The sequence below is a fragment of the Homo sapiens genome, chromosome 17 (assembly GCF_000001405.40).
Source record: "Homo sapiens chromosome 17, GRCh38.p14 Primary Assembly".
Taxonomy (NCBI): domain Eukaryota; kingdom Metazoa; phylum Chordata; class Mammalia; order Primates; family Hominidae; genus Homo; species Homo sapiens.
Window position 1 is genome coordinate 6963731 of NC_000017.11, and position 127378 is coordinate 7091108.

Below are 127378 nucleotides of genomic sequence, written 5' to 3' on the forward strand. Positions count from 1 at the left end.
ATTAAAAGAATAATACACCATGATCAAGTTAGATTTATTCCTGGGATGCGAAAATGGTTCAAAATACACAAATCAATAAATGTGATCCATATTACAGTAACAGAATGAAGGATAAAAATGATCATCTCAATAGATACAGAAAAGCATCTGACAAAACTTAGCATCTTTTCATGATAAAATCTTTTTACAAATTAAGTACTGAACAATGTAACTCAACATAAGAAGGCCATACATGACAAGCCCACAGCTAGCATCATACTCAACAGTGAAAGTCAAGTTTTCCTCTAAGACCAGGAACAAGACAAGGATATCCATTCTCACCACTTCTATTCAACATAGTACTAGAAGGCCTAGCCAGAGCAATTAGGCAAGAAAAAGAATGAAATGGCATCCAAATAGAAAAGGAAGAAGTTAAATTGTCTCATTTGCTAACATGATCTTATATGTAGAAAACCCTAAAGATTCCACCAAAAAAACTGCTAAAACTAATAAATGAATTCAGTAAAGTTGCAGGATACAAAAACCAACCTACAGTATCAGTAGCATTTCTATACCCTGACAACGAACTATCCAAAAAAGAAATTAAGATAACAATTCCATCTACAATAACATCAGGAAGAATAAAATACTTAGGAATACACTTAAATAAGGAGGTGAAAGACCTATACACTGAAAACTATAAAACATTAATGAAATATATTGGAAAGTCACAAATAAATGGAAAGATATCTGCAGGACAGTTATTTAGGGAGGAGGTAGACTTGCACTGACTTAGTTCTTCCCCTTTCTTGCTTGTAGTTCCCAAGAATAACTATAAAATGTGCTGGGAATTCGCCATCCTGAGATAAGGAGTTGGCCAGAATAGCCCAGGCTCTATTCCAGTCTCCCCTAGAAATAAGATGTCCTTCAGTGATTTAGCCCAGTATGTCACATACCCCAGGGTATTAAAAAAAAGCCAGCCAGGTGCAGTGGCTCATACCTGTAATCCCAGCACTTTGGGAGGCCAGGAGTTTGAGACCAGCCTGGGCAACAGGGCGAAACCCCATCTTTACTAAAAATACAAAAATTAACCAGGCCTGATGGCACACTCATGTAGTCCCAGCTATACAGGAGGCTGAGGCAGGAGAATCCCTTGAACCCAGGAGGCGGAGGTTGCACTGAGCCAAGATCATGCCACTGCACTCCAGTCTGGGCAACAGAGTGAGACTCTGTCTCCAAAAAAAAAAAAAAAAAAAAGCCAGGGCAGGCTGCTTTTTTTGAGGAGGTCCCTCAGCTGCAATGCAGGTGGAGCATGCACATATGACACTCCATCCACCACAAGCAGTTTTCCAGAGACTCCGGGAATGCTTGCAATGAACACTGGGTTTCTGTTGTCCCTTGCTGCCTATCTGTAGGTAATAAATCCACTATATTTAATTTGCTGCGTATAAGTGTGTTCAGTCTTACTGGACTCAGGGAAGTTGGTAATCAGTGCACAGTAAACCTATTCCACAAAATCCCATGTCCATGAATAGGAAAAATCAATATTATCAAAATGTCTCTACTACCCAAAGTGATCTAAAGATTCGCTGCAACCCCTTTCAAAATTCCAATGGCATTTTTCACTGAAATAGAAAAAAGAAATCCTAAAACTTGTATTGAGCTACAAAAGACTTCTAATATCTAAAGAAATTGTGAGCAAAAACAAAAGAGCTGAACATAAACATTAAAAAAATGAAATTAGACCTTATTTATAACATACACAAAAGTCAACTCAAAATGGATTAAAGACTTAAATGTAAGACCTGAAATCATAAAAATGTTAGAAGAAAACATACAGGAAAGCTCTATGACATTGGTTTTGACAATAATTTGGGGGGTCCATCAAAATCCATATCCATTTTTGGATATGGTACCAAAAGCACAAGCAACAACAGCAAAAATAAATAGAATTATATCAAACTAAAAAGTTTCTACACAGCAAAGAAAACAATCAACAAAATGAAAAGGCAACCACAGAATGGGAGAAAACATTTGCATACCATGTATCTGATAAGGGGTTAATATTCCAAATGTATAAGGAACTCATACAACTCAACAGCAAAAAAAAAAAAAAAAACCTGATGTTTAAAGTGGGCAAAATACCTGAATAAACATTTTTCCAAAGGAGACATACAAATGCCCAACAGGTATATAAAAAGGTGTTGAACATCAGTCATCATCAAGGAAATGCAAATCAAAATCACAGTGAGACATAATCTCATACCTGTTAGCATGAGTATTATCAAAAATTCAAAAATAACAAATGTCGGTCAGGCGCGGTGGCTCACGCCTGTAATCCCAGCACTTTGGGAAGACGAGGTGGGCAGATTACCTGAGGTCAGGAGTTCGAGACCAGCCTGGCCAACATGGTGAAACCCCGTCTCTAGTAAAAACACAAAAATTAGCTGGGCATGGTGGCGGGTGCCTGTAGTCCCAGCTACTCAGGAAGCCGAGGCAGGAGAATCGCTTGAACCCAGGAGGCAGAGGTTGCAGTGAGCTGAGATCATGCCATTGTACTCCAGCCTGGGCAACAGAGTGAGACTCTGTCTCAAAAAAAAAAAAAAAAAAAAAAAAAAAAAAACAAGGGATGCAGGGAGGGGAAAATGAGGAAGTGGTAATTACAGAGTACGAAGCTTCAATTATGCAAGATAAATAAGTTCTGGAAATCTATTATATGGCATACCGCCTGTAGCTAACGATGCTGTATTTTGTACTTAAAATTGCTAAAAGAGTAGATTTTATGGTAAGTGTTCTTGCCAAAAAAAAAAAAGAGCCACACATCATCATCATCATCATCATCATTATCACAGAAGGGGACAGGAGGAAACTTTGGGAGATGACGATGGGTTTGATGGTAGTGTTGGTTTCACAGGCATATATTTAACTGCAAATTCATTGATATGTGATAATTAAATAGGAATAGCTTTTCATATCAATCATACCTGAATAAAAGTAGTCTAAAGACTTCAGTATTAACTTCTCATTGAAAACTCCCCTGACTCTTCCAATCTCTGTGCTCCTAGGCTTCAGTCAGGATTCTTTTTTTTTTTTTTTTTTTTTTTTTTTTTGAGATAGAGTTTTGCTCTTGTTGCCCAGGCTGGAGTGCAATGGAGCAATCTCAGCTCACCACAACCTCCGCCTCCCAGGTTCAAGTGATTCTCCTGCCTCAGCCTCCCGAGTAGCTGGGATTACAGGCGCCCACTACCACGCCCGGCTAATTTTGTATTTTTAGTACAGACGGGGTTTCTCCATGTTGGTCAGGCTGGTCTCAAACTCCCGACCTCAGGTGATCCACCCGCCTCGGCCTCCCAAAGTGCTGGGATTACAGGCATGAGCCACCGCACCTGGCCATGCCAGTCAGGATTCTTACACATTTTATTTGTGTTTTCACTGCAAGGCTTCTTTTCCCAGTAGACAGTGGGTCATAATAATAGTAGTTATTATCATACACTAAACCAGTGCTTACTAGTTACTATTCCGATCATTTCACTTGTATTGACCTTTAATTTTCGCAAAAATCATTCAGGGTAGGTACTTTTCTTCACAATTTACAAATGAAGCAACTGAGGCACAAAGATGAAATAACTTTCCCAAGATGACACATCTAGTAATAACGGAGACAGAATTGCAAACACGGGTGGTCTGGATCCATGGTCTGCGCTCTCAACAACTACTCTACGCACAACAGCTTCTCCACACAAAGTGCTGCGTGCTTGGCTGCAACCGCTGCCTAACGTCATTTTAAGGTTTGCCAAATGTATTTGTCTAAAGAATGCATTTTAAGTTGTAATACATCGATGAAAAGTCAACAAGGATTCAAGATATGTACTATATGGCTGAGTTTTAAAAGGAAAAAAAGAATAAAAAACTATAGAAAGGAGGGAAAGAGGAAGAGAAGGAAGAAGGCAAAAGAAGGATAGAGGGATAGAGAGAGGAAGATAGAAAGAAAATAAAACTGGTTTCAAAGTCACAAGAAATGACCAAAATTGAAAATTGAAATTCTACAGAATACTGAGAGACGTTGACACATAAATAAATAATAAAGAAGTACACCATGCCCATGGAGCAGAAGACTCAGTATAGTTGAGATACCAATTTTCAGCCAGGCGTGGTGGCTCATGCCTGTAATCCCAGCACTTTGGGAGGCCGAGGCGGGCGGATCACCTGAGATCAGGAGTTCAAGACCAGCCTAGCCAACATGGTGAAACCCTGTCTCTACAAAAATACAAAAATTAGCCAGGCATGTTGGCGGGTGCCTGTAATCCACTTCTTGACAGGCTGAGGCGGGAGAGTTGCTTGAACCCAGGAGGTGGAGGTTGCAGTGAGCTGAGATCACACCATTGCACTCTAGCCTGGGCAACAGAGCGAGACTCCATCTCAAAAAAAAAAAAAAAAAAAGACATCAATTCTTCCTAGACTGATTTAGGCATCAATAAAAATCAGAACCTCAGACAGCTATTTTATAGAAGGAGACAAGCAGAATTTCAAGTTTAAATAGAAAAGCAAAATATCTAGAAGATCCAAAACAATCTAGAAAAATAAGAACAAAGTTGGAAGACTGATACTATCTGACTTTCAAGACTTAGCTAACTATAAAGCTAGCTCAGTAATAGATATTAATATATGAAACGGTAATATATATTATTAGCAAGAGTGTTGGCATCAGGATAGACATATAGATCAATGGGACAGAGTCCAGAAATAGACCTACATGTATATAATTAATTGATTTTCAACAAAGGTATCAAGATAATAGAGGATAATCTTCGCAAAAGGTGCTGGAATAATCAGATATCCATAGGCAAAACAATAGAGCTCAACTTTATCTCACGCCATATAAAAATAATTCAAAATAAATAATAAACCTCAGTATATGAATTGAAGCTATAAAACTTTTTTGTTTTTTTCTGAGACAGAGTCTCACCCTCTCGCCCAGGCTGGAGTGCAGTGGTGTGATCTCGGCTCACTGCAACCTCTGCCTCCTGGGTTCAAGTGATTCTCCTGCCTCAGCCTCCCGAGTAGCTAGGATTACAGGCACCCGCCATCATGCCCAGCTAATTTTTGTATTTTTAGTAGAGACGGGGGTTTCACCATGTTGGCCAGGCTGGTCTCAAACTCCCAACCTCGTGATCTGCCCACCTCGGCTTCCCAAAGCTATAAAACTTTTAGACAAAAAACATAGGAGAGTAATGTTGTGACTTTGGCTGAAGCAAAGTTTTCTTAAATAAGACACAAAAATACAAGCAACAAAAGAAAAAAAGAACAAACTTCATCAAAATTTAAAACTTGTTGTCTTCAAAAGACACAGTTAAAACAATGAAAATTTCAAGTCCAACAAATCTTTCTTTTTAAAAAGACTACAAAAACACAAGGCACAGACTGAGAGAAAAAGATTTGTAAAACACGTATCTAATGAAAGATTGTATTCAGAATATATAAAGAACTTCTACAACTTCATAACAAGAAGGCGACCCAATAAAAAGAGGCCAAATTTGTTAACAGACACTTCACTGAATAAGCTATATGAATAGCAAATACGTACATGAAAAGATGTTCAACATCATCAGTCACCAGAGAAACGCAAATTAAAACTAGAATGACTAAAACTTAAAAGACTATTAAAACCAAACATTGGTGAGGTTGTAGAGCAACTGGAACATTGCTGGTAGGAAAGTAAAATGGTACAACTCCTGTGAAAAACAGTTTGACAATTTCTCATAAAGTTACACACACAATTACCACATGACTCAGCAATTCCACTCCTAGGTGTTTACCCAAGAGAAGTGAAAACAGTCCACACAAAGACCCGACAACATATATTCATAACAGCATTAAATTACGTTCAAAGCAGCACTGTTTCCTAAAGCCAAAAGCTGGAAACAATCCAAATGTTTGTCAACAGGTTGATGAAACGGATGATCAAATTGTGACATTTCTATACAATGAAATATTGCTCAGCTATAAAAAGGAATGAATTTAAGATTAAATGGAGGCACTTCTTCCTATACTTCCCACTAAGTATAGCTAAAACCATGGATATTATAGATAAAACAAACACTAAAAGGCTCTTGAAGGTGGAGAGAAGACAGAACAATTGGAAGCCTTGGGACCTTGGGAATGGCATGGCAGTGAGTTCTCTGGGTTTTCTTTTCTTCCTCATATATCTGGAACTGGATGCTGGAGAAACCACTGGAAAGACCAATGGGCGCAAACGAAAAAAATAAAATAAAATCCCCAAGAAAGCCTGGTCTCTCTGGCCAAAAGACCAGGAAAGGACTAATTTGGCAAGACAGAAAACTTTTAGACAAAAATCACACTATCCTTGCCAAACATCATGGAAAGAACCACAACCCTGTTGCCATCCCATTAGCAAATGCTGAGTGGCAGCCTGGATTTCTACCCTTACCTGGCTGGGACAAGGCACACTTAAAATTCCCCTGCTGGGCCAGGCGTGGTGGCTTACACCTGTAATCCCAGCATTTTGGGAGGCTGAAGGGGGCAGATCACTTGAGGTCAGGAGTTCAAGACCAGCCTGGCCAACATGGTGAAGCCCCATCTCTACTAAAAGTACAAAAAAATTAGCCGACCATGATGGTGCACGCTTGTAATCCCAGCTACACAGGAGGCTGAGGCAGCAGAATCGCTTGAACTAGGGAGGCGAAGGTTTCAGTGAGCTGAGATTACACTATTGCACTCCAGTCTGGGTGACAGGCCGAAACTTTGTCTCAAAAAAAAAAAAAAAAAAAAAAAAAAGGTTTCAATGAGCAATTATAAACACACTTGAAACAAATAGAAAATGAAAAATATCAGCTGAGAAATAAAAAATTTAAAAAGAACCAAATGGAAATTTTAGAACTGAAAAATAGAATAACCAAGATAAAAAGCTCAATATATGGGCTTACTAGCGAATGGGGGAAACAGAGGAAAAATTAACGAAATGCAAGACAGAATAGAAATTGCCCAATCTGAACAACAGAAAGAAAATGGGCAGAAAAACAAAATAAAATAAAATAAAAAGAATCTCAGGGACCTGAGGGGCTACAACAGAGGATCCAGCAATCACATCACTTTAGTCACAAAAGGAAAGGAGACAGGGGGTGGAGCTGAAAAAATATTCAAAAAAATGATAGATGAAATGTCCCCAAATTTGGCAAAAGATCTAAACCTACCTTAGCAAACCCCAAACAGAGTAAACTCAAAGAAATCTATGCCAAAGACACATCATAATCAAATTTCTGAAAACTAAAGACAAAGAAAACATTTCTGAAAACAATGGGAGAGACAGACAACATTATACCTTCAGGAAGAAATAATTTGAGTGACAGCAGATTTCTCATCAGCAATCACAGAGGCCACAAGGAAGTAGAACAGCCTTTTTTAAATACAGTCACACATCACTTAACCACAGGGATACATTCTGAGATGTACATCACTCTGAGAAATGCATCACTAGCCAATTTCAGTGTTGTGCATACATCATGGAGTGCACTTAAACCTAGACGGTATAACCCACTACACACCTAGACTATATAGTATAGTCCATTGCTCAAACAACCTGCACAACACGTTACTATACTGAATATTGTAGGCAACTGCAACACAATTGTAAGTATTTGTGTATCTCAACACAGAAAATGTACAGTAAAAGTATGGTATTAAAGATTCAGGCCGGGCGCGGTGGCTCACGCCTGTAATCCCAGCACTTTGGGAGGCCGAGGCGGGCGGATCACGAGGTCAGGAGATCGAGACCATCCTCGCTAACACGGTGAAACCCCGTCTCTACTAAAAATACAAAAAATTAGCCGGGCGAGGTGGCGGGCGCCTGTAGTCCCAGCTACTCGGGAGGCTGAGGCAGGAGAATGGCGTGAACCCAGGAGGCGGAGCCTGCAGTGAGCCGGGATTGCGCCACTGCACTCCAGCCTGGGCGACAGCGAGACTCCGTCTCAAAAAAAAAAAAAAAAAGGTTCAAAATGGCATACCTGTACAGGGCACTGACCATGAATGGAACTTGCAGAACTGGAAGTTGCTGCAGATGGGTCAGTGAGTGAGTGGTGAGGGAACGTGAAGACCCAGGGCATTGCTGGACACTCCTGTAGACTTTATAAACATTGTACATCTCCCCTACACTAAATTTATCTTTAAAAACTTCTTTTGGCCAGGCACGGTGGCTCACACCGTAATCCCAGCACTTTGGGAGCCCAAGGCGGGCAGATCATGAGGTCAGGAGCTCGAGACCAACCTGACTAACATGCTGAAACCCCGTCTCTACTAAAAATACAAAATGTAGCCAGGCGTGGTGGTGCCCGCCTGTAATCCCAGCTACTCAGAGGCTGAGGCAGGAGAATCACTTGAACCCGGGAGGCGGAGATTGCAGTGAGTCAAGATCGCGCATTGCGCCACTGCACTCCAGCCTGGGTGACAGAGTGAGACTCTGTCTCAAAAGAAAACAAAAAAACTTCTTTCTTCAATAATAAATTAACTTTAGCTTACTATAATTTTTTTACTTTATAAACTCTTTAATTCTTTTTAACTTTTTGACTCATTTGTAGTAATGCTTAGCTTAAAACACAAACATATTTTACACTTGTACGAATTTTTTCTTTATATCCTAATTTCACAAGCTTTTTTCTATTTAAAATTTTTTTTACATTTATTTATTTATTTATTCATTCATTTATTTATTTTTCAGACGGAATCTCACTCTGTCGCCCAGGCTGGAGTACAGTGGCACAATCTCGGCTCACCACAACCTCTGCCTCCCAGGGTCAAGTGATTCTCCTGCCTCAGCCTCCCAAATAGCTGGGATTACAGGCGCCCTCCACCACACCCAGCTCATTTTTGTATTTTTAGTAGAGACAGAGTTTCACCATGTTGGCCAGGCTGGTCTTGAACTCCTGACCTCAGGTGATGCACAAGCCTTGGCCTCCAAAAGTACTGGGATTACAGGAGTGAACTACTGCACCCACTGCACCCAGCCCTTTTTTTTTTTCAATTTTTATTTTAGATTTGGGGATACATATGCAGGTTTCTTTCTTTTTTTTTTTTTTTGAGACAGAGTCTGGCTCTGTCGCCAGGCTGGAGTGCAGTTGCCCGATCTCAGCCTCAGCTCAATGCAACCTCTGCCTCCCGGGTTCAATCGATTCTGCTGCCTCAGCCTCCCGAGTACCTGAGATTATAGGCGCCTGTCACCACGCCCGGCTAATTTTTGTATTTTTAGTAGAGACGGGGTTTCACCATGTTGGCCAGGCTAGTCTCGAACTCCTGACCTCAGGTGATCCACCTGCCTTGGCCACCCAAAGTGTTGGGATTATAGGCACGAGCCACCGCACCCAGCCTACATGTGCAGCCACCTGAGTAGGTGGGATTACAGGTGTGCACCACCATGCCCAGCTAATTTTTGTATTTTTAGTAGAGATGGGGTTTCACCATGTTGGTCAGGCTGGTCTCGAACTCCTGACCGTGTGATCCACCCGCCTTGGCCTCCCAAAATGCTGGGATTACAGGCGTGAGCCACCATGCCCAGCCAAGAAATTGTTTTAGGTAATGAATTACTGATAGCCACAAAAAAGTGAATAAATTACAAAGACATGATGCTGAGTGGATAAAGCCAGATACAGAAGAGTATATTATATATAATTCTACTTATATACAACTTTAGAAAAGACAAATCTGTAGTGACAGAAAGCAGACCAGCTGTTTCCTGGAGCCAGGGAGACTGACTGGTATGAGCACAAAAGAACATTTAAGGTGATGAAAATGTTCCCTAGTGATGGATACATGGGTGTGTACATTTGCTGAAACTTGGAAACGCACATTTGAAATGAATACATTGTATTGTACATGAGCTCTACCTCAAATACACTTGATTTAAAATCCCTTTACAAAACATTAGAAAGATAATCAAATTATATCATTTTATGAAAAAGAAAAGAACAAAATAATTTAAGATACAGTAAAATATTTAACTGTATATTTTTTGTTACAAAATACGGCATATTTGGCCATTTGGGTTTAAGATGATTGAGAAGGTCCAATCCAATTGTAAGACATATCCTACACATATGCAAAAGCCTTACTAACATTGATACTTTGTATAAAACAAAGTCATATATTGTGCATCCTCATATTATCCTCAAAATCTGATAGGTGGAACCTTAACGGCCTATTTTCACTGATCAATCACTTCACTGGCTGTGCAGAAGTGTATCCCACTATAAACCAGAAAGCAACCACAGTTGTATAGATATAATAAGAGGGAAATGCTGCTTCAATAGAGGAGTTTCTTGATATAGTGTACTCAGATTACAGGAGACTGAGATCCAGCTACTGCTTGAAATATTTTACTTAGCCGTTATACAAGAGTACAGGGTCACCACAAATAACCCCAAAGAGAACCCCAAACCTAAACATTTTTAAACAAATTTCAAAACGTTGGTGATAAATTCTCTGTACTATCTTTGCAATTTTCCTGTAAATCTAAAACCATTCTAAAATTTAAAGTTTATTTTTTAAAGCTATTGTTTTATAAAATAAATCACAGAATATTTTTTAATGTTGATAACACCATGGCATGAGCGGGTGGTGTGACATTTCTGAATCACACATCAGTGGAATCTTGATGTCACCGATTTTACATGTTACTTTTTGAGGTTAGGTGGAGACTGCAAGTCCTCACAGATTAATGCTGTAAAGTAGATTTATGAAAGGGAGACTTTAAAAACCCCACCCAAGACGCACTCCCAAAAAAAGTATTGCTGCTGCTTGCAAAAACACCTCCAGATACCAGAAACCACTGAAAAGATAATAAATATTACTATAAAATTAACACAAACTAGAGCCAAGCGTGGTGGCTCACGCCTGTAATCCCAGCACTTTGGGAGGTCGAGGTGGGTGGATCACCTCAGGTCAGGAGTTCGAGGCCAGCCTGGCCAACATGGTGAAACCCTGTCTCTGCTAAAAATACAAAAATTAGCCAGGTGTGGTGGTGGGCGCCTGTAATCCCGGCTACTCAGGAGGCTGAGGCAGGAGAATCACTTGAACCTGGAAGGCGGAGGTTGCAGTGAGCCGAGATCACGCCATTGTACTCCAGCCTGAGCGACAGAGCGAGACTCCATTTCAAAAAAAAACATTAACACAAACTAGCTGGCCAGTGGTAGGGTGATCTCTACATAATGATAGAGAAATTTGGAAGATTATCCGTGTGAAAATACAAGTTGAATAGGAGATGCCAAATCAAGGTGGCTGACTTTAAAGGACCTCCTCTGGGAGCTGGTGGACAGAACTGTCGATATGATTTGAATATCCGGCCCCTCCAAATCTCATGCTGAAATGTGACCCCCAGTGTTGGAGGTGGGCCTACTGGGAGGTGTTTGGGTCATAGGCGCAGATCCCTAGTGAATGGCTTGGTGCCATCCTTGAAGTAATGAGTGGTAATGAGTTCATACAAGATCTGGTTGTTTCAAAGCTTGTGATACCTTCTTGCTCACTCTCTCTTGCTTGCTCTCTTGCCATATGACATGCCTGCTCTCCCTTTGCCTTCCAACATGATTGGAAGCTTCCTGAGGCCCTCACCAAAAGCAGAAGCTGGCACTATGCTTCTTACACAGCCTGCAGAACTGTGAGCCAAATAAACCTCTTTTGTTTATAAATTACCCAGCCTCAGGTATTCCCTAATAGCAACACAAAGCAGACTAATGCTAACACAACTGTCTTCTATCCCTCCTAAGATTAATAGGCAGGAACCAAGATAATAATAATAAAATAATAATAATAATAATAATAATAATAATAATAATAAATTATCCAGAAAAAAAGGGGATGACTACTTCCAACTACATGAAAAATTTTAAAAGAAATATTAAATAGTGAGTCAACATGAAACTATAAGGCCATCACTAGGCAGTCTTCTCATACTCAAATGCATTGACCTTTATCCTGGCTGACTCACCCATAGAAATATGAAAAAAAAACCTAGGAGATGCCAACTTCCCACCCCTGAGGGTTGAAGGTCCCAGCAATTTCGAGAAAATATCCCCACAAAAAGGACCCAGTGGCTGGGCGCGGTGGCTCACGCCTGTAATCCCAGCACTTTGGGAGGCCGAGGTGGGCGGATCACCTGAGGTCGGGAGTTCAAACCAGCCTGACCAACATGGAGAAACCCCATCTCTACTAAAAATACAAAAAAAAAAAATTAGCCAGGCATGGTGGTGCATGCCTGTAATCCCAGCTACTCGGGAGGCTGAGGCAGGAGAATCATTTGAACCTGGGAGGTGGAAGTTGCAGTGAGCTGAGATGCCACCATTGCACTCTAGCCTGGGCAACAAGAGCATAACTCTGTCTCAAAAAAAAAAAAAAAAAAAAAACCCAGGTATGAGGATAGCAAGAAATTCACTCCACATGCAAACTCACTTGCACAAATCCTGGACTGCCAGGAAGAACGCCACTCACAGGCTGGTACATTGTTTGAAGTCAGTAGTTTTTTAGCCACAGTCTACAGCTGCCCAGGTGCTCCAGCCTAGAGACCGTACCTCTGCCTCACCTCTGGCCTTACTCAGGACTCTTTTGTCTACGTGTAACAGAAAGTGAATTCAAAGTGGCTTTTAAAAATAGGCATTTTTAGGCTGGTGCAGTGGCTTACACCTGTAATCCCAGCTGTCTGGGAGGCCAAGGTGGGTGGATCACCTGAGGTCAGGTGTTCGAGACCAACCTGGCCAACATGGCGAAACCCTGTCTTTACTAAAAATACAAAATTAGCCGGGCAGGGTAGCACATGCCTATAATCCCAGCTACTCAGGAGGCTGAGGCAGGGGAATCACCTGAACCAGGGAGGCGGAGGTTGCAGTGAGCCAAGGTTGCACCACTGCACTCCAGCCTGGGCAACAAGAGTGAAACTCCATCTCAAAAAAATAAAAAATACCAAAATAAAATAAAATAGGCATTCTTGTCTCACCTAAGTTGGAGGGAAACAGAAAAAAAGAACAATAAAAATAAAAGGAAATTATTGGTTCCTATAACATAAAAGGTCAGGGTTAGTCTGACCTCAGGCATGGCTGCATCAGGGGGTTCAAAGAATATCATCAGGACGAAGGCTCACTCTCTTGCTCCCTCTCCGTGACCTCAATTTGCTTTCCTGTCTGTTGGCTTTATTCTCTGACAGGCTTTCTCCAAGAGGGTCACTGGAGTCAACAGGCCTGTAGTCTACCAGCTTGGCAGCCACCATGGAAACACAAAGATTTCATTCTATTTCCATCAAAGCCCCAGAAAAAGCCTCGTTAGCTCTGATTAGCCCATCTTGGACCATATGTCCATCTTTGAACCAATCACTGTCCAAGAAGATGTGATACTCTCATTGACCAGTGTTCAATGGGGACCTACTCTCCTAGCAGTAGACTAGCAGAAAAATAGTAGGACACCCTGAGATTCACCGGAAATATCATATGTGAGTAAAAGCAACAACAGCCAAAGAGAACAGGAATCTCTGGCTGACTGAGCAGGTTTTCAGGCTTTGTTCTTCCAAAGATAATAAGAAGTGCTAACCCATAAAACTTAACAAGCCTCTCTAAGGAATCCGGAGTTGTTATGAGTTATTATATGTAAAAAGCACTTAGAAAAATGTCTGGCCCAAAGTAAGTACTGTAGAGCTGTTAGCGAACATCACGGAAGAAGGATCCTGGAGAATGGAAAAGAACATATTCTAGTAGTCAGGGTGGAGGCACAGAATTGTTTAAATATTAAAAGGAGTGTAACCTAATTTTGTAACAAACTGGTGAAGCAGGATATATGAGTTAAACTACTTTTTGCTTCTTTGATTCATAATTTGAGAATGACAAAACTGTTTTAAAATAAATCTTTTCCGTCACCAACGCAAGGGGATTTGATGTAAAATAAAATATCTGGCCAGGTGCGGTGGCTCATGCCTGTAATCCCAGCACTTTGGGAGGCTGAGGCGGAAGGATCCCTTGAGTCCAGGAGTTGGAGACCAGCCTGGGTAACCATAGGTTGACCCCATCTCTACAAAAATAAGAAAATTAGCTGAGCGTGGTGATGCCTGCCTATGGTTTCAGCTACTTGGGAGGCTAAGCCAGGAAGATCACTTGAGGCCAGGAGATTGAGGCTGCAGTGAGCTATGATCACATCACCACACTCCAGCCTAGGTGACAGAGTGAGACCCTGTCTCAAAAAAAAAAAAAAAAGGAGAAGAAGAACAAAATATCCAATACTGGTTATAAGATGATGAACTAATAGATACTGCAGTCTACCCTTCTACACCAAATTCTAACCACACAAACAACAGAAGCATATTATTAATAAATTAATAATTATGCTCAAAAACCAGAAATGCTTGCTGGACTGGGGAGAGAGAACATGCTGAAAGACAGAAATCATACTGAGGTAGGAGGCAGGTGGGACTCGTCTCCAGACCAGATTGAAACTGACTGAAGGCCGGGCATGGTGGCTCACGCCTGTAATCCCAGCACTTTGGGAGGCCGAGGTGGGCAGATCACCTGAGGTCAGGAGTTCGAGACCAGCCTGGCCAATATGGTGAAACCCTGTGTCTACTAAAAATACAAAAATGAGACAGGCGTGGTGGTTCATGCCTGTAATCCGAGCTACTCAGGAGGCTGAGCGAGGAGAATCACTTGAATCCAAGAGGCGGAGGTTGCAGTGGGCCAAGACCGCACCACTACACTCCAGTCGGAGCGACGGAGAGAGTCCATCTCAAAAAAAAAAAAAAAAAGACAAAACAAAACTGACCGAAACCAGTAGAGGGGCTGAAAGAACCTCTCACTGCCCATCACCGTAAGACACTCCTATCAGCACCATGACAATGTACCATTGCCACAGCAACACCCAGAAGTTACTGCCCATTTCCTAGCTATTCCTGAATAACGTGCCCCTTTAATTAGCATGTCACTAAAAGTGGGCATAAATATGGCTGCACACCACCCTGCACTGTCCTCTCGGATTGCCTCCGCTGTAGTCCTGCTCCCCGGGAGCGGTCACAGAGCTGTGACACAGCCGCCTCCTCAGTAAAGTTGTTTTCTTCCAGCACTGGCTTGCTCTTGAATTCTTTCCCGAGCAAAGCCAAGATCCTGCCCTTCATCAATACTAGGTTAGATGGAAAGGGGAACTGTAGCCTACAGTACCTGCAGGAATACATAGAAGACTTCTCCCTCAGGAGGAAGCAAGAGCATGCCCTGAGGCGTGGTAACCACAGGAAGCACTCCACAGGGAGTATGGAGCCGTCACACCCAGCACACACGCCTCCCATACACCTCACAAGCAGCCCAACCCACCCACTCCCAACTTTCAGGGAAAACAAATACCTATCGGCCGGGCGCGGTGGCTCACGCCTGTAATCCCAGCACTTTGTGGGGCCAAGGAGGGCAGATCACGAGGTCAGGGATCGAGACCATCCTGGCTAACATGGTGAAACCTCGTCTCTACTAAAAAATACAAAAAATTAGCCAGGCGTGGTGGCAGGCACCTGTAGTCCCAGCTACTCAGGAGGCTGAGGCAGGAGAATGGCGTGAACCTAGGAGGCGGAGCTTGCAGTGAGCTGAATGGCGTCACTGCACTCCATCATGGGCGACAGAGCGAGACTCCATCTCAAAAAAAAAAGAAAGAAAATAAATACCTATCAACCCATTGCCTAGGTATTATGCCCAGCAATGCATTTGCTCTTTTTCCTAATGCTCTCCCCGCAACCTCCGCCCTCTCCTGACAGGCCCCAATGTGTGTTGTTCCCGTCCCTGTGTCCACATGTTCTCACTATTGAGCTTCCACTTACAAGTGACAACATGCGATGTTTGGTTTTCTCTTCCTGAGTTAGTTTGCTGAGGATAATGGTTTCCAGCTTCATCTGTGTCCCTGCAAAGGACATGATCTTGTTCCTTTTTATGGCTGCATAGTATTCCGTGGTGTATATACCACAGTTTCTTTATCCAGTCTATCATTGATGGGCATTTGGGTTGACTCCATGTCTTTGCTATTGTGAACAGTGCTGCAATGAACATATGTGTGTATGTATCTTTATAGCAGAATGATTTATATTCCTTTGGGAATATACTCAGTAATGGGATTGGTGGGTCAAATGGTATTTCTGGTTCTAAACCTTTGAGGAATCACCACACTGTCTTCCACAATAGTTTAACTAATTTACATTCCCACCAACAGTGTAAAAGCATTCCTATTTCTCCGCAACCTCACCAGCATTTGTTCTTAACTTTTAAATAATCACCATTATGACATGGCACACATTTGCCCATGTAACAAACCTGCACATCCTGCACATGTACCCCAGAAACTCAAATAACTTAATTTAATTTTTTTAAAAAAGAAAATAAATACAAGGTGTAACCCTGACAGCAGTGGCAGCACCCTCTCCCCAACTGAGCTGTGAAAGCCAAGACAGCAGACAGTCTAGTAAATAACATCAACTGTAAACAGCTGTGCCCCAAAAAAAGGCTCACCAAACAGTTGAGAAGTTCCTAACACCATAAGAGAGAAACAAAGTCAAAAAATTGGAGGAACTTACACCCAATAAATTAATAAGGTATCAGGATATGACTTTAAAAATAAGTATAATGAATATCTTCCAAGAGGTAAGTGTGGGTAGTATAATCATGAAACAAGAACTGGAAGTTACTAAATGAAGCAATTAGTGATCTTCAAAGTAAAAAATGATAACTGTTGAAATTTGGCCAGGCACGGTGGCTCACGCCTGTAATCCCAGCACTTTGGGAAGCCGAGGCGGGCGGATCACGAGGTCAGGAGATCGCGACCATCCTGGTTAACACGGTGAAACCCTGTCTTTGCTAAAAATACAAAAAATTAGCCAGACGTGGTGGCGGGCGCCTGTAGTCCCAGCTACTCGTGAGGCTGAGGCAGGAGAATGGCGTGAACTGGAAGGCAGAGCTTGCAGTGAGCCGAGATCACACCACTGCACTCCAGCCTGGGCAACAGAACAAGACTCCGTCTCAAAAAAAAAAAAAAAAGATAACTGTTGAAATTAAAACTCAATGGCAGGATGGACAGAGCTGAAGAGCCAACTTGTGAATTGGAGGACTCAGCTAAGGAGTTCTCTGAAAGTGCACCACATAGAATAAGGCTTTGTAATGTGAGGAAGAAACATTGAAAAACATGGAGAACAGGTCCAGAAGTTCTAATCAGCTTCCAACAGTTCAAAAAGGAGGGACTAGAAAAATGGGGGGAAGGCACTATTTAAAGAAATAATGTTTTGCAGTTAATCATGAAGGAATGAACAAATGCTCCCTTCTTCACTCTCCTCCCTCCCCACTAAAATGCCAGTTGATGGGTTAAAAAGGAAGACATAAGCCCACCAATACAAAGAGAGTTGCAAAGATACACAAGTATATGAGAAATGGCATCTGGCTGGGCGCGGTGGCTCATGCCTGTAATCCCAGCACTTTGGGAGGCCGAGGCGGGTGGATCACCTGAGTTCAGGAGTTCGAGACCAGCCTGGCCAACAATGGAGAAACCGTGTCTCTACTGAAAATACAAAATTAGCCAGGCGTGGTGGCACATGCCTGTAATCCCACCTACTTGGGAGGCTGAGGCAGGAGAATGGCTTGAACCCAGGAGGCGGAGGTTACAATGAGCCGAGATCACACCATTGCATCCCAGCCTGGGCAACAAGAGCGAAACTCCGTCTCAAGAAAAAAAAAAAAAAAGAAAGAAAGAAAGAAATGGCATCTATATTTTGGAAGCTGAAAGCAGATAAACAAGGGGTAATCAATTCAGCAGACCAGGGAAAGTTAAAAGTCAAATGCTTGCAGTATGTAGGAAAAGCAATAAGCACAAACCCTTAGAAAGACTCAGGAAGGGGAGTACAGCCGTTTCCCCTCATCTGTGGTTTTGCTTTCCCTGGTTTCTGTTTCCTGCAGTCAGCCACAGCCCAAAAATAGGTGAGCACAGCACAATCAGATATTTTGAGAAAGGCCACATTCACCCAACTTTTATTATAGTTAGATTGTCACAATTGTTCTATTATATTCTATTTTATTCTATTTTATATTAGTTGTTGTTGCTCCCCTCTTTTTTCAGTTTTCTTTTTTGCTTCTTTTTTTTTTTTTTTTTTTTTTTTTTGAGATGGAGTCTCGCTCTGTCACCCAGGCTGGAGTGCAATGGCATGATCTCGCTCACTGCAACCTCCACCTCCAGGGTTCAAGCGATTCTCCAGCCTCAGCCTCCCAGGTAGCTGGGACTACAGGTGCCCGCCACCATGCCCAGCTAATTATTTTTATAGTTTTTTCTTTATTTTTAATTTGCATTTATATTTGTTTATTCCTAATGTTCTTAATCTCTTACTAGGCCTAATTGATATATTAAACCTTGTCATAGAGATGTATGTACGATATAGGAAAAAATCTAGTACTGTATCCCTCAGTATCCAGGCGGAGACTGTTTCAGGACCTCCTACAGTCTAAGACAAGTCCCCCCTCTCTTGTACCAAAATCCTCAGATGCTGAATCCTCAAATGCTGTATAAAATGGTGCAGTATTTGCATTTAACTTATACACATCATCCCATACACTTTAAACCATCTCTAGATTACTTATAATACCGAATATGATGTAAATGCTATATGGAAAGTTGTAATACTATATTATTTGGGAAATAATGACAGGAAAAATTCAAAAATTTTGAATTCTGGTCAGTGCAGATGCAAATTTTTTCTAATATTTTCGATACACGGTGGGTTGGGATCTATGGGTTCTGCCCCCATGGATAAGGAGGGCTGACTGTATCTATAGATTTGGTATGTCTATGGCTTCAGGCATCCACTGGGGATCTTGGAAGTTAGAAGGTCTCCCCACTAGAAAAAGGGGGCTACTGTACCAATAACTACTGAAGGTAGGGGTACACATGAGGCTGAACACAGTAGAATTGATTGAAAGTCTACATAAAGGCCAGGCGCGGTGGCTCACGCCTGTAATCCCAGCACTTTGGGAGGTCAAGGCGGGTGGATTGCCTGAGGTCAGGAGTTTGAGACCAGCCTGGCCAACATGGTGAAACTCTGTCTGTACTTAAAATACCAAAAATTAGCTGGGCGTGGTGGCGAGCACCTGTAATCCCGGCTACTCGGGAGGCTGCGGAAGGAAAATTGCTTGAACCCAGGAGGCAGAGGTTGCAGTTAGCAGAGATCGCACCACTGCACTACAGCCTGGGGGACAAGAGCAAGACTTCGTCTCAAAAAAACAAACAAACAAAAGAAAGTCCATATAAAAAGCAAATGGCCCCCATATTCCTTTATCATCCACTAAGTCAGGCAATTCTCCCTCCTCTCCAGCAGAAGACTAGAAGTTTATCGTCTGCTAGAGCAGAGGGGGACGCTGGACTTCGGACATCAGGTAAATGTGCCCTGTGGAACAAAAGAAAATGTAACAAAAGCAACACACTGAATGGTGACTCCCCAGTCCTCTTCAAATACTGCCAATAATGCTGATGGTTGGGCATCTACACCCCAAAAGGGAAATTAGAAGGTTGGTCTCCGAAGAAACCAAGCATCCCAATAGAAAAGACCTACAAATACTGACTGTGGGAGGAACCGTGTCAATTATCAATTGACCAGATCTCTGCTCATTACATTGAAAAACCCCACCAACAGTCCGGATTATCTTTTTTTATTGCCTCACTCTTAAATAAAGTCAAGGATCAGGGGCCGGGAGCGGTGGCTCACGCCGGTAATCCCAGCACTTTGGGAGGCTGAGGCGGGTGGATCATTTGAGGTCAGGAGTTCGAGACCAGCCTGGCCACCATGGTGAAACCCCGTCTCTACTAAAAATACAAAATTAGCTGGGCGTGGTAGCACATGCCTGTAATCCCAGCTGAGGCAGGAGAACTGCTTGAACTCAGGAGATGGAGGTTGCAGTGAGCCGAGATCGCGCCCCTGCACTCTAGCCTGGCAACAGAGCCAGTCTCAAAAAAAAAAAAAAATCAAGGATCAACAGATATTTAAAAAGAGGGACTCAGAGAAAATAGGAATAATGAAGAAACAGATTTTTTAAACTATATTTACTATGTTCAGAAATACTAGAGAAGATTAGCATCTTTGAAACAAAAGCAGGATGTTTTCTGAAAGCAACAATCACAGAACAAGACAGAAAATGTTCAATAGCAAAAAAAAGTTTTAATTCAATAGAAGAGGTGGAAATTTCCAAGAAAGTGGTAAAAAAAAAAAAGAGAGAGAGAGAGAGAGGTGGAGATTATTAGAGACAATGACAATATAGGAAGTCTTTTTTTTTTTAATGGAGTCTCTTTCTGTAGCCCAGGCAGGAGTGCAGTGGCACCATCTCAGCTCACTGCAACCTCCACCTCCCGGGTTCAAGCGATTCTCCTGCCTCAGCCTCCCAAGTAGCTGGGATTACGGGGGCCCACCACCGCGCCTGGCTAATTTTTGTAGTTTTTAGTAGAGACGGGGTTTCACCATCTTGGCCAGGCTGATCTTGAACTCCTGACCTCGTGATCCACCCGCCTTGGCCTCCCAAAGTGCTGGGATTACAGGTGTGAGCCACCAGGCCCGGCCAGTATAGAAACTATTAATCAGATGTTTAAGTCACTGTATTTGGGGGAGGTTTGTTACAGAGCTTAGCCTATACCTTTACTAACAAACATACCTTCAAAACTTTGAGAGAAGTTTATTTCCCATCCAGGATTCTAGTCTTAGGCAAATTACCATCAAGTTTAAGTTGAATAGAGACAGTTTCAAATATGCAAGATGTCAAAAAATGTACCTCTTAAACACTCCTTCTCAGAAAATGACTGGAACAAAGACTAATGCCACGTGCATGTGTGTGTACGCTAGGTGCACAATAAACATATATGCCCAGGCACATCGGCTCACACCTATAATCCCAACACTGTGGGAGGCCAAGATAGGGGGATCACTTGAGGCCAGGAGTTCAAGACCAGCCTGAGCAACATAGGGTGACTTTGTCTCTACAAAAAATAAAAATAAAAAAATAATTAGCCTGGCATGGTGGTGAGGGCCTGTAGTGCCAGCAACTCGTGAGGCTCAGGTGGGAGGATCAGGTGAGCCTAGGATTTCAAGGCCATTAATGAAGAAACTAAAGAAGGAATAAATGAAGTGTATCCCTTCATTTGTTAAAGAGATAAATAATATCTACTACTTAGGGTTTTGTGGGATTAAATTGAACACATTACTTTTCTTGCTTCCATCAAAATCATACACACACACACACACACACACACACACAGCCCTGACTGTAGCCAATTGTTCTTGAGGGTAGGAAGGCAATGTATGAATCTTAAGAGAGTCAATCTGCATTTTTCAGTTTACAGACACTGGTGGAGAAGTCAGTGAAACCAGAGAACTTGACCTTGGAAAATCATTCATTTATGTTAAGAAGTAGATGGCCCATTATTATTTACAAAATAACTTGAAGAGCCATTTTGGTTTTGGAAAGAGAGCTGGCAGAGCAGAGCTCAGAAAGGAGATGAAACAATGAGAGATAAGTTGTTTTACATAATGAAAGAATACAGACTTTCCCCGATTATACCAAACAGAACCAAGATAAAGTAAGATTTTCCACAACAAGGCACTCAGGGATGGCGATGGAGGCGCTGTGGATCAAGTCAGCCAGAGAGAAATTTCTGGGGGTTGGAATGGTTACAAAATAATGTTAAGAATATAGCCAGCTGTGATGCCACAACCCTGTGATCCCAGCTACTTGGGAGGCTGAGGCAGGAAGATGGCTTGAGGCCAGGCTTTCAAGGCCAGCCTGGGCAACATACGAGATGCTGTCTCTGAAAAAAAAAGAAAGAAAGAAAGAAAAGTATGTTAGGAAGATGATAGATGGCTAATATCAAGCTTTACAGTTGATCCTGTTCTTATTTAAAATTCTAATAGTTTGTTCATTATGGATTTCTTCCATTCATTTTGGTGTTTTAAATATTGCATTAAATCGTTATTTATTTTGAGCACTGAGTTTTTGGTGCCCCCTTAAATGTGGCACTCAAGGAAAGTGCCTCGCTAGTTTCACCCTGGTCCCTGCCCTTCTAAACCTTCAGGAAAAGTCTGTGACATGGACCAGCTCTGTGTTAATGATAGCTGCCAAATAGGGATCAGCTCAGGGTGGAACAAAGACACCATCAGCAGCAGGCAAGACATGAAAATTCTCTATCAATCAGTGACAGCGATTTGAACAATGAAGGATTACAAGGTAAACCTTAGAGCAAAGAGAAAAATAAACAGAGCATGGAATAGTGACGGGGTGTTGCCGGGGATCCCAGAGAAGGGGTGAAGTTTTGCTGCCCCTCATGCCCACTGTTGGACCCTACAGCTCAACTGTTCTTTTAGCTGAGCTTCTTCCAGATAGAATGAAAAATACAAAATACTCTGGCTGGTCTTCCAGCTGGGTCCTGAAAGGAGAGTCCGAGGGTTGGGTGTTGTGTCCCTGAAGACTAGTCTAGCAGTGGGGGCTTGAAGGGGGGTGCCAGGATGGGCCTCCCAATCTCTTTACGGAAATGTTAGAGGCCGGGTGTGGTGGCTCACGCCTGTAATCCCAGCACTTTGGGAGGCTGAGGCAGGTGGATCACTTGAGGTGAGGAGTTCAAGACCAGCCTGGCCAACATGGTGAAATCCCGTCTCTACTAAAAATACAAAAATTAGCTGGGCATGGTTTTGCATGCCTGTACTCCCAGCTACTCAGAAGGCTGAGGCAGAAGAACCGCTTGAGCCTGGGAGGCGGAGGTTGCGGTGAGCCGAGATCGCACCACTGCACTCCAGTGTGGGTGACACAGTGAGACCCTGTCTCAAAAAAAAAAAAATTAAAAAAAGGAAATGTCGAGTAGAGCCAGCTCCAGAATAAGTGAATGGAAGACGTTCAGGTGCATGCGTTCAGGCGGTAAATTCATGATCACCAATTTTCACCTAGTGTCTCAGCCATGCCAAGCATTCCTATCCCAGCCCCTCATTCAGCTCTCTCTCTTATGCCCTCAGAGTCTATTCAAACTTTCTCCACTCTCCTTCTATCTCTGAAATGCCCCTACAACTTCCTTGACCCTCAGAAGCCAGATCCTTGCCAAGCACTTCACAAAGAAAATGCAATTCATCAAATGGGATATTTCCCCACACGTCATTTTCAAGTTGATTTGCTGCCAATTCCATTTGTTTTGCTTTGTTTCCTATTACGAAGGAAGAATTGTCTCTCTTACTTCAGGCCATGTTCCTCTACTTTTTTCCATCATTGCCCCCTTATGGAGCCTTTATGACTTTTTTTTTTTTTTTTTTTTTTGCGAAAGAGTTTCACTCTTGTTACCTGGGCTGGAGTGCAATGGCACAATCTCAGCTCACTGCAACCTCCGCCTCCCAGGTTCAAGTGATTCTCCTGCCTCAGCCTCCCAAGTAGCTGGGATTACAGGCATGCACCACCACGCCCGACTAATTTTGTATTTTTAGTAGAGACGGGGGTTTCTCCATGTTGGCCAGGCTGGTCTCAAACACCCAACCTCAGGTGATCCGCCCGCCTCAGCCTCCCAAAGTGCTGAGAATTACAGGTGTGAGCCACCATGCCTGGCCCTAAGGCATTTTTTCCTAATTGCTCCCCGCTCCTGCTACCTTGTGAAATTTTAACCCCTTAATATATGTTTGTGTACTCTGACCCTTTCGAGGGCCACGAATCATTGCAATATCTAAGATGTGGTTGCCCACTCTGAGAATGCACGATCTGTCTACGGCTATAGCACCCTGAACACATCCAATCTCATCGGATCTCAGAAGCTAAGCAGGGCCAGGCCTGGTTAGTACTTGGATGGGAAAATGCAGATGTAAGGCCAGTTCCTCCACGCATTCTCCAGATTTTATCTCCTCCCTCGGGATCTTCCCCTCATCACTTACACCCAAGGCCTCCAGCATCTTAACCTGTCCCTCTCACTAGCTCTACTGACTACCCATCTCCAGCTCTGGCCTTCTGTTTGTTACCTTCACAGCCCTATTTCTCAAAAGGCATGCTACACTCCAAAATGCACTCTGCCTCCATCTCTCCACTGACTCTATTCTCTGTAATATCACAAACACACTCTGTGTGCCCACACACACATACTCTTTCACCCAGCATTCCCTCATAAGAGCACATTAGCAGCCCTTGCCTAGGACGTAGCAATACTGAATGATGTGTTTCACCAGAACTGTTTATAATCAGCCAAAGCCTTTTTCCCAACTTTACTGAGGTATGACTGACAAATAAAAGTTGGCTATTTTAGGGTGTATGACGTGATGTTTACTATATGCCTACAATTTGAAATGATTGCCACAATCAAGCTAATTCATATATTCATCACCTCACATAGTTACCTTTTTTCCATTGTGCTGAGAACACTTCAGCACATTTCCAGTATACCATACATTATTATTAACTATAGTCAATGCTATGGTTTGGATATGGTTTTTTTTTGTTTGTCCCCATCAAATGTCATGTTGAAATTTAATCCCCAACTGGTAGCGGTGGCTCATGCCTGTAATCCCAGTACTTTGGGAGGCCAAGGTGGGCAGGTTGCTTGAGTCAAGGCATTAGAGACCAGCCTCGGCAACATGGTGAGACCCTGTCTCTACAAAAAAAAAAAATTAGCCAGGCATGGTGGCACACACCTGTAGTCCCAGCTACTAGAGAGGCTGAGGTGGGAGGATCGCTTGAGCCCAGGGAAGTCTAGGCTGCAGCGACCTGAGACTGCACCACTGCACTCCAGCCTGGGCAACAGAGTGAGACCCTATCTCAAAAAAAAAAAAAAAAAAAAAAGAGGAAATGTAATCCCCAGTGTAGCAGTATTGGGAGGTAGGGCCTAGTGAGAGGTGTTTGGGTCATGGGGCTGGACCCCTCATGAGTGGCTTGGTGTGCTTCTCACAGTAGTGAGTTCTCACTCTCATGAGCCTGGATTGATTCTCGGGGAAATGAATTCATTCCCATGAGTGTGTGTTGTTATAAAGCCAGGGTGCCCCTTGGGTTTGGATCCTCTTCGCAGGTGCTCATTTCCCCTTTGACCTTTTCCACCATGTTTTAACTCATCACAAAAGCCTTCACTGGCCAGGCGCAGTGGCTCATGCCTGTAATCCCAGCACTTTGGGAGGCCAAGGTGGGCGGATCACGAGGTGAAGAGATCGAGACCACCCTGGCCAATATGGTGAAACATGGTATCTACTAAAAATACAAAAATTAGCTGGGCGTAGTGGCGCTCGCCTGTAGTCCACCTACTTGGGAGGCTGAGGCAGGAGAATCGCTTGAACCCAGGAGGTGAAGGTTGCCGAGAGCCAAGATGGCACCACTGCACTCCAGCCTGGTGACAGAGCAAGACTCCATCTCAAAAAAAAAAAAAGAAAGTGAGATAGCCTTATTACTGATATGGAGAAAGTTTTAGTGGTCCGGATAGAAGATTAAACCATCCACAACATTCCCTTAAACCAAGCCTAATCCAGAACAAGGCTCGAACTTTCTTCAAATCTGTTAAGGGTGAGAGAGATAAGGAAGCTGCAGGAAGCTAGCAGAGTTGGCTCATGAGGTTTAAGGAAAGTAGCCATCTCCATAACATAAGAGTGCAAGGTGAAGCAGCAAGTGCTGATGGAGAAGCTGCAGCAAGTTATCCAGAAGATCCAGCTAAGATCACTGAAGAAGGTGGCAACACTAAACAACGGATTTTCATTGTAGTTTAAAGTCTTATATTGGAGGAAGATACCATCTAGGACTTTCATAGCTGGAGAGGAGAAGTCAATACCTGCCTTCAAAACTTCAAAGGAAGGCTGGACGCAGTGGCTCACACCTGTAATCCCAGCACTTTGGGAGGCTGAGGCAGGTGGATCACAAGGTCAAGAGTTCGAGATCAGCCTGGCCAACATGGTGAAACCCCATCTCTACTAAAAATACAAAAATTAGCCAGGCATGGTGGCACATGCCTGTAGTCCCAGCTGCTCGGGGGGCTGAGGCAGGAGAATCACTTGAACCTGGGAGGCGGAGGTTGCAGTCAGCCAAAATCGTGCCACTGCACTCCAGCCTGGGTGACAAAGCGAGACTCTGTCTCAAAAACAACACAAAAAAAAACTTCAGAGGGCAAGCTGACTCTCATGAGAAGCTAATGCAGCTGGTGACTTTAAGCTGAAGCCAGTGCCCATTTATCATTCTGAAAAGCCTAGGGCCCTTGAGAACTTGGCTAAATCTACTCTGCCTGTGTCTTTACATGGAACAACAAAGCCTGGATGACACATCTGCTTACATCATGATTTACTAAATATTTTAAACCCACTGTTCATACCTACTGCTCACAAAAACATTCCTTTCAAAAATGACTGTTCATGGAGAATGCACCTGGTCACCCAAGAGCTCTGATGGAGATGTACAGGGAGATTAATGCTGTTTTCGTGACTGCTAACACATCATTCATTCTGCAGCCCAAGGATCAGGAGTAATTTTGACCTGTCACTGTAATTATTTTAAAAAACAGGGCCGAGGCAGGTGTATCACCTGAGGTCAGGAGTTAGAGACCAGCCTGGCCATCATGGTGAAACCCCGTCTCTACTAAAAATACAAAACTTAGCTGGGCGTGATGGCAGGTGCCTGTAATCCCAGCTACTGGGGAGGCTGAGGCAGGAGAATCACTTGACCCCAGGAGGAGGAGGTTGCAGTGAGCCGAGATCACACCATTGCACTCCAGCCTGAGCAACAGAGCAAGACTCTGTCTAAATAAATAAATAAATAAATAAAAATAAACAGGGGCCCAGACATGGTGGCTCATTCCTGTAATCCCAGTGCTTTAGGAGGTCAAGGCAGGAGGATCACTTGAGCCCAGGTATTCAAAACAAGCTGAATAACATAATAACATAGTGCAACCTCATCTCTCTACAAAAAATTTAAAAATTAGCCAATGCAGTGGTGTGCACCTGCAGTCCTAGCTACTCACAAGGCTGAGCCAGGAGGCCCACTCGAACCAAGGAGCTCAGGGTTGCAGTGAGCTATGATCACACCACTGTACTCTAGCCTGGGCAACAGAGACTCTGGCTCTAAAATTTAAAATAATAATAATAATAAAGTAACAAAGAAACAAATACATTTCATAAGGCTATATAGCTGCCATAGATAGATCTGGGCAAAATGAACTGAAAACCTTCTAGAAAGGAGTCACCATTTAGATGCCATTAAGAAAATTCATGATTGAGGCCAGGCACTGTGGCTCATGCCTGTAATCCTAGCACTTTGGGAGGCTGAGGCAGGCGGATCACCTGAGGTCAGGAGTTCGAGACCAGCTTGGCCAACATGGTGAAACCCCGTCTTTTTTTTTCCTGAGACAGAGTCTCACTGAGTGGCCCAGTCTGGAGTGTAGTGGCATGATCTCGGCTCACTGCAACTTCCACTCCCAGGTTAAAGCAATTCTCCTGCCTCAGCCTCCCAAGTAGCTGGGATTACAGGCACCCACCACCACACCCAGCTAATTTTTGTATTTTTTAGTAGAGACAGGGTTTCACCACGTTGGCCTGGCTGGTCTTGAACTCCTGATCTCACATGATCCACCTGCGTCAGCCTCCCAAAGTGCTGGGATTACAGGTGTGAGCCACCGCACCTGGCCTGAAACCCATCTCTACTAAAAATACAAAAATTAGCCAGGCGTGGTGGCGGGCACCTGTAATCCCAACTACTCGGGAGGCTGAGGCAGGAGAATCGCTTGAACCCAGGAGGTGGAGGTTGCGGTGAGCAGAGATTGTGCCACTGTACTCCAGCCTGGGCAACAAGAGCAAGACTCAGTCTCAGAAAAAAGAAAAAGAAAAAAGAAAATTCATGATTCAATGGAGGAAGCCAAAATATCAACATAACAGGAGTTTGGAAGAAGTTGATTCCAACCCTTATGGATGACTACAAGGGGTTCAAGACTTCTTGGAGGAACTAACTGCAGATGTAGTAGAAATTGAAAGAGAACTAGAATTAGAAGTGGAGCCTGGGACGGGCACGGTGGCTCACGCCTGTAATCCCAGTACTTTGGGAGGCCGAGGAGGGCAGATTACCTGAGGTCAGGAGTTCGAGACCAGCCTGCCCAACAAGACAAAACCCCATCTCTACTAAAAGTATAAAAATTAGCCAGGCATGGTGGCGGGTGCCTGTAATCCCAGCTACTCAGGAGGCTGAGGCAGGAGAATCACTTGAACCTGGGAGGTAGAGATTGCAGTGAGCCAAGATCATGATTCTATCTCAAAAAAAAAAAACACACACAGAAGGTAAATTGTTCTGCAAAGAGAGGTAATGGGAATGTGGGAGTTGGCTTGGCTACTGGCACAGACAGCAGGGAATCGGGAGTTTGAAAGAAGATTTACATTTGGCATACACGTGTGCCCACGTGGCCTTTCCTACTGCAAAGGGTGCTGACAAAATCAAGCCCCTGATCCTTCCTGTGGCATACATAAGAACAAAATGGTAGTTGTTAGGGACAAATCAAAATTTAAAAATAAAATGGCCAGGTGCAGTGGCTCACCCCTGTAATCCCAGCACTTTGGGAGGGAGGCCAAGGCCAGCGGATCACTTGAGCCCAAGAGTTTGAGACCAGCTTGGGCAACATGGCAAAACCCCATCTCTACAAAAAATACAAAAATTAGTCGGGCATGTTGGCACGGGCCTGTAGTCCCAGCTACTGGGGAGGCTGAGGCAGTATAATCAATCACCTGAACCTGGGAGATCAAGGCTGCAGTGAGCCGTGATGGCGCCTTTGCACTCCAGTCTGGGTGACAGAGTGAGACCCTGTCTAAAAACAAAACAAAACAAAAGGCTGCTAGTCAGTTTGGGCTACTATAACAAAACACTGGCCAGGCGCGGTGGCTCACGCCTGTAATCTCAGAACTTTGGGAGGCCAAGGGGGGCGGGAATCACCTGAGGTCAGGAGTTCGAGACCAGCCTGGCCAACATGGTAAAACCCCATCTCTACCAAAAATACAAAAATTAGCCAGGCATGGTGGTGCGTGCCTGTAATCCCAGCTACTCAGGAGACTGAGACAGGAGAATCGCTTGAACCTAGGATGTGGAGATTGCAGTGAGCCAAGGTAGCGCCATTGCACTCCCGTCTAGGCAACAGAGCAAGACTCTATCTCAAAAAAAAAAAAAATTAAAGGCTTAGTTCTCCATGTTGAAAGTAAGGGAAGAGACTTCTCCACCCTCTCTTTTCTTAGAAAATTTGCTTTAGAAAACTTGTAAAATTTTTTTTTTTTTTTTGAGACAAAGTCTCACTCTTGTTGCCCAGGCTGGAGTACAGTGGCACAATCTCAGCTCACCGCAACCTCCGCCTCCCGGGTTCAAGCAATTCTCCTGCCTCAGCCTCCCAAGTAGGTGGGATTACAGGCATCCTCTACCACGCCTGGCTAATTTTTTGTATTTTTAGTAGAGATGGGGTTTCCCCATGTTGGCCAGACTGGTCTCAAACTCCTGACCTCAGGTGATCCACCCACCTCAGCCTCCCAAAGTGCGGGGATTACAGGCGTGAGCCACCGCACCCAGCCAGAAAACTTGTAAGTTATTTTCTGTGTCTTCAAAACGTGTATAAATATTTTTAGAAGCCACACAGCCTCTTGCCAGCTTTACTACCCAGGGATGTCTTTCACAAAGACCCAGGAGCCATCTCCTTGAAATGTAAACACCAAGAAAGATGGAGCCTTCATTTCCCAGTTTCTGTGGGAGGGTAGGACTAACTTAAATGGACACTTTGCTTGAGCTGCAAAACTATCTGCTGTCATAAAAATCTGAAAAGCTGGCTGGGCATGGTGGCTCACGCCTGTAATCCCAGCACTTTGGGAAGCCGAGGTGGGTGGATCATCTGAGGTCAGGAGTTTAAGACCAGCCTGGCCAACATGGCAAAACCTCGTCTCTACTAAAAATACAAAAACTAGCCAGGCTTGGTGGTGCACACCTGTAATCCCAGCTACTCAGGAAGCTGAGGCAAGAGAATCGCTTGAACCTGGGAGGTGGAGGTTGCAGTGAGCCGAGATCACGCCACTGCACTCTAGCCTGGGCAACAGAGCAAGACTCTATCTCAAAAAAAAAAGAGAAGTTTTTCTTCTGATTAAGCCAGTTAGCTAACATAGATGGTCATCACAATTGCCAGGTGTCTCTAGACTGCACTATATGTGACAAATGGTGCTATCGAGTCCTCCTAAAGATTATTTATAGTTTATCTTGAGAACACATATGTAATGGGCTGTATCTGCTTGGCTAGATAAAAGTGAGACTTCCTTCTGTCTTTGCAGTCTCTTAGCAAACTGCCTGTGATGTGCTCACATTCTGGTTTAATGCTTATTCAATAATAAAACTGTTTTCTTTCTTCACTACTTTCGTGGAGAGGTTTTTTCTGGGTTGGGAGAAAATTTTGCTTCTAATTATATTCTCCCAACATAGCGCATGTGCTTAAAAGGGAAACAAAAGCAGGAGGGGGAAGGGTCTAGAGTGATAAGAGCTCTAGTGAGAGGCTAGGCCTAGAGAGGGACATGGAGAAATAGCATGCGGAGAGGAACGGTAGAGGAGCAACGCTAACATTCAGTTGTAAATAATACAATCATAGCAGCTAATACATAGAGGGACTACACGCCAAGCACTGTTCTCACTGTTTAGCCATATTCACTCATTTAGCATGCGCAGTAGCTTGAATCCGGTTTTTCAATTATTCATTCCCTCTCTCTGCACGTGGCCGTAGAGTACACTAGAGTGGGCAGAAAATAAGTCACAAAACAGCAAAGAAACAGTGCTTTTGGAAGTAGGTATGAGACAAACTCTTTTCTAGGCAAAAGTAACCCACGAAAATGTGTGTGGAAAGGCCAGATCCTACTATTAGGCAGGATGGGAATTTGAGCCATTTTATTTGGATATTACAGAATGGGGTGACCCCAGAAAACTGGAAGAACTGGGGACCAGCAAATGGCCGACCTGCAGTCCTGAGCAGAGGATGTAGGCCAGAGTGGACCTAGAAGATAAGAAAGGGAATTGAATCCAGTAAGGGACAGACACTTTATTTTTTTATTTTTATTTATTTATTTATTTATTTTTGAGATAGAGTCTGATCTGGAGGCTGGAAGGCGGGGCTAAAACTCCCACTCACTTACCTCTACCAACAACTAGGCCACCAAGTCATTTCTGAGGACTGGCTCAAGAAAGCAGATTTAACTTACACTGGCCTAGCCCAGGCCACCAGATGCATCCACGGAGATCCAAATGCATATAATCACTTGAATCAAGATCTAGACAGGGACGCGTGCAGCAGGCTTCATCTGACTGATTCCTGACACGGGAGAGAAAGCCTAAGCTCCGAATCATCCTTCAATGTTTACAAAGGCCCTAAATAGCAGTGGGCTAATTGCTGTTCCTGGATTTCCAGGAGACCTGAGACCCATGAAGGAGCAGGAAAGAGCTTGGGGATAAAAAATTAATCTGGAACCTACTGGAGCGGAAGGGGCTGCACTCACCTGGAAAAGACAAAGTTCTTGGGAACTGGCCACGTAGGCCAGGTCCCTAAGCAATTCCATCCCGCACCCTAACACCCCGACTGGTGTTCCTGGGTCCCTAACATTGTCTGTACCCGCTTCGGAGGTTGGACAAAATGAGTTTTTCACTGCCCTGCCTCAGGCCTCTCTCAAAGGTCTGGCCCATGATATTTGGTGTACATTGGGACCCCAGCGCCCAGATATTTGAAACGGGGTGGGGAGCGGGTGTTGAGCTGCTACATTTCCAGGTTCTAGGTACCCTGGGGAACCCCTGGTCGTTGACGGAAGCACAGCGTTCAAGGGCGGCAGAGCTCAGGTACTGGAGGACACATGGGCCGCGCCGGGTCTAGCCGCGGGACATCCCCAGACCCCAGCACGGCCTCCCAGGCCGACCTTCCAGAAGCCGGCCCACTGCCTTCCCCGGGTCCCAGCCCAGAAAAGCGGAGACCTTCCCCTCCGTTTGGAAGATGGACTCATCCCCTACTTCCTCCTGGCTCCCCAGAAGACCTGGAGACCTCGGGAAGTGTTCTCATCTATGTTCGCTCCAACCCGGGGGCTCAGGCCCACCTCGATCCCGCCTTCCCGGGAGGTCCAGGAAGGTCCCGCCGCACCCACCCCGTTGGCCTCACCCTGGCTCGGGCCCCTTTATCATCCTGCAGCTACGCTCCGACCAGGAGGCACAGCCAGTCCCCACAGCCGGCTCTACCGCTCTGCTCGCAGGTTTGGGCTAGTCTGGGGCGGGGACTTGGGAGCGCCTAAAACTTGCGAGGAGGGCGGGGCCGCAGACCGGTCCTTTAAAGGTTGGAAGTGGCCCCGAGGCGCCGGCAGCCCTGGGCGGTCCCGGGAATCGCACAGGACCCGGCTCCCCTCGCCTAAGCTGCTGGGGGGCGCCATGGGCCGCTACCGCATCCGCGTGGCCACCGGGGCCTGGCTCTTCTCCGGGTCGTACAACCGCGTGCAGCTTTGGCTGGTCGGGACGCGCGGGGAGGCGGAGCTGGAGCTGCAGCTGCGGCCCGCGCGGGGCGAGGTCAGCGCGGGGAGCGAGGGGAGCTAGGGCAGCGGGGACCCCGGGCCCAGGCCCGGGCCGAGCTGGGCTCGCGGCGGGAGGGCGGGAGGCTGGGGGCGAGGTGACAGCGCGACCTCGCGGACTGGGACTTCCACGAAGCTGGGACGAGGTGGGCAAGATTAGGGACAGGGTCCGCAGCTGGGATCCCGGGCTGGGCTCAACCCCATCTCCCTTTCCCGCCCCTGGTCCCGGCAGCCCCCAGCTCCTTCTCCCAGTGACCCAGAGCCAATGTAAGTATGAGGCCAGAGGTCAGACGTGAAGCTCCTCCAAGAACCGGCGCGGGGAGAGCTCAGTTAATGGGACCCACGTGGGCGATGCTGCTCCAGCATCAGCTCCAGGCGCTGCGGGCCCTCGTCCTCCACCCGACTCCGGGCGTCTGAGACCCAAAGAGCAGGTTGTGCGGGGGCGGGAACGAGGCGATGCTGTCTTTGGAGGCCCTGAGAAACTGAGGTTGCACAGGAGCGCGGCTCTGTCCTCGAAACGGCCTCAGTCGGGTCCCTCCTACTAAGTCTGGCCTGGGTCCGGCCTGCACAGGAGGAGGAGTTTGATCATGACGTTGCAGAGGACTTGGGGCTCCTGCAGTTCGTGAGGCTGCGCAAGCACCACTGGCTGGTGGACGACGCGTGGTTCTGCGACCGCATCACGGTGCAGGGCCCTGGAGCCTGCGCGGAGGTGGCCTTCCCGTGCTACCGCTGGGTGCAGGGCGAGGACATCCTGAGCCTGCCCGAGGGCACCGGTGAGCAGGCGGCGTCGGGGAAGGAGGCACAAGGTCTCGGGAACTGCTGCGGGGCTAGGAGGGCAGAGTTAAGGACGGTCGGAGCAGACTTAGAGGATGTATGGGCCCAGGGCAGGTGAAATGTAGGGATCCCAGGGTGCTGGACAGAAAACGGGAAGGAGTTATGAATTCCCAAAGTTTTACACAGGCTAAGAGAGGCTGCGTGTGAGGCTGGAGGCAGGGAGTAAGTGATCTGGAGATCCCATCTTCCAAGAAGGCAAAGACAGAAAGTGGGAGTTGCAGCGATCCAGGAAAACAGAGAAGCAAAGTGAAAGTAGGAAGGAGATGTAAAGGTGACTCAGAAGTCAGGTGAGGGGACCACATGGAACAGGAGGGGGTGGGTGACCCGTGAGAGCAGACAGCTAAGGGAAGAAAACATAGGATGCTGGAGAGCTGGTTTGGTTGGAATAACACGGAAGACACCCGTGAAAGACAAGAAGCACACTGGCCCGCAGGAGACGAGGAGGAATGAGGATGGCAAATAGTGAATTTTTTTTTTTTTTTTTTTTGAGATGGAGTCTTGCTTTGTTGCCCAGGCTGGAGTGCAGTGGTGCGATCTTGGCTCACTGCAACCTCCACCTCCTGGGTTCACGCCATTCTCCTGCCTCAGCCTCCCGAGTAGCTGGGACTACAGGCACCCCCCACCACACCCGGCTAATTTTTTATATTTTTTTTAGTAGAGATGGAGTTTCACCGTATTAGCCAGGATGGTCTCGATCTCCTGACCTCGTGATCCGCCCTCCTTGGCCTCTCAAAGTGCTGGGATTACAGGCTTGAGCCACCACGCCCGGCCCAAATAGTGAATTTTTAACCATGGGTAATGAGTAAAAGAGAGATGAATCCAGAGATGAGTGAGGGCAGTAGGGATGGAACATCAAATCTATGACTTTGAGACAGGTGAGTGTAAATGCAGAAAAGACCCAGAATAAGTCCATAGATACAGATTATGATAGTAAATCCAGAAAGATGAGGTTTAAAAAAAAAAAAGCAAATGTAGAATCTTTTGAGGACAGGTGAAGGCGTGGCAGGTGAGGTTTAAGATGTGAAATTAATCAAAGCAATCTGTAGTAGACAGTAGGTGTAGGTGTATAGGTGACTAAGATTTCATCACCTTAATTAAGGTGATTTTTTTCCAACCATAGATATTGATGAAGTAAGGCCAGGTAGGGGAAGATGAGTGAAGGAGCAAGAAATGGTGGCAAACAGGAGGTTTTTATCTACAGGCAAAGGATGAGGGCTGAAATAAGAGAAAGCAGGAGTGCAAAGTTGGCAAAGATGGGATAAACGTGTCTGGTGGATAATCAAATGAGGCAAAGCCAGAGATAAAAGCAACAGTGCATGGCTGAAAACATGGAATACGGCTAACCACAGGGAGATGAGGACAAGAGGCGGGCATAGGACCAGACAGAGCCGTGAGGCCAATTGTCTTGATGTCTCCCCAGCCCGCCTGCCAGGAGACAATGCTTTGGACATGTTCCAGAAGCATCGAGAGAAGGAACTGAAAGACAGACAGCAGATCTACTGGTGACCACCCACCCCTTAAACTAACCCCGCCACCACTGTCCCACCCCTTCCCTGCCCCTGCCCCTGCCCCTGGCCCCATCACTGACCATGACATCCTTCCTGAAGCTTTGTCCCCAACTCCTAGCTGGGCCACCTGGAAGGAAGGGTTACCCCTGACCATCGCTGCAGACCGTAAGGATGATCTACCTCCAAATATGAGATTCCATGAGGAGAAGAGGCTGGACTTTGAATGGACACTGAAGGCAGGGTGAGAAAAAGGCTAGACCTCGGAGTGAAATAAGGGCTGGGAGGGCCAAGAATGATGATAGACGGTGAGGGACTGAGGGATCAGCTGATGAGTTAAGCCTCAATACCTGTCCTAGGGCTCTGGAGATGGCCCTCAAACGTGTTTACACCCTCCTGAGCTCCTGGAACTGCCTAGAAGACTTTGATCAGATCTTCTGGGGCCAGAAGAGTGCCCTGGCTGGTCAGTGGTTCCCCGAGGTCTCCATAATCCCTTAATGGCCCCTCTGGATGACTCATCACACTCCACAGTCCCCCGTAACTCTTTGCAAGAAGAGACCTTATCATATCTGGTCAACTCAGAGAGGCCTTGAGAATGAAAACGCAGAAGCTGGGTTCAGGGAGGGTTATATACCTGAACCCCTGGGGTAGATTTTGGAGAAGGGATATGCAGGCTGTGGTACATATATCCTCCTTTCACCGCCCACCAAAGAGAAGGTTCGCCAGTGCTGGCAGGATGATGAGTTGTTCAGCTACCAGTTCCTCAATGGTGCCAACCCCATGCTGTTGAGACGCTCGACCTCTCTGCCCTCCAGGCTAGTGCTGCCCTCGGGGATGGAAGAGCTTCAGGCTCAACTGGAGAAAGAACTTCAGGTACCTCTCCTTCCCCTGCCTGGCACTGTTCTCTCCTTAGTAGTGTGGTGAGAACGGACAGAGAGAATCCAAACTGAGTCAGAGGAAGGCTGCAGTACTGCATTGCCCCTTGGTGCAGTCCTGTGCTGGAAAAATACAGAAATAAAATATGTAGGGGAAGAAACTATGAGGAGCTCCCAGCAGGAAGGGGAAAATAGAATGGATCCCCAGCACACAGAGAGGGGCTGGAGATGTTAGCAGGAACAGTGACATTGCCTGGCCGCAGTGTTCTGGACTCCAGTGTTCATGGGCAGGGAGAAAAGTGAGGAAGTGCCATCAGGTGGGGAGAATCGGGGAGGCTTTCTAGAAAAAGAGAGCGGGGTTTGGAAGCAATGGACTGTACTGAGGACAAGCCTAGGCAAAATGTGTGCGTATGCATGTGTGTGCTGTATGCGGTGGCAGGGGTAGTAGGGGAAGCTCTCTGGAATATTTGGCAGAGGATGTGAGATTTGAATAGGGAATGAAAGAGCATTTGCTGAGCTGATAGGAGCCAAAACCAGAGCGCAGACCATTCGGGAATGATCAGAAAGGGGCCTGGCCATTTGACAGGTGGTCAGTTTACAATGCCTGTGATGCCAACTGGATTGAGCAGGCCTGGTTCCAAACCCAGATCTGCCACCACATCCACACACAAGACATCTACCCTCACCAGACTGTTTCTTCACTTTAAGATGAGAGGAACTGGACCAGGGGCTCTAGTTCTCCCAACAGGGCTCCGGTACTGATGCAGGAGAATGGCAAGAAGCTAGACTAAATCTCTTGCCCTTTGCCCCGGCCCCCTGGGGGTAGACTTTGAACTCTAAAAATGGATACATCCCTCCTGTCCCCAGAATGGTTCCCTGTTTGAAGCTGACTTCATCCTTCTGGATGGAATTCCAGCCAACGTGATCCGAGGAGAGAAGCAATACCTGGCTGCCCCCCTCGTTATGCTGAAGATGGAGCCCAATGGGAAGCTGCAGCCCATGGTCATCCAGGTAAGGGCCCCAGACCTCTCCCACAACGTTGCACTCTGTTCACCTCAACCTCTGCTCCCAGGGACCCAACCCCCAGCTCTTGGCTCCCAAACCCCATCCTCACTCAGTGAGACTTGTCTTCATGTCACTATTTGCCTGTACCCTCGTCTCCCCTGCCTCATCCAACTAGAATTACTTTTTCAAGAGTCAAAATGGCCTCCTGGAGTTCTCATCCTGTATCCAATGGTCCTCACACTTCAGTGTGCATCAGAATCACCTGAATGCCTGTTGAAATGCAGATTTCTGGATCCCATGACCAGACTTTCTGATTCAGTATGTCTGGGGTGGGAACTAAGAGTTTGCGTTTTTATAAGTTCCAAAGTGATGCTGACACTACCAGTTCAGGACTACACTTTCAGAATCACTATCTCATCTCTCAGTGGCCTCTGGCTCTGAACCCTCGCCATCTCTTGAATATCTTTTCTCGCAATTTCTTTTTTTTTTTTGAGACAGAATCTCACTGTGTCACTCAGGCTGGAATACAGTTGTGTGATCTTGGCTCACTGCAACCTGCGCCTCCTGGGTTCAAGCAATTCTCCCACCTCAGTCCCTCCAGTAGCTGGGACCACAGGCATGTGCCACCATGTGGGCCTGGCTAATTTTTGTATTTTTTGTAGAGATGGGGTTTCGCCATATTGCCCAGGCTGGTCTTGAACTTCTGGGCTCAAGTAATCTGCCTGCCTCGGCCTCCCAAAGTGCTGGGATTACAGGTGTGAGCCACTGCACCTGGCCTTCTCTCACTATTCTTAACAGTCAGGTGACAAGAACTGTCAATAATCTTACACCTCCTACTTCTCCTTCACATTCCACCACCATCTGAGCGCCGACCCCAAAGCAGCAGGTTTCTCCCACACCACTGTTAGGGCCTCCTTCTGGACCCCCTTCTTCCAGTCCCTCCTGCCTTCCACCTGACATCAGGGCACTCCAGCTAGCGAGCGGCAGGCTGGGAGGGTTCACAGTCCTCCTGCTAGACTATAACCTCCTAGAAGGCAATAATCTTACTTAGTCATCTCTGTTTCCCCAAGAATGCTGACTATAATGTCATATACGGAATGGGAGTTCAATAATTTCTCTTTCTCCCAGATTCAGCCTCCCAACCCCAGCTCTCCAACCCCAACACTGTTCCTGCCCTCAGACCCCCCACTTGCCTGGCTCCTGGCAAAGTCCTGGGTCCGAAATTCAGATTTCCAACTGCACGAGATCCAGTATCACTTGCTGAACACTCACCTGGTGGCTGAGGTCATCGCTGTCGCCACCATGCGGTGCCTCCCAGGACTGCACCCCATCTTCAAGGTACTTATTAATCTATTAAATCACATATCCCTCAGACCCCAGAGAGAGGAACAGCCCCATATCAAAAGATATTGCAGCAGCAAAAACTCTTTGTAGCAATTTGTGAGTGAAGAGGAGACTGTCTCAATATCTTGAGATGTTGATTTTAATTAAGTTTATTAAGTTTAGTCACTTAACATTATATAGGAATCCTCTGAAATTCTCAGAGATCTGACAGTCTAGCAGTGCGCTCACAGTAGGGCTTGAACACTGCTAGTAAAACAAAAGCCATATTCCTACCTTAGATCTAGTATTTAGCCAGAAAAACAAGTGATGCCCATAAGAACCAACCAGAGAACAGTATCTGGTACTAGAGTTTGAAATCACAAGGGACAGCCTATAACAGTATAGTATTGATGAAGAATGTTTCTACCCAATTGAGGAGTCAGCTAAGTAGAAACAGACCAAAAGGCAAGGAAGAACAGCCAGCAAGCCGCTCATACCTGCCCAACAGTAAGGTGGATAGAGATGTATGTTAGCATGGTAATGACAGGAATGAAAAGGAAAGAATCTAAAACGTAGTGAAGGGAGGAAATGGTAGCTGCAGCGTGCCTGGGTGCAAGAGAGAGAAAAGCCAGAAGTCCAAGCTTCTGCCACACCTGTAAGTCCCTGGGGCAGGTGTGTTATACTGACCTAGAAATACTGTGGTTTTAAGAGCTGGGTGTGGTGGTTCACGCCTGTAATCCCAGTGCTTTGGGTGGCCAAAGCAGTATGATTGCTTAAGACCAGGAGTTCAAGACCAGCCTGGGCAACACAGCAAGTCCCGGTCTCTAAATAAAAAGAAAGAAAGAAAGAAATACTGTAATTTTATAAAACAGTGAGTTCCATATATATTGCTGGGAGAAGGCAAAATAAGACCTGTGCTTGCTTAAGAAAATGTTCTTAAAATCTTGATGATACTTTATATACAGGGAACTTGGCAGAGGGAGCACAAAAATGATACAAGCTTACAAACCAGAGTAATTGTCAGAAACAGTAAAGTTAGAAGAAACCAGAGTCAGCAAAAATGAGGTGTTTGGTTTTAGGTACATGGAGTTTGATGTATTGGCAAGATATGCAAGTATGTCCTGGGTAAAAACAACCAAATTGTGTTTCAGCTGGGGGCCTCCACCAAGACCCCCCAAGCCTGGCCAGTATAGCTGTGCCGCCTCTGGAATTTTCCCCTTCGGTAACATAGACAAGATGGAGACCAGTCTGATGAATGGAATCTTGGATTTCATTCATCTCATGCTGTCTCCTGCTTCCCCATCCTCTGCTCCACACGAACAAGTGAAGCCTCTATTCACACTTACAATTCCGTTTCCTAGTTCAGTCCTCTCCGTGTCTCCACTCACCACAGTAATGCCATGCCCCAGCGGACAGCTGAGTTGCTGGCAGATGCACACAAGGGTCAAGCCTGCACATGTCTTAACAGTGGCCTATGCAGGCTCTGACTTTGGATTGCTGGGGTCTTAGTCCTGAACCCCGGCCTCAATAATTTCCAGATGTCCTCACATGTTCCATCGTGAGGTTATTAAAGGTTAAAATGACTTAATGGTGTGACACAAGCTAAATGCTACAAAAAACATTAGTTCTTGCAAATTTTTTTTTTTCAGAGACAAGTTCTCACTCTGTCACCCAGGCTGGAGTCCAGTGGCGTAATCATAACTCACTGCAGCTTCAAACTCCTGGGCTGAAGCGATCCTCTAACCTCAGCCTTCAGAGTAGCTGGGACTACAGGTGTGCACCACCATGCCTGGCTAATTTTTTTTATTTTTTGTAGAGACAGGGTTTCACTATGTGGCCCAAGCTAGTCTCAAATTCCTGGGCTCAAGCGATCCTCCTGCCTCAGTCTCCCAAGTAACCTGGATTGCAGGCACATGCCGCCACACCCAGCTAGTTCTTGCAATTATTATTATTAAGGACTGTTTATCCTTAGGCATCCTTTCTCCTCATGTGGACTTTGGCCTTTCCGTGACATTTGGCATCTTTCATGAATCTTCTGAAAAGCTTCAGGTTAATGTGAGCTGCTTTGGTATCTTAACACCAAAGGTGTCATTGGGGTCATTGCCAGTGTCCAGCATCAACAATTCAGACAAGCACCAAAACTGCTTGAAACCTGCATGTTAACTATGTGGAAAGGAAGACAAACAGTCTAAGATAAAAAGAAACGCATGTAAGGACCATGCCTTTTTTAATAGCTAAGGAAAATATTTTAATATTTTTAATTTAATAAATTTTAATTTATTAAAATTAAAATTTTAATTTAATATTAAATTAAAATTTTAATTTTAATTTTAAATAAATAATTAAAATTTAAATAAATTTAAATTTAAAATTTAAATTTAATTTTAAATAAACATTTAAATTTTTAATTTTAATATTAAATTAATTTAATTTAATATTAATTTAACTTAATTTAATTTAATATTAATTTAACTTAATTTAATTAATTTAATATTAAATTAAATTTTAATATTTTTAATTTTAATATTAATTTAATATTAAATTAAATTTTAATATTTTTAATTTTAATATTAATTTAATTTAATTTAATTTAATATTAATTAATTTAATTTTAATTTTAATTGCTTCAATATTAAATTAAATTTTAATATTTTTATTTTAATATTAAATTAAAATTTTAATTTAAAATTAAATATTTAATATTAAATTAATTTAAATTTAATATTAAATTTTAATAGCTAAGGAAAATATTTTAATATTAAAAAAAGACCATGGCCTTTTTTCAATAGCTAAGGAAAAGCAGGAGAAGAGGGGCCCAACAGTGCTTAAGTAGGGGTGGAGAAAGATTTGCTTAAACAGGTAGCTGAATATAGCTCTTCTAGTTCTGACAGAAAGTATTCTCCCCATCCATCCCCTAAAGAAACCCCCAACTGTGAAACAACTAAAAGATGGAGATGCAGCTTTGATCATAAGCAGAGAGGCTAGTTTAAGAGGATGTGAATGACAGAGGAGGTAGCAAAGAAAATCAGAAAGGGCTGATTCATAAGGCACCTATACTCAAGGTAGAAACAATGAAGCAGACAGCTACTATTCCAGGACTCTTATGTGTAATAGACACTCTCCAACATCACTTAGGTGAGCATCACCACAGCCCCTGAGATAAGAGAGTCTATTGCTGCCCCCTGTTGACAAATGAAGAGATTGCAGATTAAAAGGTTATTAACTTGGCCAAGTCTCAAATGAGGAGTAAAGTGTAGGTTAAAATCCTGGTCAGTCTGGCTCCAGGGCCCAACTCACAGGGAAGTTGGAGAGCACAAGAGTGAGTGATCAGAACAGCAGGAGATCAGCCTGTAAAGGAAAGCATCAAGAGGAGAAGGCGCCATGCTGGGTGCCAGGCCCTACCAGGAAGGACCCAAGCATGGCCTCCACCAGTCACGCCCTCCAATCTCCTCCTCTCCAGTTCCTGATCCCCCATATCCGCTACACCATGGAAATCAACACCCGGGCCCGGACCCAACTCATCTCAGATGGAGGAATTTTTGATAAGGTGAGGAGGGTACGGGGCATGGGACTGCCTCATCCATCTCTCCATGATCTGCCACTTTCAGGATCCAAGATCAACTATGTGTGAATGTCCTCACTCTTAACCTATGAACCTGTCCCTTTTATACCCATGTCTTTTTTTTTTTTTTTTTTTTTTTTGAGACAGAGTCTAGCTCTGTCGCCCAGGTTGGAGTGCAGTGGCGCCATCTCGGCTCACTGCCATCTCCGCCTCCTGGGTTCAAGCGATTCTCCTGCCTCAGCCTCCCGAGTAGCTGGGATTACAGGCGCCCGCCACCATGCCCAGCTAATTTTTATATTTTTAGTAGAGATGGGGTTTCACTGTGTTGGCCAGACTGGTCTCGAACTCCTGACCTCATGATCCACCCACCTCAGCCTCCCAAAGTGCTGTATACCCATGTCTTAATATCTGAAAATCCCACATTTGCCCCACTTTATGGAAGATGTGTTGGTTCTCCAGCCCTGTTTCCCCCTCTAAGACCTGTGATCTCCTGTCCCAGGCAGTGAGCACAGGTGGAGGGGGCCATGTACAGTTGCTCCGTCGGGCGGCAGCTCAGCTGACCTACTGCTCCCTCTGTCCTCCTGACGACCTGGCTGACCGGGGCCTGCTGGGACTCCCAGGTGCTCTCTATGCCCATGATGCTTTACGGCTCTGGGAGATCATTGCCAGGTGAGTAAGGAGGAGCTGAGAAATGGTGGGGCCGGGGGGGGGGGGGGCTCTGGCCTGAGGCCAGCATGGGGCAAAAGCAAGAAGGTCCAGAAAGGAGAAGCAGAGAACTCAATCCTGGGGAGAGATGAGGAAAAGTGAGGACACAGTGGGTGGCTCTGAAAATGAGGAGACTGGGATGAGGCAGAGAGAGGAGGTGAGGGGAGCTGTGGGGGGAGACTGGGGGAGGTGTCTGGAAAAATCAGGATTTTCTGACGATGTATGACAGCAACCATGCGAATTCCTAGAACTAAGGACCCACATCTTCCATGAGATGCTAGTGTGTTTAGAGGGCTGAGGATGTCCCAAAGGCGAGGTGTCTTCCCAGATACTGTGGAAGCATTGGGCAGATGCCACAGAAAGAGGAATAGAGGTCAGAGGCGGGGGCTTTCTGCCCTCAAGTGCCTTTTCCCCCTGGGCAGGTATGTGGAGGGGATCGTCCACCTCTTCTACCAAAGGGATGACATAGTGAAGGGGGACCCTGAGCTGCAGGCCTGGTGTCGGGAGATCACGGAGGTGGGGCTGTGCCAGGCCCAGGACCGAGGTAAGATCCATTCTAGAGACAGAAGAAGCTCCTGGGAGACTCTGCCAGGGCGCCTTCCCAGCCCTGCCCTTCTGGGGACAGGACCCCAGCCTCTCATCACGCCTCCCTTCCTCCCTCCACACGGGAAAGCATGTGTATCCCATTCCCACCTCCTCCGACTCAGGACAATTCTAGAGACCCAAGGACTGTCCTCCTCAGAGACCCTGGCCATCAACCCCTAGTCCCACTACACCCCAGTCACAGATGCCCCTGAACTGCCATATCCTGGGGCCCCCCAGGCCATATCCACAGCTGGGAGGGGTCTGCACAGTCCCTGCTGGGCTCATATTCTCTCCTGATGGTTCCGTTTTCCTAACTGAGGATGTAAATGGGAAGATTTTCCCTCCGAAGCCCACAAGGACCCACCCTGGCTTTCCCTCCCTCTCTTCCTGCCTGCCACTGTGCAGCACGCACAGAGGGTCCAGGAATACCGCACGCTTGCTACAGTGCAAGGTCAGCTCTTGATGCAAGCTCAATCCTATACATGCTTTGCCTCAAACCCAAACTCAGCACCCTGATCCTTGGGGCTCAGGTTTCTTTGGCTAATCCAACTCTTCCACCCTAACCACCCCTTGGCCAAAATCTAGCCACTACCTTTAGTCAACTCTCACTCCCCACATTTGAACCTCTGAGGAAGAAAAAGCCTTTGCTGAGCTCTTAGGTTTAATCACACAGGCACCAGCCTGGACTGCTGTCACTCATCCTTCGGCCCCTCCCCCTCACACTTCAGATCTAGGCTGTGAATACCATCCTCTGCCTCTGTGAGACAACTACAGACATTTACTGGGGAGCCCTTATGGCGAATCCTGGGAATGTGGCAAACCTCCTTACCCTGGAGGGAGCCTCTCCCTGGGGAATCTGCACCACCCTACCCTTCCAGGACCAAACTCTCTCTAGTTCTTCTCAGTACAGTCCCTTAGGCTCCTAGCAGTTTGGGCTACTACAACAAAACACTAGCTGGGCACAGTGGCTCACGCTTGTAATCCCAGCACTTTGGGAGGCTGAGGTGGGTGGATCACGAGGTCAGGAGTTCGAGACCAGCCTGGCCAACATAGTGAAACCCGTCTCTACTAAAAATACAAAAATTAGCCAGGCGTCGTGGCACGCACCTGTAATCCCAGCTACTCGGGAGGCTGAGGCAGGAGAATCGCTTGAACTTGGGAGGCGGAGGTTGCAGTGAGCTGAGATCACGCCATTGCACTCCAGCCTGGGCAACAGAGCGAAACTCCGTCTCAAAAAAATAAAATAAAAAAAACCACACACCATAGACTGGGTGGCTTATAAACAACAGAAATGTATTCCTCACAGTTCTGGAGGCTGAAAGTTCAAGATCAGGTTCTGGTGAGACCCCTCTTCCAGGCTGCCCACAGCCGATTTCTCCCTGTATCCTCACACAGCAGAAAGATAGCAAGCTAGCACTCTGTCCTCTGCTCATAAAGGTATCAAACCCATTCAGGAGGGCTGCACCCTCACACCCTAATTATCATGTGGGGCTCCACCTCCAAATACCATCACAATAGGATTAGATTTCAATATAAAAATTTTTCGGAGCCAAAGACATTCAGTTCATGACACATGTTAACTTTAACCTCCACTAACCACCCTCCCCCCTGTTCTCTTTCAGTTCTCATAGCTCACTTTTGTCTAGTTTTCCCAGCAGACATTTTAGAGGCTAAAATTAAAAATGCCATGGGATTAGCAGTCAGGAACCTGAGTTCAAGATCAGCCTCTGCCTTTTCCCAACTATGCAGTCCTGACAGTTTATTCTCTATGGGCTTTGATTTTCTTACCTATAAAATGAGAGTAATTATATTTATTCCACTTAACTGATAAGATTATTGGGTCTCCCAGCACTTTAGGAGGCCAAGGTGGGCAGATCACCTGAGGCCAGGAGTTCCAGACCAGCCTAGCCAACACGGTGAAACTCCATCTCTACTAAAAATACAAAAATTAGCTGGGCATGGTGGTGGGAGCCTGTAATCCCAGCTACTTGGGAGGCTGAGGCAGGAGAATCACTTGAACCTGAGAGGCGGAGGTTACAGTGAGCCGAGATTGTGCCACTGCACTCCAGCCTGGGCAACAGAGCAAGACTCCGTCTCAAAAAAAAAAAAAAGATTATCGGGTCTCTGAGCCCCCATATCCACTGCAAAATGAGTGGACTGAGATAACCTTTGTGGGAGCCCCTCTCAGCTGTGACACTGGAAATCCATGACTTATTCCCCACATTATAACGCAGACACTTGTAATTCTGTCTGGGAATAGGATTACGCATTCCTAAATTATTTATTTATTTTTTAATTTTTAAATAGAGACAGGCTCTTGCTCTGTCACCTGACTACCAGCAATCCTCCTGCCTTGGCCTCCCAAAGTGCTGGGATTACAGGCATGAGTCACCGACCACGCATCCCTCAATTGGTTTTTTTTTTTTTTTGAGACAGACTCTCGTTGTGTCGCCCAGGCTGGAGTGCAGTGGCGGGATCTCAGCTCGCTGCAAGCTCTGCCTCCCGGGTTCACGCCATTCTCCTGCCTCAGCCTCCCGAGTACCTGGGACTACAGGTGCCCGCCACCACACCTGGCTAACTTTTCGTATTTTTAGTAGAGACGGGGTTTCACCGTGTTAGCCAGGATGGTCTCGATCTCCTGACCTCGTGATCCGCCCATCTTGGCCTCCCCAAGTGCTGGGACTACAGGCGTGAGCCACCGCGCCCGGCCGCATCCCTCAATTCTTAACCACTTTTTGAGGCAAGGGATATTTGGTCACTCAGAACTTTTCAGCCCCCAATCCTTCCATAACAATAATTATTACTTACTTATTGAGCATTTATTACAGACCAGGTGATTTTGATACATCATCTCATTTATAATGTAGGTATCGTCCATATTTTACAGGTGAAAAAAACTGAGGTTCAAATAGGTTAAGCTGGCCTATGGTAACTAAGTGTAAGTGACTGAGCCAGGACTTAAACGCATGTCTGATGCAAATACGTCTAAATAAAATAAACAAATTCATCAATTCTAAAATATGGGCATCCCAAAACAACAGCCTTTGTTCCTCTCCTCTTATGCTGTAGCTTCTAACTGCTATTCCTTTCCTGCCCAGGTTTCCCTGTCTCCTTCCAGTCCCAGAGTCAACTCTGCCATTTCCTCACCATGTGCGTCTTCACGTGCACTGCCCAGCATGCCGCCATCAACCAGGGCCAGGTATGGACAGCTGAAAGCCCAGGTCCCTGAAGGCAAGGTGACCTGAGGGAGAGATGGGAGTTCAAACCCTAAGTACCAGGGTTCTAGGGTTACAGTTTCTTCCTCCAGCTGGACTGGTATGCCTGGGTCCCTAATGCTCCATGCACAATGCGGATGCCCCCACCCACCACCAAGGAAGATGTGACGATGGCCACAGTGATGGGGTCACTACCTGATGTCCGGCAGGCCTGTCTTCAAATGGCCATCTCATGGCATCTGAGTCGCCGCCAGCCAGACATGGTGAGAGGGGACTCTCGGGAGAGGGAAATGACAGTTGGAAAGGAAACATCAGAGTGAGGGGCTGGGCTCTAGGTGCGTTTGTCTTTAGAAACTGACTGATCCTTTGTTCTGTCTCAGGTGCCTCTGGGGCACCACAAAGAAAAATATTTCTCAGGCCCCAAGCCCAAAGCTGTGCTAAACCAATTCCGAACAGATTTGGAAAAGCTGGAAAAGGAGATTACAGCCCGGAATGAGCAACTTGACTGGCCCTATGAATATCTGAAGCCCAGCTGCATAGAGAACAGTGTCACCATCTGAGCCCTAGAGTGACTCTACCTGCAAGATTTCACATCAGCTTTAGGACTGACATTTCTATCTTGAATTTCATGCTTTCCTAAAGTCTCTGCTGCTAAGGCTCTATTTCCTCCCCCAGTTAAACCCCCTACATTAGTATCCCACTAGCCCAGGGGAGCAGTAAACTTTCTCTGCAAAGACTAGATCCTTTTTTACGCTTTGCAGACCGCATAGTCACTGTCTCAACTACTCAGCTCTCCTGCTGCAGCATGAAGGCAGCCACAGACAACATGGAAATGAGTGTGACTATGTTCCAATAAAACTTTATGGACACTGAGATATGAATGTTACATCACAAAGTAGTCTTCTTTTGGTTTATTCAACCATTTAAAATGCAAAAAAAATCCACAAACAAATGTGCTTTGTTTGAGACATGCACAGCCAGGCTACAGACTGGATTTGGCCCTTGAACCCTGCACTAGCCTGAGGCCCTGACCCTACTTCCAAAACATCCAAGATCATGGAGCAGGGGGATTTCTTAGAAAAATCAGCTTACCTCAGCTAACTCTCCATTCCCAGGAACTAACCTTCATGCCTGGTGGCCAATGTACAAATTCCTGACTCAGTTCTTTGGCAAATTCCTTCCACCCATATTTCTCCTATTCACCCATGTACCCCAAAAGTCCCTGAATAAGAATCATGTTTTTGGGGCAGAATACAAACCACTGCCCCAAAATGGCTTCTTTCTCCAAACAGTCCCAGATGAAAGGCACATAATTCATGTCTTAAGGCTACTTTTCCAGCCCCTTTAATACTCTGGGATCTATGTGTTTCCCACATTCCAAGTTATCTTTCACAAGCCTTTTAAGAACAACATGCACAAAATAAATGGACAAGAACTACAAAGTTATTCTAGCCAATGATAGTGTTTATTTGTTAGGTCCTGGGGTCTCAAGGTCAAATGATCCCTCTCAATTATTCTGAGGTCACTGTCCTCACTAGAGTGGGTACAACTTGCTCACTGCAAAACTGTGTTCTTCAAACATCCCTACTTCTTTTCTTTTCTTTTTTTTTTTTTTTTTAGAAGTAGTCTCTATCGCCCAGGCGGGAATGCAGTGGCGCCATCTCAGCTCACTGCAACCTTCGCCTCCCGGGTTCAAGGGATTATCCCGCCTCACCATCCCGAGTGGCTGGGATCACAAGCTCATGCCACCACATCCAGCTAATTTTTGTAATTTTTAGTAGAGACAGGGTTTCGCCATGTTGACCTGGCTGGTCTCGAACTCCCGACCTCAGGTGATCCGCCCGCCTCGACATTCCTATTTCTAAATAATTATTACAGATCTGTCACTCACCAGTTAAACATACAAACGGCTTTTTTGGAGGGGATGACCTATTTATATTTTTAAATCTTATATCCTACCTTATTCAAAAGTCCTATCAGTTTTCCTAGTTTAGAGAAGCAAAGTGACATTTTTGTGTACATTTAACAGGACTGCTTACCTTCACAACCTGCTCAGTCGGCTTTCCCTGGACTTCTCCTAACCGCCCATTTTTCCTGGATTTGGCACCGAGAGTTACAGTATTTCACGTGCGATGATAAAATGTTACTTAGGAGAAACAGTTCCAATACCAAGAAACTTCAGCAATTTTAAAGCATTTTAAAGCCACAAAACCATGCCCGATCCCCAAAAGGGGGTCCTAACTCCTTTACACTGTCAGAATCTCAATTTTAAAAGGGAGGAGTAGAGAAGAGATAGAAACGCTCTCTGTTGGTGAAAATCTGTCTTACTTACCATTTCCCCAACACAGGAGAGACTAAGGAATTTCAGGTAAAAATCAGATGGCTCCAATCCTCCGATACTAAGAGCCCATCGCCCCAGTTCCCAGGAGTTCCGCCAGTTAGACTTTTTCCCCCATGGCCTCGCTAAGGCTAGTTCCTCGTCACGTGACGTGACAGGCTTGGTCACGTGACATACCAGCTCCTTCCATTCCCGTGTGCGGGGGGAGGGGGACCAACAAACCGGAGGCCCTCGCTCTTCCAATACTCACGCCCTAGCTACAGAGGTCAAGGAAGGTTTCCCCAGGAGCAGTTTTGGTTTCAGACGGCGCCGTCTCCCGCGAAAGTCCTGAGAGGAGCCCAGCCTTTTCCGCCTGCCGCCCCCGGATGGGATGGTTGAGGCCGGGGCCACGCCCCCTCTGCCCCCCTGCGAGGGCATCCTGGGCTTTCTCCCACCGCTTTCCGAGCCCGCTTGCACCTCGGCGATCCCCGACTCCCTTCTTTATGGCGTCGCTCCTGTGCTGTGGGCCGAAGCTGGCCGCCTGCGGCATCGTCCTCAGCGCCTGGGGAGTGATCATGTTGGTGAGGGGACTCCCCGGCAAGGATCGGAGAGGGCCTGAGGGGCTCCGGGCTGGGAGGGCTGGGAGGCGAGGAAACTCTGGGCCGCAGGCAGGCCGGAGGGGCCGGGGATCTACAGGCCCCGGAGAAGGAGACAGACTGAAATTGAAAAATGGGAACTGTTCGAGACCAGCCTGACCAACATGGTGAAACCCCGTCTCCAATAAAAATACAAAAATTAGCCGGGCGTGGTGGCGCCCGCCTGTAATCCCAGCTACTCAGGAGGCTGAGGCAGGAGAATCGCTTGAATCCGGGAGGCGGAGGGTGCAGTGAGCCGAGATCGCGCCACTGCACTCCAGCCTGGGTGACAGAGCGAGACTCCGTCCCCAAAGAAAAAGAAAAAAGGGAACTGGAGCGGAGGGCCCTGGAGTGGGAGGAGCCAGGGCTGGTAAAGGTGGAGACCCCTCAAGGTAGGAGAAACAAGAGCGGGGTGCCTGAGAGGTGCTTGAGTTGAATGGAGGACATGGGAGGAAAAGAGAGTGCTTGTTCCAGAAATGTGTAGCTGGGCCTTGTTTTCCCAGTAATCCACCCACCGCCACTTCAAGAAGAAATGATATGAAGAAGTGCCGGTTCTCCCTCCCCTCTTCCGCACTGTCCCGTGATGATGACGCCTCCAGAGAGGACGATAATCTGGGTTCCTGGGAGAGATGGCTTGGTCACTATTCCCACCCTTGCCTCGACCACTTGTCTCAATGTCACCACCTCACGCCCTGTTCCAGGTGGCTGAGTCCGAATCCAGTAACCACCACCTCGTTTTGGTTAATCTCAGGCTCGGGTGTTGTAGCAACATTGGAAATGGGAGGGGTTTACGAAGTGAACATGAGGTCAGGTGCCTGAATTCAACAGTCTACCCATTCCCCTTTTCCAGATAATGCTCGGAATATTTTTCAATGTCCATTCCGCTGTGTTGATTGAGGACGTTCCCTTCACGGAGAAAGATTTTGAGTAAGTATTCGGGTGGGGGAGGCGGGCTGGGAGCAGGTGGGAGGTGGCGAGGCCTAGGGTCAGAATTACGTCTGGGAGGCCCGGTGCTTAGGGCCCCTAGGTTAGAGGACTTGGAGAGGAGAGCGGCTTTCTTGAGAATGTGGTTAGGAGCCAGGGAGTCAGACCTCAGCGGCCATCCCAAACCCACCACCTTAGGTGTGACCTCTTTAGGTATTTTACTTTTCTGTGCTTCTCAGTCCACCTCTGCAAAATGGCTATGACAGATCTCACCCCATAGGATGGTCAAGAAGATTGAATAAAGTAATACACGTAACAGCGCCTAAACAGGTGTCGGGCACATAGTGCTCAGAAAATGTTGGCTCCTATTAAAGTTTGACCCCTTTGCTTCATTCCCACCCCCAGGAATGGCCCCCAGAACATATACAACCTTTACGAGCAAGTCAGCTACAACTGTTTCATCGCTGCAGGCCTTTACCTCCTCCTCGGAGGCTTCTCTTTCTGCCAAGTTCGGCTCAATAAGCGCAAGGAATACATGGTGCGCTAGGGCCCCGGCGCGTTTCCCCGCTCCAGCCCCTCCTCTATTTAAAGACTCCCTGCACCGTGTCACCCAGGTCGCGTCCCACCCTTGCCGGCGCCCTCTGCGGGACTGGGTTTCCCGGGCGAGAGACTGAATCCCTTCTCCCATCTCTGGCATCCGGCCCCCGTGGAGAGGGCTGAGGCTGGGGGGCTGTTCCGTTTCTCCACCCTTCGCTGTGTCCCGTATCTCAATAAAGAGAATCTGCTCTCTTCAGCCCTGTGTCTGTGCTTGAGTGGGGGCGAGCACGGGGCTGAGACTAGAGGTCGGCCTCTGCCTGGAAAGTCCCGATGTCTGAGCGGAAGTGGAGCGAAGTGTGGCGCGGAAGTGAGGCGAAGGCTTTCCCCATCGACTGGGCGCGCCGAGCGGTCTAAGCGACTGCGTCTGATGGGGCGGGGAGCCGCCGGGTTGAGCCTATCCGCTGCGGGGAGGGCGGGACTTCCTGCGCGGGGGCCCGAGCCGCTCAGTCTCCCTGCTCTCCGTGGTCCCGGCTCGCGTGTAGCGGCGGCGGCGGCGTCTCCGTGAGGAGGCGCGCGGGGCCATGACGTCAGCGTCCACAAAGGTTCGACCTCCCTCGCGGACAGCGCTCCCTGGCGGCCACGGGAGGGCGGGCCCCCCACTTGGCTCGCGGCTCTTCCGCCCCGGGCGGGGGGCGGGCGGGAGCCGAGCCTGGGGTGGGGCTAGGGGCTCCGGGCGGGACGGGGAGGGCGGGCGCCGGCCCCCCGTGACGCTGCCCCGCCCCCAGGTCGGAGAGATCTTCTCGGCGGCCGGCGCCGCCTTCACGAAGCTCGGGGAGCTGACGATGCAGCTGCATCCCGTGGCCGACTCTTCTCCTGCGGGGTACGTGAGCCCGGACTGGGACGTGGACGCTGAGAGCGGGCGCTTGGACTCGGTCACAGACACGGACCCTCTCTAGCACAGGGACAGACATTAGTTTCCCTTTGTGCGTGGCACAGCACAGAGTCGGTGTTAATAAATGATCGTTGGGTGAGGGAATGAATGACAGATAAAAATACAGACAGGCCCATAGCCCAGACTCCTGTTTCACAGTTCTCCCTGCTGCGAACGGGTCGACCACAAACCACCGCCACTCCCAACCACCCCAGTTCATGGAATTCCCCCAGACGGCTGCAGGCTGTGTTGGTGGGTCTGTTTTGAAAAGCCCTTCCTGGCGAGTTGGTTTCAGTGTGCTGTGTACAGCAGCCGTTTAACGTTGATGGTGGAAAGGGGTGTCTAAGGTGGAGGTGGTTGTGATTTCTTGTGATTGGGGTCCTCCCGGTTCCCGCAGGGCCTCAAGAGCTTTCCGCCTCCCCTTACGGAGGACCTCTTTATGCATCCGTGGAAGGGGTCCCAGAAATCGGAAGGAGGCGGCTGGTTGGCTGTGGGATGCATAGCCTGTGGGCGGGCTCCACACCCCCCCTCCCATTTTTGCTATCCCCCCTCTCCCCTTCTGACAGTGCGAAGTGGACGGAGACGGAAATAGAGATGCTGAGGGCTGCTGTGAAGCGATTTGGGGACGATCTTAATCACATCAGCTGTGTCATCAAGGAACGGACAGTGTGAGGGAGGGTGGCTGCCAGAAAAGGGCGGGTGGGCAGCCTTCTTCCTCCTTACCCAAGGTTCCATCGTCCTCAGAACTCCTTTCCAGCTCAGCTGCTTCCCTACTTTGTCACTAGTTTTTTAGAATCCCCTTGAGGACTGAAAGAATAGAATTGTCACAGTTGGTCAGAAGTTCCTAAAATGCTGTGGTAATCCTTCCAAGAATGTGAATTTAGGTTGCCTGAGATGCTGTTATTGTATTTGATGATGGAAGTCCCCTGGTTATTTATATAAATGTTTGAGGACCCCACTGCAGTGTTTCCAGGGATATGGTGACCCTGAACTAGTTGATCAGTAAATCTCAATCCACCTGTAAATCACCAAGCTCTACCTGATGTCTCTCCCAGAAGAGAATTAGGAGATGGGCCTTTCCCACTACTCAGTTCAGGGACTCCACTCTCCACACTCCATCCATCCTGAGTGAGTGTAAAACTTCGAGAAAGTGAGAACCCTACCAATGGGTTGGGGCCCCGACCTGGATTCTTATGAAGGGACTCCCAGAACCCCTTCCCCTCCCGTCCCCTCTTCTGTTAGTCTCTCTGATGACTCCTTTCCTAACCTCTTCTCTCTTTTCTTCAGGGCCCAGATAAAGGCCACTGTGAAACGCAAGGTATATGAAGATTCTGGCATCCCCCTTCCAGCTGAGTCACCCAAGAAAGGGCCCAAGAAGGTGGCATCTGGTGTCTTGTCACCTCCTCCAGCTGCCCCTCCTCCCAGCAGCTCCAGTGTCCCTGAGGCCGGGGGTCCCCCCATAAAGAAACAGAAGGCTGGTGAGGGCTGTGGAGTTGCTGCCTAGGGGTTAAAGGTCCCATCTGAGGTTTAGTGAGAGAATTGGGCCTGGGTCAAAGAAGGGTCAGTCTCTCTTCCTGTCCCTGTGGAGGTTCCCAGAGAGGGGCAGAGGGGAGGGGAGAGGAGGCACAAAGCTTTGGGAAGCTTGGGGCTGGGGGAGAGGCTGTCAGGGGAACCTAGAACCTAGCTTATGCCCCCTTCCCAGATGTGACACTCAGTGCTCTGAACGACTCCGATGCCAACAGTGACGTGGTGGATATTGAAGGGCTAGGAGAAACTCCTCCAGCTAAGAAACTCAACTTCGACCAGGGTAGGAGTCCTCCTCCTCCCACACAGCTGACGGGGTTGGGGAGAAAGGGCTCACCTGGATGGCAGGGCACGGTCTCCGCAGGGGCCCCTCCCTTGTATAGGGGTTTCAGAAGAGAAGGTGCTCTCATACACAGCGCAGGGCATTGGATCAGTACGTAGCAGGGTGTTTCAGGGAGGTGGGAGTGGCCTTGGAAGCACACTGGGGGCTCGCTCCATCTCGGCCCATTTTACTTCCTGTTCCAGACAGCCTGACCCTGGATTCTGGCCTTCTCATGACCTCTGCTGATCCTCCTCTCCTCTCCTGCTGAGCCTTCCACCTCTGACCTCTCACTGTTCATGCCGGACCTGTGGATCTCCTGGGACTCCGAGCAAGGCCTGCACGAGAGAGGGCTGAAAGGCTGCTGGGGCTGCCACCTCGCTATTCCCGCATAAGCATCTGCCCCCAACCCCTTTGACCTTCATCTGATGGACATTTTTATACAGAAAACAATAAAGATTTCCCTCTCAGCTTCGTGCTGTCTGCTTAACATTATTAGCAGGAGAGGCCTGTTCCCTCTTCTCTCCTCGGCCCATGGGGGCTCAGCCCCTCCTCGGTAGTTTTCACCACCCTGCCTGGAGCAGCACAGCCAATATTGGCAGACTCGCTTCCCTGTGCCAATATTTCTGTGCTGCTAGAGCCAGGGAAGCTGGGTGTGGGCAACAAAGACTCCACTTTGTTCTCTTGAGGCAGAACTTACTCCCAGGGTCTCTGGCCATCAGTATTCTTGAAACTGCCCTGGAGATTTTAGAGGGGTGCTTACATACCCCACCCTCTCCTTGCCCACCTGGCAAGAAGTTTGTCACAAGGCCCCAGATGTTTTTTGTGTCACTTCTCCAGGATGGCCTCCCAGGGCCAAGCCTCGGCGGTGCCTCCCCCACCCTCGCTCTAACACCACAGTGTGGTTTGGACGTGGCCACAGTGCCGTACAAACCACAGTGTGCTGCTGGGGCGGGAGCAGGACCGGGGTGGGTTGAAAGGAAGAGAGCACATAGCAGTGCTGGGAAGACCCCAGCACCACCTCCAGGAGCGGGGGGATAGAGAAGCCTTAAAAGGCAAACATGGCCCCCAAAAACGTTTGGGAGGAACCAGGGACGGGCTGAGCAGGCAACTGGAAGGCGACGGACCATGGGGATGAGCTCACAGTGTAGTAAGATTGGACCATCTTCCCTCTGTAGGAACTCAGCTCAGGGGATCCCTAGGGTGGGGTCAGAGGCAGAAGAAATAGGGAATGACTGGAGGGGCCAACACACTGCCTCCTGTCTCAGCAAGGGCAGGGACCCAAGGCTTCCTGTGTCCGTCCTTCCTCTCCCTGGGTCAGAACCCAAGAGAAAAGCAAGGAGAGACAGAGGGCCAAGGCCAGCAGGGTTGGGAGTTGGCAGTCCAGAGGTGGTGGGGCCGGAACATGGTTGGGAGAGGGGGGCCGGAAGTCGCCCTGGGCCCTGGGCCTGCCACAAGATGGAGGCCAAAGGCAGGAAATGGAGACCAGGGGGAAGGGGAGCAGCAGAGCCCAGGAAGAGGGCCATCTGGACCTGGGGGGCCAGGTATTCAACCCCCAGTGCTGTTCCCACTCCCCAGGGCCCCTGAGGACCCGAGCCGGCCCCCACAGCAACCTCCATCAGCCCATCCACCAGGCCAGGGCAGGCGGGCCCACCCCAGAGAGCCACGTTTAAGCTGAGACAAACATGCCTCTCCCCACCCCCAACTCCAGGCCTTCCCTCAGCCCTTTTCTCCTGTCCAGGACTTGATTTTTTAAAAACACCCCTCAGAAAGCAAAATCCAAGGGCCAAAACTCCTTTTGCAAATCAAAATATGACCCCCTAAAATCCAGAAGTTATCTTCCTATATCCCATCGCATCTTTTACCACCCCCTCTTCCGACACACCCCCCAAAACTCTTAGCAATCTGAAAGATCCAAGGTGGTGTATGTAAGCAGTCTTTTTAGGCCCCCGAAGATGCCAGACCCCTCCCGGACACCCCTATCTGCCCTCCATCAAATCTTGCCAAGGCCTCCTGCTCCTCCACCACCCTCCATAGCCCCCAAACTAACAGTTGCCCCCAGCTCCTACCTCGGCAGAGCCTTTGTGGGGGGTGAAAGAGAAATTAAACACTATCCTAACGGCTGGGGATGTTGGGGGGCTCTCTGGTCTCAGCCTTTGGTTTCCGTCTGGGGGGCTGCAGTTTAGGGGTATAAGAGAAAGCCTCTCCAATCATCCCCCCAATTCCAAGACTGACAAAGCCAACCCCACCCCAGCACGCACCTCCAAACCTCCCCCCCAACCGCCACGTCTCTCCTGAAAACAGAGGACACTTCCCTCCCCACTTACCTCAGCTACTCTCCCCTGAGATCCTGGTCCCCTATTTTGAAAAGAGCAAAATTTAGGGTGCATCCCTCACATTTGGGGTGCAGGAGAAAGGAGCCGCCCCAGTCGCATCGCTGGCCTCCTTCCTCTCGGCTGGCTCAGGGACTGGGGAGTGCCCTGGGGAGGGGGCACCCCCACAAGAGATCTCAGGAGGGGTTCCTCCACTCCCAGTCAGAATTGGGGACACCCCCCCAAAACCCGTCCCAGCCCATCCGTCTCCAACTCGGCGGGAGAGGCAGCTGCAATGCCCCAGTCAGATTCACCCAACACTACATTCCTCACCCCATCTAGAGGGGTCCCGGGGTCCCCAAAAAATCCCAAAAAAATCTAGGATGTTGGGAGGACGGTCCTGGACTAGCTCCCCAAATTTGGGGTCCTCAGATACCCCCGTTTTTTCAGGAAAATTCCGTCTTTTGCCTGCCTCCCGCCAGCCCTGCTCTGTCCCGATGCCAATTTTGGAAGTCACTCCCTCCTTCCTCCTCCCCGTCTCTCCAGGCCCCCCCCACCGCTCGGGGGCTAGGGTCCAGGACACCTGGCTTCCAGACCGGGGGGAATCACTCCTCAAAGGGCTAGGGGCCAGGAGGTCAAGCTCATTGCCCCTGTCTTAAGGAAGCAGGAAAGCCCGTTCCTCCCTTCCCCTCCCCCCTGGCTGGTCACCGTGGTGGTTTAGGAAAGCCTGGAGGATTGGAATCTGCCATTGCTGTTGCACAGGCAGTTTTTTTTCTTGGGTTGGGGGGGTGGGCGGTGGGAGGGAGAGAGGGGAGGAGGGCCGAAGAGAGAAGGGACCCAGGCGCGAAGAGCTGGCCTGGCTTACCCTGTAGCCCCGGCTGCCGTGGGGAACCCCTCCCCGCCATCTCACCCACACTCCCAGTCCTCTGTCTGCTTTCTGTTTGGGGCTCATCCTAGAAAATCAGGGTGCAAGAATCACCTCCTTGTACCCCACCAGCACCCCTCCTTGCCACAGTTCCAACAGCACTGCCCTGGTCAGGGGTGCCCACTTGGCCAAGGGACACCCCATTTTTCTCCAACTTCCCCCAAACTAAGGGGTGCTCCCTTAAGAAATTGGGATTCAGAGTCTGAAACCGCCTTTTCTCCCTCTCTTCTCCCTCAAGCCACATAATAATAAAAGGAGATACCACACCCTTTCCAAGTTTCTCCCTTCAAATCCTGGGCTTATTTGGGGGTTCACTAAAGAAACTTCTAGAATCTGGGGTGAGAGGGCACTATAAGCAAAAGACATCCCAAACCAGGGTCCAAATTAAGTGAACTCCCAAATCAGTCTCACCTTATGATTATCCCTTAGCTTCACCAAAAGCAGCCAGAGTGACAAAACACCCCCAAAATAAGAACACCCCAGAACTTTAGTCTCCTGTCCTCGCGGCCCTCACCTTGTTTCTCCCCTGGGGAAAAAGCTTCTTGGGTATCCATGGATACACAGGAATACCCCACGTCTTTCCACTTTGTGGAACGTGAGTGTCCACAAGACTCAAATATAAAAGTTTGCTCCCCCCTCCCAGGACCCCCAATCACAGAAAGCTTCGAACTTGCTCCCAGCTTCCTATAATGTTCCACCTCAAACTAATTTTTAAAACTCCAAATTGAACTTATTCCCCAAATCTAATCTGAGCCTTGAAACTTAGATGGCACCCCAAAATAGACTGCACCCCCAAATCAGCATGAGTACTTTGGTTCTGCTGATAGTCCAAGATGACACAGGTGAGCACAATCTCCAAATTGTGGGTGTCAGAACCCCCAGAACTAATGTAACTTCCAAGTCAGCCCCATACCTGAAACTTACCATATAGGCCTCAAAGGCTGAATGCAGCCACCGGTGCTCACAATCAAATCAACACCCCATAATAAACAGACACCCCACAACTGATCAAATAATACTCCATCCTGATGCCAAAGGGAGAGCCCCTAGTCTAATTCTCATCTCCAAGCTGGGCAGAGACCTAAATAACCCTCACATGTCAAAGCCACCTCATCGTCCTGAATTTCCCAGTTCCCGGTTTCTCAGCTGTTCTTTCATGCATTCAAATAAAGACACACTCCGGTCTGAAGGGGAGGGCCCCGGGCCTGATATCCAGCCCCGTGGACCATGGTCGGCCATTCCTGGCCAACTGTACACTCTCCCCAGCCCAAATCCGGGGAGCTTCTGCCTTGCAGCTGGATTCAGCTCTAGCACCCCTTCTCCAAATGAGCTTTGCCTTGCCTGCCCGCAATGTCTCCCGAAACAAAATATGAGGGTGTGATCCATGCCCATCTCTCAGATCAGGGACTTCAAATTAGGGTGGTTAAGCCCCCTCCTGCCCTCTCTCCCTCCTCCTTGTTTTCCCTTCTCGTTTACCCCACCCAATTTTAATGTTCAATTAAAAGTCACCTCCAAAGACATCTGGGTAGCAGTGTCTAGCTTAATTCGAAAAGAAAACCCGGAGTTCCCAGGCTCAGGTCCCGCTTCTTGTCCCACCCATTCCCCTGGCTCCTAAAGCCCGCGATTTCTCACCTCGGGTAGGAACCCCAGCCTGAGGGGAAAGTCCCCTCGGTCTCCTAACTCTAGCTCCCTCCGCCCAGCCCTAGTCCCCTCCTAGGAGACAGAGGTGCAAAATAAACCCGCGCAAAGGGGAGGAGGCTAAAGGTTTCAGCCGCCCAGACCAAATGGATCCTGCGCCCGGGTCTGAGCGCACCCCAGGCCGGGTGGAGACGAGGGGCGAGGCGAGGCCAGTGCTCGGCCGCCCCCTCGTGGAAGGAGCCGCACATTGCCGAGCCTTGCCTACTTGCCGCGCTGGACCCCGGCGTCCCGCCAGCCTCCAAGCGTAGCCGACGGGCGGGTGCCCGAGGCCCTCGTGAGCTGGGATTGGGGGAAAGCAAGCGGGCTTTGGGCGGGAGTCCATCTCTCTGGATCCCTACAAGGACCCAGAAGAGAGTCGGGAGCGAGAGAGGCCGGACGCCTAGGTCTCCCGAGCGTCTCTCGCCCCTCCACCCCCACCTCGGGGCTTTCCCCACCTCCTCGAGGGGAAGCAGCTGGCGGAGCCGTCCGGTCGCAGGACAATGGAAGGAAACCAACTAGAAATCATATCCGCCCTCTCCGTACCCCGCCCGGCCAGAGCCCCCCTTTTTGTAGGCCCGGGTAGAGTAGCCTGTCATTCACACCACACCCTCCCCGTCTGAGACCCTACGGGAGCCCACTGTCGTCTGCCCAAACCTGCTGTCTCGTTGGGCTCCCCCTTTTCTCCCTTAACACAGTACAAGAGAGGGAGAGGGGGTTGCCGTATGCACTTTGTCCTGCAGCAAAGGTTGGCTCCTGGCAAACCCTCCCAAAAGCCAACACACCAATTTTCACTGGCCCAGGCCTTCCGACGACTCAGACTCCCGTATTGCCAACCTCGATATCCCTAACCTCCTCCCCAATTCCAATATCCCCGTCCTCGTGTCCACTTGCAGTGACCCAAGACCCCCTACGTTACGACCACCCCTTGTTTCTGAGGTCCCGCCCTCGAGACGGAGACCCCGCCCTGGACTCGCCATCTGGAGAGCGAGGGAGGAAGGAAGGATACAGACCCAGGCGTTCACCCCACCTCCACCCCCGCCCCCGACATCCCGGCCAGATAAAGGAGCCGAGGCCAAGAGGGGAGAGAGACCCCGCCCCCCTTAAGAAGAGAAGCCGCGGCCCCTGCAGGACGGGGGTAAGAACAAGAGACTGAGGGAGCCAGACTCCTGGGTCCCCCAAGAGGGTAGGAGCTTGTGTGGAGCTTGCCATCAGCGAGCCTGAGTCCCAGAAATTGGGCTAAACTAGGGATTGGGGACTAGATAGGAGTCGCAGAATTCCGTAGTTCGGGGAAGGGAGCCTCGGCTGGGATTTGGAGGTGTGTGGACGGCAGGCCGTGAGATCTCGAGGCAGGGTTGGACACCTGAGACACAGGCGCGCAGAGGGGAGTGGCGGTGCTGGAGGGGCACTGGGGGTCGAACCCAGGGCGATGGGCGCGGGATTCCCCACGCTCGCCAACGACGCCGCGGTGTGGAACCTTCAACTGGCTCCAAGCGCTGTGGGATCTGGAAGAGGCAAGGGAGCGAGGGTGTCGTAGAGGGCAGAATGAACAAGAAGAATTAGGAGGGAGGCTGCGTGTGCCGGGGCTAGGGGCTGGAAGTCCTGGCTCTAGTTGCACCTCGGAAGGAAAAGGCAAACAGAGGAGGGAAGGCGTCTTAGGACTGCCTGGATCCAGAGCACTTTCCACGGCCTCTACAGGCCTGTGTCGCTATGGGTTCCCCCGCCGCCCCGGAGGGAGCGCTGGGCTACGTCCGCGAGTTCACTCGCCACTCCTCCGACGTGCTGGGCAACCTCAACGAGCTGCGCCTGCGCGGGATCCTCACTGACGTCACGCTGCTGGTTGGCGGGCAACCCCTCAGAGCACACAAGGCAGTTCTCATCGCCTGCAGGTTCGAGGGGTGGGGCCTGGGGCGGGGCCAAATGGGAAAGGGGTGGGACCACAGGGCCGTTGAGAGGGAATCCGAAGCCAAGTCTTTCAGAAGCAGGAGGCGGAGCGTCCCAGAATTGGGGGCGGGGTGATAGTGAGGAGGCGGGACTTTTTCAGGGGGCGGGGCTTCCTGAAGCTGCGCATGTCTCCCTTGGTTCCCCAGCCCCCAAAGGACTTATCTGCTCTCTCTCTAGTGGCTTCTTCTATTCAATTTTCCGGGGCCGTGCGGGAGTCGGGGTGGACGTGCTCTCTCTGCCCGGGGGTCCCGAAGCGAGAGGCTTCGCCCCTCTATTGGACTTCATGTACACTTCGCGCCTGCGCCTCTCTCCAGCCACTGCACCAGCAGTCCTAGCGGCCGCCACCTATTTGCAGATGGAGCACGTGGTCCAGGCATGCCACCGCTTCATCCAGGCCAGGTGAGGGACCCTGGCTCGGCGTTCTCTGTGGGTGAGGTGTTAAGGGCAAAGGCAGAGTTTAGGAAATGGCACTAACGTTCATCACACTTTCCCCAGCTATGAACCTCTGGGCATCTCCCTGCGCCCCCTGGAAGCAGAACCCCCAACACCCCCAACGGCCCCTCCACCAGGTAGTCCCAGGCGCTCCGAAGGACACCCAGACCCACCTACTGAATCTCGAAGCTGCAGTCAAGGCCCCCCCAGTCCAGCCAGCCCTGACCCCAAGGCCTGCAACTGGAAAAAGTACAAGTACATCGTGCTAAACTCTCAGGCCTCCCAAGCAGGGAGCCTGGTCGGGGAGAGAAGTTCTGGTCAACCTTGCCCCCAAGCCAGGCTCCCCAGTGGAGACGAGGCCTCCAGCAGCAGCAGCAGCAGCAGCAGCAGCAGTGAAGAAGGACCCATTCCTGGTCCCCAGAGCAGGTACAGAGTCTAGAACCTCAAGAATTTGTCAGAGCTGGCCTCAGCTAGAAGACAGAGTCATTGGGCCTTGATGGTCAGGAGGAAGGGAGATAGGTGGTGGGTTTCAGAGACACTAGCTCACCTTAAGGAGCTGGCCAGAGACCAGGTTTATTCAGCAGGGTGGCACTTGGGCAGTACAATGGATGTGGCTCATTGGTCAACAATATTGGCTCACCCTGAGAGGGCAGGCCTTTGGCTCCAAATTTCCCAGGAGAGAACCCCCACCCCTCAACCGTACAATCTCTTTTAACCCTTTCCTTGCCATCTGCCTAGGCTCTCTCCAACTGCTGCCACTGTGCAGTTCAAATGTGGGGCTCCAGCCAGTACCCCCTACCTCCTCACATCCCAGGCTCAAGACACCTCTGGATCACCCTCTGAACGGGCTCGTCCACTACCGGGTAAGAGCCCCTCTTTCTTGGCTTTTCTCCCGTGACTGCTCCAGGCAAGTTTGTGCCAAAAACTCTCCCAGAAAGGCCTATTCCAATGGTTCCTAAACTTTATTACAAATTAGAATCACCTAGGAAGCTTTTAAACTCCCACTGCCCAGGTCACACTCCATAGATTAAAATATCTGGACATGGGACGAGTCATCAGTATTTTTCTAAAGCTCTCCCAGTGCTTCCAATGAGCAGCAAAGTTTGAGAATTTCTGGCCTATCCCCTTTCAGAGCTGAATGGTCAGCCCAAAGCTTGTCAGGGCCTCTCTGGCAGGCTGTCATTCAGAGTGGTGCAAGTGAGGAGGAGATTTTAGCCAAGCATGGTGGCTCATGCCTGTAATGCCAGCACTTTGGGAGGCCAGTGCAGGAGGATCACTTGAATCCAAGAGCTCAAGGCCAGCCTGGGCAACATAGTCAGATGTGGTCTCTACAAAAAATAAAAATGAAAATTAGCCGGGCACGGTGGTGCACACCTGTAGTCCCAGCTACTCAGGAAGCTAAAGTGGAAGGATCGTCTGAACCCGGGAGGTGGAGATTGCAGTGAGCCGAGATCACACCACTGCACTCCAGCATAGGCAACACAGCAAGACTCTGTCTCAAAAAAAAAAAAAAAAAAAAAAACAGGAGGAGAAACAAAACTCCTCCCACTAGCAGGGGCCTCCACCTACCACCACTGCTTTTATTTTATTTATTTATTTTTTTGAGACGGAGTCTCACTCTGTGGCCAGGCTGAAGTGCAGTGCCGCAATCTCGGTTCACTACAACCTCCACATCCCAGGTTCAAGCGATTCTCCTGCCTCAGCTTCCCGAGTAGCTGGGACTACAGGCACGTGCCACCACACCCAGCTACTTTTTGTATTTTTAGTAGAGACGAGGTTTCACCATGTTGGCCAGGATGGTCTCCATCTCTTGACCTTGTGATCCGACCGCCTCGGCCTCCCAAAGTGCTGGGATTACAGTCGTGAGCCACCGTACCTGGCCCCCACCACTGCTATTGAAGAGGAGATTAGCTGAGTACTCGAGTCAGACAGATGTGCAGTCAGATCTGGCTCATCTTACTATCTTCTTACTTGGCCTTGAGCAAGTCAAACCAGCCCCAGAAGTCTTAACAATAAATTGGGAAACAGAAAGCCTGCTACTGTGTGGTTTGAGGATTCAGTAGTACCTAGATAGCCCTCATTAATAACTATGGTTGCCGTCACCCATTCCCCTTCCCAGGAAGTGAATTTTTCAGCTGCCAGAACTGTGAGGCTGTGGCAGGGTGCTCATCGGGGCTGGACTCCTTGGTTCCTGGGGACGAAGACAAACCCTATAAGTGTCAGCTGTGCCGGTCTTCGTTCCGCTACAAGGGCAACCTTGCCAGTCATCGTACAGTGCACACAGGTAGGGGAAGAGAGGGCCCTGGCCTTCAAGCCCACAGCTGTCCTAGGGCAAAGTCCCTGATCTCCCATGTTCTCTGCCTCCAGGGGAAAAGCCTTACCACTGCTCAATCTGCGGAGCCCGTTTTAACCGGCCAGCAAACCTGAAAACGCACAGCCGCATCCATTCGGGAGAGAAGCCGTATAAGTGTGAGACGTGCGGCTCGCGCTTTGTACAGGTACGGAGCCAGCCTCCAAGTGGCTTCCAAGGCAAACCTGCAAGAGGTGGGGTGGGCCAATAGGGAGGGTTCTGTTCCTCCCAGAGGCAGGACTTGAAGTCTCCTCCCTCCCAGGTGGCACATCTGCGGGCGCACGTGCTGATCCACACCGGGGAGAAGCCCTACCCTTGCCCTACCTGCGGAACCCGCTTCCGCCACCTGCAGACCCTCAAGAGCCACGTTCGCATCCACACCGGAGAGAAGCCTTACCACGTGGGTACCCAACCTGGCCTGCCCACTGCCTTAGAATTACCTCTCCTTTGCCTAGGGGTGGGCTCTGAGAGGTGCGGGCCTGGCTGTCCCTAGATCTCTTAGAAATGAGCGGTGGCCGGAAGAGTCCAAGCAAATAAGGGGTGGAGGCTGGGAGTCAGGATGGGCAGGTATAGAAGTGATGCTCCTGGGCTGAGCACTGTTTTCTCAGAGAGGAGCTGAGAAGTGGGAAAACCTTTGCTAAATAAGGCGGGGCCTATCCCCTCAGCCACCCCTGAGGATTTGGGAGGATGTGAGAGTCAAAGAGCTGATCTTCCGCTGGATAGTTCCCACCTGGGAGAGCTGGACGGCCGCCCGGCTCAACACCTAAAAGGTGATTGTGGATGGGGCAGGGCCTGACTTGGCTGTCCTCCCACAGTGCGACCCCTGTGGCCTGCATTTCCGGCACAAGAGTCAACTGCGGCTGCATCTGCGCCAGAAACACGGAGCTGCTACCAACACCAAAGTGCACTACCACATTCTCGGGGGGCCCTAGCTGAGCGCAGGCCCAGGCCCCACTTGCTTCCTGCGGGTGGGAAAGCTGCAGGCCCAGGCCTTGCTTCCCTATCAGGCTTGGGCATAGGGGTGTGCCAGGCCACTTTGGTATCAGAAATTGCCACCCTCTTAATTTCTCACTGGGGAGAGCAGGGGTGGCAGATCCTGGCTAGATCTGCCTCTGTTTTGCTGGTCAAAACCTCTTCCCCACAAGCCAGATTGTTTCTGAGGAGAGAGCTAGCTAGGGGCTGGGAAAGGGGAGAGATTGGAGTCCTGGTCTCCCTAAGGGAATAGCCCTCCACCTGTGGCCCCCATTGCATTCAGTTTATCTGTAAATATAATTTATTGAGGCCTTTGGGTGGCACCGGGGCCTTCATTCGATTGCATTTCCCACTCCCCTCTTCCACAAGTGTGATTAAAAGTGACCAGAAACACAGAAGGTGAGATCACAGCTCTGCTGGCAGAGATTACTAGCCCTTGGCTCTCTCGTTTGGCTTGGGTATTTTATATTATTTCTGTCATAACTTTTATCTTTAGAATTGTTCTTTCTCCTGTTTGTTTGCTTGTTAGTTTGTTTAAAATGGAAAAAGGGGTTCTCTGTGTTCTGCCCCTGTAATTCTAGGTCTGGAACCTTTATTTGTTCTAGGGCAGCTCTGGGAACATGCGGGATTGTGGAATTGGGTCAGGAACCCTCTCTGGTATTCTGGATGTTGTAGGTTCTCTAGCAGTCTAGAAATGGATACAGACATTTCTCTGTTCTTCAAGGGTGATAGGAACCATTATGTTGAGCCCAAAATGGAAGTAATAATAAATGCCTCCTGGAGGCTGTGGGTGTGGGGGATTCTGTATCTGGATTCCGTATCACTCCAAGTGGAGGCTGGCAGGTTTTTCTGCAAGATGGTCCAGAATCTAAAATGTCCCATTAATCTGGTCACTTGGGTTTGGCTCTGCTGTATCCATCTATAGTGGTAGAGACCCACCAGGGCTCAAGTGGAGTCCATCATCCTCCCACGGGGGCCTGTTCTTAGCACTGAGTTGATCGCTCCATGGGGGAGAGATCAGACATTCCTTATCAGAGATGATGTGACCTTTTCTGACTCTGCCCAGTCTCTATGAATGTTATGGCCTAGGGAAGAATCATGAAACTCTTTAGCTTGATTAGATGGTAAACAGTGTTAACCCATCCTTTACTACAGAGGCATATGGGTTTGAATGTTACCTGGGGTTCTCTCTATTGAGTTGAGCCCCTTCTTCCTTTAGTGGGTTTTGGACATCTTCTGGCAAGTGTCCAGATGCCAGAACCTTCTTTTCCTCTAGAAGGGATGGTGCTTGGTAACCTTACCTTTTAAAAGCTGGGTCTGTGACCTGGTCTTCCCATCCCTGCATTCCTGTCTGGAACCAGTGAATGCATTAGAACCTTCCATAGGAAAAGAAAAGGGGCTGAGTTCCATTCTGGGTTTGCTGTAGTTTGGTTGGGATTATTGTTGGCATTACAGATGTAAAAGATTGACTAGCCCATAGGCCAAAGGCCTGTTCTAGTTGACCAAGTTTCAAGTAGGATTAAGAGGTTGGTTGAGGGGTGCAGTTTCTGGTGTAGGCCAGGTAGGTAGAAAGTGAGGAACAGGGTTGCCTCTTGGCTGGGTGGAGTCTCTGAAATGTTAGAAGAAGCGCTGAAGCCTTGATTGATAGTTCTGCCCCTTGTTGCCCTGGGGCTTATCTGATTATGGGACGAGGGTAGAAAGTAAGAAGCACTTTTGAATTTGTGGGGTAGAACTTCAACAATAAGTCAGTTCTAGTGGCTGTCGCCTGGGGACTAGTGAGAAAGCTACTCTTCTCCCTCTTCCCTCTTTCTCCCCATGGCCCCACTGCAGAATTAAAGAAGGAAGAAGGGAAGGCGGAGGAGTCTATAAGAAGGAATCATGATTTCTATTTAGCAGATTGGATGGGCAGGTGGAGAATGCCTGGGGGTAGAAATGTTAGATCTTGCAACATCAGATCCTTGGAATAAAGAAGCCTCTCTGTGCTGCCTGCTGTGTCCTGGGTTCTTGCCTTGGGGGACTCGGGGAGCGAGGAAGAGAGCTCTTCCTCCTGGATAACATCTTGGATTCTGTACCATTCCACTGTCCCTTCCCACCAGACATTTTAAATGGTCCTCGTTGTCCCCTTCCCTGCCCTTGCCTTCCTGCTCATTGTGTAGGAACCAGTGACTTCATGAAGTTTCTCCGGAGCCACCTGCATCCTGCTGCTCTGAAGTCACTTCCTGCCTGAGGTGTGGAGGCTGCAGGGAGAAACCAGGAAGCCACTAATAATATCAAGAGGCCGGGGCGTGCATCTGTGCTGGAGATCTTAATGCTGGCGACATGCCTCCATCACCAAGGAAGATGGATAAGAGTTGGGTCCCGTAAAGACCACAGGGGCTGGAGGTGGCACTGAGAAGACTGAGTTAGAACTAACGGGCCAGCCCACCCTCCCCCAGCAAGGGTATCTTGAATCTATCCAGGGTCCAGTGCATGCATCTCTCCCACCCTTTCCCCTGTCCTGTGTGTGTGCTGGGTGCGGAGGTCACTAATTCTGATATTACCTTCCTCTGGGCCTTAAATTCCTCATCTGTGAAAAAGTCAGTTACCATGATCTCTGCAGCTACCTCCAACATTGAAAGTTTGTAGTTGTCTTAATCTGTCTTCTGTTGCTTATTATAGAATACTGAATCTGGGCAACTTATAAAGAAAAGGAAATTATTTCTTACAGTTACGGACACTGAAAATTTTGCCCAAGGTCAAGTGGCCACATCTGGTGGTGGTCGTCTGGTTGGTGGGGGCTCTCTGCAGCACAGGAAACATTGCCAGTGTGCAAACATTGCCAGTTCAGGTCTCTCTTCCTCTTCTTATAAAGCCACCAGTTCCCCTCCCGTGATAACCCATAATCCATGAATGGCAGAACCCTCGGGATCCAATCCAATCATCTTTTTTTTTTTCTGAGACAGAATCTCGCTCTGTCTCCCAGGCTGGAGCGCAGTGGTGCAATCTCAGCTCACTGCAAGCTCCGCCTCCCGGGTTCACACCATTCTCCTACCTCAGCCTCCCAAGTAGCTGGGACTACAGGCACCCGCCACCACACCTGGCTAATTTTGTATTTTTAGTAGAGACACGGGGTTTCACCGTGTTAGCCAGGATGGTCTCAATCTCTTGACCTCGTGATCCGCCCACTTTGGCCTCCCAAAGTGCTGGGATTACAGGTATGAGCCACCATGCCCAGCCCCCAATCATCTCTTAAAAGCCCCAGCTCTCAATACCGTCATGTTGAGAACTAAAAGTTTCCATATGAATTTTTAGAGGAGACATGCAAACCATAGCATTCTGTCCCTGGGCCCCCAAAACTCATGTGCTTCTCACATACAAATACATTCATTCCACTCCCATAATCCCAAAGTCTTCACTCATTGCAGCATCAAAGTCTCATCTGTGAGCTAGTTATCTACTTCCAAGTTATGGAGCAAGTTATCTACTTCCAAGATATAATGGTGGGAACGAGCATAGTGTACACATTCCCATTCCAAAAGGGAGAAATAGGCAAAAAGAAACGGGTGAAACAGGCCCCAGGAAAGTCTGAAACCCAGTGAAACCCAGCAGGGCCAACATGACACCTTTTTTTTTTTTTTTTTGAAAGGAATCTAGCTCTGTCACTCAGGCTGGAGTGCAGTGGCGCGATCTCGCTCACTGCAACCTCCGCCTCCCAGGTTCAAGCGATTCTCCTGCCTCAGCCTCCCAAGCATCTGGGATTACAGGTGCCCACCAACACACCCAGCTAATTTTTGTATTTTTAGTAGAGATGGGGTTTCACTGTGTTGGCCAGGCTCGTCTTGAACTCCTGACCTCGTGATCTGCCCGCCTCGACCTCCCAAAGTGCTGGGATTACAAGCGTAAGCCACCGCACCCGGCCAACATTGCGACTTAAAGGTAGAGAATAATCTTTTTTGACTACATGTGGCACCTCCTGGACACAGGGTGGGAGTTGGATCCCCAAGGCTTCAGGCAACCCAGCCCTGTGGCTTTGGTGGGTGGGCTGGAGTCTGGTGCCTGAAGTTTCCTGGGGGGAGGGGGGCGCTGCCTGCTGCCTGTGATTCCAAAGTTCTGGGGGCCTGGTGGTGGTCCTGCTTCCACGGCTGTACTAGGCATTGCCCTACTGGGGACTGTGTGCATTGGCCTTGTTCCTATGGCTCCACCAAGGACTACCCCAGTGGGGGCTCTGCAGTGGCCTTGCTTCCACAATTCCAATAGGCATTGTCCTGGCAGGCACTCTCTGAGGCAACTTCAACATCACATTGCTGCTGGGTATTGCTCTGGTGGGGGCTCTCTGCAGTGGCTCTGCCCCTGTGACAAGTCCCTGCCTGGGCCCCTAGGCTTTCAACAACATCCTTTGAAATCCATGTGGAGACTGCCAAGCCTTCACAGCTCTTACTTTCTGCAAGACTGCAGAATTAGCACCACAAGGATGCAGCAAAGGTCTATGATTTGCACCTTCTGGAGCTTCAATACAAGCAACACACACACACACACACACACACACACACACACACACACAAGGAACACCTGGGGCCACTTAAGCCACCACCAGGCTGGGGTGGCCACAGAGTGCTACACTGGGGTGTGGGGTGCAGAGTCCTGAGGTTGCCCTGGGCGGTGAGCCCATGGAGAGCACCCAGGGCCTGTACCCTGAAACCCTCTGTCCTCCAAGGCCTCTGGGCCTGTGATGGGAGGGGCAGCCTCAAAGACCTCTGAAATGAGTTCAGGGACTTTCTTCCATTTTCTTGAGGAAGAGCACCTGGCTCCTTTTTAGCCATGTTAATCTTTTTAGCAAGAAGTGGCTTGGCCACGCCCTTGGATTCATCTCCTGAAAATGCTCTTTCATTCTCTACCACATGGCCAGGCTGAGAATTTTCCAAATGTTTCCACTCTGTTTCTTTTCTCTGTGAGATCATCTTAAGCAGTTAGAAGCAACCACACAGCAGCCTCAGCATTTTGCTGCTTAGAAATGTCTTCTGCCTGCCAGATACCCTAGTTCATCACTCTCAACTTCAGCCTTCCACAAAGCCCTTGGGCATGGATACAGTTTAGCCAAGCTCTTTGCCAGTTCGTAACAAGGATGGCCTTTACTCCAGTTTTCAATACCTTGCTCCTCAGTTCCATCTGAAAGCTCATCAGAATGGCTTTTGCTTCCATATTTCTTTTTTTTTTTTTTTTTTTTGAGATGGAGTCTCGCTCTTTCGCCCAGGCTGGAGTGCAGTGGCACGATCTCGGCTCACTGCAACCTCCGACTCCCTGGTTCAAGCGATTCTCCTGCCTCACCCTCCCGAGTAGCTGGGATTACAGGCGAGTGCTACCATGCCCAGCTAATTTTTGTATTTTTAGTAGAGACAGGTTTCACCATGTTGGCCAGGATGGTCTCAATCTCCTGACCTCATGATCCGCCCACCTCAGCTTTCCAAAGTGCTGGGATTACAGGCGTGAGCCACCCCGCCCAGCTGCTTCCATATTTCTATCAACATTCTAGTCATAAACACTTAACCAATCTCTAAAGAATTCCAAACTTTTCTTAGTCTTCTTGTCTTCTAAGACCTCTCCAGAATCTAGGCTTTTTCTAGCCTACTCCTCCAAATGCTTCCAGCCTCTGCCCATCACCCACTTCCAAAGCCACTTCATCATTTTCCGTTATTCATTATCAGCAACACCCCACTTCTTGGTACCAGTTTTCTGTCTCATTCAGTTCATTTTCTGTTGCTTACAACAGATTATCTGAAACTGGGTAATTTATAAAGAAAATGAATTTATTTCTTATAGTATGGAGGCTGAGAAATCCAAGGTCCAGGGGCCTCACCCTCTAGTGAGGGTTTTCTTGCTGATATGGACTCTCTGTGGCACAGGGTGTCACATGGCAAAGGGGGCTAAGCATGCTAATGTTCTAGCTTGGATCTGTCTGAAAAAGCCGACAATTCCCCTCCCATGATAACCCATTAATCTATTAACCTTTTAGTCCTTTATGATGGGGTTAATCTGTTAACCTATTAATCCATTATGGTGGGCTAATTCATGGGGATTAATTAATCCATTAATCCCATCCAATCACCTTTTAAAGTTTCCACCTCTCAGTACCGCCAAGTTGGGGATTAAGTTTCAATATGAGTTTTTGGAGGTAACATTCAAACCATCGCAGTGGTCGTTTCTCAATCTTTTTAAACCCATGACCTGGATTAGATTTTTTTTTTTTTTAATCAAAAAACAAAAACTAGGCAGGGCATGGTGGCTCACGCCTATAATCCCAGCACTTTGGGAGGCCCAGGCAGGCAGATCACCTGAGGTCAGGAGTTCGAGACCAGCCTGACCAAAATGGTGAAACCCTGTCTCTACTAAAAATACAAAAAATTTAGCCAGGCATAGTGGCAAACACCTGTAGTCCCACCTATTCGGGAGACTGAGGCAGGAGAATCACTTGAACCCAGGAGGTGGAGGTCGCAGTGAGCCGAGATCATGCCATTGCACTCCAGCCTGGGAGACAAGAGCAAAACTCCATCTCAAAACAAAAAACAAAAAACAAAAAAAAAAACACTAAACTAAAACCTTCCTTCACTTCCCACTACAGCAGCTTATCCCCTGTTGAAAATAACACCAATAAGACCAGCTAAGCTAATATTACTTGGCTCCTGCTGCATGTCAGCACATAAACTAAGCATTTTTAGTGCATGGATTTTCTAACTGAACCCCTTGGGCAACGCTTAATAGTAGGTACTATTATCCCCAGTTTACAGATGGGGAAACCAACTGAGAGATTCAGCATCTTGATCGAGTTAAGTAATAAAGTCAAGATTGGAACTGGGCCAGGCACGGTGGCTCACGCCTGTAATCCCAGAACTTTGGGAGGCCAAGGCTGGTGGATCACTTGAGGTCAGGAGTTCGAGACCAGCGTGGCCAACATGGTGAGACCTCGTCTCTACTAAAAATACCAAAATTAACTGGGCGTTGTGGTGGGAGCCTGTAATCCCAGAAACTCAGGAGACTGAGGCAGGAGAATCACTTGAACCCGGGAGGTGGAGGTTGCAGTGAGCCAAGATCATGCCACTGCACTCCAGCCTGGGCCACAGAGCAAGACTCCATCTCAAAATAAATAAATAAATAAATAAATAAATAAATAAATAAATAAATAAAAGACTGGAACTGTGATCTGATTCTAAAGACCCGAGTTCTTAATCACTATGTAATACAGCCACAGCAATTTCTGTATCTTTGGCATATTCCCCACCAGCCGACATTTTGACTCTTAGAAAGTATATATGTGTATTATTGATGATTACTTTTATTTCCCACATATAAAATTATTTAAGGCTCAATATGTCTTTTAAGACTACACACCTCCCTCCCTGCCTCCACTTCTTGTTTGCTGCTTTCCCCAGTAATCTGGGAGTGAACATTGAGTCCACGGTTTCAAGGTCAGGGTCCTGGGAAGTATGGCTTATAATGAAGGAACAGGAAATCCAAGCCATTGGTGTTATGGAGACTGGGAAGGACTGGGGAGTGTTTGCTAGGGGCCTGAGGACTACTTGGGTAAGAGGGGGCTGACTGCTCCAGTGGCCAGGGTCATAGTTTGTCTCTTTAGTCTACCCCACCATCAGATCAAAAAAGGTGGTTAGGAAGTGGTTGTTACTAGAGGGCAGAGGAAAAGGTTCCAGCCCCAGTGAGGAAGAGGTAGGTGGTGTTGGTGGGGCCCTGTGTGAGCTTACAGCCGCCCTTCCTCTCCTCAGTTATTTTTGGTCTCTGTGACCTGTAGGTTTCCTGTTAGTGGGAACAGAAGTGACAGGAACGAGTTCCCACTACAGAAATGAACGCCAGGAGTCCAACTCATTCCCCTTCTCTCTTCCCTTAGCCGTTGAACTTCTCAGGGATCCAGGCTTCTAGGTCTGCGTGCCTAGGGCTGCGTGTTAGTGGCTTCAGGCGCTGCGCCAAACACTTCGTTTGAGTCTCATCTCCTAACCCCTCCCCTACCCCCAACAGGGCCTTGCAATTCCTGGACCCCTCATTAAAGCAAGAGAGTCCTCTCCTCTCCAGACCCAGTTTACCCACCACTAACCCTTCCGTGTGGCTCTGGGTGCTGAAACGGGGATGACTTGGCCCGCTAGGTGAAGAGGAGACGGAAGCTTCCTGGCAGTCCCCGCGTCACGTGGGGCCCTACCTAGTCAGCCTCCTAACGCCCCTCCTTACGCATGCGCCCATTCACTGCTGGTCCCCAACAATGCCTAAATCCCGCCCTGCCCTTCTCGTTCCGCCCCTGCCCGGGAGCCCCGCGTCCTCATTGGCGAGCTCCAGGGTGGCCCGGCCCGGACACCCCAGTGATAAAATAGATCATCTACACGGAAACTGGCGCGCTCCAGGGGTGGGGCCCAAACTCAGTTCCACCCTCTGGCTCCCAGCCGAACACCGAACCGGGACCGATCCGGCCCCGGCTTGAACTAGCTCAGCTCCGAGCTCGCGGAACCACGCCCCCGGGAGACTCTGGCCCGGCCAGCGCGGGCCAGGTCTTCAGTCCTATATCGCCCCGCCTTGGGAAAAGGTGCAGGGGCCTCTCGCCGCCTCGTCGGGCCCTTCCTCTCTACCTGCCTCTCCAACCCCTCTCGGCCCCGAGCCACCCGGCAGCGGGGGTGGGTGTGCAGAGGTGCGGCGTCCAGAACCCGGCTCCTGCAGAGGCTCTGGGTGGCAGCAGCCCTGTTACCGCTTAGATGGCGCGCAGGACAGAGCCCCCCGACGGGGGCTGGGGATGGGTGGTGGTGCTCTCAGCGTTCTTCCAGTCGGCGCTTGTGTTTGGGGTGCTCCGCTCCTTTGGGGTCTTCTTCGTGGAGTTTGTGGCGGCGTTTGAGGAGCAGGCAGCGCGCGTCTCCTGGATCGCCTCCATAGGAATCGCGGTGCAGCAGTTTGGGAGTGAGTGCGGCGCCTGGATCTGGCGGACTGCGACCCTCGGAAGGGAGAGGGAATGCGGCGACTGGGAAGTGGAAGGGCGAGGGGCGGGAGATGCTGGGGGGGAGACCCCTGAGATCTTCTCGCAGCGCCCCTTCCACTTCCTCAGGCCCGGTAGGCAGTGCCCTGAGCACGAAGTTCGGGCCCAGGCCCGTGGTGATGACTGGAGGCATCTTGGCTGCGCTGGGGATGCTGCTCGCCTCTTTTGCTACTTCCTTGACCCACCTATACCTGAGTATTGGGTTGCTGTCAGGTGAGAGCCTGCACAAGGGCAGGAGAGTCAAATGCTTAGATCGTTGGATGTTCACCTCCTTCCTGCTCCTTCCAAAGGGTTCGGGGAGAAGCTGAGGGAAAGTTTAGCTAGCACCTGTACCCAGAAGGGAATTCTTAATAGGAATGACTAAAGCGACAAACATGGTGAGGAATTAGGAAATTCAAGGATGATGAAACCTGGCCGGGCACGGTGGCTCACGCCTGTAATCCCAGCACTTTGGGAAGCCGAGGCGGGTGGATCACGAGGTCAGGAGTTTGAGACCAGCCTGGCCAACATGGTGAAACCCCGTCTCTACAAAAATACAAAAATTAGCCGGGCCTGGTGGCGCTAATCCCAGTTACTCGGGAGGCTGAGGCAGGAGAATCGCTTGAACCCGGGAGGCGGAGGTTGCAGTGAGCCAAGATCGCACCACTGCACTCCAGCCTGGGCGACAGAGCAAGATTCTGTCTCAAAAAAAAAAAAAAAAAAGATGAAACCAAGTATACAAGCCCAGAAGCCCAGGGCTAATGGGACTGGAGTGTAAAAGGAAGAATTACTATAAAATGGTGCTAGGGGCCAGGCACGGTGGCTCACGCCTGTAATCCCAGCACTTTGGGAGGCCGAGGCGGGCGGATCACGAGGTCAGGAGATCAAGACCATCCTGGCTAACACGGTGAAATCACGTCTCTACTAAAAACACAAAAAATTAGCTGGGCGTGGTGGCAGGTGACTGTAGTCCCAGCTACTCGGGAGGCTGAGGCAGGAGAATGGTGTGAACCCGGGAAGCAGAGCTTGCAGTGAGCCGAGATTGCACCACTGCACTCCAGCCTGGGCGACAGAGCGAGACTCCGTCTCAAAAAAAAAAAAGAAAAAAAAAGGTGCTAGGTACTGTGACTGTGAAATCGATATCATTATTGGATTTACAGCTGGGGAAAAGCTTTAAAGCTTATACAACTTGGCAAATGAAGGTCACACAGCTAGAAATGGTAGAGCCCAGGTCTAACTCCAAAGTTCTGTGCTAGTTACCTTACAAACTTTGTCTCTAATCTTCCACAATCCCAAAAAGTGTATTATTACATTTTGCAGTTGAGAAGGTTGAGGCTGGGGGTGTTAAGTAAAACACACAAGGTTACACAGCTATGAAGTATCCAAGCCAAGATTGTATCCCAGGTCTGTGGGACTCCGAAGCAAGTGCTACATTCTGCTGCTGGGCAATGCGGGGATTACTGTGTGCCTTGAGCTCCCTAAGAGTTCTCAACACCACTTCTTCCTTTTTGACAGGCTCTGGCTGGGCTTTGACCTTCGCTCCGACCCTGGCCTGCCTGTCCTGTTATTTCTCTCGCCGACGATCCCTGGCCACCGGGCTGGCACTGACAGGCGTGGGCCTCTCCTCCTTCACATTTGCCCCCTTTTTCCAGTGGCTGCTCAGCCACTACGCCTGGAGGGGGTCCCTGCTGCTGGTGTCTGCCCTCTCCCTCCACCTAGTGGCCTGTGGTGCTCTCCTCCGCCCACCCTCCCTGGCTGAGGACCCTGCTGTGGGTGGTCCCAGGGCCCAACTCACCTCTCTCCTCCATCATGGCCCCTTCCTCCGTTACACTGTTGCCCTCACCCTGATCAACACTGGCTACTTCATTCCCTACCTCCACCTGGTGGCCCATCTCCAGGACCTGGATTGGGACCCACTACCTGCTGCCTTCCTACTCTCAGTTGTTGCTATTTCTGACCTCGTGGGGCGTGTGGTCTCCGGATGGCTGGGAGATGCAGTCCCAGGGCCTGTGACACGACTCCTGATGCTCTGGACCACCTTGACTGGGGTGTCACTAGCCCTGTTCCCTGTAGCTCAGGCTCCCACAGCCCTGGTGGCTCTGGCTGTGGCCTACGGCTTCACATCAGGGGCTCTGGCCCCACTGGCCTTCTCCGTGCTGCCTGAACTAATAGGGACTAGAAGGATTTACTGTGGCCTGGGACTGTTGCAGATGATAGAGAGCATCGGGGGGCTGCTGGGGCCTCCTCTCTCAGGTAAGTGGAATGGGGTTCCCAGGGGGTGAGGGCTGCCATGTTGCACAACTAGGGGAGGGTACTATTCTCATTACAGTGTATGTGAATATTGCCCTCTGGTGTAGTACAGTACACAGCCTGCGTGGCCAACCATAGCATCCCTGAAATGGGTCCATGGGGCAAAGAACTTGGGGCTGGGAAAGTCTGAGTGGAAAGACAAAAAGAAGCTAAGTGGAACCCTTGGCAGGGTGCCTACGGCTTGGGTTTGCAGAGGACCTGGCAGAACCTGGCCAGACACAGACGTAGCATTCCAGTGTGCACCCTTTCCTTTGGCCTACTGGGCCCCAAACCAGGTATCTGAGGCACCTGGTCAAAGTTCTGCTGGCTCAGGGTGCCAGAACTTTCAGACCTTTATCTCCTCTTACCCATTAACTGAAGCTTTAGAAAGGCCACAGTTGGTGGGCGCCTGTAGTCCCAGCTACTCAGGAGGCTGAGGCAGGAGAATGGCATGAACCCGGGAGGCGGAGCTTGCAGTGAGCTGAGATCGCGCCACTGCACTTCAGCCTGGGCGACAGAGCGAGACTCCGTCTCAAAAAAAAAAAAAAAAGAAAGGCCACAGTTGCCAGAAAGAAAGGCACAAGTATGCCTGACTCAATCTGGATCTCCAAATCCCTGCAGGCTGGTTTGGAGGTCCTTTCTGAAGGCGGGGAGGTGGTTGAAATTAACTTTTGAGGCCCTTTTGGGAAACCAGAGTTCTTAAGTTTATCCAACTATTCCATGGGAGTTCCAACTCCTCTGAGATGATAAGTCTTCCCTCCACCCAAAAATGTATCTGAGCCCTCAGCCCCAGCAAATAGATCACTCATGTGTATTCTTTTTCTCTCTTGGACCTAGGCTACCTCCGGGATGTGACAGGCAACTACACGGCTTCTTTTGTGGTGGCTGGGGCCTTCCTTCTTTCAGGGAGTGGCATTCTCCTCACCCTGCCCCACTTCTTCTGCTTCTCAACTACTACCTCCGGGCCCCAGGACCTTGTAACAGAAGCACTAGATACTAAAGTTCCCCTACCCAAGGAGGGGCTGGAAGAGGACTGAACTCCACAGAGTCAGGCCCAGAAAGCCAAAGCTTGACAGCTCCAGGTCTTCTCTTGCCACGTCTTGGTCTCCACAGAACCACAGTGCCTTAAGATTCTTGATCTGCCTCCCCCTAGAGCAGGCCTGGGGCTCCTGCAATGTGTGTGCCAACCCTTTGTATTTTGTTGAGGACTCTTATTTCTCCGTTACTCTCCTAACCTTTTCTTCTTTTTTCTTTTTCCCGAGACGGAGTCTTGCTCTGTTGCCCAGGCTGGAGTGCAGTGATGTGATCTCGGCTCACTGCAACCTCCGCTTCCCGGGTTCAAGCGATTCTCCTGCCTCAGCCTCCCAAGTAGCTGGGATTACAGGCGGGAGCCACCACACCCGGCTATTTTTTTTTTTTTTTTTTTGTATTTTTGGTAGAGACAGGGTTTCACCATGTTGGCCAGGATGGTCTCGAACTCCTGACCTTGTGATCCACCCCCCCCCCCCCTCGGCCTTCCAAAGTGCTGGGATTACAGGCGTGAGCCACCACACCCAGCCTCCCCTAACCTTTTCTAAAGGACCCAGGAGTTTTGAAGGATCCGGGAGTTCCTGCTTCACTGAGCTGTGAATCAACTGTGAAAATCAAAGGCCAAGAGACTTATCATGCTTTATATAACATCTCTAGTGTTGCCTCCTGAGTTTCTTCTCTGAAGGCACATGTTTGGGAAACAAAACTGTCCCTTTGAGATAAAATCAAATAAGAAAATTGGATAATAATCACAACCTCAAAATGAGCTGGGGCCCATATGCTTGGGTTGGCCGAATGGAGTCATGCCTGGAAGTGGAGGAGAGTGTCCAGGAGCTCCGATGACCCAAGGCATTTTAACCCTGGAATCTGCTCTCCAGGCTACCACCACATACCTCCCTCTTCCCCATTATCCCTGTGGCTTAGAAAAGAAATTGAGGGCTGGGCATGGTGGCTCACGTCTGTAATCCCAACACTTTGGGAGGCCGAGGCGGGTGGATCACGAGGTCGGGAGTTTGAGACCAGCCTGGCCAAGATGGTGAAACCCCGTCTCTCCTAAAAATACAAAAATTAGCCGGGTGTGTTGGCGTGTGCCTGTAGTTGCAGCTACTGGGAAGGCTGAGGCAGGAGAACTGCTTGAACCCAGGAGGCGGAGGTTGCTGTGAGCCAAGATCGCGCCACTGCACTCCAGCCTGGGCAACAGAGGGAGACTCTGTCTCAAAAAAAAAAAAAAAAAAAAAAAGAAGGAAAGAAAAGAAATTGAGAGAATGCTGAGGACACAGGGTATAGATGTGTGAATAGCTTTGATAGAGCTGAAGTCTGGGCCTAGGATTCTTGTATTTCCCTCAGGCCCATAGAAGGAGATTGAAATGCAGGGAAGAGTTAAGTCTGGGAGGTCTGGGAACTAGGGTAAGGGACATGAAGATGGGGCAGATAGCACCCACTAGCAACCCGCCCCCAACCCCAGCAACACACTGAAACTGGCTGCCAGACAACTTCGCAAAGATTCCCTGTTACGGCCAGGACTTGGGCAAAGAGAAATGGATTGGCTGGACAGTCACCCTTCTTCATACCCAGGGCCTTCTGGGATCCTGTTCCTTTGAACCAGCCTTTCTGGCTGTCTTATGTAGAATATTTTCAGGGTCCTAGATTGGTGAACAGTTGGAGGTTTCAGGAAAACCCGATAAAAATTCTTTATTGGGGGAGGGGCTCAAACAAGAAAATAATCAACAAGTGGTGTCCAGAGTGGAGCCAGGGCCTCCTGGGGACAGCAAGACTGCCTGGGGAGCGGGAAGCAGCTCCCCCGTCTCTGGGGGAGGCGTGGCTGGAGGGGAGGCTGGACCACAGGAGGGCAGCGCCCTGGGCAACCCTATGTAGATGAAGCTGCCGGAGAGGATCAAAGAACCAGACAGGAGGAAAGAGGCGGTGAAGTCTCCTGTCTCATCCCTTAGGAAGCCTGAGGAGATGGGTAAGGGCATTTAGAAGCCTCGAACCCCAGGGGCAGAGGATAGTTGTAGGCAGATCTGTGAGCTCAGGTCCTTACCTGACAGGGGAGGGCCCAGGAGCCCCCCGAGGCTCATCAGCATCATCACCAGCCCTGTGGCCTGCACCACACCTCCGACGCCCACCAGCCCGGGGAGTACACCGAAAACCAGCGGGGCGTAACTCCCCGCGCTCAGCCCATAGGCCACAGCCGCGGCCAGCAGGGGACCCCCCCAGCTCTCTTCGCCGCCCACCACGGGCACCAGCCCCACCACCCACAGCCCCAGCCCAGTCAGAGCCCCGAATACGGCCAGCAGCCGCGGGAGGGGCACCCAGCCTTGGTCTGCCAGCCACCCGCAGACCAGCCGGGCGCCCGCATCCCCCATCGCAGCCACGGCCACCACCAGCGCTGCTCCGTATCCCCCCAGGCCCCGGTCTAAAGCGTGGGGAGCCAAGTGCACGTAAGGAACGAAGTACCCGCCCCCAACCAGGGCTGTGCCTAGAGCAAAGATTGAGAAGGCCCGGCGTGTGAACAGACTCAGGCCGAGGGCAGCTAGGGGACTACGCGGTGGGGCTGGGGGGTCTCCAGGAAGGACCAGGGGTAGCAGCAGGGCGCCACAGGGGGTGAGGTGGAGGGTGATCGCGCCGAGGAGGAGCAGAGCGCCCCGCCAGCCGAAAGTATCGAGAAGAAGCTGCAAGGCGGGCGCCAGGAGCAGCGAGGAGGCCCCGTTGCCGGTGAGCGCCAGCCCCACCGCCAAGACTCGACGGCGGGAGAAGTAACGCGAGAGGGTGCCTAGGGCGGGGGCGAACACCAGGGCCCAACCAAAGCCTGCGAATGAATAGGAGGGGATGGGGGCCGGCACTGGGGACGCCCGCCCCAGCATTCCCAGCCCGGCTCTCCGCACCAGGCCCCCGCCTCGTTCGCTACCCCAGATCCCAACAAGCTCCTGTCACCTCCTTCACCCTGAATGACCCGGGCATCCCACTTCCCTCACCAGCGAGGAGGCCCAGGCCGAGGTAGAGATGCAGCAGATCGCTGGCGAAAGCCGAGAAGACGAAGCCCAGCGAGGCGAGGACGCCCCCAACCATCACCACGGGGCGGGCCCCCCAGCGCGTGCTCAGGGCGCTGCCCACGGGGCCTGAAAGGGGGCGGAGTCAACGGAAGACACGCCCCCGGGCCCCCAAACTCTCTCCAACACTTCTCATTGGCTGTTTGCCTCCCTCGAACTAATGGTTCTTCTCCTTGACCTCAAGATGCACTCTTTTCTAGAGCCGGTTGCCCTTTCTCAGGTTGTCGGGTAATCAGGTGGGTCTCCCATCCCTCCACTCACGGCTCCTCCTCCCCGTTCCTGTCTCCCGCCTCAGGGCCCCCCTCACTGGCTGCCTGCTGCACGGCCAGGGCCAGGGCGCTGATCCACGCAGTGTCCTGGGCGCTTCGGTCAAAGTGCTCGGCAAGGTCAGGGAAGGCAAGGCCCAGCGAGCGCAGCAGCCCGTAGGACAGCCCGTTTATCGCGAAGGCTGCGGCCGCCACCACCCAGCCCCAGCCCCCATCCGGGGGTCCGGCGGGCTGGGGGGTCATCGCCGTCTGCGGGGTGGGGAAACATCTGTGAGAGAAGCCTCCACGCCTGTGCTTCCGCTGGGGAGCTGGCATCCCTGAGATCCAGCCTCTGGCTGCTCGCCCGGGGTGGGCCCGTCACTCCGAGCGCGATGGCGCGGGGCGGAGGGAGCCGGAGCCTGGCCTAGGGCTGGAACTCCCGGGTCCGCGCGAGGTACGGGGACGGGGACAGCCAGATCCCCAGGCCCGAGGTTCCCCGTCCCACGCACACTCCTTCCCCCTTACCCGACCTCTCCGGGCGGTGCGGGGAGGGGAAGGGTGAGGAAGGGCTGGGCCCGGCTTTCTCTCTGCTTCCCAGGCGGGCGGGGGCCCCGAAGGGGAGCGAGGGCAGCGATGGAGCCCAACTTGGACGGGCTCTCTCGGTAAACAGAGATCACCACAGGGGCCTGAGCCACCTGGGACGCGGGGTGTACGGAGGGCGGGGGCGAGCTGAAACAGCCAATCCGGCAAGCCGCGCGTGAGGCCAGACGCCAGTCCCACGGGGATTGAATTATGTACACACACAACCCCCAGGCCCGGGGGAGGGGGGAGCGGCGAGAAATGAATGCAGAGGGGCCCTGCCCTACTCACACGCATGCACCTGCCGCCTGCTGCGCGCAGGGGAGACACGTGGATTGCAAACCCCAGCGAGCCCAGGGTCCACCGCCAACGCGTGGAAATAGGGATGGTCCCCAAAACCTGAGGGGATGAGTAGTTTTGTTCTCAGGAACGTTGCCGAGGACCAGGTAAATCTCGGATATCAATCAGATCACAGACCTCCACCAAGTGCCAGCTCTGTGCTTAGAATAACAGACCCCCAGGCCGGGCGCGGTGCAAGCCTGTAATCCCAGCACTTTGGGAGGCCGATGTGGGTGAATCACCTGACGTCAGGAGTTCGAGGCCAGCCTGACCAACATGGCGAAACACCATATCTACTAAAAATACAAAAAAAATTAGCCGGGTGTGGTGGCGGGCGCCTGTAGTCCCAGCTACTTGGGAGGCTGAGGCGGGGAATCGCTTGAACCCGGGAGGCAGAAGTTGCAGTGAGCCAAGATCATGCCACTGCACTCCAGCCTGGGTGACAGAGAAAGACTCTGTCTCAAAAATAAATAAATAAACAAAAATAAAATAAATAAAATAAAATAACAGGTCCTCAAGGACAGAGGGATGAAACACGACTCCCTCAATGTGAAGACCTGCAGTGTACCAGGCACCGTTTACACATGCTATCACTTCATCTTATGATAACCCTATGAAGAAGGTGTCGCTTTTCTTTTTTTTTTTTTTTAGATGGAGTTTCACTCTGTAGCCCAGGCTGGAGTACAGTGGCGAGATCTCGGCTCATTGCAACCTCTGCCTCCTAAGTTCAAGCCATTCTCCTGCCTCAGCCTCCTGAGTAGCTGGGATTACGGGCGCCTGCCACCACTCCCAGCTAATTTTTGTATTTTTTAGTAGAGATGGGGTTTCGCCATGTTGGCCAGGCTGGTCTGGAACTCCTGACCTCAGATGATCCGCCCACCTCGGCCTCCCAAAGTGCTGGGATTACAGGAGTGAGCCAACGCGCCTGGCCGATGTCGTGCCTCTTTTATAGATGCAGTAACTGAAGCTCTCAGGGAAAAAATGGTATGGATATTTGAATTTAGGTCTGTCCAACTGTGGACCTACAAGGAGAACAATCCCAGGACTGAAACAAAATCTGGCACAGTTAAGGGAAAGATCCTGGATACAGCTTGAAGCAAACTGCCCTGGAAAGGGTGGAACCATTGCAGGGACAGAAAACTTATGAGTCTAAAATAAGGGGTCACTGGGAATAGAAAGGATTCTTGAGATCAGAATCTCTAAACACTTAGGTTAGAATTTTATTTTTTATTATGTATGTATGTATGTATGTATGTATGTATGTATGTATGTATGTGTGTGTGTATTTATTTATAGAGACAGGGTCTTGTCCAGGCTGAAGTGTAGTACTGCCATTATGGCTCACTGCAGCCTCCACCTCCCAGGCTCAAGCAATACTCCACCTCAGCCTCCCGAGTAGCGAGGACTACAGGCTCCACACCACCATGCCTGGCTAAATTTGTTCATTTTTTTTGTAGAGAGGGGGTCACAGCATGTTGCACAGGCTGGTCTCAAGCTCCTGGACTTAAGCAATCCTTCCACCTCGGACTCCCAAAGTGCTGGGATTACAGTCTACCATGCCTGGCCAGGTTACAATTTTAAAAGCAAAGTAAAAAATCAGGTCATTGAAGCCAGGTATTGATTTTTTGAAAAACTTTATAGAAAATGTCCTTTTTTGATAGGTTGACATTCTTTACCTCAGCTCTTTGAATTCAGAGATGTGTTCTTTGGTTTAATTATTAAACAATATGATAGAACATTCAGCAACTTAAGTTTGGAGCATGCATCCATTGAGCCACATGATGGCAGTGTTTCCTAATTATTGGGAAAGAATCTGCACGTAAAGACAAGAAAAACAGCTTCTTAAGGAGCAAAACTGTAAACATAAAAGACACAGCATGACTATAGGCAATGGCTCTCCATTGCCTATAGACGGGAAAAATTACATTTCTCTATTTGTACAGGTCTTTTACAATAATCAAAGGTAGACCTAGGTTACCGTTCCAAACCATCTCCCCTCTCTCCCTTTTGCCAGCCTCCCATCAGCCACTGTCTTCTCTGCTCTGTGGACATGCCTAGCTTTTTCTCACTCCTTAATTTTTGCATATGTCATGCTCTCTGCTTGAAACGTCCTGTTGTTCATGAAGGTCCTGACAGACACACCTTAGGAAAGTGGCCCCACCGGTTTCCCCAGCCTGGAGTGCTGTTATGAAAGCCACCAGGGAGGCGGAGCCAGCAGGTCCTCAGCTACCGGGGAGGGCAGGGATCCCGCTTCCTGAGAAGGCTGCTGAAGACTCTGCTCCAAGCTAAACGAATCACTGTCTCCCCATGGTGACGCAGAAATGCAGGACAGTCAGAGCGAAGACCGGGCCCTCCGCATCTGGGAGTTGTGCTAAGTGATGCTGCGCACCTTCGCAGGATGCTTACGAAGCCAGAAGGGTATCCCAGAGCCTGGGACTAGGGCTGTGAAAGAGCACATTCCTCTTCTACCTCAGGCTCCCTATATTCTTAGCAAAACTTGTCATCTTTTGCTCACGGAGGTAAAATAGCACAGAGATTAGGAGAATGGACTCCCAAGCTAGATTTCTTGAGGTTGAATGCCAGCTCTACTGTAGGGTCTAGCCCTACGGGGCTTGGCGGGTGTTTTCCCCGTGTGCGGAGATGAGAGATTGTAACAAATAAAGACACAAGCCAAAGAGATAGAAGAAAAGACGCTGGGCCCTGGGAACCACTACCATCAAGACGCGGAGACCGGTAGTGGCCCCGAACGGCTGGTTGCGCTGATATTTATTGCATACAAGACAAGGGGGCAGGGTAAGGAGGGTGAATCTTCTAAGTGATTGACAAGGTGCAGCAAGTCACGTGATCACAGGACGGGAGGGCCCTTCCCTTTTAGGTAGCCGAAGTAGAGACAGAAGGCAGCATACGTCAGCGTTTTCTTCTATGCACTGATAAGAAAGATCAAAGACTTTAGACTTTCACTATTTCATCTACCGCTCTGTACTACGAACTTCAAAGAGGAACCAGGAGTACGGGAGGAACATGAAAGTGGACAAGGAGCGTGAGCATTGAAGCACAGCCCCACAGGGAGGGGTTTAGGCCTCCGGATGACTGCGGGGAGGCCTGGATAATATCCAGCCTTCCACAAGAAGCTGCTGGAGCAGAGTGTTCCCTGACTCCTCCAAGGAAAGGACACTCCTTTTCGCGATCTGCTAAGTGATGGGTGTCTTCCCAGGCACTAGCGTTACCGCTTGACCAAGGAGCCCTCAAGCGGCCCTTATGCGAGCGTGACAGAAGGTTCACCTCTTGCCTTCTAGGTCACTTCTCACAATGTCCCTTCATCACCTGACCCTATACCTGCCGGTTATTCGTAGGTTATATTAGTAATGCAACAAAAAGTAATATTAAAAGCTAATGATTAATAATGTCTATAATAATGATTGATAATTGTCCATGATCATCTCTATATCTCATTTGTATTATGACTATTTTTATTCTATTTTCTTTATTACACTGAAACAGTTTGTGCCTTCAGTCTCTTGCCTCGGCATCTACGTAATCTTTCGCCCACACTCTACCACTTAGTAACTATATGATTATGAGCAAGTGTGACTCAACCTCTCTGTGCCTCGGTTTCCTCATCTCTACAATGGGGGTAATAACAGTAGCTACCTGATGGGTTGTTATAAGAATTAAATGAGTCACTGTGAATACACATATAAGTAAGGAACTTAGAACAGTGCCAAAGTATACGTGTTAGAGCTCATTGCCGCTATTTTCTTTCTTTTTTTTTTTTTTTCTTTTTTTTTTGAGACAGAGTCTTGCTCTATTGCCCAGGCTGGAGTGCAGTGGTACAATCTAGGTTCACCACAACCTCTGCCTCCCAGGTTCAAGTGAATTCTCCAGCCTCAGCCTCCCAGGTAGCTGAGATTACAGGTGCCCGCCACCACACTCAGCTAATTTTTTTGTATTTTTATTAGAGACGGGGTTTCACCATATTTGCCAGGCTGGTTTTGATCTCCTGACCTTAAGTAATCCACCTACCTCAGCCTCCCTTAGTGCTGGGATTACAGGTGTGAGCCACCGCGCTCAGCCTCCATTGCCGCTATTGCTGTGAGTTGAGGAACCTGGCTGGACCTAACAGCACGGCAGCCCTTTCCCACCTGGCTACCTCTGCCCATGCCTCAAGGTCAAGGCACCACATTGCCCTGGTAAGTTCTCAGTAGAGCCACATGGGTTAGAAAATGTGAATGGCTATAAAGAGATTCAATGGAAATTTCTGCTTTTCTTCTTTCTTTTCCCTTAGCATTTTCCAAAGTTTGTGTGAAAATGCTGGTCTCCCTGCCTTAACTCTAAAAACAAAAGAGAAGGCCGGGCGCAGTGGCTCACACCTGTAATCCCAACACTTTGGGACGCCAAGGCAGGTGGATTACCTGAGGTCGGGAGTTCAAGACCAGCCTGACCAACATGAAGAAACCCCGTCTCTACTAAAAATCCAAAATTAGCCAGGCGTAGTGGCAGGCGCCTGTAATCCCAGCTACTCGGGAGGCTGAGGCAGGAGAATTGCTTGAACCTGGGAGGCAGAGGTTGCCGTGAGCCGAGATCGCGCCATTGCACTCCAGCCTGGGCAACAAGAGCAAAACTCCATCTCAAAAATAAAAATAAATAAAAAATAATAGAGAAGAAAAAAGTCAAAATAAGTTTTATTCATTCAGTCCTTCATACAAAATATTTATAGACAGCTACCGCGTGCCAGCTGCTATGCTTAGGGTTCGGGATACAAATGTGAATAAGATATAGTCTCTCCCCTCCCAGCCCCACAATCAAATCAGAGGATCATCACATAAAGAAAAGAATTCTCAGCACAAGGACGGGGACACATACACCGTAGAGTGGTGCATGGGAAGAACTGACTCATTCCTCTTAGGACTGCTGGGAGGCTTCACAGAAGAGGAGCCCCTTGGGCTGGGTCTTGAAGGATGAGTAGGAGTTTGCCAGATGGATCTGTGGGCAGGGGCGTTCCAGGCAAAGGAAGCAGCTTGTGGAAAATCACAAAGGCATGAACCAGCTTGGCACATTGTTTATTGTTTGGGGAGCTATAAATAGCCGCTGTGTGGAGAACCGAGCATGTGTAGGAGGATAATGTAGGATTAAGCTGCTGGGCAGAGGGTCCCGTCTGAAAGGCCTTGAAGGCCAGGCTAAGGATATTCCTCCAGAGGCTGATACTACTCCAAAATGTCCAATGAAGTAGCACTCACTAATACTCACTAATAATGGAAGCTGAATACAGAGGAGAGATGAGTCATGCCACAATCAGAGGCGCAAGGAGAGTTCGCCTTTTGCATGTGGGAAATTTCTTTGAAATATCTTGTTTTATGTTAAAAATTCATGCAGAATTTTTCATTCTACTTTTTTTGTTTGTTTGTTTGTTTTTGTTTTGTTTTGTTTTGTTTTTGAGACCGAGTCTCTCTCTGTTGCCCAGGCTGGAGTGCAGTGGCACAATCTCGGCTCACTGCAAGCTCGGCCTCCCGGGTTCAGGCCATTCTCCTGCCTCAGCCTCCCGAGTAGCTGGGACTACAGGCACCCACCACCACGCCCGGCTAATTTTTTGTATTTTTAGTAGAGACGGGGTTTCACTGTGTTAGCCAGGATGGTCTCGATCTCCTAACCTCGTGATCTGCCCGCCTCGGCCTCCCAAAGTGCTGGGATTACAGGCGTGAGCCACTGTGCCCAGCCCGATTTCTGGAATTCTCACACACAAAGATGCCAAAGGTGAGTGATGAATCACTGAATGAGAGAAACATTGAACAAAGGAGTCATTGAATGAGTGGACTCCGTGCCTGGTGCTCCACAGAATGCAGCAGTGGTACAGGAAAGAGTCGCAGATGGACCAAACCACGAAGGCCTGCCCATGTGGGGACAGCCCTCAAAGCAGATGCTGAGCTAGATGAAGTCTATAGGGAGATCGTAAAAGAGTGTCAAGCATGGCACATCATTTGCTTTGGGGACCACAGGATCTGGGAATGCGTCCATGTTTGCAAACTCTAAAACTGCTCTGGGGCTTTTTCATGGGAACTCCTGCCGGAGGTTCTCGGGGCCTCTGGAGTCTGCAGCCTCAGGGAAGCCCTGAACTAAGCCCCTCTATTTCCCAGCACCCCCACCAAGGGGCTCCCGCTGCAGAAGGTGGACAGGGAGGGAGGCGGGCAGGCAAGAGTGAGTGGCGTTACCCACAGGAAACATTCCTCTATTTGGGGTGCTCAGAAATATGAGGCTCTACACTGCTTGGCTCAGCTGATCTTGGGTTGTTTTTTGAGACTGATTTTCACTCTTGTTGCCCAGGCTGGAATGCAATGGCATGATCTCGGCTCACCACAATCTCAGCCTCCCGGGTTCAAGCGATTCTCCTGCCTCAGCCTCCCAAGTAGCTGGGATTACAGGCATGTGCCACCACGCCTGACTAATTTTGTATTTTTAGTAGAGATGGGGTTTCTCCATGTTGGTCAGGCTGGTCTCGAACTCCCAACCTCCAGTGATCCGCCTGCCTCAGCCTCCCAAATTGCTGGGATTACAGGCATGAGCCACTGCGCCTGGCCTGGGTTTCTAAGACCTAATAGAGCTGCCTCTCACCCCTCACCCCCCAGAATGCCCTCTTCCCTGGATCACCCAGAGACCAGGCCGTGGAAAGTCAGCGTAGATCTAAAGCCCACACCAGGGCCTGGAAAAGTGGGAGAAGCACACGACCTGCAGAGGGGATAAGGACACAAAGGTCAGGGTTTGTGGCTCAGGGCCAGGTAGCACGTCGCTGAGATGCTCTGAAATGGGGAGTGGGTCATTGAAGCAGGAGGCCAGGGGCTCCTTGTGTATCGGGAACAAGTCTGCTTGGACGACCATATCAACTGGAAGAAGGGAGATGGAGCCGAGTCTCCTGAGCCTTCCTTGTGTGGGGACTGAGACTGCGGTAGGACTTTGCTGAGTCTGAGGCTGTGGGGAAGCTGGTAATAGGGTTGAGGGGGCACAGATGAGACAGAGCTAAGGCTGGAGCTGGATTGGAGCCAAGGCCTTGGATGGGCTGGGAATCCTACCTCACATTACTCTTCTTTCTTTCTCTTTCTTTCTTTCTTTCTTTTTTTGAGACAGAGTCTCACTCTGTCACCCAGGTTGGAGTGCAGTGGCATGATCTCGGCTCACTGCAACCTCCACCTCCCAGGTTCAAGCAATTCTCCTGCCTCAGCCTCCCAAGTAGCTGGGATTATAAGAGCTCACCACCACGTCCGGCTAATTTTTGTGTTTACATTACTCCTTTCTTATACCCTCTACCAAATCTGTCTCCAGTGCCTTTTCCAATCCAGGCCTCATCCCTTCCCTCTGTCGTCACCATCCCCTTCCCACCCTATTACATGTTGGGGGTCTGGAGGACCTGATTCCTGGGTCTCTCTGGACAGCCCAGAATCCAGGACAGGGGATCAGGGACAGTAGGGGAAAGTGCCCAGCTAAAGGCTCTGCACCTGGTCTGTGTCTAAATCTCCAAACGTGTTTTATTTTGTTTTGTTTTGTTTTTTTGAGACGGAGTCTCGCTCTGTTGCCCAGGCTGGAGTGCAATGGTGTGATCTTGGCTCACTGCAACCTCTGCCTCCCGGGTTCAAGTGATTCTCCTTCCTCAGCCTCCCAAGTAGCTGGGATTACAGGTGCCCGCCACCATGCCTGGCTAATTTTTGTATTTTTAGTAGAGATGGGGTTTCACCATGTTGGCCAGGCTGGTCTCAAACTCCTGACCTCAGGTGGTCCGCCCACCTCAGCCTCCCAAAGTGTTAGGATTACAGGCGTGAGCCACCGTGCCCAGCCTAAATGTGTCTTACCTGGCATATTCTATTAACAGTCTGGGACTTTGGCCAACATCTGTATCAAAGTTGTGAGTCGTAAGCCATGGGCACTAACTCTGACTTATTTAAGGAAAGAAATGATTTATTACAGGATACTGCGTAGTTCACAAAATCACCAAGAAACCTACAGAGCCAAGATTGGCAGAAGCAGAGGCCACGAGCCTATAATGGGTTGCTAAAGCCGCTGTTATCACCACAGGACACTAGATGTCGCTGCTGGCAGCCCTCTGTGACCACTGGGCCTGGAAACAGCTGCTGCTCCTCGGACGTGTTCTCTGCTTCTGGGCCCTCAAATCTAAGTCCAGTGATCCTGACCACCGGAACCTAGGCCACGTGCTTTCATCCTAGCTGGAAGGGGTGGCAGGAAGAGTGAGAACCTAGTGCTTTCAGTGTCTATAGACAGATGGGTTCTGCCTCCCTTCAAAAATAATAAGGTGGGCCTGGGCACGCGGTGGCTCACGCCTGTAATCCCAGCACTTTGGGAGGCCGAGGCAGGTGGATCACCTGAGGTCAGGAGTTTGAGACCAGCCTGGCCAATATCGCAAAACCCCACCTCTACTAAAAGTACAAAAATTATCCAAATGTGGTGGCACGCATCTGTAATCCCAGCTACTTGGGAGGCTGAGGTGGGAGAATCGCTTGAACCAGGGAGGCAGAGGTTGCAGTGAGCTGAGATCGCGCCACTGCATTCCAGCCTGGATGATGGGGTGAGACTCCATCTCAAAAAAAAAACTAATAATAATAAGGTGGAAATTTTCTTAAAGGCTTCAGATGCAAGAAGGCCAAAAATATCCTAAAACTGTGTAAGCCCAACTAAAATGGATTATTAGAATAGGAATGAGAATCCAATCGGACCTGGTGATTTTTTTTTTTTTTTTTTTTTTTTTTTGAGATGGAGTCTCCTCTGTCGCCCAGGCTGGAGTGCAGTGGCACGATCTCGGCTTACCACAACCTCCGCCTCCCGGGTTCCAGCGATTCTCCTGCCTCAGCCTCCTGAGTAGCTGCGACTACAGGCACCCGCCACCATGCCCGGCTAATTTTTGTATTTTTAGTAGAGACGGGGTTTCACCATATTGGCCAGGCTGGTCTCGAACTCCTGACCTCGTGATCCACCCACCTCGGCCTCCCAAAGTGCTGGGATTACAGGCATGAGCCACTGTGCCCAGCCAGACCTGGTGAGTTATTAAAAGCACAGTCCCTGAGTTCCGACTCCCACCATTTCCAGGCATCTATAAAAAGGGGGCAATGCTTCAAAGGATTGTTGGTGAGACTTCAGTGAAGTAAAGCTTGGGAAGGACCCAGCACAACTCCAGGCACAGGGCAGGCGTCCTACAAATGTAGGTTCCCATCCATTTCATTCCATCCCATTTTCTAGCCACCGGTAGCCACCCTTTCATCTCTACGCCAGTCCAATTCTACTCCAAGTCACTATGCCCCTCCTGTCTGGATTTGTGAGGGGCAGTCAGACCAGAAGGGGCCAGAAGGTGATATTTGTCATCTCCCTGCTGCTATACCAACCTCTCAGCTACCTGAGTTTTTTGGGTCCCTTTGTCTGCCTTCCCAGCCTCAGCCTGAGACCTGGGCATCTGACTTGAAGGATGCAGGCTCTTAGTGGACATGGTAACCCACATCAGCCCTTAGGGCTGCAGCAGCCCTGCCTGGCCAGAGTCTCTACCTCCCCAAGGAATATCAACCAGGACCAGAAGCCAAGGCAGGAGGGGACAGGAGGTCAGATAACAGGTTTTCTGCAGGGATGTAAATTACACATCTTGGAGGATCTGACATATGCAAGGCAGAGTTTTGGGGGCCCAGTAAGCAAATGGTGCCTGTTTTCTTGCCCCAAGGCAGAAATGCCTTTGTGAACACTGGGAGGAGTCGCGTGGGGGCTAAGCCCTGAGAAAGTCCCAAAGTCATAGAAGGGCCCAGACGCTGAAGAGGCTGCAACTGGCTGCAGTGGATGCCACACAAGCCTCTTCCTGTCCTTGTGCAGGTGGATCTTGTCCCTCCCAGTGCGTTCCTTTCTGTACCTCTTGTTGGCCATGAATCTCCTTTGCCCCTGCCCACATCTCCATGCCATTTCCTCTGCAAAGCTTTCTCCTGCCTCTCCCCTACTGTCAAAACGTTTTAAATGCTGGGCAGCATCTCTTCTTTAGGGTTCCTTCCCTCTATCCCATTCAAAGAGCCATACCCAGCTTTAGCTACCTCCATCTCAAGCTTTCATCCTATCTTTCTCTCCTCCATTCACAATCAGGAGTCCCTTGCAATGAGACCGATTCTGGTTTAAAACACATTTGTGAGGGACGGGTGTCATGGTCTCACCTGGAGGGAAATCACACCTGCACAGGCCTACAGAGAGGTGAGGCGGGGCCTCGGGCATCTCATCAACTGGGTACGTAGAAAGAGGACTCTGATTTTTTTTTTTTTAGATGGAGTCTCATTCTGTCACCCAGGCTGGAGTGCAGTGGCGCAATCTCTGCTCACTGCAACCTCCGCCTCCCAGGTTCAAGCAATTCGCCTGCCTCAGCCTCCCGAGTAGCTGGGATTACAGGCACATGCCGCCATGCCCGGCTAATTTTTTGTATTTTAGTAGAGACAGGGATTCACCGTGTTACCCAGGCTGGTGGTGAACTCCCAAGCTCAGGTAATCCACCTGCCTCGGCCTCCCAAAGTGCTGGGATTACAGGCTTAAGCCACCATGCCCGGCCGAGCACCCTGATTTATGGGTAATCAGCTTCCCCTTCCCTGGGCCCAGGGATCTGGGAGATAGGAAGTTGATGCCACCGCCCCAAGAGCTGATGTTTCAGGACTGTGGCCAGTGAGTGCTGAACACAGTGAGCAGCAGAGTGGGCTGACACCTGAGCTCCAGGACTCATAAAGCCCCGCTGTTCTTGCATGGCATGTGGTTTCTGGGTTTATTTCCCTGTTGTCCTTGAGGAGAGTATATTTATTCCCTAAGTATGCAGGGCTTAGGGCTAAAAGCATTCCCCATGCTTACAGAAATGCTAGGGATATGAAAAAGTGTACCGATTTCCAAATACAAAAGGCAAACTTAAAAATCTAAAGTAATGAATATTAAAGCGTTTTTAAAAATGTCTACAAAACATAATATTAGTCCATTTCTTTGTTAAATTTCATGTTCCTAAATTTTCATTACATTGGAAAACAATTTGAAGCTTTTTTTCACTTTGCAGGATTTCCTAAATGTTTATCGTGATTGCTGAGAAATCAGAGCCAATCATAGATTCACTGAGTTTCTTATAGACAAACAATCCTTTAAAAGAATAAACGTCCTTTTAAGATTTTAAACGGCAAAAAATCTTAGAAATCTTTTAAATTTTTGGGCCGGGCACGGTGGCTCACGCTTGTAATCCCAGCACTTTGGGAGGCCGAGGTGGGCGGATCACGAGGTCAGGAGATCGAGACCATCCTGGCTAACAGGGTGAAACCCCATCTCCACTAAAAACACAAAAAAATTAGCCGGGTGTAGTGGCGGGCACCTGTAGTCCCAGCTACTCGGGAGGATGAGGCAGGAGAACGGAGTGAACCCAGGAGGCGGAGCTTGCAGTGAGCAGGGATCGCACCACTGCACTCCAGCCTGGGCGACAGAACAAGACTCCGTCTCAAAAAAAAAAAAAAGAAATCTTTTAAATTTTTAATTGTAAAAATATATTTAGTGTGGAATGTGAGTGTATTTTAGTATATGTTATTAAGAGGCAACATAACATGGTGGGACAAACACGAACCCTGGAACCAGATTGTCTGGGTTCAAGCCCTGGCTTTGGTACTTACTGGCTATATAACCTAGAGCAAGTTATTCAACCTCTCTTTGCAATAGTTCCCTCATCCCCAAAGCAAATTATAATAGTTCCTACTTTTGAGGAAAAAAAAGATGGTAATTGCTATGATCTTAATGTTTGTGCCTCTCCCCGTCAAATTCATATGTTGAAATCTAATCCCAGGCCGGGTCCGGTGGCTCACGCCTGTAATCCCAACACTTTGGGAGGCCGAGGTGGGCGGATCACCTGAGATCAGGAGTTCGAGATCAGCCTGACCAACATGGAGATACTCTGTCTCTACTAAAAATACAAAAAAATTAGCCGGGCACGGTGGCACATGCCTGTAATCCCAGCTACTCGGGAGGCTGAGGCAGGAGAATTGCTTAAACCTGGGAGGCGGAGGTTGTGGTGAGCCGAGATCATGCCATTGCACTCCAGCCTGGGCAACAAGAGCGAAACTCCATCTCAAAAAAAAAAAAAAAAAATCTAGTCCCCAATGCGAAGTATTAAGAGGTGGGTCCTTTAGGAGGTGACTGAGGCCTTCATGAGGATGAAGACCTTGTGAATGAGATTGAGTGCCCTTATGAAAGAGGCCTGAGGCAGCCTGTCCACTCCTTCTGCCCTGTGAGGACACAGCTAGAAGGTGCCATCTATGAGAGCAAGCCCTTACCAAACACCAAATCTTCTGGCTTCCCAGCTTCCAGAAATGTGAGCAATAAATTTCTGTGGTTTTTGTTTGTTTTTCAGAGATGCGTCTCACTTTGTTGCCCAGACTGCTCCTGGCCTCAAGCAGTTCTCTCACCGCAGCCTCCAGAGCTGCTGGGATTACAAGCATAAGCCACCACACCTGGCTCAAATTTCTGTTGCTTATAAATTAATAGTTTAAGGTATCTTGTTATAGCAGCCCGAATGAGTTAAGACAATAATGATAGTACCTTGTTACTATTAGCACGACTTCTTAGGAATGTTGAAAGGATTAAAGGAGTTAATATTTGTACAGTTTTTTTTTTTTTTTTGAGACGGAGTCTCGCTCTGTCGCCCAGGCTGAAGTGCAGCGGCGCGATCTCGGCTCACTGCAAGCTCCGCCTCCCGGGTTCACGCCATTCTCCTGCCTCAGCCTCCCGGAGTAGCTGGGACTACAGGTGCCCGCTACCACGCCCGGCTAATTTTTTGTATTTTTAGTAGAGACGGGGTTTCACCGTGTTAGCCAGGATGGTCTCGATCTCCTGACCTCGTGATCCGCCCGCCTCGGCCTCCCAAAGTGCTGGGATTACAGGCGTGAGCCACCGCGCCCGGCCTATTTGTACAGTTTTTGGAACAATTCCTAGCAAGAAGTAAGGGCTATTTAAGGGTATGTTTTTTTGTTTTTTGTTTTTTTTTTGAGACAGGGTCTCACTCTGTCACCCAGGCTGGAGTGCAGTGGTGCCATCTTGCCTCACTGCAACCTCTGCCTCCCAGATTCAAGCAATTCTCCTGCCTCAACCTCCCAAGTAGCTGGGATTACAGGTGCCCGCCACTACCGCCCAGCTAATTTTTGTGTTTTTCATACAGACGGGGTTTCATCATCTTGGCCAGGCTGGTCTCAAACTCCTGACCTTGTGATCCACCAGCCTCGGTCTCCCAAAGTGCTGGCAAACTCCTGACCTCGTGAGCCACTACACCCGGCCACTTTTACATTTTTTTATACAGATGGGGGTCTCACTTTTTTCCCCAGGCTGGTGTCAAACTTCTGGCCTCAAGCAATCCTCTCACCTCGGCCTCCCAAGGTGCTGGGATTACAGGTGTGAGCCGCTATGCCTGGTGGAGCGTCTTTTATAAGGTCATAATCCCATTCATGAGTCCCCCATTCTCATGACCTCGTCGCCTCCCAAAGGCTCCACCTCCAAATACCATCACATTAGGCTTTAGGAGTTAACATATACATTTGGGGGACAGGGAAACACAGACACATTCAGTCTTTGGCATCCCACATATCAATAAAACTAGAGCTAGGAATGCTCCAAAATTAGCTTATCAGTGTCTCAATAACATCATCAAAGACTAAGGTTCTTCCCACATTTTCAGTCTATCCCCTCAGTGTTTTAGCTTTTTCCTCGTAAGGTTGCAACGTGGTTACTGCAGTTTCAGATATGGCATCTAGGCATAACCAAGTGCAGAGGAAAATGAGCACGTCTCTTCCAGTGTGTGCCCCTTAGCACCAAGGATCTTTTATCCTACAGCCCCCAGCAGACAGCCCCTCGGCCATTGACAGAATTATGCCGTATGTCTATGATTAAACCAGCCACTGACAAGGGGGAAGGTTCCACCATGATTGACTTACTTTCATCAGGTCCTGCCTCTAGGACTAGGCTGGAGCCACCCTCACCTGAAGGTTATACTGTACCTACATTGCTGTTGTAGAATAACATAAATTCCTAAACACCAGTTGGGGTCAGTTAAGAGAGGACAAAGCTATAGTCAATGTTGCATAGAAAACCAAGAGTGGTTTGTTTTGTTTTGGTTTGTTTTAGACAGAGTCTCGCTCTTGTTGCTGAGGCTGGAGTGCAATGGTGCGATCTCTGCTCACTGCAACCTCCGCCTCCCGAGTTCAACCAATCCTCCTGCCTCAGCCTCCCGAGTAGCTGGGATTACAGGCACCCGCCACCACGCCCAACTCATTTTTTGTATTTTTAGTAGAGATAGGGTTTCACAATGGCCAGGCTTGTTGCGAACTCCTGACCTCAGGTGATCCACCCTCCTCGGCCTCCCAAAGTGCTGGGATTACAGGCGTGAGCCACCGCGCCCGGCCCAAGAGTGTTGACTAAACCATCTAGAACTCCCTGTTGGTGCCTGAAGGGGACTATTCTTGGGAATCTGGTGAGGTTTTTTTGTTTATTACTAGTAATGTGATTTGTTCTGATTTTTACCAGCAATTCCTCCCTCCCCCACTAAACATACACTGCCCAAGGGGCAAGAAGAAACACCTACACTGTGTGTGAAGAACCTGGCATTCTGTCATATCTGGCATGGGCATCAATGGTCCATAGGCATCAATGTAGCAGCAATGAATGAATGTGTATCTCTCTTCCCCAGCCTAGATGACTACAGCTCAATTCTAACTGGTCTTCCTGCACAATGTGGATTCCACAATGTTGATAGAACCAGCTTCTAGGTTCAGGAAGGAAACCAGGCTGATTCTCAGGCAGGAGGAGGCAGAGTACGTATGACTCAATCCCTCTTTGCCTTTAATGAAAGTGACGGAGAAGATTTTCCGCTTAAGAAGGAGGATACCCTGAGAATTTATAAAAGCCTGAAGAGCAGTCGTGGAACACAGAGGACAGCAAAGGCAAGAGAGGGGTGATTCCAGTTCCTTACGTCGAGAAGTAGAGACCTGCCTCTACCTCAGTATTTGCTCTGATTGGATGTTGTGAACTGGTAAAGATTTCTGGATTAATGTGAGTGGTCAGAGGGCAGGGGAGCATAATGGCAAATGAGGTCACTTCCTATTCACTCATGTCCCTCTGATAGAGGGACAGAACCCAAATGTAGCTCAACAGTTTTGCTGATGTATGGGAACAATTCCTTTCAGTTTTTTTGCAACTGCCATCTAAACAGTTTTTCTACAGACGTCCAAGGCAGTCTCATCTCATTCTGTTCCTTGTGAGCTTCTGGAACAGAATTACTCCATTCCTAGTCTCAGTTCATCATGGTCAAGGTATAAAACTGGAGAGCTGGCCAGGCATGGTGGCTCACGCCTGTAATCCCAGCACTTTGGGAGGCCAAGGTGGGCAGATCATGAGGTCAGGAGATCAAGACCATCCTGGCTAACACGGTGAAACTCCGTCTCTACTAAAAATACAAAAAGTAGCCAGCCATGGTGGCGGGCACCTGTAGTCCCAGCTACTCGGGAGGCTGAGGCAGGAGAATGGCCTGAACCTGGGAGGCAGAGCTTGCAGTGAGCCGAGACCGTGCCACTGCACTCCAGCCTGGGGGACAGAGCAAGATGCCGTCTCCAAAAAAAAAAAAAAAAACAAAAAAAAAACACTGTAGAGTTTATGTGTTAACTTCTTTATTTTATTTTATTTTATTTTTGAGATGGAGTTTTGCTCTTATCACCCAGGCTGGAATGCAGTGGCACAATCTTGGCTCACTGCAACCTCTGCCTCCCACATTCAATCGATTCTCCTGCCTTAGCCTCCAGAGTAGTTGGGATTACAGGTGCCTGCCACCACGCCAGGCTAATTTTTTTTTATACTTATAAGTAGAGACGGAGTTCCACCATGTTGGCCAGGCTGGTCTCGAACTCTTGACCTCAGGTGATGCACCCGCCTCAGCCTCTCAAAGTGCTGGGATTACAGACGTGAGCCACCGTGCCCGGCCATGTGTGTTAACTTCTGAATGGGCTGATTTTAGGTGGTAGTAGCTATGCCTGAGTGTATAGAAGGTATAAATATCTTGCTCTGTCATTCTTAGATGGTGCAAATCAACCTGTGGAAAACTGATAGAAGCGGTGCCAACTGCTCATTCTGATTTATTTAATGGGTTTCTTTTCTCATTCTGAAACCATTCTATCAAATGGCAATAGACTGTTCCTGTAGACCCCCATGAAGTAATCATGTACCACACGAATAATACACAATGAGATTGCTTTTTCACTTATAAAACATGACCAGTTATGACTCATTCTGACATTTCAAAGCCTAAGAATCCCAGGGGCACTACTAGAAGCATTTGTCTACCTTTCTAGCATGATTCATATATTTGCTTCAGATTGTGTTAACCCTTGCCATTCTTTTTTTCCCAAACCTGGAAGTAGGTTAACTGTAAGATAAGTGTATCTTCTCATTCCAGATGAGAGGCAGGATGTGCAGGTCACTTTACTCAGTGCCTGGCATTAAGCCAGTGGTGGACCCACTATGTGGACAGCTAAACTCCCAGCTTTCTGCCTTCCGCCAAGGGTCACACCGCATTCACCTTGTTACAGCCGCTAAACAGACTTGACTCAGCTTTCCCTTCAGAGTCATGAGACAGCTGCCACTGTTCCAAATCTCCTGCCCTCACAAGGAAACACCCACGACAGGAAGGTAACAAGCACAGCTCCTCTTTTACAGCCTTTTTTTTTTTTTTTTTTTTTTGAGAAGGAGTCTCGCTCTGTCATACAGGCTGGAGTGCAATGGCATGAACTCAGCTCACTGGCAAACTCCACCTCCTGGGTTCAAGTGATTCTCCTGCCTCAGCCTCCCGAGTAGCCGAGATTACAGGTGCCTGCTAATTTTTGTATTTTTAGTACAAAAATTAATTAGCCCGCTAACCTACGACTGGCTAATTTTTGTATTTTAGTAGAGACGGGGTTTCACCATGTTAGCCAGGCGGTCTCGAACTCCTGACCTTAAGCGATCCACCTGCCTCGGCCTCCCAAAGTGCTGGGATTACAGGTGTGAGTCACCATGCCTGGCCAATGGCTTTCTTACCTTGTGTGTCTGTGTCTCTTCTTGTAAGGACACCAGCCATATTGGATTAAGGGTATACCCTACTCCAACATGACCTCATCTTAATTTATTACGTCTGCAACGACCCTATTTCCTATTTCCAAGTAAGACCAACTTCTGAGATACTGGGGGTTAGAACTTCAACCTGTCTTTTGTGTGAGACGCCTTTGTATAATGAATAGTCTCTGCATTACCTAAATCCAAAGATTTTCTGTAGTTTATGACCCAAAATTCCTTTTTTTTTTTTTTTTTTTTTTTTTTTTTTTTGAGACAGAGTCTCGCTCTGTCGCCCAGGCTGGAGTGCAGTGGTGCGATCTCGGCTCACTGCCACCTCCACCTCCAGGTTCAAGTGATTCTCCTGCCTCAGCCTCCTGAGTAGCTGGGATTACAGGTGCCCACCACCACGCTCAGCTAATTTTTGTATTTTTAGTAGAGACGGGGTTTCACTGTGTTGGCCAGGCTGGTCTCCAACTCCTGACCTCAAGTGATCCGCCCGCCTCGGCCTCCCAAATTGCTGGGATTACAGGCGTGAGCCATGCACCTGGCTCCAAAAGTCCTTCTGATATAGAACTCTACTATTATAGGAGTTCAAACCAGTCCAGCCGAACAAGCACCACACATGTCTTCCACAGTCTCATCCCCTCCTTACCTAAAACTCCTTATCTCTAGGAGCAACCTAGAAAATTTTTATGATCACCAAAGAGCAGTTTTATCTCCTTCTAACCAAAGTCCTTTTTCAGAAGAGGGTCTTGTATAACTTTGAATAACAAAGGGTGTGTTTGCACAATTCAAGAGCCAGCATGAGAAGTTTCCTAAAATTGAAGAACAGTCTTCTTTCAAAAAGCATTCTTGCCACCTGCCTGGACAACATAGCAAGACCCCATCTCTACAAAAAATTTTTTTAATTAGCTGGGCATGCTGGTAGACACTTGTGACCCTTGCTACTTGGGAGGCTGAGGCAGGAGGATCCCTTGAACCCAGGAGTTGAAGACCGCAGTGAGCTGTGACAGTGCCACTGCACTCCAGCCTCGGTGACAGAGTGAGAGCCTGTCTCAACGGGAAAAAAAAAAAAGTGTTCTTGCCAGACAGAGGAACATTCAGGGTGGTGGTAGTTGTTTTAATATGTGAAAATGTAGCTTTTAAACATCACTATTTTGGCCAGGCATGGTAGTTCACACCTATAATCCCAGCACTTTGGGAGGCCGAGGCGGGCGGATCACTTGCAGTCAGGAGTTGGAGACCAGCCTGGCCAACATGGTGAAACCCCGTCTCTACTAAAAATACAAAAATTAGCCAGGCGTGATGGTGGACGCCTATAATCTCGGCTACTCCGGAGGCTGAGGCAGGAGAATCACTTGGACCCAGGAGGCGGCGGTTGCAGTGAGCTGAGATCGCGCCACTGCACGCCACAGCCTGGGCGACGGAGCCACACTCCATCTCAAAAAAATAAAATATACTCGGGAGGCTAAAGCAGGAGAATCGCTTGAACCCGGGAGGCGGAGGTTGGGGTGAACCGAGATCGTGCCATTGCACTCCAGCCTGGGCAACAAGAGCAAAACTCCGTCTCAAAAAATATAAAAATAAAAATAAAATAACACTGTTTTGTTGCATCAGCTGTGCCCGATCAGCTGAGCTTCTTCCCAGTCCCTGCCCCACTTTGAGTATGCTTAATGTATGGAGCCTGTCACCAACTGAATGCCCTAATTTAACGTAATCCCACTCCAAGCATTCCAGCTTCTCAGAGCTGTGACAACCTCCCCTTTCTGCCCCTCCCTGGTGCCTGCAACCTGCCCCACATCATCCTCTCCCAATCAGGCTGAATTGTTTGATTTTGTTTTCACTGTGGGGGTGACCGTTATAGCATGATCTTATTCATTTATCTGATGGCTTTTAATTTAAATCATACAATGTATGCAGGTAGAAAAATCCAAGCAGTGCAGAAAGACATTAAATGAAAGGCCTACAGTAGATAATATTTGGAGCAGCCAATGAAGTCTCTTTGTCACCATCATCAAACCCCTGTGTAAGCATTATCCTGCCCCACCACTCAGGCCTCAGTGACAGCTCTCCTTAGTCACAGCCCTAAATTGGGGGTGGGTATGAACAATAGACAATATAAGTCAGCTGCATTTCTGAATGGATTTTCAAACCTCTAACAAAAGCGAACTCCTGAAAGCCAAAAGGTGATTCTAGATGGCAAGAGTCAGGCCACAGAGGAGAGAAAAGATTTTTTGAATTTCAAAGGTTTGACTTTCAACACCAACAGCCAACGTTTCCAGGATGCAGATCATAGAGGTGACTGCCTAAAGCTGAGTCCAGAAATAAGAAATAAGACAATAATCCAATGCTAGCCTCACTGCATTGCAGAATGAGATACAGTTCCACTGGGGAAAGAGACAGGAGGATCAGAAAGTGAGTCATCGGTGTGGTTCATTGTAAAAGGGATCAGAGCTCTGTCCACTGATAGGGTCGAACTTCTGGGAACAAGGATGATTGAATGTGCATGGGGTTGGGGTTGAACAGAGCAGAAGGGGTTGTGCTTTGCTTCTCAGGTGAAGGGCAGGCAAAAGACATCAGGGAGACGCCCTTGCAGCAGCAGGCACCAGTGACAGAAGGCAGGGATGACAGCTGGTGTGTGGGCAAAGGGAGCCGAAGAAAAACTCTGAATCTCCCATCACCCCAAAGAGCAGCAAGAGAGTTATCTAAAGATTCCTGCATCCTCAGAGGTTTGTGTAAGAGGTAAGGTTGAGCCAGCAGACACACAGGCATGGTACATGCGGCAGGGGGGATGCAGGGTGACCTGTGTGACCAGGAGCCTGCAGAACAGAAAGAAGTGTGGACAGCTCAGGGGAGGAAGAGAGAGAAGGAGAAGCAGACACCTGCAAGGAGAAGGCCCCACTCCAAAGAGATACATCATCCCCAAGAAAAACAGGGCGAAGAGGGAAAGGAGAGAATCCAGAATTGACCGAGGCCAAAAAGGACAGAAAATCTAGCAGTGACTGGTGATTCAGAGTCGGCCAGGTGGTTTTCTGCTGTTAGCGATAATGTGTGCACCAGAGCACTGCCAGGGTCTGGCAGAGAGAACTAAGTAAAATTCCCGTGTGAGCCCTGGGGTTGTGGAATACCATGTCTGCTCCTTGGCAACCTCCTTCCCTCCACCCACCTCCCAGCACCAGGAGCTGAGATTACATCAGTGGAAGAGCAGCTGTGGTTCCCCCTCCTGGGGCTCTGTCCATGAGGTAGGGCAGACATCTGGACTAGCGATGGCCAGGGGATGGGAGCACAGAGGAAGAAGCCCAGAGTTACAGAGGGACTTAGAACCACAGGAAGTTCCTTTTTCTACAGGGAATGGGGCAGCCTACCCTGAAAGAAGTCATTTTGTTCTGTTTTGTTTGAGACAGCGTCTCACTCTGTTATCCAGGCTGGAGTGCAGTGGTGTGATCTCAGCTCACCGCAATCTCCGCCTCCCAGATTCAAGCGATTCTTCTGCCTCAGCCTCCCGAGTAGCTGGGACTACAGGCATGCGCCACCACGCTTGGCTAATTTTTGTATTTTTAGTAGAGACAGGGTCTCACCATGTTGGCCAGGCTGGTCTCAAACTCCTGACCTCGTGATCCACCCGCCTCGGCCTCCCAAAGTGCTGGGATTACAGGCATGAGCCACCGCGCCTGGCCGAATTTGACTTTTCTAGATTCCACATATAAGTAAGATCATGGCTCATTTGAAGGATGAGTAGATTCTAAACCAGGGGAAGATGGGGACTACCAAGGTGATCGTGAAGGTCAGTGGAGCAGCATCCGGGTCAGGGACAGAGGAGTGAACTCGGACCGTGAAGGCAAAGCTGAGCAGAGTGCCAGCCACAGGCGGATGGTGCAGTCACCTGAAATGTGTCCCATCATCTGAGTCGTCCCTCATTCCCAAGCTCCCACATATTCACAGAGGCCCATCCTGACATATATGCTGCCTTTGAAGGTCTGGACAAATACCTGAGACACACATGGGTGGTGTTGACTTCTCTCCACCCCAGATGTAGGTGCTCCTAGGCTGGGGATCTCATCAGCTCTTCCTGGAGTGGACGGCAACCAGGTGGGGGTTCTCCAGCTGGTGGAGTGTTCTCAGCCTCGGGCCAAAATGCCTAAAAGCAGGATGGCCGGTGGCAGCTGTCTTTGGGCTCTAACCAGCTCCCAGGGCAGAAGGTTCCCATGGAGCCTGATGGATAGAGGCCAGGTTCCCGTGGGGGAGGGCAACATGGCAGGATGAAGGCTGGGCATGGAGCCCTCCTCACTGAGGCTCTCAAGGGCAGCCATGTTACAGATCAGGTCATTGCAGGTCAGTCACCAGCTGCAGGACTTGGGGGAACATGGTCATCTATCCTGGGGACATACACAGATGGGCAGTGGGGGACAGCAAAGGTCCCAGGAGGTCAGACACCCCTAATCCCTTCAACAGTGCCTTGGCCTGGCCCTAGCAGCTCTCAAACTCTCCACACACAACATTGCAAGGTGGTCTCGAACCTGCTGAGTTCCTGCTCCTGCTTCTCCAGCTTGTTCTCCACACTGTACCATGTAGTGTCACTCACACTGCAGGCTGGAGGGGCTCAGTGGCTCAGCACTCACAAGGCTGCTCCCACCCATGCCTTTGTCCTGAGAGCCCACCAGACACTTCCACCCACGCTCCTTGGGGGTCTCTCACCTGCTTGCAGTTCCCGTTCATGTTTCTGTACCTTGATTTCCAGAGCAGTCACCATTTTTTGCAAGCTTCCACCTGGAAGATAAGGGAACTCAGTCCCCACGAGTCAGTTCCCCCCACTCCCCACCCAGCCTCACTCCAAGCCAGGCTCACCCTGGGAATTCAGTGCCAGAACCTCACCCACGTTGCTTGACATGAAAGGGCTGAAAAATTTTCAGGGACTGCAGGTCCATCTGATGTGGAGAAACTGATCAGGTGGGGAATGTGTTTGGGGTGTTCAGACCTGAGATTCATCAGGTGGCCTCTGTGCCAGCACTGAGCAGGGCACTCACACACAGTGTCTCCTTCAGTCCTCACAGTCACCCAGCAGGGCAGGCACTATCGTAGTCCTGATGTTATAAAGGATGAAACTAAGGCTTAGAGAGGTAACGTGATCTGTCCGTGTTGTACAACTAGTAAGAAAGAGCCAGGATTCAAGGTTCTGGTGTGTTTGACTACAAAACACCTAGTGCCTCCTCATGGATCCATCACCATCATCATCACAGCCCAACACTGCCCTCATGTCTCTCCCACAGTTGCCACACAGCTGGCCCAAAGCTGCCCTCATCACTGTCCCCAAACACTCTGCCATAATTGCCTATATTAGTCCATTCTTTAACTGCTATAAAGAAATACCTGAGACTGGGTAATTTATAAAGAAAAGAGCTTTACTTGGCTCATGGTTCTGCAGGCTGTACAGGAAGCATGGTGGCACCTGTTTGGCTTCTGGGGAGGCCTCAGGAAACTCACAATCATGGCAGAAGGCAAAGGGAAAGTGAGGCATCTTACATGGCTGAAGCAGGAGAAAGAAACTGGGGGGAAGAACTGGCCAGGTTCAATGACTCATGCCTGTAATCCCAGCACTTTGGGAGGCCGAGGCAGGTGGATCACGAGGTCAGGAGTTCAAGACCAGCCTGGCCAACATGGTGAAACCTCGTCTGTACTAAGATACAAAAAAATTAGCCGAGCATGGTAGCGAGCACCTGTAACCCCAGCTACTTGGGAAGCTGAAGCAGGAGAGTCACTTGAACCTGGGAGGCAAAGGTTGCAGTGAGCCAAGATCACACCATTGCACTCCAGCCTGGGTGACAGGGCAAGACTCTGTCTCTGAAAAAAATAAAAAGTAGGGGGAGGTACTACACACTTAAACAACTCACACACTATCATGACAGCTGCACCAAGGGGAATGGTGTTAAACCATGAGAAACTGCCTCCATGACCCAATCACTTCCCACTAGGCCCCACCTCCAACAATGGGAATTACAATCGAATATGAGATTTGGGTGGGGACATAGATCCAAATCATATTATTCCACCCCTAGCCCCTCCCAATCTCATGTCCTTCTCACATTTCAAAATATAAGCATGCTTTGCCAATAGTCCTCCAAAGTCTTAACTCATTCCAATACTAACTCAAAAGTCCACAGTCCAAAATCTCATCTGAGACAAGGCTAGTACCTTCCACCTATAAGCCTGCAAAAATCAAAAACAAGTTAGTTATTCCCAAGATACAATGGAGGTATATACATTGGGTAAATACTCCCATTCCAAAAGGGAGAAATCAGCCAAAATAAAGGGGCTACAGGATGCATGCAAATCTGAAATCCAGCAGGGCAATCATTAAATCTTAAAGCTTCACAGTAATCTCCTTTGACTCCATGCCTCACATCCAGGACACACTGGTGTGAGGGGTGGCCTCCCAAGGTCTTGGGCAGCTCTGCCCCTATGGCTTTGCAGGGTTCAGCCCCTGCAGCCACTCTCATGGGCTAGTTTTGAGTATTGTGCCTGTAGCTTTTCCAGGCACAGGGTGCAAGCTGCTAGTGGATCTACCATTCTGGGATCTGGAGGATGGTGGCCCTCTTCTCACAGCTCTACTAGGCAGTGCCCCAGTGGGGACTTTGTGTGGGGGTTTCAGCCTCACATTTCCCCTCCCCACTGCCCTAGTAGAAGTTCTCTATAAGGGCTCCACCCCTGCAGCAGGCTTCTACCTGAACATCCAGGCTTTTCCATATATCCTCTGAAATCTAGGTGGAGACTCCCAAGCCTCAACTCTTGTATTCTGTGCACCTGCAAGCTTAACATCACATGGAAGCCACCAAGACTTATGACTTGCACCCTCTGAAGCAGTAGCCCAAGCTGTACCTGGGCCCCTTTTATCCACATCCAGAGCTGGGTGCAGAGACCAGTGTCCCAAGGCTGTGCAGGACAGTAGAGCCCTGGGCCTGGCCCAATAAACCATTCTTCTCTCCTAGGCCTCCAGGCCTGTGATAGGAGGGGCTGCCATGAAGGTCTCTAAAATGCCTTTGAGGATTTTTTCCCATTCTCTTTACTATTAGCACTTGCCTTCCTCTCAGTTATGCAAATTTCTGTGACCTGCTTGAATTCCTCCCCTGAAAATGGGCTTTTCTTTTCTAACACGTGGCAGAGCTGCAAATTTTCCAAACTTTTATATTCTCCTTCCCTTTTAAATGTAAGTGCTAGTTTTAGGTCATTTCTTTGCTCATGCATATGAATATGTGCTGTTAGAAGCACCCAGGCCACATCTTCTACACTTTGCTGCTTAGAAATTTCTTCCACCAGATACCTTAAATCATCTCTCTCAAGTTCAAGGTTCCATAGATCCCTAGGGCATGGGCACAATCCAACCAAAATTTTTGCCAAAGTATAAAAAAAGTACCTTTGTCCCTATTCACAATAAGTTTCTCATCTCCATCTGAGACCTCATTGGTCTGGCCATCTCTGTCCATATCACTACCAGCATTTGGGTCACAACCATTCAACAAGTCTCTAGAAAGTTCCAAACTTCCCCTCACCTTCCTGTCTTCTTCTGAGCCCTCCACACTTTTCCAACCTCTGCCCATTACCAAGTTCCAAAGTCACTTCCACATTTTCAGGTATCTTTATGGCAATGCTCCACATCTTGGTACCATTTTATTAGTTTGTTCTCACACTGCTATAAAGAAATACCTGAGACTGGGTAATTTATACAGAAAAGAGGTTTAATTGGTTCACGGTTCTGCAGGCTATACAGCAAGGATGGTGGCATCTGCTTGGCTTCTCGAGACACCTCAGGAAACTTACAATCATGGCGGAAGGTAAAGGGGAAATATGACATCTTACATGGCCGAAGCAGGAGGAAAAGAGAGCAGGGAGGTGCTACACACTTTTAGACAACTAGATCTCACGAGAACTCACTACCATGACAGAAGTACCAAGGGGGATGGTGTTAAACCATGAGAAACTGCTCCCATGATCCATTTATCTCCTAACAGGCCTCCAGCATTGGGGATCGCAACTGAACATGAGGTTTGAGCAGGGATAGATTCAAACCACATCACTGTCCCACCACTGCTCCAACACTTTTGCAAGATTTTTTCTTGCAAAAAAAAGACTTTTTCTCTGACCATCCATCACTAAACCTGTACCTCACCATTACCACCACACCACTACACCCCATTATTTCTGTCTTCTCTGTCCACCCCGTGACCCTCACTTTGGGATCGGACCACACAGATGACAACCAGGAGCAGGAGGCCGAGGCACAGGGACAGCAGGAGGAGGCAGTCCCAGAGTGCAGATGCTGCAGGAGGGCCTGGGGAGGAGGCAGCCCTCAGGAGGAGGGGGTGTCAAGACGAGGAGCGTCCAGGACATGACAGAGACGGGAAGAGGAGAGGGGCCAGGGAGCTGTCTAGAGAGGAGGGCTGAGCATAAAGGACACCAGGAAAGGGCGGGATGGGAAGGATTTCAGGGTGGGGGATGCCCAGGCCTTTGACCTCAGGGACCAGCACAAGTCCTCAGTCACACAGGCCCCTCACACCCGTGGGGACCACCAAACACACACACACAGATGGGGGATAATGGAGATATGTGAGGTCCCATGGTCAGAGCTGAGGAAGGGGCAGAAGGACACAGGGAGAGCTGGGGGCAGCCAGGCCCTTCATAGGCTCACGCTCATCTGTGAAAGCAGGTGAAATTATGGTCTTCCTTTGAAGACTTTCCTAAATAACCCATGTTTTTCCTGCTTCCTGTCCCTGTGCCACTGAGGACCCTAACTCCCCTGAAGACTAGGACCACAGAGGCCAGGCCCTGAACCCTCAGAGAGGGGGATCTCCACAGTCCATACTGGAGTCACAGAAATGACCAAAACCAGGAGCCCTGGAGCTACAGCACAGGGGAGACATGAGAAACCCCTCATTGCAGATAGAGGCATTGTCGGCCGGGCGCGGTGGCTCACGCCTATAATCCCTGCACTTTGGGAGGCCAAGGATCACCTGAGGTTGGGAGTTCGAGACCAGCCTGACCAACGTGCAGAAACCCCGTCTCTACTAAAAATATGAAATTAGCCAGGCATGGTGGCGCATACCTGTAATCCCAGCTACTCAGGAGGCTGAGGCAGGAGAATCACTTGAACCCAGGAGGTGGAAGCTGCAGTGAGCCGAGATCACATCATTGCATTCCAGCCTGGGCAACAAGAGCAAAACTCCATCAAAAAAAAAAAAAAAAGAAAGAAGGAAAGAAGGAAAAGAAAGAAAAGAAAGGAAAGGAAGAAAAGAAGGAAAGAAAGAAAAGAAAAGAAAGGAAAGAAAAGAAAGAAAAGAAAGAAAAGAAAGAAAGAAAGAAAGAAAGAAAGAAAGAAAGAAAGAAAGAAAGAAAGAAAGAAAGAAAGAGTTACTGTCTCTGAGAGAGGCACCATCCTTAGACTAGACCTCCTGGGCTTCACACTTTAGAGGGCCCTCACTGGCCCTCCTGTGACTCCATCCCTTCCTGTGGGACTGGGAATCTCCAGGGCCAAGGTGATGTGCTCACCCCAAGCCATACCTGCCCTTCTAGACCATCCTCTGGGTACCTGGGAGCCCAGATCGTCCACCCAGGCAGCTGTACACCTGTCTTCCCCGGGCCTGTCCCCTGGGTGGCAGACCCTGCTCCTGGTGTGCCCACCCTGAGGCTCAAGTGGTAGCCATGGGCAGAGGTTGGGGGGGTGAATGGAGGGTGTGGACCATGCTGAAGGTGTCCTCACGTGTCCCCCAGGCTCCTCAAGGTGCAAGACTGAGCTGAGGGAAGGGAGCAAAGGGAAGTGAGCTCAAGAGGAACTAGCTCAGGCCTCTGCAAACTTTGAGGGGTGGGCCTGTCTCTGGGGTCTTCTGCTTGTCTTACCTTTTCTTTTTCTTTTTTTTTTTTTTCTTGAGACAGAGTCTCGCTCTGTTGCCAGGCTGGAGTGTAGTGGCGCGATCTCGGCTCACTGCAACCTCCGCCTCCCAGGTTCAAGCAATTATCCTGCCTCAGCCTAATAAGTAGCTGGGACTACAGGCACCCGCCACCATGCCCAGCTAATTTTTGTATTTTTTAGTAGAGACAGGTTTCACCATGTTGGCCAGGATGGTCTTGATCTCTTGACCTCACGATCCGCCTGCCTCAGCCTCCCAAAGTGCTGGGATTACAGGTGTGAGCCACTGCACCCGGCCCAATTTTTTATTTTTAGTTGAGACGGGGTTTCGCCATGTTGGCCAGGCTGGTCTCGAACTCCTGACCTCAGGTGATCCATCCACCTCAGCCTCCCAAAGTGCTGGGATTACAGGCGTGAGCCGCCGCACCTGGCCTGTCATACCTTTTCTAAGATCATGTTCCTTCTCACTCTCTAAGCACTTGAGATCTTCATACTTCATTGACATCCTTGGCCCAAGTGGTCTCTGTGGCTGCAGGAGCTGAGATGGAGGCAGAGAAAGGGCTCCGAGGGGGAGCCTGAAATAAGGGCTGGAGGTGGGTGTGGAGCTGGTTTTGAGGTAGGAAGTGAGGATTCGATAGTGGCTGAGCCAGGCGTGAGAACTAGGAATGTGGCTGGGGGCTGGGTTTGCAGGTGAGGTTGAAACAGCGATCACAATTGGGGTTGTATCTGGGGTTAGGATGGGGTTGACTTACTTGGGGCTAAAAATCAGATTGGGTCTCAGGCTAAGATTGTAGACAGGGCTCCTTTGGAGTTGGGTCTGAGTTTGGGGCTGAGATTGGAAACATGTGGGATGGAGCATGGGGGTGTAGTACAGCTAGGCTGGAGCTGCAGTGGGGACAGAGATTGAATTTAGGGATGAATTTAGAGCCGACATTGGGACTGCAGTTGGGGCTGGAACTGGGATTGTATTGGTTTGGGGCTGTCCAACCCAATCTGGAAGTCAGTGGAGAGATCATTTCAATCTCCTCCAATAACTAGTTCAATCTGTGATCCATCTTCCCAGTTATTTCCACCTATAACACAAAGTCGCCCTCTCCATATTTTCCCTAATGCCCTCCCTGCCTCCGCCGTCCAGTTACCTGTACAAAACTAGAGAATGTAATTGTTTGCTTTCTTAGGTAGCAGAATTACCAGGTCAGGAAATTCTAGAGGGAACTGACTTGTATTGGTTCTCCTGCTCCCCTCTACATTCTGTGGCCCTGGTAGAACTGTGATCTCACGCTCCTGCTGGGTGGCTTCTCTCCCATGATCCAAAATCTTTCAGACCCAGGGGAGAGAGGCACAGAGCTGCTTGGGTGGATGATCTGGGTGGATGTTCTTTACTTTTGTGCCTTCAGGCTTCAGAGTGGTGATGTCTCTGCTATTCTTAGCCACAGGGACTTCACCAACTTTTGTTGGCTTCCTCAACCCTGCTCACACTCTGTAAATGTCATTAAACTCTTTTCAATAAACCCTTTTGTGGCCAAGCACTGCAGCTCATACCTGTAATCCTAGCAGTTTGGGAGGCCAAGGCAGGACAATCGCTTGAGCCCAGGAGTTTGAAACCACCCTGGGCAACATAGTGAGACCCTATCTCTACAAAAAATAAACTTAGCCAGGCATGGGGGCACACATCTATAGTCTCAGCTACTCAGGAGGCTGAGAAGAGAGGATTGCTTGAGTCCAGGAGTTCAAGGCTGCAGTGAGCTATGATCGCACCACTGCATTCTAGCCTGGGTGACAGAACAAGAACCTGTCTCTCTATATATATATGTAGAGAGAGAGAAAGAGAAATAAATCCTTTGGTTTTGACACCTGTATCTTGCTGGAACTGATTAAAAAAAAACCCTTTGAATAAAATTATAAATGTTTACTATGGTACACAGAAAAATAAAAAAGAATAAACTCCATTTGGAAGTCTAACAGGCTCCTCAAACTCAACATGTTCAAAATAAAGCTTCTTATCTCCTCATCCCACCCACAAAACCAGCTTCTCACACGGTCTTCCCATCTTAATTAACTGGGACTCCATCCTTCTAGGTTTTCAAGCCCCAAACCTGGAATTATCCTTGACTTTCTCATTTTCCCAAACCCCTCAGACAACCCATCAGCAAATCCTGACAGCTAATTCAGACATTCCTATATGCCAGGGAGCTTTCTGGGTACAGTAATACAGCAATGAATGGGTCCTGCCATCCCTTAATGAACTTAAAAAGTTGGTTCTTAATAGCTGAAATGCAGCTGGGTGTGGTGGCTCATGCCTGTAATCCCAGCACTTTGGGAGGCCGAGGCGGGCTGATCACCTGAGGTCGGGAGTTGGAGACCAGCCTGACCAACCTGGAGAAACCCCATCTCTACTTAAAACACAAAAGTAGCCAGACATGGTGGCAGGCTCCTGTAATCCCAGCTACTCGGAAGGCTGAGGCAGGAGAATCACTTGAACCTGGGAGGCGGAGGTTGCAGTGAGCTGAGATGACGCCATTGCACTCCAGCCTGGGCAACAAGAAGGAAATTCCCGTCTCAAAAAAAAAAAAAAAAAAAAAAATCAAAATAGCTGAGATGCTTCCCTGGTATATGCTGGATTGATTGAAAAAACAGAAATCTCCACCCCTCTCTATATCCATTCTCTACACAGTATGACTTTGTAGACCCCCCCCCAACCCCCCACCAAAATGTGGAATCTATTTCTCTGGCCCTTGAACCTGGGCAGCCTTGCAATCTGCTTTGGCCAATAGGATGCAGCAAAAACGATGCTTCAGTTCCAAGCAAGGCTCTGAAGTCCTTGCAGTCTTCCAATTTCTCTCTTGGACCCCCACCCAGCCATTCTGTGAACAAGGCCAGGCTAAGCTAATGTGGCCCAGTCATCCCCATTGTCCCAGCCCAGAGCCAGCCAAATATGAGACATGGGAGCAAGGCTACCCTAGACCAGCCAACCCCAAGCCAACCCACCAGCTGACCACGGACGCATAAACAAGCCCAGCCAAGATGACCCAAACCTGGCCAGACCAGACCTATAGCCTCATGAGCTATAATAAATGCTTACTGTATAAGCCCTGAGCTTTGAGGTGGTTTGTTACACACCAATTGCTAACCAATACACCTGGGGATCTTATCTACATCTCCCAACAACTCTGGGATCTTCAGAGAAATTAAACAATGGCTTTTCCTAATCACCCTAAGTTTATACCATCTTTAAGTGACAGAAAAGATTTGAACTCAAATCTATATGAGAAGAAAATGCTATTTTCTCAATCACATAGGACTTTCGAAGGCTTCACCTGGCTTCTCCACTCTGCCATTTTTAGATTGCCAAAAATCAAGCAACACAAAGTACGTAAGTTCTCACGAGAGTATATATTCACTTATATGAAGTATATACACGAGAGTGTATGATTTCACTTATATGAAGTTCTAGAAGCTCTAGAAGAGGCAAGGCCAATAAATAGTGAAAAAGAAGTAGATCACTGGCCTGGAAACAGGGAAGTGGTTGGACTGCCCAGAGGCATGAGGGGACTGGTGGGGGCGATGGCAATGTTATCTATTGCGATCGGAGTGGTAGTCACCTAGGCATGCATATTTGTCAAAGTCATCTCTACTCTTTAAATGAGTGCATTTTTATTATGTAAAAATTATACCTTCATGAAGTTGACTTTCAAAAGTTGGAAAAAAAATAAAAGCTTAAGAACACTATACCATCTTTTTAAAATTAAAGAGAAAAAAATTCAAAATGTTAGCAGTGCTTCCAATCTCCCAGTGCTTATTTCTCTCCCAGAGCGGTCTTGCGAGGAGGTCGTGAGAAGAGTCCTCCTCCCACCGCCATTTCTGTGGCCGGGTGGTCCCACCAAAGGCAGCTCAGTGACTCTCCTGGCTGGTCTGACCCAGGCCAGCCTCGCAGACCCAGTGGTAGGGCCTCTGGCAGACGTCGTCATTCCACCTGCCGTCTGGATGGAAGTGAGCACAGTCCTCGCCTCCACCCAGCCCGTGCCCCTGCCAGTCGTCTGGCTGGCCTGGCTTCCAGTTCCTGAGAGGAAAAGACAACAGCAAGCTAGGAAGGGTAGATGGAGTAGAATTCAGTTCAGGGGAGGAGAGGCTGCCAGTCAGATCCCTGGGGGAAACGCTGACGGAGGACATTGGCACAGAAAGCCAGGGTGCACTCACTGGAAGCCGGTCGCATAGTCTGTTCCATCCACCCACTTCCAGGCTCCTTCAGGGTCACTGAGGCCCATCCAGGTGTATGCGGAGCCTAGATATTTCTGGACAAAATTCTGCGGTGACAGAAGGGCAGTGGTGACTTCTTCCCATCCCAGCCAACTCCTTAAACTAGTGATTCTCAACTTTAGCTCTTCGTTAAATCAACTGAGGAGTTTGGAGATGTTTCTCTGGATGCTCAGGCCTATTAAATCTCTGAGGGTGTGGCACAGATGACAGTCATTCTGGAAGCTCCCAGATGATTCCAATGTGCGGCCAAGCTTAAGAACCATTTCCCTAAATGGGACATGTCTTAGGAACTGAGTACCAGAAGCCCTCACCTGCTCCTCCCTGGAGTTGATGACCACCAGGTGGGCGTTCTTCAGCTGGCAGTACTTCTCAGCCTCGGCCCAGGACATCCCAGAGTGAGAGAACCAGTAGCAGCTGTCTTGGTGCTCCACCCAGTTGACAGGGCAGCAGGTCCCTTCAGTGGAGGCTGATTGGGGAGAAATAGGATAGGGTGGAGAGGCTGAGGCTCTGCCCAGTGGGCCATGGGCAGAAAAGTAGGGCCAGGTACTCCCCATACCTTCCTCACCATTGTTGTTGAGAGTAGCCACCTGGCAGGTCAGTTTCTTCAGGTCTTGCACCAGCTGCTGGACTCGCAGGAGCATTTCAGAATGAACTGGGACACACACAGATGGGCAGTGGGGACAGTGGCCTAGGTGTGCCTTCTGCGTAGTGTGTTCCTGGAGCTCAGATACCCCTGCACAGGGCCAAGCCAGGGAATGTTCCTTCCCGCCCCCACCCACCCCCTACATCATGGCCAGGTACAGCCATCAAATCTGCTTTGGATTCCTCTGCCCCTGTTTCTCCAGCCTGCTCTCCAGAGAAAGCATGCTGCCTTTCTTTCTTTCTTTCTTTTTTTTTTTTTTTTTTTTGAGACGGAGTTTCACTCTTGCTGCCCAGGCTGGAGTGCAATGGCGCGATCTCGGCTCACGGCTACCTCCGCCTCCCGTGTTCAAGCAATTCTCCTGCCTCAGCCTCCCTAGTAGCTGAGATTACAGGCGCCCACCACCACACCCAGCTATTTTTTGTATTTTTTTTAGTAGAGACGGGGTTTCACCATGTCGATCAGGCTGCTCTCGAACTCCTGACCTCGTGATCCACCCGCCTCGGCCTCCCAAACTGCTGGGATTACAGGCGTGAACCACTGCGCCCGGCCTGCATGCTGCCTTTCAAGCTGCTGGCTGAAGGGGAGGGCAGTTCAGCACCAGGAGTCTGTTCCCACCTCCACTGTGTCTGAGCGCCTAGCCCCCCACACCCATACTCGGAGGGTCTCTCACCTGCCTGCCGTTCCTGCTTGAAACCCTCCACCTCAGCTTTCAGAGATGCTATCGTTTCTTCCAAGCTGCTGCCTGGAGGACACGGAGACTTGGCTTAGGGGTCAACTTCCTCCTCCCTGGCCTGGCCCCAGCCCAGAGCCCCATCCAAACCAGACTCACCCTGGGAAGTCAGTGCCTGGATCTCCGCCACAGTGTTTGAGGTGAAGTTGCTAAAATCTGTTCTCAGGGTCACCAGGTCCCTCTGAAATTTGGAATCTAAACAGGTGGATGGGAAGGTCAGTGCTGGGATTCATCAGGTCCTCTGTACCAGCACCGAGCAGGGCCCTCCATAAGCATTGCCTTATTGGGTCCTCACGGCAACCCAGTGGGGCAGGCACTATTATTGTTCAATATTGCCGATGAGGAAACTAAGCCTCAGAGAGGTGAAGTAATTTGAGTACATAACCCAACTACTCAGTGACAAAGCCAGCAGCCATCCTGACTATGGGTCCGTCAACTCTCTCCATCACTACCCCCACCACCGTCCCCATCAATCACTCCATCAGTGCCCCCCCACCATTCCCATCAATCACTCCATCAGTGCCCCCATCACCATTCCCATCAATCACTCCATCAGTGCTCCGACCACTGTTCTCATCAATCACTCCATCAGTGCCCCCCACTATTCCCATCAGTCACCCCATCAGTGCTCCCATCACCATTCCCATCGATCACTGCATCAGTGCCCCCCACCATTCCCAACAATCACTCCATCAGTGACCCCCACCACCATTCCCATCAATCACCCCATCAGTGACCCCCCACCGTTCCTATCAATCACTCCATCAGTGCCCCCCCACCATTCCCATCAATGACTCCATCAGTGACCCCCAACCATTCCCATCAATCACTCCATCAATGCCCCCCACCATTCCCATAAATCACTCCGTCTGTGCCCCCACCACCGTCCCCATCAATCACTCCATCAGTGCCCCCCTACCGTTACCATCAATCACTCCATCAGTGCCCTCTCCTCCATTCCCATCAATCACTCCATCAGTGCCCCATCAGTGCTTCAGTGGCTCTGTTGTGACCCCCATGACTGTTGGTAGCACTGCCCTCACCATGCCCCATTGTTATCTCCACAGCTGCCCCCAACACTGTGCCCTGCATTGCTCCTACTGTGGACCTCACCATCGCCCCACCACTGCCCTACTGTAGCACCCCATTATTTATCTTCTACCCCATTATTTCTCTCTTCCCTGTCCACCCCTGTGACCCTCACTTTGGAATCCAACCACACAGATGATGACCAGCAGCAGGAGGCCGAGGCCCAGGGACAGCAGGAGATGGCAGGGCCCAGAGCAGAGACGCTGCAGGAGGGACTGGAGAGGAAGTGGCCCTGCAAGAGGAGAGAGTGTCAGGATGAGGAGGGTCCAGACACCGGAGACGGGAGAAGGAGAGGGCCCAGGGAGCTGTCTAGTGAGGAGGGCTGGGCACAGGGGACTCCAGGGGAGGGTTGGACAAGGAGGATTTTGGGGTGGGGGATGCCCAGGCCTTTGACTTCAGGGACCAGCACAAGTCCTCAGTCACACAGGCCCCTCACACCCCTGGGGACCCACGTGATAGCGATATGAGGGGTCCCATGGTCAGAGCTGGGGGCAGGGGCAGGAGGACACAGGGAGAGCTGGGGGCAGCCAGCCCTTCATGGGCTTATGCTCACCTACCTGCTGGACAATCAGGTTCACAAATGAGTTTCCTTCCAAACCCAACTACTTATCTTTCCCTCCACCAATGCGCAGCTCTCATCCCCACCCCACAGAGCATCAGAAGCTGGGTCCACTGTGATCCTCCCTGTCCCAGTCTTTCTAGAGACCTTGCATCCTCTTCACACTAGGCCCGTCAGAGGCTGGGGCCTGACCTCCTCAGAGTTAGGACCCACCAGTGCGCGTGGTGGAGGTACAGAAATGATAGGAGAAATCCTTCTAAACATATAAAGAGGGCATTTTAGGAGAGTTTCCCCTTTCCTCTTACCATTTTTAAACCCCTGGACTTTCACCTTATTCTCCAAGTACTGGAAGTTTTCATACGTCCTTGTCATGCTTGGGCCAACACGGCTCTGAGGTTGTCACAGCTGAAATGGAGGCAGGGCCGGCGCCCAGTCTGGGGTGGAGCTGGGGAATAGGAGGTTGGGACTAAGTTGGAGCCAAGGGCAGGGCTGACGTTGAGTTGGGAGATGAGGCTCAGGTTGAGAATGAGCCCAGGGTTAAGACGGAAATGAGCCTGGGTTTGCAGTCGAGTTAGAATTGGGGTCGAGTTGAGTTTGGGAGTGAAACTGGAGGGTAACGTTGGAGCTAAACGCATTGCTAGGACTACCCAGTGGGCCAGTTAATCAGGCAGGACTGGAGGTTGTATCTCATGCTAGGATTGGGGTCAGTATGCACGTTGGAGCCATGGATGGAATTGGGGTTAACTTTGGTGGTGAATTTGGAAACAGAATAGAGTCGAGGTTCAATTTTGGCTTTGGGCTGGTGTTAAAATTCAAGTTGATTCTGGGGTTGGGGTTGAAGTAGGAGCTGGGTGGGGGGCGACAGGTGCGGTGGCTCACGCCTATAAATCCCAGCACTTTGGGAGACCGAAGCAGACAGATCACTTTAGGTCAGGAGTTTGAGACCGGCCTGGCCAACATGGTGAAACCCCATCTCTACTAAAAATACAAAAATTAGCTGGGTGTGGTGGTGTGCGCCTGTAATCCCAGCTACTTGGGAGGCTGAGGCAGGAGAATCACTTGAACCCAGGAGGCAGAGGTGGCAGTGAGCCGAGGTTGTGCCGTTGCACTCCAGCCTGGACGACACAGTGAGACTCAGTCTCAAAAAAAAAGAAAATGTAGAAGCTGGGGTTAGTATTGGGATTAGGGCATGGCTGGGCTGAGATGAAGATAAGGCTGGAAATGGGCCACCAATGAGGCTGAGTCTGAGTCTTAGTTTATTTTTATTTTTATTTATTTATTTTTTGAGATGGAATTTCGTTCTTGTCGCCCAGGCTGTTGTGCAACGAGGCCGTCTCGGCTCACTGCAACCTCTGCCTCCTGGGTTCACAAGATTCTCCTGCCTCAGCTCCCGGAGTCTTAGTTTATGACAGGGGATTGTGGCTGCCGTAACCCAATCTAGAATCCAGTGAAGGGAACAGAGTCTCAAATCTCCACGTAGTAATTAAACCCCACACTGCCGCCTTATATTTATTTTCATTTAGTCCCACCCAAGACCCAAAGTCCCCCTCTCCCTGCTTCCTCTGACATCCCCTGTCCCCTGGGTCTCACCGGCACCGGCAGCACCATTACCTGTGGGAGGTCTGGAGGGTGTGATTCCCACGTTGGTTGTGCTGCAAGGACCAGAGGTGGGACGTCACTCAGAGTTGGGAGCGCTGTGTCCTGGAGAGCTGGGGTAGAGGTGACTGGAGTCCTGCTGGTCTTGGGTCTGAAATCCCAGGAGCCCTATCATCTGGGACATCCCATCTCCTCAACTTTAGACAGTAAATGAGAATGAACAGGGATTAGAACACACAGAGACCATGTGTGGGTGGGGAGAGTTGGGTTTGAGGCCAGCTCTGTTCTCCTCCTCCAGGCCATGCCTACTTCCTTTCCTCTTCTCGGAGCTTCCTCATTTTTACCATCTGGGAGCAGGGCTGGATCAGAGGTACAATCTGCTGTTGCTCCTCTACCCTACACTTCCTTTCACTTCCTGCCTCTACATTTCCCAGAATTGTTGGGTCTCCATCATCGCACCTCTGATCCTAGAGAAGCCCAGTCTGTTCTCTTGCTCAATCCTGGCCTGAGTCCCTGGCATCAGCATCCTCTGGGTCCCAGTCATTCGGCTGCTCAGCTGTGGCCTCGCTCGCCTCACTCCACTCGGAAGGAGGGAAGGGGGTGCCAGAGAATAGAACTTCTTGGCCCTAATAGGACGGGAGAAGCCAAGGAAAAGAGCAAATTTTATTGAGTAATCTGTGATAGGATTATGCCAGACATTTACCTTCCACAACCATTCCCCCCAAGCACCTGGGGAGGCATTTTGGATGACGGACTAAAGGCTCAGAGCCCAAGATCACTCACAGCTTGTAAGGAGACAGTTTGGCACCCTGCTCTGGCTCTCAGCACAGGCGCTGTCTTCATGAACAGGATTCCATTTCATCCCATGATCCCTGCTCAACCCCTAAGGGAGCTGCCCTGAATCCACGCGCACATCCCTTTCAGTAGGAAGGAAACTGAGTATCTTACAAGGTGGAGAAGGAGAAGAAATACATTTTAGGTTATATTTTGTATGTACATGGGGTTGTGTTCTGCTATGTGCTTTTTTTTTTTTTTTTTGGAGTTAACAAGCTATCAGGAACATTTCTCCACATCAGTTTATAAAATGTACTTGATCTACCTGCACCTCATTTCATCATAGGCACCGTAATTTATTTATTTAGCATTTCTCTATTGACAGAAATAAATCAGAAATTTAAGTTGTTTCTTTTTCTTTTCTTTTTTATTTTATTTATTTATTTATTTTTTTGAGACAGAGTCTCACTCTGTTGCCCAGGCTGGAGTGCAGTGACACAATCTCGGCTACTGCATCTCCTGGGTTTAAGCGATTCTCCTGCCTCAGCCTCCCGAGTAGCCGAGATTACAGGTCCCGCCACCACACCCAGCTAATTCTTGTATTTTTAGTAGAGAGGGGTTTCACCATATTGGCCAGGCTGGTCTTGACCTCCTGACCTCACATGATCTGCCCGCCTCAGCCTCCCAAAGTGCAGGGATTACAGGCGCGAGCCACCGCACCCGGCCAGGTCGTTGCCAGTTTTGTTTTTATTTGGTATTCGGTATTTTGATTAGTATATGTCGCAGGTTCGGTTTTTGGAAGCCAAGGTTGAGGCTGAATTTGGGGTACAAGCTATTTATTAGGGATTAGCACTTCGAAAAGGAAAGTGGATGAAATGGTGCTGGGCAGAGGGAGAAGCCCAGCACTTTGGAGAGCTTCAACCAAACCAACAGGGAGCTCTGGGTTCAAACAATGCCACCCCCGGGAGCTGTCCAGCATTGGACTGCCACAGGGTCCTGTAGAGCACCAGCTCCTTCGGTCACTGGCAGTCAGCCCTGACATGGGTGTGACCTCAGGAAGCAGCTGTCTGCAGGTTACACTCCCCACAGTGGGTCACCACATCCTTCCTAGAAGGGGGACCTGGGTAGCTCTCTGTGTGTCTACCACAGTCTTGCAGTGTATTCACATATTAATTTGGAGATAATCAACATTTTGACATTGTTGAATCTTCCATGAAAAGAACATGATATTTCTCCATTCACTAACTTTTTTTTTTCAGTCTGGTTCAGTGGGTTTGAAGCTTCTTTTTTTTTTTTTAGTTCTGGGATACATGTGCAGAATGTGCAGGTTTGTTACGTAGGTATACGTGTGCCATGGTGGTTTGCTGCACCTATCAACCCATCACCTAGGTTTTAAGGCCCGCATACATTAGGTATTTGTCCTAATGCTCTCCCTCCCCTTGCCGCCCACCCCCTGACAGACCCTGGTGTGTGATGTTCCCCTCCCTGTATCCATGTGTTCTCATTGTTCAGCTCCCGGTTATGAGTGAGAACATGCGGTGTTTGGTGTTCTGTTCCTGTGTTACTTTGCTGAGAATGATGGTTTCCAGCTTCATCTATGTCCCTGCAAAGGACATGAACTCATTCTTTTTTATGGCTGCATAGTATTCCATGGTGTATATGTGCCACAATTTCCTTATCCAGTCTATCATTGATGGGCATTTGGGTTGGTTCCAAGTCTTTCCTATTGTAAATAGTTCTGCAATAAACATACGTCCAATCACTCTTATACACATTTATTCATCCATTTGAGTACTTATTGAGTCTACGGCATGCCAAGCACTTTCCTTCCCAAGAGGCAGAGTTCAGGAGTTCAAAAGTAAACAGACAAAAAAGTCCTGCCTTCATAGAGCTTACCTTCTAGTGGGTCACCAATAAACAAAATAAATGAGTAAAATATACATAAGCCACATGGCAATAGTGCTTTGCGGAAAAAGAGCAGGGATATGAGATAGGGTTGATTTTTAATGTCCCTCAAGAATAGGGCATGTATTAGTCCATTCTCACATTGCTCTAAATAAATACCTGAGACTCGGTAATTTATCAAGGAAAGGGGTTTAATTGCTTCGTAGTTCTGCAGGCTGTGCAGGAAGCATGGTGCCGGCCTCTGCTCAGTTTCTGGGGAGGCCTCAGGAAACTTATGATCATGGTGGAAGATGAAGGGGGAGCAGGTGCCTCACATGGTAAGAACAGGAGCAAGAGAAAAGACAGGGGATCAGATTTTAAATGACCAGATCTCACGGCTGTGCGCAGTGGCTCACGCCTGTAATCCCAGCACTTTGGATGGCCAAGGCGGGCGGATCATGAGGTCAGGAGATCGAGACCATCCTGGCTAACACAGTGAAACCCTGTCTCTACTAAAAATACAAAAAATTAGCCAGGCGGGGTAGCGGGCACCTGTAGTCCCAGCTACTGGGGAGGCTGAGGCAGGAGAATGGCATGAACCCAGAAGGCGGAGCTTGCAGTGAGCCGAGATCGCGCCACTGCACTCCAGCCTGGGCAACAGAGCAAGACTCCATCAAAAAAAAAAAAAAAAAAAAAAAGACCAGATCTCACGAGAACTCCCTCACTATCATGAGAACAGCACCAAGGAGATGGTGCTAACCATTCATGAGAAATCCATCCCATAATCCAATCACCTCCTACCAGGCCCCACCTCCAACATCGGGGATTACAATTCAAGATGAGATTTGGGCGGGGACACAGATCCAAACCATACCAGAGTGTCAAGAAAGGCCTCACTGGGAAGGTGATATCTGAGCAAAGTTTGAAGGAGGTAAGGAAGCAAGTCACAAGGGGCTCTGGCAGGAAGAGTGATGCAGGGAGCGGGCAGAGCAAGTGCAAAGGCCCTGAGGTGGGAGAACGTCTGGTGTGTATGAGGATCATCCATTTGACAGACTTGCCAGAGATTTTATAGAGAAGTGAGTCAGGGAGGAGAAGAGTAGATGAGCGATGGGGGAAAATGTGAGCCTTGTTGGCTGTTATTAAGGACTTGTTTTTACTCTGAGTCAGAGATGCAGACTTTGAAGGGGTTGGAGCAGAGGAATGACATAACCTGACATATGTTAACTGTAACGGTGTGGCTTTTGTGTTGTGAATTTGATGAAACAAGCTGGAAACAGAGAGTCTAGGTAAGAAGCTGCTGTCATATCCAGGTGAGAAATGAGGTGGTCAGAAGTGTTGTGATTCTGGATATATTGTGAAGGTAGAGCAGACAGAATTTCGCTGATAAATTGCTTGCGGGTTTCATGAAAAAAATAGTTCTTCTAGTCCCCAAAATAAACTAAACATTGAGCATTTTCTATAAATTGCTGACTCCCTAGAAAAACAACTCTAACCCTGATGTTTGCAATGCTGACGCCTGGGTAGGTCATGACCTTTCGTGCATATGAAAATCATGTGAGAAAAGCGCTGGGTTTTGCCATCATGAGTAGACTGATAAAAACGTGCTCACAATGGTAATCTTGGAGAATTTCCCTTTCAATACTTGTTGTGGTTTTAGTTTGGCAAGCCTGTCCTTCTAAAGCCTGATTTATTTGCCAGGTCTTGGCAAGCAATCTTCTTTTCTTTCCTAAATGCTTCTGTCCCTGAGACCCCTTTCACTGTTGACAATGATCGTTTCCCTCTTCCGCCACATTTTCCGCAAATTCTTACCCTCTCCTAGAACCGCTACTGGTCAGGACTTTTTTTTTTTTTTTTTAAGCTAGGAACAAGAGAAAGCACGCTCGTGCCACCAGTTCTCCATGAGATTCTTCCAGACCATACAGAAAGACAAGTGATTGGAACATATGAAGGTTGAAAGGGAAAGAGAACTGTCATTATTGGTAAATGACATGATTGTCTACTTTAAAAATCCAAGAGAAACAGCCCCTCCTGGGCTCAAGTGATCCTCCCGCCTCAGCCTCCTGAATAGCTAGGACTACAGGCATGCACCACCACACTAGTTAAACATTTTACTGTGTAGAGAACAGATCTCACTATTGTTCCCCAGCCTAGTCTCAAACTCCTGGCCTCAAGCAATCCTCCCACCTCAGCCTCCCAAGGTGCTGGGATTACAGGTGTGAGCCATCATGCCCAGCCTGTGTTCTCTTCGATAATTTTTATAGTTTCAGCTTTGATGTGTGTCTATGATCATTATGAATTAGATTTTTTCATATATATACAGTTGTTCCAGCACCATTTATTGAAAATACTTTTCTCCATTTAATTATTTCTACCTATATAGTTGATAGAATTCATCAGAGACGTCATCTGAAACTGGATATTTTCTTTGTTGAAAGATTTTAAATTGTGAATTTATTTGAATTCAGGAAAGTCTGTTCAGATTTCCTATTGCGTTTTTAGTTTTGGTAATGTGTATCTTTCAAGTAATTTTTCCATTTTATTCTATTTATGGGCAAATTTATTGGCAAAAAGTTGTTCATATTATCCTTTTGATGTATGTAGGAGCTGTATTTATATTTTCTTTCTTTTTTTTTTTTTTGAGATGGAGTCTCACTTGTCGCCCAGGCTGGAATGCAGTGGCGCCATCTCGGCTCACTGCAAGCTCTGCCTCCCGGGTTCACGCCATTCTCCTGCCTCAGCCTCCCGAGTAGCTGGGACTATAGGCGCCCGCCGCCACGCCTGGCTAATTTTTTTTTTTTGTATTTTTAGTAGAGACAGGGTTTCACCATGTTAGCCAGGATGGTCTCGATCTCCTGACCTTGTGATCTGCCCGCTTCGGCCCCCCAAAGTGCTGGGATTACAGGCGTGAGCCACTGCGCCCGGCCTTATATTTTCTTTCATTCTTAACACTGGCAATTTGGGGGTTTGTTTGTTTGTTTTTGAGACAGAGTCTCACTCTGTTGCCCAGGCTGGAGTGCAGTGGCATGATCTCGGTTCATGCAGCCTCTGCCTACCAGATTCAAGAGATTCTTGCGCCTCAGCCTTCCAAGTAGCTGGGATTACAGGCGTGCGCCACCATGCCCAGCTAATTTTCGTTTTGTTTGTTTGTTTGTTTTTTGAGACAGAGTCTCGCTCATTGCCCAGGCTGGAGTGCAGTGGCACGATCTCGGCTCACTGCAAGCTCCGCCTCCCGGGTTCACGCCATTCTCCTGCCTCAGCCTCCCGAGTAGCTGGGACTACAGGCGCCCGCCACCATTTTGTATTTTTAGTAGAGACGGAGTTTCACCGTGTTAGCCAGGATGGTCTCGATCTCCTGACCACGGGATCCGCCTGCTTCGGCCTCCCAAAGTGCTGGGATTACAGGCGTGAGCCACCACACCCGGCCAATTTTCGTATTTTTAGTAGAAATGGGGTTTTACTACGTTGGCCAGGCTGGTCTCAAACTCTCAGCTTTAAGTGATCTGCCCACCTTGGCCTCCCAAAGTGCTGAGATTACAGGAATGAGCACTGTACCTGGCCAACACTGGCAATTTATGTCTTCACACTTTTTTTCTATCAATTTTATCAATTTTATTGATCTTTTCAGAAACAGTTTCTGGTATAATTAATTTTCCTTGTTTGTTTATTTCATTGACTTCCGCTCTTATTTTCTTCATGTTTGTACATTGGATATAAACATCTTTTTCTGGTCTCTTAAGGTAGAAGCTTAGATTCTTTGATTTTTGGCCCTTTCTCTTTTTCTAGTATAAGCAATGAATGTTGTAAAATTTCATCTAAGCATTGTTTTGAATGCAGCATCTTCTCATTTTCTTTTTGTTGTTGTTGTTGTTGAGACGGAGTCTCGCTCTGTCGCCCAGGCTGGAGTGCAGTGGCAGCGCTATCTTGGCTCACTGCAAGCTCCACCTCCCGGGTTCACTCCATTCTCCTGCCTCAGCCTCCCAAGTAGCTGGGACTAAAGGTGCCCGCCACCATGCCCGGCTAATTTTTTGTATTTTTAGTAGAGACGGGATTTCACTGTGTTAGCCAGGATGGTCTCGATCTCCTGACCTCGTGATCCACCTGCCTCGGCCTCCCAAAGTGCTGGGATTACAGGCGTGAGCCACCGCGCAGGGCCCTCATTTTCATTCAGTTAAAAATATCTTCTAATTTATGGTTTCTTTTTTGATCCATAGGTGATTCAGAGGTATATTGTTTAATTCCAAAATATTTGGATTTTTTTTTCCACTTTTTTTGTTATTGATTTAATATATTTAATATTTAATTCCATTTTGATCTTAGAAAATGTATTATTTTTAGCTTTAAACATTTATTGAGGGCTTCCAGTTCCAGGTAAAATGATGGAAACACATTCCATCCTTTCTGTCCCATTGAATACAACTCTAAAATGTGGGTAGAATATATGCATCAGCTTATTGAAAACCCTGAAAAATGAATTGTAACATGTTTGTCATAGAAAAACACCAGAATTTGAAGTATCACTGAACTGGCAGCAAGTTTACCATTTTTTCTTCTATGGTTCCCCAACCTGAGTTCAGCATGGCCAAAATTCTGGAAATGAACACTGTGGCATGGATAGAGGGAGCTCCAGGAAATGCTTTCTAGGCCTGGCTTGAGGAACTCCTAACACTCACAGGAAATACAGAAATCTCCTGTGGACTTTTCCCCCCTTTCTTTTCTTTTTCTTTTTTTCTTTTTTTTTTTTTTTTTTTTTTTTTTGTGACGCAGTCTTGCTCTGTCCAGGCTTGAGTGCAGTGGCGGGATCTCCGCTCACTGCAACCTTCGCCTCCCAGGTTCAAGCGATTGTCCTGCCTCAGCCTCCTGAGAAGCTGAGACTACAAGCGCATGCCACCACACCCAGCTAATTCTTGTGTTTTTAGTAGAGTCAGGGTTTCACCATGTTGGCCAGGATGGTCTTGATCTCCTGACCTTGTGATCCGCCCACCTCGGCCTCCCAAAGTACTGGGATTACAGGTGTGAGCCACCACGCCCAGCCTCCCCCTTTCTTTTCTTGTGCCATGTCCATGGTCAATCTCATGGCAGCAATGGCAGCACTGGGATGACTAGGGCCAGAAGAGGCCAAAACTTTAAGGGAGAAGAACCTTCCTCTCTGTGTAAGGGAGCTGCAGTTCCAATAAATTGAGAATGCCTTTGTGTTGTTATTGTTTTTTTTTTTCTCTGTGCCCTTCCTCCATTTAGACGAGTTTCTCACGATAGAGCCAAAAAGAAGAGCTGCAGGAAACCAGAGAGTACCAGGGAGACCATGAAGATATGTATGCTTGGGAAAGCTACACTGTAAAGCTGTTGATGAGCTCCAGGGCTGACCACTGAGCCGTGATTGTAAGGATCTCACCCTAATTAGCATCCTAAAGACTTTCAGATCTAAACTCACGAACAAACTACCGCTCATGCCGCACACTAACCAGAGTGGCACACAGTCATGACAGACCTAAAGAGATCTAAAAAAAAAAACAGAAGAGAACATAACATATCAAAAGGCTTTAGAACTGAACTGACATTGGAACCATACCCTACAGAGGTGTGTTGGAACACACAGCCTCAACCTAACCAGGTCAATTGCCTGCTAAACAAAAATATCAACTGTGGGGAAAAGAAAGAGAGATCAGACTGTTACTGTGCATACGTAGAAAGAAGTAGACATAAGAAACTCCATTTTGTTCTGTACTAAGAGAAATTCTTCTGCCTTGAGATGCTGTTAATCTGTAACCCTAGCCCCAACCCTGTGCTTGTAGAGACATGTGCTGTGTTGACTCAAGGTTTAACGGATTTAGGGCTGTGCAGGATGTGCTCTGTTAAAAATGTGTTTGCAGGCAGTGTGCTTGGTAAAAGTCATCGCCATTCTCTAATCTTGAGTACCCAGGGACACAGTGCACTGCGGAAGGCTGCAGGGACCTCTGCCCAGGAAAGCCAGGTATTGTCCAAGGTTTCTCCCCATGTGATAGCCTGAGATACAGCCTCATGGGAAGGGAAAGATCCCAGCCCAAAACCCGTAAAGGGTCTGTGCTGAGGAGGATTAGTGAAAGAGGAAGGCCTCTTTGCAGTTGAGATAAGAGGAAGGCATCTGTCTCCTGCTCATCCCTGGAAATGGAATGTCTCGGTGTAAAACCCGATCGTATGTTCTATTTACTGCGATAGGAGAAAACCGCCTTATGGCTGGAGGTGAGACATGCTGGCGGCAATACTGCTCTTTAATGCACTGAGATGTTTGTGTAAAGTCAAACATAAATCTGGCCTATGTGCACATCAAGGCACAGCACCTTTCCTTAAACTTATTTATGACACAGAGATCTTTGCTCACGTTTTCCTGCTGACCCTCTCCCCACCATTACCCTATAGTCCTGCCACATCCCCCTCTCCGAGATGGTAGAGATAGTGATCAATAAATACGGAGGGAGCCGGGCGCGGTGGCTCACGCCTGTAATCCCAGCACTTTGGGAGGCTGAGGCGGGCAGATCACGAGATCAGGAGATCGAGACCATCCTGAACACGGTGAAACCCCGTCTCTACTAAAAATACAAAAAATTAGCTGGGCGAGGTGGTGGGTGCCTGTAGTCCCAGCTACTGTGGAGGTTGAGGCAGGAAAATGGCGTGAACCCCGGGGGGCGGAGCCTGCAGTGAGCCGAGATCGCGCCACTGTACTCCAGCCTGGGCGACAGCGAGACTCCATCTCAAAAATAAAATAAAATAAAATGAAATAAAATAAAATAGCTACTGAGGGAACTCAGAGACCAGTGCCGGCACGGGTCCTCTGTATGCTGAGCACTGGTCCCCTGGGCCCACTGTTCTTTCTCTATACTTTGTCTCTGTGTCTTATTTCTTTTCTCAGTCTCTCATCCCACCTGACGAGAAACACCCACAGGTGTGGAGGGGCTGGCCCCTTCAATCAACAGTCTCTATAGAATTTAAACAAGACCTAGAATCTCATAACTTAACATTTAAATTGTTCAGAATAGGCTGGGCCCAGTGGTTCATGCATGTAATTCCAGCACTTTGAGAGGCCAAGGCAGGTGAGTCACCTGAGGTCAGGAGTTCAAGACCAGCCTGGCCAGCATGGTGAAACCTCGTCTCTACTAAAAATACAAAAGTTAGCTGGGCATGGTGGCACACGCCTGTAATCCCAGCTACTCGGGAGGCTGAGGTTGCAGTGAGCCAAGATCGCACCATTGCACTCCAGCCTGGGCGACAGAGCAAGACTCCATCTCAAAAATAAAACAAAATAAAATAAAATGTCCAGAATACAATCCAAAATCATTTGACATATAAAGAACAACAAAAAGTTTGACCTGATGGTAAAAGGCAGTGCCAAGATGACAACGATGTTGAAATTCTCTGACAGACTTTAAATCAGATATTATAAGAATGCTTGAGTGAGCAATTGATAACACTCTTGAAACAAATGTTAAAATAGAAAGCCTTGGTAAAGAAATAGAGGCTATAAAGAAGAACCAAATAAAAACATTAAAACTGGCCAGGTGCAGTGGCTCATGCCTACAATCCTGGCACTTTTGGAGCCCACGGCAGGAGAGTCACTTGAGGCCATGAGTTCAACACCAGCCTGGGCAACATTGTGAGACTCTGTCTCTACAAAAAAAAAAATTAAAAATTAGCTGGGCGTGGTGTCATGCACCTGTAGTCCCAGCTATTGAGAAGGCTAAGGTGGGAGGATTGCTTGAGGCCAGGAGGTCAAGGCTGCAGTGAGCCATGATCATGCCACTGCACTCTAGCCTGGTCAACATAGCAAGACCCTATCTCAAAAAAATTAAATAAATAGAATTTTTAAAATTAAAAAAATAAAAATGTTAAAATTGAAAGGCACAATAATTGAAACAAAAAACTCAATGGTTGAACCTAGAGCAGAATGGAATAACAAAGGAGTCAGTGTATTTGAAGATACATCCATAGACACTACCCAAGCTGAGGAACAGAGAGAAAAAAAAAATAGGAAAAAAATAGCAGAGCCTTAGGGACCGACTGTCGTCCAATAAGAAAATATCTTTTTTTTTTTTTTTCTGAGACAGTCTCACTTAGTCGCCCCAGCTGGAGTACAGTGGTGTGATCTTGGCTCACTGTAGCCTCCACCTCCCAGGTTCCAGAGATTATCCTGCCTTAGCCTCCCAAGTAGCTGGGATTACAGGCATGCTGATATTTGTATTTTTAGTAGAGACAGGGTTTCACCATGTTGGCCAGGCTGGTCTCAAACTCCTGACCTCAAGTGATCCACCCACCTCAGCCTCCCAAAGTGTTGGGATTACAGGCGTGAGCTATCACACCTGGCCACTTAGAAAGAAATTTATTATAAAATGCTTACGTTAAAAAGAAGAAAGTTCTCTTAAGTCAATAATCTAAGTTCCCACCTT

At 48.9% G+C, this 127378-nt stretch overlaps 7 protein-coding genes, 4 long non-coding RNA genes and 2 other non-coding genes across 24 annotated transcripts, besides 21 other annotated features; 7 read left to right on the top strand and 6 right to left on the bottom strand.

Annotated features, from left to right (window-relative positions):
* Positions 1-21392: 21392 nt before the first annotated feature.
* On the bottom strand, positions 21393-48604 carry ALOX12-AS1 (ALOX12 antisense RNA 1). Its single transcript, NR_040089.1, has 3 exons — positions 48466-48604; positions 46066-46159; positions 21393-21810 (listed from the first exon to the last, which is right to left on the bottom strand). It is a non-coding gene; the product is annotated as an ALOX12 antisense RNA 1 (long non-coding RNA).
* On the top strand, positions 32319-47024 carry ALOX12 (arachidonate 12-lipoxygenase, 12S type). 2 transcript variants are annotated; one of them, NM_000697.3, is made up of 14 exons: positions 32319-32522; positions 33096-33297; positions 34779-34860; positions 34985-35107; positions 35223-35326; positions 35576-35736; positions 36606-36749; positions 37872-38081; positions 41527-41613; positions 42128-42297; positions 42756-42877; positions 46017-46117; positions 46226-46396; positions 46514-47024. In NM_000697.3, the coding sequence occupies exons 1-14, from the start codon at positions 32388-32390 to the stop codon at positions 46691-46693; spliced, it is 1992 nt and encodes a 663-aa protein (NP_000688.2). In that variant the 5' UTR covers positions 32319-32387; the 3' UTR covers positions 46694-47024. The 2 variants fall into 2 exon arrangements, with proteins under 2 accessions (NP_000688.2, XP_011522082.2); XM_011523780.3 differs by lacking the exon at positions 35223-35326 and having other exon boundaries at positions 35679-35736.
* Positions 48255-48875: an enhancer, noted in NCBI's record as "H3K27ac hESC enhancer chr17:6915304-6915924 (GRCh37/hg19 assembly coordinates)". NCBI's record gives its function as "activates a minimal SCP1, AML or CMV promoter by ChIP-STARR-seq in primed H9 embryonic stem cells {active_cell/tissue: H9 hESC(primed)}" and the evidence as "EXISTENCE:reporter gene assay evidence [ECO:0000049][PMID:30033119]".
* On the top strand, positions 48687-53794 carry RNASEK-C17orf49 (RNASEK-C17orf49 readthrough). The gene is made up of 8 exons (NR_037717.1): positions 48687-49027; positions 49936-50012; positions 50415-51148; positions 51332-51426; positions 52044-52145; positions 52765-52955; positions 53180-53284; positions 53531-53794. It is a non-coding gene; the product is annotated as an RNASEK-C17orf49 readthrough (long non-coding RNA).
* Positions 48894-50802, top strand: RNASEK (ribonuclease K). Of its 3 annotated transcripts, NR_037715.2 has the most exons (4): positions 48894-49031; positions 49589-49805; positions 49936-50012; positions 50415-50802. NR_037715.2 is itself a non-coding variant. In NM_001004333.5 (3 exons), the coding sequence occupies exons 1-3, from the start codon at positions 48954-48956 to the stop codon at positions 50554-50556; spliced, it is 297 nt and encodes a 98-aa protein (NP_001004333.3). In that variant the 5' UTR covers positions 48894-48953; the 3' UTR covers positions 50557-50802. The 3 variants fall into 3 exon arrangements, 1 of the variants encoding a protein (NP_001004333.3); NR_037716.2 differs by lacking the exon at positions 49589-49805 and having other exon boundaries at positions 48894-49027; NM_001004333.5 differs by lacking the exon at positions 49589-49805.
* Positions 48955-49074: an enhancer, noted in NCBI's record as "active region_11592". NCBI's record gives its function as "activates an Ori minimal core promoter by ATAC-STARR-seq in GM12878 lymphoblastoid cells {active_cell/tissue: GM12878}" and the evidence as "EXISTENCE:reporter gene assay evidence [ECO:0000049][PMID:35858748]".
* Positions 49155-49334: an enhancer, noted in NCBI's record as "active region_11593". NCBI's record gives its function as "activates an Ori minimal core promoter by ATAC-STARR-seq in GM12878 lymphoblastoid cells {active_cell/tissue: GM12878}" and the evidence as "EXISTENCE:reporter gene assay evidence [ECO:0000049][PMID:35858748]".
* Positions 50514-51014: an enhancer, noted in NCBI's record as "H3K27ac hESC enhancer chr17:6917563-6918063 (GRCh37/hg19 assembly coordinates)". NCBI's record gives its function as "activates a minimal SCP1, AML or CMV promoter by ChIP-STARR-seq in primed H9 embryonic stem cells {active_cell/tissue: H9 hESC(primed)}" and the evidence as "EXISTENCE:reporter gene assay evidence [ECO:0000049][PMID:30033119]".
* Positions 50765-50894: an enhancer, noted in NCBI's record as "active region_11594". NCBI's record gives its function as "activates an Ori minimal core promoter by ATAC-STARR-seq in GM12878 lymphoblastoid cells {active_cell/tissue: GM12878}" and the evidence as "EXISTENCE:reporter gene assay evidence [ECO:0000049][PMID:35858748]".
* Positions 50985-51434: a silencer, noted in NCBI's record as "silent region_8080". NCBI's record gives its function as "represses an Ori minimal core promoter by ATAC-STARR-seq in GM12878 lymphoblastoid cells {active_cell/tissue: GM12878}" and the evidence as "EXISTENCE:reporter gene assay evidence [ECO:0000049][PMID:35858748]".
* Positions 50985-51865: a biological region, named in NCBI's record as "H3K4me1 hESC enhancer GRCh37_chr17:6918414-6918914".
* On the top strand, positions 51052-53790 carry BACC1 (BPTF associated chromatin complex component 1). 3 transcript variants are annotated; one of them, NM_001142798.3, is made up of 6 exons: positions 51052-51148; positions 51332-51426; positions 52044-52145; positions 52765-52955; positions 53180-53284; positions 53527-53790. In NM_001142798.3, the coding sequence occupies exons 1-6, from the start codon at positions 51128-51130 to the stop codon at positions 53589-53591; spliced, it is 579 nt and encodes a 192-aa protein (NP_001136270.1). In that variant the 5' UTR covers positions 51052-51127; the 3' UTR covers positions 53592-53790. The 3 variants fall into 3 exon arrangements, with proteins under 3 accessions (NP_001136270.1, NP_777553.1, NP_001136271.1); NM_174893.4 differs by having other exon boundaries at positions 53531-53790; NM_001142799.3 differs by lacking the exon at positions 52044-52145 and having other exon boundaries at positions 53531-53790.
* Positions 51365-51865: an enhancer, noted in NCBI's record as "H3K4me1 hESC enhancer chr17:6918414-6918914 (GRCh37/hg19 assembly coordinates)". NCBI's record gives its function as "activates a minimal SCP1, AML or CMV promoter by ChIP-STARR-seq in naive H9 embryonic stem cells {active_cell/tissue: H9 hESC(naive)}" and the evidence as "EXISTENCE:reporter gene assay evidence [ECO:0000049][PMID:30033119]".
* On the bottom strand, positions 52088-55924 carry MIR497HG (mir-497-195 cluster host gene). The gene is made up of 3 exons (NR_038310.1): positions 55648-55924; positions 53339-53658; positions 52088-52284 (listed from the first exon to the last, which is right to left on the bottom strand). It is a non-coding gene; the product is annotated as a mir-497-195 cluster host gene (long non-coding RNA).
* Positions 52278-53477: an enhancer, noted in NCBI's record as "CDK7 strongly-dependent group 2 enhancer chr17:6919327-6920526 (GRCh37/hg19 assembly coordinates)". NCBI's record gives its function as "activates an origin of replication core promoter dependent on BRD2, BRD4, P300/CBP, MED14 and CDK7 cofactors, with strong dependence on CDK7, by STARR-seq in HCT116 cells {active_cell/tissue: HCT116}" and the evidence as "EXISTENCE:reporter gene assay evidence [ECO:0000049][PMID:35650434]".
* Positions 53885-53971, bottom strand: MIR195 (microRNA 195). Its single transcript, NR_029712.1, has one exon. It is a non-coding gene; the product is annotated as a microRNA 195 (primary transcript).
* On the bottom strand, positions 54181-54292 carry MIR497 (microRNA 497). Its single transcript, NR_030178.1, has one exon. It is a non-coding gene; the product is annotated as a microRNA 497 (primary transcript).
* Positions 54829-54998: an enhancer, noted in NCBI's record as "experimental_47316 CRE fragment used in MPRA reporter constructs". NCBI's record gives its function as "activates a minimal promoter by MPRAs in K562 erythroleukemia cells, with activity observed for both the introgressed and non-introgressed 17:6921963 variant alleles {active_cell/tissue: K562}" and the evidence as "EXISTENCE:reporter gene assay evidence [ECO:0000049][PMID:34662402]".
* Positions 58274-58413: a silencer, noted in NCBI's record as "silent region_8081". NCBI's record gives its function as "represses an Ori minimal core promoter by ATAC-STARR-seq in GM12878 lymphoblastoid cells {active_cell/tissue: GM12878}" and the evidence as "EXISTENCE:reporter gene assay evidence [ECO:0000049][PMID:35858748]".
* Positions 59320-65914, top strand: BCL6B (BCL6B transcription repressor). The gene is made up of 9 exons (NM_181844.4): positions 59320-59369; positions 59930-60120; positions 60353-60574; positions 60671-61033; positions 61346-61470; positions 62727-62891; positions 62975-63105; positions 63220-63357; positions 63773-65914. The coding sequence occupies exons 2-9, from the start codon at positions 59942-59944 to the stop codon at positions 63887-63889; spliced, it is 1440 nt and encodes a 479-aa protein (NP_862827.2). The 5' UTR covers positions 59320-59369; positions 59930-59941; the 3' UTR covers positions 63890-65914.
* Positions 71724-72224: an enhancer, noted in NCBI's record as "H3K27ac hESC enhancer chr17:6938773-6939273 (GRCh37/hg19 assembly coordinates)". NCBI's record gives its function as "activates a minimal SCP1, AML or CMV promoter by ChIP-STARR-seq in naive H9 embryonic stem cells {active_cell/tissue: H9 hESC(naive)}" and the evidence as "EXISTENCE:reporter gene assay evidence [ECO:0000049][PMID:30033119]".
* Positions 71833-71882: an enhancer, noted in NCBI's record as "active region_11595". NCBI's record gives its function as "activates an Ori minimal core promoter by ATAC-STARR-seq in GM12878 lymphoblastoid cells {active_cell/tissue: GM12878}" and the evidence as "EXISTENCE:reporter gene assay evidence [ECO:0000049][PMID:35858748]".
* SLC16A13 (solute carrier family 16 member 13) lies at positions 72285-76387 on the top strand. The gene is made up of 4 exons (NM_201566.3): positions 72285-72851; positions 72997-73140; positions 74422-75159; positions 76033-76387. Exons 1-4 carry the CDS (start codon positions 72653-72655, stop codon positions 76230-76232), a joined length of 1281 nt encoding a protein of 426 aa, NP_963860.1. The 5' UTR covers positions 72285-72652; the 3' UTR covers positions 76233-76387.
* Positions 72613-72852: an enhancer, noted in NCBI's record as "active region_11596". NCBI's record gives its function as "activates an Ori minimal core promoter by ATAC-STARR-seq in GM12878 lymphoblastoid cells {active_cell/tissue: GM12878}" and the evidence as "EXISTENCE:reporter gene assay evidence [ECO:0000049][PMID:35858748]".
* A 1503-nt stretch (positions 76388-77890) lies between the features above and the next one.
* SLC16A11 (solute carrier family 16 member 11) lies at positions 77891-80362 on the bottom strand. Of its 3 annotated transcripts, NM_001370549.1 has the most exons (5): positions 80045-80362; positions 79582-79789; positions 79200-79343; positions 78266-79033; positions 77891-78178 (listed from the first exon to the last, which is right to left on the bottom strand). In NM_001370549.1, exons 2-5 carry the CDS (start codon positions 79781-79783, stop codon positions 77949-77951), a joined length of 1344 nt encoding a protein of 447 aa, NP_001357478.1. In that variant the 5' UTR covers positions 79784-79789; positions 80045-80362; the 3' UTR covers positions 77891-77948. The 3 variants fall into 3 exon arrangements, with proteins under 3 accessions (NP_001357478.1, NP_001357482.1, NP_699188.2); NM_001370553.1 differs by having other exon boundaries at positions 77891-79033; NM_153357.3 differs by having other exon boundaries at positions 79582-80362.
* Positions 78239-78308: a silencer, noted in NCBI's record as "silent region_8082". NCBI's record gives its function as "represses an Ori minimal core promoter by ATAC-STARR-seq in GM12878 lymphoblastoid cells {active_cell/tissue: GM12878}" and the evidence as "EXISTENCE:reporter gene assay evidence [ECO:0000049][PMID:35858748]".
* Positions 78419-78808: a silencer, noted in NCBI's record as "silent region_8083". NCBI's record gives its function as "represses an Ori minimal core promoter by ATAC-STARR-seq in GM12878 lymphoblastoid cells {active_cell/tissue: GM12878}" and the evidence as "EXISTENCE:reporter gene assay evidence [ECO:0000049][PMID:35858748]".
* On the top strand, positions 79337-83850 carry LOC124903909 (uncharacterized). The gene is made up of 2 exons (XR_007065598.1): positions 79337-79510; positions 82452-83850. It is a non-coding gene; the product is annotated as an uncharacterized LOC124903909 (long non-coding RNA).
* Positions 79709-79768: a silencer, noted in NCBI's record as "silent region_8084". NCBI's record gives its function as "represses an Ori minimal core promoter by ATAC-STARR-seq in GM12878 lymphoblastoid cells {active_cell/tissue: GM12878}" and the evidence as "EXISTENCE:reporter gene assay evidence [ECO:0000049][PMID:35858748]".
* Positions 79839-79968: a silencer, noted in NCBI's record as "silent region_8085". NCBI's record gives its function as "represses an Ori minimal core promoter by ATAC-STARR-seq in GM12878 lymphoblastoid cells {active_cell/tissue: GM12878}" and the evidence as "EXISTENCE:reporter gene assay evidence [ECO:0000049][PMID:35858748]".
* Positions 83051-83120: an enhancer, noted in NCBI's record as "active region_11597". NCBI's record gives its function as "activates an Ori minimal core promoter by ATAC-STARR-seq in GM12878 lymphoblastoid cells {active_cell/tissue: GM12878}" and the evidence as "EXISTENCE:reporter gene assay evidence [ECO:0000049][PMID:35858748]".
* Positions 83181-83250: an enhancer, noted in NCBI's record as "active region_11598". NCBI's record gives its function as "activates an Ori minimal core promoter by ATAC-STARR-seq in GM12878 lymphoblastoid cells {active_cell/tissue: GM12878}" and the evidence as "EXISTENCE:reporter gene assay evidence [ECO:0000049][PMID:35858748]".
* Positions 83321-83370: an enhancer, noted in NCBI's record as "active region_11599". NCBI's record gives its function as "activates an Ori minimal core promoter by ATAC-STARR-seq in GM12878 lymphoblastoid cells {active_cell/tissue: GM12878}" and the evidence as "EXISTENCE:reporter gene assay evidence [ECO:0000049][PMID:35858748]".
* On the bottom strand, positions 110807-116521 carry CLEC10A (C-type lectin domain containing 10A). Of its 5 annotated transcripts, none has more exons than NM_001330070.2 (9): positions 116322-116521; positions 115016-115155; positions 114267-114383; positions 113162-113257; positions 113003-113074; positions 112255-112341; positions 112001-112155; positions 111630-111736; positions 110807-111492 (listed from the first exon to the last, which is right to left on the bottom strand). In NM_001330070.2, the coding sequence occupies exons 2-9, from the start codon at positions 115080-115082 to the stop codon at positions 111324-111326; spliced, it is 870 nt and encodes a 289-aa protein (NP_001316999.1). In that variant the 5' UTR covers positions 115083-115155; positions 116322-116521; the 3' UTR covers positions 110807-111323. The 5 variants fall into 5 exon arrangements, with proteins under 5 accessions (NP_001316999.1, NP_006335.2, NP_878910.1 ...); NM_006344.4 differs by having other exon boundaries at positions 112246-112341; NM_182906.4 differs by having other exon boundaries at positions 112255-112422.

Bases quoted from the DNA above. Each gene is read 5' to 3' on its own strand.
- ALOX12 (NM_000697.3), top strand. From the start codon at position 32,388: ATGGGCCGCTACCGCATCCGCGTGGCCACCGGGGCCTGGCTCTTCTCC. The intron at 32,523-33,095 runs GTCAGCGCGGGG...CGGCCTGCACAG, and splicing joins TGCGGCCCGCGCGGGGCGAG to GAGGAGGAGTTTGATCATGA. The intron at 38,082-41,526 runs GTACTTATTAAT...CCTCCTCTCCAG, and splicing joins GACTGCACCCCATCTTCAAG to TTCCTGATCCCCCATATCCG.
- RNASEK (NM_001004333.5), top strand. From the start codon at position 48,954: ATGGCGTCGCTCCTGTGCTGTGGGCCGAAGCTGGCCGCCTGCGGCATC. The intron at 49,032-49,935 runs GTGAGGGGACTC...CCCCTTTTCCAG, and splicing joins CCTGGGGAGTGATCATGTTG to ATAATGCTCGGAATATTTTT. The intron at 50,013-50,414 runs GTAAGTATTCGG...TCCCACCCCCAG, and splicing joins TTCACGGAGAAAGATTTTGA to GAATGGCCCCCAGAACATAT.
- BACC1 (NM_001142798.3), top strand. From the start codon at position 51,128: ATGACGTCAGCGTCCACAAAG. The intron at 52,956-53,179 runs GTGAGGGCTGTG...CCCCCTTCCCAG, and splicing joins CATAAAGAAACAGAAGGCTG to ATGTGACACTCAGTGCTCTG. The intron at 53,285-53,526 runs GTAGGAGTCCTC...TTCCTGTTCCAG, and splicing joins GAAACTCAACTTCGACCAGG to ACAGCCTGACCCTGGATTCT.
- BCL6B (NM_181844.4), top strand. From the start codon at position 59,942: ATGGGTTCCCCCGCCGCCCCGGAGGGAGCGCTGGGCTACGTCCGCGAG. The intron at 60,121-60,352 runs GTTCGAGGGGTG...CTCTCTCTCTAG, and splicing joins GCAGTTCTCATCGCCTGCAG to TGGCTTCTTCTATTCAATTT. The intron at 63,106-63,219 runs GTACGGAGCCAG...CCTCCCTCCCAG, and splicing joins GCGGCTCGCGCTTTGTACAG to GTGGCACATCTGCGGGCGCA.
- SLC16A13 (NM_201566.3), top strand. From the start codon at position 72,653: ATGGCGCGCAGGACAGAGCCCCCCGACGGGGGCTGGGGATGGGTGGTG. The intron at 73,141-74,421 runs GTGAGAGCCTGC...CCTTTTTGACAG, and splicing joins GAGTATTGGGTTGCTGTCAG to GCTCTGGCTGGGCTTTGACC. The intron at 75,160-76,032 runs GTAAGTGGAATG...TCTTGGACCTAG, and splicing joins GCTGGGGCCTCCTCTCTCAG to GCTACCTCCGGGATGTGACA.
- SLC16A11 (NM_001370549.1), bottom strand. From the start codon at position 79,783: ATGACCCCCCAGCCCGCCGGACCCCCGGATGGGGGCTGGGGCTGGGTG. The intron at 79,344-79,581 runs GTGAGGGGGGCC...GCCCCCTTTCAG, and splicing joins GGCCGTGCAGCAGGCAGCCA to GCCCCGTGGGCAGCGCCCTG. The intron at 79,034-79,199 runs GTGAGGGAAGTG...ATTCATTCGCAG, and splicing joins CGGCCTGGGCCTCCTCGCTG to GCTTTGGTTGGGCCCTGGTG.
- CLEC10A (XM_011523613.2), bottom strand. From the start codon at position 115,082: ATGACAAGGACGTATGAAAACTTCCAGTACTTGGAGAATAAGGTGAAA. The intron at 112,156-112,245 runs GTATGGGGAGTA...CTCCCCAATCAG, and splicing joins CAACAACAATGGTGAGGAAG to CCTCCACTGAAGGGACCTGC. The intron at 111,493-111,629 runs GTGAGTGCACCC...TTTTCCTCTCAG, and splicing joins GACTATGCGACCGGCTTCCA to GAACTGGAAGCCAGGCCAGC.